The 142,095-nt window shown below is 45.0% G+C and overlaps 3 protein-coding genes across 6 annotated transcripts; 1 reads left to right on the plus strand and 2 right to left on the minus strand.

The window, feature by feature from the left end:
- Positions 1 to 25,563: 25,563 nt before the first annotated feature.
- On the minus strand, positions 25,564 to 66,169 carry UCHL5 (ubiquitin C-terminal hydrolase L5). Of its 4 annotated transcripts, none has more exons than XM_055144319.1 (11): positions 65,978 to 66,169; positions 58,813 to 58,876; positions 56,191 to 56,296; positions 47,836 to 47,961; positions 47,672 to 47,733; positions 47,463 to 47,593; positions 47,118 to 47,181; positions 42,762 to 42,864; positions 41,171 to 41,281; positions 37,875 to 37,973; positions 25,564 to 32,186 (listed from the first exon to the last, which is right to left on the minus strand). In XM_055144319.1, the coding sequence occupies exons 1-11, from the start codon at positions 66,078 to 66,080 to the stop codon at positions 32,142 to 32,144; spliced, it is 1,014 nt and encodes a 337-aa protein (XP_055000294.1). In that variant the 5' UTR covers positions 66,081 to 66,169; the 3' UTR covers positions 25,564 to 32,141. The 4 variants fall into 4 exon arrangements, with proteins under 4 accessions (XP_055000294.1, XP_055000293.1, XP_004619973.1 ...); XM_055144318.1 differs by having other exon boundaries at positions 41,171 to 41,284; XM_004619916.2 differs by lacking the exon at positions 65,978 to 66,169 and adding an exon at positions 65,552 to 65,768.
- Positions 65,962 to 95,780, plus strand: RO60 (Ro60, Y RNA binding protein). The gene is made up of 9 exons (XM_004619917.3): positions 65,962 to 66,097; positions 76,659 to 77,256; positions 87,643 to 87,863; positions 88,246 to 88,392; positions 88,814 to 88,951; positions 92,086 to 92,202; positions 93,600 to 93,713; positions 93,957 to 94,103; positions 94,432 to 95,780. Exons 2-9 carry the CDS (start codon positions 76,677 to 76,679, stop codon positions 94,582 to 94,584), a joined length of 1,617 nt encoding a protein of 538 aa, XP_004619974.1. The 5' UTR covers positions 65,962 to 66,097; positions 76,659 to 76,676; the 3' UTR covers positions 94,585 to 95,780.
- A 17,484-nt stretch (positions 95,781 to 113,264) lies between these two features.
- Positions 113,265 to 121,434, minus strand: GLRX2 (glutaredoxin 2). The gene is made up of 4 exons (XM_004619922.2): positions 121,250 to 121,434; positions 116,808 to 116,868; positions 114,174 to 114,350; positions 113,265 to 113,555 (listed from the first exon to the last, which is right to left on the minus strand). The coding sequence occupies exons 1-4, from the start codon at positions 121,348 to 121,350 to the stop codon at positions 113,421 to 113,423; spliced, it is 474 nt and encodes a 157-aa protein (XP_004619979.1). The 5' UTR covers positions 121,351 to 121,434; the 3' UTR covers positions 113,265 to 113,420.
- Between the last annotated feature and the right edge of the window lie 20,661 nt (positions 121,435 to 142,095).

Below are 142,095 nucleotides of genomic sequence, written 5' to 3' on the forward strand. Positions count from 1 at the left end.
ATCATATGCACAAAATACTGTGAAACCCGAAGGAACACAAACAGGAATAAGACATGGGCTCTGACTTCATATTTTAATCAGGAAGTCAGAGCTAATTAAACTGAAATCTCACCGGGCTTGAGCATACAGCTGAAGGGTCAGCGCGTACGCCTAACCCAAGGGTTTGACGCCAGCAGCCCAAGCCCCAGGAGCACCTCAAGATGTCCTGAGACTCAGGTTACTGGATGCGGGTCCACAGCCCCAGCAACCAACAGATAAACAGATAAATAACTGAAATGGCCTGACTGAAGGACCAGGAATTCATCTTAATGGTAGACAATGTGTTTTGCACATGGAGGCACCAGGTTTGAGATCCCTACCACTTGTACACACACACACACACACACACACACACACACACACACACACACATACCCCCCCCCCCGCACACACACACACACACACACACACACAGAGCTTTTATTTGTGTCTTGTGCATATCTTTTAAGTACTACAAACACATCGTCATAATTCTTCAGGCTACTTGACAGTAGAGAGGAAAGTGAACCGGAAGAGATGAAGCTGGCCAGGATACAGAGGCCAGAAGAGTAGGGCTGAGGTTTCAAAGCAGTTTTTCCTCTTTTAAGTCAGTGAGTTTCTGGCACGGTATCTGCTTTTCAGCAAAGGAGAGAGAGATTGAGAGAGATTGAGAGAGACAGAGAGACAGAGAGACAGAGAGACAGAGTCAGTTCTTAGAAGAAAAGATACAAAAGAGGCCCAGAGTACAGTACTGACTGGATATCCCCTGGCAGGCGGGATCTCCTGGGGCAGCCCCTGACACCCTGACAGTGAAGGCAGGAATCCAGGGCAAGTTTCCAGGGTGTGGACCAGAATTCCCCACTCAGGAAACTGGTGTGCACCTGTGAGAGGGGAGGTCAGAGTAAATCAAATGAGATGAGAATTCAACAGAACCAGCTCTGTGAACTAGGCCCTCAGACATTTTTGCTGCTTTGTTGTTGTTGTGTATGTTTTGTTTTGTTTTCTTGTTTTTTCTAAGCCTGGCAGTGCTCAGGGCTTACTCCTGGCTCTGAGCTCAGGGATCATGCCTGAGCGTGATGGGGTACCCTATGCGATGTAGGGAATGGAACCCAGGTCAGCTGCATGCAAGGCAAGAACCTTGACTGCTGTTCTACCTCTCTGGCCCTGAAAGAAAAATTTTAATTGGTGAAGGAGAAAAGAAAGGAAATGAGGGATCCCTTCAATAAAGATTTTTTTTTTTTGTGGAGGCTTAGACCACACCTGGCAGTACTCATGGCTCTGTGCTCAAGGATCACTCCTAGTGGGGCTCGGGGAATCATATGTGGTGCTGGGATAAGCCACATGAAAGAAAAATGCACTCCCCACTATATTTTCTCTAGCCCTTGGAATAATAAATCAAATAAGAGAGAGATAATACTGTAAGTAGGGCATTTGCCTTGCACAGGGCCAACCTGGCTTTGATCCCTGGCACCTGATATGGTACTCTTCGCACTGCCAGGAGTCATCCCTGAGCTCAGAGCCAGGAGAAAGCCCAGAGCACTGCCAGGTGTGGCCCAGAAAACAACAAACAACCATAACAAGAAACCTTCTCACTGTTATTCTAGTGCACACAAAAGTTTGAGAACTATTTATTTTGATATTTCACAAGTAAATCACTTTACCAAATTACTATTTTTTTTTTTTTGCTTTTTGGGTCACACCCGGCAATGCACAGGGCTCATGCACTCAGGAATCACCCCTGGCAGTGCTCAGGGGACCATATGGGATGCTGGGATTCGAACCCGGGTCGGCCGAGTGCAAGGCAAACGCCCTACCCTCTGTGCTATCACTCCAGCCCCAACAAAATTACTATTTTTAAAAAGGTCACTGAAATGGAAAGAGAGGCTACAAAGAAAGTACAATAGACATAGGAGCTTGCTTTGCATGCAGCTGACCTGGGTTCTATCCTCACTACCATCACACCACCAGGAGTGATCCCTGAGCACAGAGCCAGGAGTAATCCCTGAGCACCGTCAAGTGTGACCTAAAGTCCCCACGTCCTCCCAAGTTAACTTAAAATTTAAAAACATAAAGGGAAAGAGCTCATTTTCGCTAAATCCTAAAAATTTCAGTTTTACCTCCTATCCACATATAATGTGCATTTTAGGTATAATTGTTTCTCTAACAAACGTGTATTGAATGCCTGGCTCAGAAAGAACTGTTTAATAGTGGGTAGGGCACTTGCCTTGCATTTAGTTGACCCAAGTTCAATCCCCAGCACCACATACAGCCTGACGCCCAAGTCCAAAGCCAGGAGGAAGCCCTGAGCCCCACCAGGTGTGTCCCCTACCCAAAAGAAAAAGAAGAAAGAAAAGAATAGAAAAGAAACGGGGCTGCATTAAGACACTAACAAATAAGTTAGCAATTTTCTGTAATTATGTCCCAATCAATTAAGAAATAAATACCCGAGGAGCGGCACCGGCCCTGCTCGCAGCCAAGATGTGATCCCGGGGGCCGCTCGTGTGCGGCCTCACGGCAGCTGCACAAGCATAACTCCAGAGGCCAGCTAAACTACTTTTGGTACCGGCAGCTCCTTGCAGAATGTCTCCAGGCTGAGAACTAAGCCGCGGTCCCATGCCTGCCCAGGAGGGGAAAGGTTTCTGTCTCTGTCTCTGTCTCTGTCTCTGTCTCTGTCTCTCTCTGTCTCTCTCTCTCTGTCTCTGTCTCTCTCTCTCTCTCTCTCTCTCTCTCTCTCTCTCTCTCTCTCTCTCTCTCTCTCTCTCTCTCTTTCTCTCTCTCCTTTTCATGGGGCGGGGGGAGGGCATGGCGACCGCCATACTATGAGAACCACTAATGAGAGATAAAAGCTTACAATGATCCAACTTCTGGAAGAAATTTCCCTGGACTCAGTTGCTAAAATACAGAAATCCAAAACCGCGCAGCCGCAATAGTAAGCTTATATCTCTTCACAGCAGGTCTGACTCTACTGGGGAACTCCTAACAATAAGAGTGAGTTTGGGGGGGACTGGAGCGATAGCACAGTGGGTAGGGCGTTTGCCTTGCACGCGGTCCACCCAGGTTCAATTCCCAGCATCCCATAGGGTCCCCTGAGCACCGCCAGGAGTGATTCCTGAGTGCAGAGCCAGGAGTAACCCCTGTGCATCTCCAGGTGTGACCCAAAAAAGCAAAACAAAACAAAAAAAAAGAGTGAGTTTTTTGTTGAAATATTGAATGTAACCAAAGTAAAGAGAAAGTAAAGTGAAATGTATCAGTTACCCAGGCGGGGGGGGGGGGGGGGGGGAGGGGGGAGGGTGGGAAGGATGGGAGGTATACTCGTTTTTTTTTTTTTTTGGTGGTGGAATATGGGCACTCATGAAGGGATGGTTGTTTCAGCATTGTATAACTGAGACTTAAGCCTGAAAGCATTGCAATAAATAAATAAATAAATAAAAGTATTAACAACAACAACAAAAGAAATAAATACCCGCAAGCAGCAGAGTTGTAAGGTGACCAGTGCTATACTGTGGTTCAGGCAACAGAGCTCGCCATCAGCTCTGCTGGGTGCATTCAGGAAAGGGATATATGTCAAGGATGTTTTCCTTGGTAGACAAACTTCAGCTGTGCTTGAACAACGAAAAGGCACTCACCAACAAATGAAAGTGGGAGTCAATAATTTTAATCCAACAGAGAAAAAAGAAAAAGAATAATTTTTTAAGCATACAGAATTACTCCTGGCGGTGCTCAGGGGAACATATGGGATGGTGAGAATCAAGCCCAGATCAACCGCATGCAAGACAAATAAATGACCTACCTGCTGTACTATCACTCCAACCCTCATACAAATCTAAAGAAGGCAAGAAAGCAAAGATAAGGAAAGATCAAACAAATGGAACAAATTGAAAATGCAAAATGGTGAAACTAAATGCAAACATATCAGCAATTACATTACACATATATATGCTAAATGTTCTGGGTCAGAGGTAAATTATTGAGAGCCTAGGTTTAATTGCAGTAGATACAAGATACAAGATACTTAATTTTAAAGATGTTAAAGATGTTAATACAAGATACTTAAAAAATATAGGGATTAAAAATAAAGCAGTGGGGTCTGGAGTGATAGCACGGCGGGTAGGGCGTTTGCCTTGCACGCAGCTGACCCAGGTTCGATTCCCAGCATCCCATGTGGTACCCTGAGCAACACCAGGAGTAATTCCTGAGCAAAAAGCCAAGAGTAACCCCTGTGCATCACCAGGTGTGACCCAAAAAGCAAAAAAAAAAAAAGTTAAAAATAAAGCAGTGAGGGGAAATATCTCATTCAATTACTAACGAAATCATGTTGCAGCAATTATATTAAAAGCAAGATACCCTGCTCCCCACCCAGACGAGACCCTGAGCGGCTGCCCATGGATGGCTCCTCTGCTCTTGAATGGCCATGATCCCAGAGGCACACAAACCAATCTTGGAACACAGCGGCTACTGGCAGAAATGCTCCTGGACTGTGAACTAAGCTATGACCCCATGCCACCTTGGGAGGGGAAGGGATTTTGTCCCTCAGCCTTTTCCCCTTTGCGGCAGCATGGCGACTGCCACCTTTCAGAGCCAATTGGACAGAGAGGTAGGTCGGACCTTGCAGTGATGGGGCCCATGGGAAATCTCATGATGGGGTGGGGGGGGGTGGAACTGGCCCTTCTCCCTGCCCAGATAAGACCTTGAACTGCTGACCACGAATATTTCCTCCGCTCCTGAACAGCCATGATCCCAGAGGCACACAAACCAATCTCAGAACACAGCGGCGGCTGGCAGAAATACCTCTGGACTTAATTACTAAAATACCAGAATTCCAAAACCGAATGGCCACTCTTTCAGCCATGCGACATCGTATATTCTTCATTATCAGCAATAGAAAACAAATAATCTAGTGATGCTTTTTCGGCAGGTCTGATTGTTGGAGGGAAATTCCAAATAATAACAGTGGGTTTTCTGTCAAAAATTGAATGTAATCAAAGTAAAGAGAGAGTAAGGTGAAAATCATCTGCCACACAGGCAGGGAGGGGAGTAGGGGGGGCGTATACTGGGGTTCTTGGTGGTAGACCATGTACACTGGTGAAGAGATGGGTGTTTGATCATTGTAGGACTGATACTAAAACCTGAAAGCTTTGTAACTGTTCTCAAGATAAATTTCTTACTGAAGAGTTTGTTCATTATGACAAAGATTGAGCACACTGAAGATCATTGTTCAAAATTCATACGTGCTTAATAACATCCTCAAAAGAATAGGGAGTAGGGACATAACTAAGGAGTGGAGCAAGCACACGGCACTGAATTCCAGACTTCACACCACATGGTCCTTCAACACATCCAGATCCAGCCCTGATGGTCCTGAGCACCACTAAGGGGTCCCTAGGAATCCTGAACACTGCTGAGTTCAGGCAGAACCCACATCCTCCATGAACTACTTCATGTGCATGAACTACTTCATTTCATCCCACAGCCACCACCTACTGATTCAAGGGTTGTTGTCACATTCGAGAGAAGAAAATGGCCTCCTTTTGACTCAAGGTCAAAGCACTAGCCTGAACTCAGACAATTTGCAGCAAATTCTTGTTTTTATCAATTATTAATAACTAGTGTATCACCATGAGTGGTACTACCAACAAATTCTATTTACAATTCAAAAGCCAACAAAATTACAGGAGAGTCTTTAGAAATGTAGGTGTATTTGTATTTATATTTATAAAAATTTATATTTATAAAAACAAGAAATATGTTACTGCCATATCCCAATAGTGGTTACTTTGAGGAGAGAGGAAGGGTGGTAGAATTAGAAAAGAACAATCCACTGTCGAGGAGTTAAGGGACTTGCCTTTCACTGTCACTGTCACTATGATCCTGTTGCTCATCAATTTGTTCGAGTGGGCACCAGTAACGTCTCTCATTGAGAGACTTATTGTTACTGCTTTTGGCATATCCAATACGCACAGGTAGCTTGCCAGGCTCTGTCATGCGGGCTCCATACTCTGAGTAGCTTGCCAGGCTCTCCGAGAGAATTGGAGGAATCTAACATGGGTTGGCCGCATGAAAGGAGAAAGCCCAACCGCTGTGCAATCTTGCCTTTAGGTTGTAAAAATTCAAAATCTAACTACCATATGATTCAGAAACTAACTTCTGGGTATAGATCCAAAGGTAATGAAAACAGGTTGCCAAAGCATTAAATAATTTAGAGCAATATTGTCACTATGCAGTGCTTAATTGCTGTATGGTAAAAAAAGACTCACTAGATATTTGAATCAGAAAGGTTTTTGTTTTTAAGTGTATTGCCACTGGAAAGGGAGAACCACTCCATATACGGGAATCCAGTTGCTTGAAGAATCACCCAAGTGACTGGTTCTCAACCTCCACCCTGACCTACTGAATCAGAACCTAACACAACACAATTATGCTAATGACTGACTTCTACTGTGCATTTACTATTCTAGGCCCAGCGCTAATTGCTTGGCATGAACTACTTCATTTCATCCCCACCTGGTGATTCAAGGGTTGTCACATTTCAGAGAAGAAAATGGTCTCCTCTTCACTCAGACCAAATCACTAGCTGAACTCAGACAATTTGCAACAAATTCTTGTTATTATATGGAACCACTTCTGCTTTCCAATAGTCACAAACAGCTAGAGCCTCATGATGCTACAAGCCTTGAGAAAACTACAGCCTAAGCTGTAGGAACCTACTTCTGAACCCAGAAAATGATGAACCTGAGTAAGCTGAGTCAAGGTCAAGGAGCCATGAAAGCAAGCTGTGATGATTTCTAACCTTTGTTTCCAAATGAAACTCAAAAGTAGAGAGAGGGAAGGGAGCTGACACGTGGTCCATGGGTAGAAGCAGCTCCGTAACTGCGGCAGAAGGAGGAGTTAGAGGACAATCAAGAAGGAATGAGTCCCAGGCTGACCATACTCTAGCAGCCACTGGAATTATCATGACCCTACCAGAAATTTACACTAGAGCTGTTGGAGAATCCAAGAAATTAGAAGAATATGGAAAAAGGAAGAAGGAGAAAGGGTCAGAGAAAGGGAAGCAAAGATGAGCTCCCAACACCACCTGCCCAGATACTGCTCCACTGTTCTGTTCAGAAGAACTTTGGGGGTCGATGGAAGAACACTACAGCACCCAGGACTTTAGAAACTGTGGTCCAAGGTATCAAGTACCCACTCTGCACTCCTGATAAGCTTATTGTACTCCAAAACTGCAGTTTTGCTCAGCCAAATCTGCTTATGCTGGCCATTTAAGAAAGGAAACCCTTTTTATTCCTAAAGGGCAAATGAACTATGTCAGATTAATTGACAGTTATCTATGAATTTTTTTTCTTGAAAAATATAAAAGAAAGAAAATTCAGGTAGTATAATGCAAGTCATTCCCTGCTGTCAGTCACAGGGATACTTAGCAATTTGCATATGTAGATGAAACCAATTACTTTAGCTATTTAGATGGGAGTTATTGACACAAAAGAGCCTCATCTAGACTAAAACCAATACCAATCATTAGTATCACTCTTTCAACCCTTCATTTTCTAATCCTAAAAATTAGTCCAGTTGTTCTCAAAAGCACTTCGACTTTTAAATGTATGAAAGAAGCAAATTGTTAATGGAAGTTCTTTGGAGGTTTGTTAATGGAAAGAAAATGATTCTTATAATATCCTATATTTTAAAATGTTTTCTAATGGGGATTAATACTTTTATAATAAAATGAAATCTACCTTTATTTGAATCCATGGTGATTTAAAGGACAGAAAATTCTCTTGTTCCAGGATTTATCATGACACTATTGACTAAAAGATCAGAGATGCGAGGAAGTGAAATTCCTTACAAAGATGCTGGTAAAGAACCCAAGTATTTGGTACTGGTCTTAGTACCTGACATTTTAGTTCATATAAATGAATTTTATTGATCCTTTGGGTCACTTGTGAGATGTGACAGGCTCTTTCCTGGGACAAAAGCATATAGTGGACAAACACAAAAAATGTTAACCCCTTACTGATCATTCTCATTGTCCCAAGATATATATATGGACATGGACTCTCAGGAAACTCTCATGTTCTACAGAAAACTTCCTGATCTGACACAAGTATTAAATTGGGTAGAATTTTGAAATTATATCAGCCAGGGTAATATTCTGATTTTGCCACATTTTCAGTGTGATTGACTTAGGACAAGCTACTTAACCAAATCTAGCAGACTACCTCTATGTGCAAGATGAAACTATAACATTGATTCTTCATATGTCTGCAAAGAATAAGTATATAACAAGCCTCTTGCATTCAGTGCCTGCACGAGAGGCAAATCAGAGGCAAAATCCCACTATATAGTTATTTTCATAGAAACTATCAACATCCCTTCAGAACACAGAAGAGAAGCCTTCTGTGCCAAAGACAAAATAATAATATAATAGTGCCAAAGACAGATGAAAACTCATAAACTTACTCAATCATTCAAATGTCTCTGAGGGCAAATTTCAGTTACACTCACCAGCACCTGCCCTGCTGTGACCTCTCATATCCCACCAGGCCTGTACTCTGGGAGGAAAGTTTTGTTTTTGTTTTTAAGTAAAACTGTCTTGTTGAGGTCAGATACTAATTCCAAGGAGAATGTGGGATTCTCCAGAGACAAAACAAAGGCCAAAAGTAAGGAAGTTCATGCCCAAAAGGAGTACATGGGCAACCCCAGAGTGGACTGCTATAAAGGGGAGATTAGTACCCAGAGTTAGGATGTGGGGGTGCAGTGTGGAGAACCTGAGGAGGTTATTTTTATGTTGTATAGAAGAAGACTGGAGCGATAGCACAGTGGGTAGGGCGTTTGCCTTGCATGCGGCCAACCGGGTTCAATTCCTCCGTCCCTCTAGGAGAGCCTGGCAAGATACCGAGTGTATCTCGCCTGCATGGCAGAGCCTGGCAAGCTACCCATGGCATATTTGATATGCCCAAAACAGTAACAAGTCTCACAATGGAGATGTTACTGGTGCCCGCTTGAGCAAATAGATGAACAACTAGATGACAGTGCTACAGTGTTACAGAAGAAGAAACCAAGGCACTGAAGGATCAAGTTACCCATTCCGGCCACAACAATGAAAAAGGCCTGGGGAGGCCTGGGGGTTGGAGCGATAGCACAGCAGGTAGGGCGTTTGCCTTGCACGTGGCAAACCCGGGTTCAATTCCCAGCATCCCATATGGTCCCCTGAGCACCGCCAGGAGTAATTCCTGAGTGCAAAGCCAGGAATAACCCCTGTGCATCGCTAGGTGTGACCCAAAAAGAAAAAAAAAAGCATGACTCTAACCCAATTGAGCCTCTCTCAAAACCTTGTGGTTTCCCTGCTACACCATTTGGTTGCTCCCTAACAACAATGTACGGTCATGAGTTTTGGCAAAAAATGGACTCAAATTCTCACCAAGCTCTGAGGGGTAGGTAATCAGCAGGTTCTATATTTGTTGCAAGCAAGAGGAGTATTAGTGGGAAAGTGGTCTAGGAAGAGAAAAAGAAGTGAAAAGTTCATTATAGAAAGAGGAAGATGTCTTTTGTTTATTTGCTTTGCTCCCCGCCCACCATCTCCCTAGCCCCCTGTGCAAAATAAAGATATGAGTACGATTTCTATGCTACTTGCACCCAGGCTACTGAAACTTTGTATTCTCAAATGTTAACATTGTAACTTTTTTAGATGTCTACTTTTTACATTTCTACAAATCTTTAAATCTCTAAAAATTAAAATTTTCTAAAGGTCTAAAAATGTCTAAAATGTCTAAGATTGGGGAAGGATTTGATCCCATGAGCAGTGGTATTTCCTCAGTTATTAGTCATTCTTCTAAAGAGACATATACATGGGATAGATACTGGGAATGAGAGAGAATAATAGGGTGAAGGGCAGGGAAAAATACCAATTCTTTAATATTATTTGGAGGGGTGCACACCCGGCGATGCTCAGGGGCTAGTCCTGGCTCTGCACTCAGGAATCACTCCTATGGCACTCCAGGGACCATATGGGATGCAGGGGATTGAACCAGGGTTGGCTGTGTGCAAGGCAAATGCCCTACCCACTGTACTATCACTCCAGCCCTTATTATTATCATTATTATTATTATTATTATTATTATTATTATTATTATTATTAGTGTGTGTGCGCGTGCATGTGTGTGTGTGTGTGTGTGTGTGTGTGTGTGTGTGTGTGTGTGTTCTTGGGGAAAATGCCTTTTTAGCACTATGGTTTACAGGACTGTTAATAACAGAGTTTGGGGCATGCAATGTTCCAGGTCCAAAGATACCACATGATCCCAGCATGATCCCAGGTTCTTACTTGCCTCTTCCTATTTCTGGGTGCTTCCTGCCCCTTCCCCTTTCAGACTTTTGCCCCAGGACACAGAGGCCAGCCCCAGTTCTTGGAATTGGAATTGAGTTCTCCCCTGGGAGGTGAGGAAAGCCCCATGTTGCAAGCCTGATTTCACTCCCCTAGTTCACTCACTTTAGTTTTGTGTTTCTTTAACATCTTAGGGATCCAAGAGGCTTTGGTAAACACAACTTCTGTTCTGCTTGGAAAGCCAATTCCAAGTGTCAGACCGAGAAAACTTGAGGCAGATTATTCATGCTGCTTATAGGAGTAGCACTGCAGCTAAGAGAACATTAAGGACCTGACAGACAGCACAGCAGGCAGGGCGCTTGCCTTGCATGAAGCTGACCCCAGTCTCATTCCTGGCACCACAGAGGGTCGCCAGAGCCCTCACAGGAGTGACTCCGGAGCACAAAGGCAAGAGTGAGCCCTGAGTAAATTAAGAAGCACAGCCTCGGGCTGGAGTGATGCACAGCGGGTGGGGCGTTTACCTTGCATGCGGCCGACCCGAGTTCGATTCCCAGTGTCTCATATGGTCCCCCGAGCACCGCCAAGAGTAATTTCTGAGTGCATGAGCCAGAAGTTACCCCTGTACATTGCCGGGTGTGATCAAAAAAAAAAAAAAAAAAAAAAAGCACAGCCTCATCCAAGAGAAAAAGATAGTATCAAGAGTATCTCTTAGGAAATGCTCTACATCACTAATCATCAGGGAGATGCAGATTAAAACAACAATGAGATATCATTTCACACCACAGAGACTAGCCCACACCTGAAAGAACAAAAGCAACTGGTGTTGGCATGGGTGTGGGGAGAAAGGGACTCTTCTTCATTGCTGGTGGGAATGCCGACTGTTTCAGCCCTTTTGGAAAGCAATATGGATGATTCTCAAAAAATTAGAAATTGAGCTCCCATTTGACCCAGCAATACCACTTCTGGGAATATATCCCGGAGAGGCAAAAAGTATAGTAGAAATGACATCTGCATTTCTATGTTCATTGCAGCACTGTTTACAATAGCCAAAATCTGGAAAAAACCCAGAGAGCCCAAAAACAGGTGACTGGTTAAAGAAACTCTGGTACATCTACACAATGGAATACTATGCAGTTGTTAGAAAAGATGAAGTCATGAAATTTGCATATAAGTGGATCAACATGGAAAGTATCATGTTGAATGAAATGAGTCAGAAAGAGAGAGACAGACATAGAAAGATTGCGCTCATCTGTGGAATATAAAGTAACAGAATGGGAGACTAACACCCAAGGGTAGTAGAAATAAGGACCAGGAGATCTGCCCCACAGCTTGGAAACTGGCCTCACATGCTGGGGGAAAAGGCAGCTGAGACAGAGAAGGGAACACCAAGTAGAAGATGTCGGGAGGACCCATTCGGGTTGAAAGATGTGTGCTGAAAGTAGACTATAGACCGAACATGAAGGACACTCAACACTTCTATTGCAAACTACAGCACCCAACAGGAGAGAGAACAAGAGGGAATGTCCTGCCACAGAGGCAGGGTGGAGTGGTGCGGGATGGGGTGGAGGTGGTGGGAGGGATACTAGGAACATTGGTGGAGGAGAATGGGCACTGGTGCAGAGAGGGTAAACAGTCACTGTATGTATGATTGAAATGCAAACACAAAAGTTTGTAAGTTTGTAACTGTACTTCACGGTGATTCACTAATAAAAAAATTTTTTTAATAAAAACAGTATCTCTTAGGAGTATGGGGGCAGTCTGCCATAGAGGTGGGGGGGCTGGTAAGGGGGGGACAATAATACTAGGGACATTGGTGGTGGGGAATGTGCACTGGTGGAGGGATGGGTGTTCAATCATTGTATGACTGAAACTCAAACATGAAAGTTCTGTATCTCACAGTGATTCAATTAAAAAAAAAAAAAAGACTCTTAGTAAAACGAAGTAAACTGAGTAGAAAACCAGATTCTGTTCATTTGTTTGGGGACAGACCTGGGTGTTGGGGGGGAGGCACACTGGGGGGGACACCATATGGAGATCCGGGATGGCAGGGGGTGTGTCTCCCTCAGGACTTTCCTGCTCCCTGGCCCTGATCTCTGCTTTTGAAAACAAGTCCCCAACACATTTTGATATGATAGAAAATGCATGAAGGACAGCAAGCTTCAGCCCCACGGGGTCGCCCATCTCCATGGCACAGCACAGGGCAGCTGGCTCGGCTCTTGCTTCCTGCAGCCTCCCACTTGCCCCAAGCCTTTTTGATTCTCCCCCAAGGCACAGAAAGAGCACAGGGACGCGTGCATGTTGTAGCAGGGACAGAGCCTGGCCTTGCCCTCAACGCTGCAGGAAAGCAGAGCGGATCCAGCCTCTCTCCGATTTGCGGGGTGGGAAAAACGGGATCGCCTGTGGCTTTGCCCTGCTTCCAGGGCCTCCCGGGACGCTAAGGGGCATCCTGCGAATGTTCCAGAAGCAGAGGAGCAGGGGCTGGTGCTTCCCCAAGAGGAGGCCTGGGGTCTGTCCCTGGCAGCAGGCGGTACCCACGCCTGCAATGGGAGCAGCTCCTGCAGGCTTCTCGGCTTGCAGAACTGCAGGAAGAGATGCATGAAGAAATGCTCAACCAATACCGATTAAGAAAATATTAACACACAGGCTGAACCTGTAACAACATGTTAGTTAGCTCTTCTACAAGGGCTTCTACAAGGTCTCCAGGGTGAGATATAACAACCTTCACACACTCTCATCTAACGACATTTTTTAAAAATCATTTCTAGCGAATTAATCATCACAAGAAATACCAAATAAATCATTTAGGGCCTGCTCTTGGGGCAGGCTCGGGTGGCGGTTGGGAAAACTGGAAATAATGGTGGTGGGGAGGTGTAATGGTGGTGGGATTGGTGTTGAAATGTTTAATGTAATAAATCATAGTGAACAATTTTATAAGAATAAAACAAACCTTTTTGAAAAAGAGAAAGAAAGAGAAATGCTCAAAGTGCATGCTGCCAACAAGACCAGAACTTCTGCGAAGTTCTTCTCTGAAGGAATCCAGCTTAGATTCAGACCCAGTTCAGGGGGAGGAAGGGCTTGGAGGTTGGAGCGGTCCAGCTAATAAATCTCTCTTGGCTGGAGGCAGTGGGGGTGGGGCAGAAGAAGTAGGGGAGCAGCTACAGTTTGGCATTTCAAAGGGTGACACAGTGGTGTTATTTGAAGACCAAAGGGAGGACCAAAGGGAGGTGATTTTGCTATTGAACTAAGTCAGGAACTGAATGAATGGTTTCACTCGTATGCTGACCATAAATAAATACAGTAAACAGACTGGCCCCCAAAAAGAAACAGCGAAGCTCTGGAACCCACAGAAAACTACTAGGGCCTTGTCTGAAGGAAAGGAGGGGGGTGTCATTTGGGTATGAGAAGACACTGGGACTTTGGGGGGGAACCTGCTGAATCTTAGACACCTATAAAAATGTTCCGCTACACTCCTCAAATTGTAGGGCATTAACCTCAAGGGTAAATCAACTGAAAATGAAGTGAATGAGAAAAAAAAAAAGAGGTCCGGGTAAGAACTAGGTTAAAATGGGCTGCACAATCCTGACAGCCTAGCAGGAGCATTGCAAACCAGATGGGGACGTCACCTAGCAGCGAACTAAGCTCAGTAAGCAAAAACAAGAACACAGAACATTCAACTCAAACAAATAGCGCAGGGGCTGGAGCAATAGTACAGTGGGTAGGGTGTTTGCCTTCCAAGCAGCCAAGTTCAATCCCCAGCATCCCATATGGTCCCCCGAGGACCGCCAGGAGTAATTCCTGAGTACAGAACCAGAAGTAACCCTTGAGCATCACTGGCTGTGACCCAAAAAGCAAAAAAAACAAAAAAACAAAAAAGAAAGAAAACAAAATCAAACACATAGCGCAGCAAATCCTCAGACAATAACTTTAATAACCCCTTTGAGATAGAACAATTTTCACAAATTTTCTTTTACTGAACTATTTTTTGAACGATTTTTTTGATAATTCCACTTGCCATTTTTGTATAACAAGAAATACAAAATAAATTATTTCGTGCCTGCTAAGGGGCAGACTTGGCAGGGGGGTTGGCGGGCGACTGTGGACAGCGGCGGGGGGAAGGTCACACAGGTGGGATTGGTATTGGAACATTGAATGCCCGGGACAACTGTATTGTGAACGACTTTGTAAGCCACAGTATTTAAAGTATTTTTAAGGCCCCCCAAAAGGGGGTTGCTCCCCGAGTTAGAGAGATGGCTGAAAGGGCTGGAGTCCAGGCTGTCCAAGCCGAGTTTAACATTCATCCCATACACTGCATGGCCCTCAGAGCACAGTTGAGGGGAACCCCAACAGAAAAACAAAACAGTGGGCTCCAGCCAAACTGTTGAGCTGTGACATAGTTTTGTTTTATTTGGGGGCGCTATCTGGTGATACATAAGGGTTACTCCTGGCTTTGCACTCAGGAATTACTCCTGGAAGTGCCTGAAGGACTGAACTCGGGTCAAGCATGTGCAAGGCAAGTGCTTTACCCACTGCACGATCTCTTCAGCACTGAGATGTGACGTGCACTATGAATAGAGTCTACAGTTCCTTTAGGAGGCATTTCAATTTTCCGAAAAGAAAAGTATGGCTGGGGAAGCTTGAAGAGGAAAATAAAGCAAATCAAAGGGGAGATACACAGTAATAATTTTGAAAAGCAACATTTTTCCTTTGGGCATGGGTAGGGTAGCTGAAAATTTTAACAAATTTTCTTTTTCAGGGCCGCAGTGTTCACTCACATTCAGTTTAGGGCCACAGTGAAACTGAGGTATTAAAACAAGAAGTTTACTTTCAGCAGCATATTTCATTTTGTAATTACTTATATCCCAACTGAAGCTCCCTCTTCTTTTTTTTCTCTCACATTTTACCAGGAGAAAAAAAAAGAGTAAATTAAAAATTCACACTAGGGGCTGGAGAGGTAGGGTACTTGCCTTGCACACTGCAGAATTAGGTTCAATTCCTGGCTTCCCATATGGTCCCCTGAGCCTGGCTCCTGAATGCAGAGCCAGGAGTAAACCCTGAGCACTGCCAGGCATGACCCCAAAACCAAATAAAATAAAATAAAATTTGCATTCACAAACTCCAATATAATTGTATTTAAAATGTTAACATGTAGGGCTGAAGCAATAGCACAGCAAGTAGGGCATTTGCCTTGCACGCAGCCAATCCAGGTTCAATTCCCAGCATCCCATATGGTCCCCTGAGCACTACCAGGAGTAATTCCTGAGTGTACAACCAGGAGTAACCCCTGTGCATCGAGGAGTGTGACCCAAAAACAAAAGAACAAAAAAAGTTAATATGTAAGTTAGGCTCTGTGAGTTTATTTCACTGCTAAGTCAGATTGGTATTTAAATTTGAACAATGTCTAGGGGAATCAGGACATTTTAAAGATGGCCCTGCCCATATTACGGTGGTGGCCTGGCAATGCAAAGAAGGTGGTGATGAGTCATTACAAAGTTGACCTAGCTCCCAAGAGCATGTAGGAGGAGAAGATAGAGCATCTCAAAGATGACTGCAACATGCAAATGTTGGTATCTGGTTACCAATAAGGGAACAGGTAAGTCAGGAGAGAAGCTGTGAGTCTTATTTCGGGGGAGTGATCAGCTTGAGATTACAGAGAACGTGTAGAAGGAGAAGTTCAGTAGGTGGTAGAGCAGGACCTTGGGAGCAAAACCAGACCTTGGGCATCATCCCTGTAGATGCCTGGCTCGAATCTGAGAACAGAGACATCTGACAATAGAGAACATCATAAGAGGAAAGTCAACGCTATTTTCCTCTAGTCACAGAATCTTTTTCATCTAAGTCATTCTAACACAACGAAAGCCTTGCTACCTGTTCATTATGTGTGTGGGAGAGCACTGGAGGCAGCTTCGCTCAGGGAGGGTGTGTGACTGGAGGAGGCAGCAGCAAGAGCAGAATATTTTATGGATCATTCTCCCAGTGGCTTGTGCAAAACCTAGATTCTTCCTGAATACAAACATGAGCTGACTGTTGTAAGTAAATTCGCTTCCGGATTCCAGGGGAGATAAGTCAACATGGCTCTGAAGATGGCTCATCCGCGTGCGGGGGCAGGAGAGGATAACACAGAGCTCTGAGGACATTGCGGGAAGGATAGGTAAGCTGAAAGTCATGAGTCAGAAGAGAACCAAGTCGTAACTCAATCATGATAGACACACATCACCAGAAAGGCCCAGATGGGCACAGCGTGGACGGGCGTTATCTCCTGTTTGGGAAGAACCCACAGGGGAGGGAAGAAGTGATAGAAGAGGATGCGGGATGATGCTCCCTGCTCTACAATGTCACCATTTAACTATTAAAATACCACGTACTGCTAAAATACCAGTCTGGAGACTGACTTAGGATCTATTGTCTGGGCGACCAAAACGCAGCCTTTCCCACTTGTTTTTGTTTCCGTTGTTAGCTGTGGGAGCCAGCCTAGTTGGTGCCACAGGCCAGAGAGGATTAACCCGGGGCCTCTTGCCTGTTAAGCATGGGCTCTACCACCTGAAGTACATCCTCAACCAGTAAATGAGTTCTTAACTCTACTCAAATTATTTTACTCATAACTTATTTATTAGCACTATATTAGATTGATTTATGAAATCTGGAGCGATAGCACAGCAGGTAGGGCGTTTGCCTTGCACGCAGACGACCTGAGTTCGATTCCTCCACCCCTCTTGGAGAGCCCAGCTAGCTACCGAGAGTATCTCGCCCGCACGGCAGAGCCTGGCAAGCTACCCGTGGCTTATTTGGTATGTCAAAAACAGTAACAACATGTCTCACAATGGGAGATGTTACTGGTGCCCACTCTAGCAAATCGATGAGCAACGGGATGACAGTGCTACAGTGCTACCTACTAATAGATGGCATTTAGCTATTGGAAATTAAAACAATTAGAAAAATCTAAAATTAGGTGTTCTGGGAGGCTGGCAAGACAGTGCAATGGGTAGGACAAACTCAGGCTTTATCTCTGGCACCCCATCCGGTCCTTTCAGTCCTTCAGGAGTCATTCTTGAGTGCAGAGCCTCAATTGCCCACGTTTCACCTGAGCTGTGGACTCTCAGCTTGCTCCCCTCTGGGGAAGCCCGTATTCAAGACTCTCTCTCTCTCTCTCTCTCTCTCTCTCTCTCTCTCTCTCTCTCTCTCTCTCTCTCTCTCCTCTCTCTCCCTCTCCCTCTCTCCCCCATCCCTCTTTCTCTTCTCACATTTCTCTAAATAAAATTATTTCAAAAGTAAATAAAATTATGTGTTCTATTTCACTCATGCAACAAAGTCCAGTGGTCGACCTTGTATCAGCAAGTAGCCTTTCTTTCATTTATTCCCTTTCTTTCTCCTCAACTACTCTTATTTTGTGATTGTCACCTTCTGATCACCTCCCAAATCACATCAATGTTCTCCATAAATCACAAAGGGAATTTCAAAAATAAATTGCACAGATCACATGACCACATTCCCCAGTGATTAAGTGGAATCAACAACCTGTTTTTTGTAAACTAGTTGGAATGAATCCATAAAAAGTTGGAAAAAAAAAACACCAATGTAGAGAAACATTTATGGAATGTTATTCTTGAATAGACAAGAAGGAATGGCATCTCATGCACAATGTCATTTCCCTAACTCCCAAGTTCCTAAGAAATATTTCACTGGGTCCCAAATGTGGATAAAATTGGAACTAAAAAGTTGCAATTGCATTAATGGTTACTTTCTGCCAAGTTAACTTCTCGATTCATTTTCTGCTTTGCCTGATTACAGGAACGCTAGAAAATGAAGAAACATGGGTGGGGGTAAGAAGTCAAGGGCCATAAATGGGGAGATCAGTAGTGTCCAGAGTCAACCCATACTGGCAGAAAAGGACTTGAGTCTTTTGAGGGGGACTGGTGCTAGACCTAGGTGTTCAAAATCATGTACAAAATGGAAGAGAAATCTTTCCTTATCTGTTCGGACCATCACTGGGTCAGAAAGTGTTCAAGGTACATGAAGGACTAAGGCTGGAATAGTTTTTACTTGGCTCTCTTTCGTCCAGTGCCCCAGGATTCTGACAACTGTCCTTGAAGAACCTGTTTCATGTCTCCGGCATCTTCTCCACGTTTAAAGAGAAGGGGGGTTAGTAAGTCCGATAAATTCAATTGTATTGTGAAGAATAAAGTTGAAGGATATTTTTAGCAATAAACATAATGTAATTTAGACTGATGCTGATTTTTAATGATGCACATCTGAAATTTATAACGCTGCATTACTTCAATCAAAACTCTTTTAAGCTTGTTCTTCAAGTTCGAGTTTTCCCTTGAAGACGTATCTTGCTTCCTCATCTCTATGTTCCTTTACTTAACTATTTTACTCTGGAGGAGCCTGTCCTCTCACTTGAACACATATTTCTTTCTCTCTCCTCACATCTTTCTAAAAAAATTGCTTTAGGAAGAAGTTGCCATTTCTATTTAATATCAATGTTTACCTAAACCAACTCACATCATTATTATTCTCCTTGCTTCTTCCTAACAAAATAAGCTACCACTTAATTTGGAAAAAGAAAAATGTTAACAAGAAGACTTGCATTGTGACCACAAAATGCATTAGTATGTTGGTATATCAAGTGGAAGGTGGATTTTCATAAACATTTGTTCAAACTATGTAAACATTTTAATCACATGTGAGGCAAACCAATCTTAATTTAGACTGTTTTGTCTAATGTACTAGTAAGAATAATGTTATTCTTGCTCTTTGAGAAAATTGTCATCAGTGAACCTTAGAATTCCAAGAAGTGAAACCCTGTTTAGGGACAGAGATATAGTAAAGTAGGAGGGGGTATGGTGCCGCCAACAGGTCAACCTGTGCCTTCGGGGTGAGTGCATCAGCAGCCTGATGGTGCCTTCAGGCTTCCTGACACCCCAAAATTGCCCTTGTGCCTTTGGCCAGACCCCAACAACTTGGGATCAAGTTTACCAAGAAATTAAAGTCAAAAGTTAGGTATGTGGGAGCCATGCCCACAAACCACCTCCAGCTCAGCTATACAAGCTCACTTATAGGCCTTATTTCAGAGACCCATAGATAAATCTCAAAAGAGATCAAAAGTCACAGTTAATCTTGGACCTGCGCATGGCTGAACAGACTGGGGTAAATCAGAGGGGGGCAGGTTGGCCTGTGCCTGCCCAAGCAGATCCCTCAGTAGCCACTTGCTTCTACAATCCAAAATCTCCGCCATACCCCCGCCTGACTCCACTATCTCAGGATGGACCTCACCTAGATATAGTCTGCTGAAAATTCAGGTATGCAGGTTTTGTGACTGAAATCTCCAGGCTTTCATGGATTTGGGGTGTGTGACTGAAATCTCCAGGCTTTCATGGGATTGGGGTGGGCTACCTCCCCCAACTTCTCAATACACATGGAAGCACTGGCAGTCACCCCCACGAACCAACTCCAGCGCCACCCTGTAAATTCTATTACTGGCCTTGCTTCAGAGACCCATAAAAAAATATCAAAAGAGATCAGAAGCCAGAGACACAGCAGCGAGTCCCAGAGACACCACAGAGCCAGAGATCTCTCCAGGCCCCATGCTGAGCCAATTTCACCAGGGTACCCCAGATGGAGCAGGTGCAGTCTTCCCACCTACTCCAATTGGAATCCCAACAACCAAGAGCTTCCACAAGCAAAGCCCAGGTATGCAGGTTCCAGGACTAAATCTCCATGCCACATGGTGGTAGAGGCATCTGGCTGTCCCTCCCCGGCCCCCCGCCCACTCATTGGCCTGGCTATCACCTCCACAATGTGCTTCTGAGAGCCATCTTAGTGCACCAACTGCCCTGGTTCAGAGACGCCCAATTGAATCCCAAAATGGATTAGTTCCCTACAGAAATGTCTCTGGAACCTAACCATTTACAATATAGGATTTCAGGAGTGCGAGGCCAGGGCACCCATGATATTTAAAATGAGCAATGGACAATAAATGATCTAGCTTCTGTCCCTGGCAGAATGGTGGGAAATTTCAAGCAAAACATAATACCCAAAAGTAGAGAGAGAGAGTATTGGGTAAATTGCCTGTCATGGAGGCAGGGTGAGGACTGCGTTGGGGGGGTGGGGGAATGGACATTGATGGTGGAAAGCATGCACTGGTTGAAGGATGGGTGTTCGATCACTGTATGCTGAATTTTAAACATGAAAGCTTTGTAACTGTATCTCACGGTGATTCAATAAAAAATAACTAATGTGGAGTTCATGCCCAATTTAATCAGCTTAATCAATGGCTGAGTAAATAGCAGTACTCCTACATTTAAAAAAAAAACAGTACAGCAGGTGGGGCGCTTGCCTTGCACATGGCTGACCTGGGTTCGATCCCTGATATCCCATATAGTCTCCTGAGCCCACCAGGAGTGATTCCTGAGTGCAGAGCCGGGTATAACCCCTGAGCAATGCTGGATGTAGCCCCAAAACAAATCAAGACAAAAACTCAGTCTAATTCTAAAGATCAAGAGCAAAATCATGTTTGTTTGTTTGTTTTTACCCTGGTGGCAGAATTGAAGTCAGGAACTCACACATGCAAGGTGTGTGTCCCTAACACAGTGTTGGGCCAGAGAGTAGATCCTTAATACTTTTAAATTATGAATCAGTAGATACTCAAGTCTATCTTCAGTCTCGCTTCTTCAATAATACTATCATATGGTACTTATAGCAGGGTATCTGTCCTAACATTTACAGATGATAAGGCATATTAATCAAAAATTTTTCAATGGTAATTTTATCACAAGGCCCAGAATGATTATCAGGCTAGAGAGCTAGTCCCAAGGGATGGAGTGCGAGCTTGGTGTGCTCCAGCCCCCCCCCCCCACTGCAGGACCTGGTCCCAGCACCAGAGGGGGACCCCTTTCTCCACACACACACACACACACAAAAAAAAAAAAACCCAAAACATGAAACTAAAATAAATATATATTCACTAAGGAGCTAGTCCCTTTTGTTTTGCAGGAACACTGGGAAAGAAGCTATCAAGATTGTGTATACAAATGATTCCCGTCCTAGGTGGAAATTCTGCTAGAATGCATGGCTTATTCTACATATAGTCTTTATACCATCTTAGAGGTTGAAAGAAAAAAAATTCAAGACATTAATATAAATGAGATTTGTAAGTTTATAAGGCTGTTTATAAGTTTCTAAGTGTGAGGGGAATGGATTCCCCAAAATACAAAAACTAAAGCTTAAGAAATATCAGGTGAGAAAAGAAGGAAAAGAAAAGAAAGAAAAGAGGGAGGGAGGATCTTCTCCTTCTGATTTCTACATTTAGATCCCATGAGAAAGATGAAGTATCTAATACAGTGAGACTTTACTAGAGCGATATTTGTGCATTAAGGGTCAGTCGTATAAGCAGACAAGAAAGCCATCTGTTTGCTTGGCAAGTGCTACTTGGAACTTGTAACAAAGGATTTGAGGACATTTCCACAGACCTCAAATATAGGCCAAGTTCACACAATAGTTTATAGCATGACATGACTAGAATCCCAGGTGGCCTAAATTCAAGCTCCCAAGACAACTGTCTGACATACTGCACCAAGGTAACAGGTTACCAAGGAAACTATGTGCGGAGTCCAATTTCTTTAATTGTGAATCTGTTTAAACAGCTTCAAGAAAACTCAGCAAAATATATAGCTCTTGGATTGGTGGTCACTAGAGTGACCAAGTTACTTGTGGGAGATATGATAAGGCTACTTATATATTTCATTTTATTGCAGATGCTAATCCAAGCAAACTGCAACCTAAAATCTGAAGAAGCAGCTACATCCCCCCAATAGCCACACAACTACTCCAATAACAATTCCATATACATTGAAAGAAAAAATTCCACTACAGTAAGCTTGGGGAAATTCCAAAAGTGTTAATTAGATTACTGTTTCAGGTATACACTATTAAGATCATATTGGCGTTAGAACAGAAACACTGACTCCTCATATCCAGATATTATACAAACTTATAAGAAATAATCCTTTTACAGAAAAGGAATCAAAGGAAAAAGTAAAGAGGCAGGTGGAGGTGAAAAGGGTGGGGGCAGGGGTCTCAGATACATCTGTAATGCAGAGGTGTGTGCGATGGGTTATACATGCCCAACTGTAGTGCATATATATGACTGCCAAGGAACCTGACCAGAGAATGGCTACCTTCCTCTGCTGAAGTTCTCCTGCCAGAAGTTTTGATGCTCCTGTTCCAGTGCTCCCCGACTGATCCAGTACTTCCTGAAATTTATCAGACTCCTAATAGCTGCTTCCCTCGGACTCATTGCTTGCAACCACTACTGATGCTGTTATAGCAACAACTCTTCAATTTTGACCCAGACACTTCATTTCTTCAGAACAGGACTAAATGACTCTCATCATTGGTGACTCTCATCACCCCTGGATAGTGCAGAACAATTGGACGCTTTAGTACAAGCACTATTCTGGGACCAGGGTTGGACTGAAATCTTAGTACAACTAATAAAACTGTATTGTGATTTGAAATTGTGTTGTGATTTGGAATTGTTCTTCATTTTCAAATTTGTGTGTTTTTGTAAAAAGAAAAAGGGGGATTTGTAGGATAACATAGCCTCAGGTAGTTTAGGTTTATTGGGTTACTCCCATCACAGTGCTCACATTCCTGTGTTTATTTGTAACTTCTTTCTTAGTGTTCTGTTGACTTGTAAATACTGTTTTTCTCTTCTCTTTGAGTCCTTTGCATAGTTTATTCAGAGCAATGTCCTTTTTGTATGGACACAGGAAGACTTAGCAAATGCTATGCTTTCATAACCTGGGAGTCATTTAACTCTACATGATATTTTCCTCCTGGGCATCTGATCTCTCGACCTAAGCCTCAGCTGCCCTTATTTCCTAGCACCCCCCAAAAGTAGGGTCCTGATGAGGGACAGGACGGACCCAGGGCAAGCGGTGAGTTGTGTGCTACCTTGGCATCGAGATGGGCCTGGCCAAAGTGCCTAATGCTCAACTGTAAGTTAAGAGCTTGGTCATGGACAAATGCTGTCATGATCCAAACAGTGATAACTAGATTCGGACCCTGCTAGGGTGAGGAATGATTAATCTGGCCTGAGTGATGTAGTCTGAGTCTGGCAAGATGTTCCCAGGAGAGCTGCCTCGAAAGCCTCAATGTATCTTTTGCTATGTCCACACAAAAATAACTAGTATTAAGATGTTAATGAGTGTTTGGACTAAGAAAAGGAGGGGAAAAAAACGCCTAAGAGTCAGGAAGGGCTTTGGAATACCCATAGGTAGTGTTGCCTTTAAACCTGACAGCCCTCAGGAAGGGCTTTCTTATGTTGATTTTGCTCCCTGGCTGTGTGTAGTCTAGGGGCAAGGGTGAAAGAGAAAGAGGAGAGAGACAAGAGAAGGGCTGCAGTAGATCTAGAGAGAAGACAGAAAAACCAAACTTAAATATATGTCTACCATTGGCTACAGAATGGGGTTGATGTCACTTTTGCTTAAGTTCTGCTCCAGCCCTCGAACTCCCCCCAAATATTTATTAATTTTTTTTTAAAAAATGGGCCAGAGTTGGGTAGGAAAATACACCTACCAGGGAGGCGGGCTGGGAGGGAACCTAGAAACATTGGTAGAGGGAAGTCACAATGGTGGTGGGACTGGTATTGGAGCATTGTGTGCCTGACAGTCTACTATGCATGACTTTGTAAATCATACGCCTTTCTAATTAAAAAAATATTTTAATCCCTTTTATCTGGAGACAATTTAATTTAAGGAGCCTCTCAAGAACCATTGAGTAGCCAGATTAGGACAAAATTGAAATATATATATTTCATATATATATATATTTGAATATAGCAAACTACCGAGAGTATCCTGCCCACACAAGCAGAGCCTGGCAAGCTACCCATGGCATATTCAATATGCCAAAAACAGTAACGACAGGTCTCATTCCCCTGACCATGAAAGAGCCTCCAATTGTTGGGAAAGACGAGTAAGGAGAGGATGCTAAAATCTCAGGGCTGGGAGGAGTAAAGACGTTACTGGTGCCCACACGAGTAAATAGATGAACAACAGGATGACAGTGATAGTGACAGTAATATCTATATAAATATATAGATATATATGTATATATATGAAATTTTAACATATTTTAAAACATTTGTTAATAGAAGAAAAATGTCAACCAGTAAAATGATTAGGAAGTTTAAAATGCTATCACTGTGTCCCTAGGAGAAAGGGGTAGTAGTATTTTTGAGGGGTGGTATGCACCAAGTAATGTGGTTGGAGTCTTACATGGGAAAGCACAAACTATCATAGTCAGTATTTCTAAAAACAAATCATTTTCTCTGTGGCAGTTCTCTGGTCAACCAACTTCTGGTCTTAATTTGATTTCCTTGCTAAGGAGAATGTATCGATAGTCCAATGGAGATATCTGGTCTGCTTTGGCAATTATAACTGCATAATAAACTGTCTTCCAGGCATACAATAGTCTCCTGCAAGCTTTATTAAGTATTCTCAGCTATCCAATGCCCTTATCACCTTCCATAAGTGTATACTCTAAATGCCTCAAATCATAAAGTGAAAGGGCAAATCTTGGACCTTGACAACCACACTAGGAGACACGGCCTGGGAGGTCTGACCATGAGAGGTTGTTAGTCTGTAATCAAACCATTAGAATGACCCTAGACAGCAGCGGGTCCCAGAGCTCCTGGTTACCATCTGCACTGCGCATTCCTTAATAACTCAGCAAAGATCACCAATGTCTCCTACAACGCATCTAATAAATCCAGACAGTTTTCTCATGTAAACATCTCCACTGTATGATTCTATTAATGAAATTTTCACCTCAGAATATGAAGAGGCTGGATATGATTGTTGGGAGGGAGGACGGGTTGGAAAAATACAAAGAGAATGAGAAGGAGGGGAAGAAAAACTAGTTTAAACTCTGGAGCCAGTTAATTTGCATTTGAATTCTATTCCCCAACCCCACACCCCACTTACCAGCTATGTGAAAGCGGCCAAGTTATTTACTTAAGTGTTTTAGGGTTTTCATCCTACAAGCAGGAATAATTAAGTTTTACTTCATTTCTTACAAGGATTAGAATAGGACAAAATACAGGATAGAGCAACAAGACTGTGAATGATTTTGCAGTTTATTCTTAGTGAATTTTTCAAATCAATTACATCTTGCTGTCAAAACTATAAACCCAAAACCCATTTCTTAAGTAAGGGGCAAGGAGGGAAGCACAGTATTGATATAAAGTCAATATTTATTTCCATACATATGAGACTGTGTTAAATTTTTGTGTGCTACAAATCAACTGGGCATCTTGTTAAAATGCAGATTCTGGTTAAATGGGTCTAGGGCAGGATCTCTTGTTCTAACAGGGTCACACATTGCTGGTCTACAAAGCACACTTTGAACAGCTAGGTTATAGACATGGCTTCTCTGAAAGGGAAAAGAAAAGTGAAGAAAGTAAAATAACATATTTGAGATGCCAGAATTGCCATCAATGGGGAGTATCCCATAAGCATTTACATTATTGCTCAGAAGGTATTGCAGGTATGCCTTAGACTGTACAATAAATTATCATTCAAATAGGTTGTAACACATATAAGCATATAAATAGAGAACGTATGTTCTGTTCAATTTCAACTTTCGGAAGCATCTTTCGGTATACTCTTGTATGAGATAAATTCATTCAAAATGTTGTAAGACTCAGCACAGCCACTATAAAAAGAAAATTAAGTAGCTTCCTCAAAATAGTTAAAACTAGAAATGTGATCCAGAAATTTTATTCCCAGCCATCTACCTGAAGGAAGCAAAACACTAAATCCAAAACATATACATTTATCTATGTGCATCATTTACAATAGCCAAGACAGGAAAACAACCCATGTCCATTGATCAACGATGAAAATGTATGAAAACAACCCTTGTCCATTGATCAGTGATGAGAATGTGAATACTGCACCAGAATACTACTTAGCCATGGGAAATACTGACTGCTTGGACTGGGGAGATTGCTCAAAGGACTGTACCATGGACCTTGCACTCGAGATGCCCAGGTGAATCCTTCAGCACCATACAGTCCCCCAAACAAAACCAAAAATCAATGTAATCTTGCCATGTGCAAAAAACGTGAATGGACCTTGGGGTACTGTGTTAAGTGAAATATGTTAAATACCACATCACTTTATTTTTCAATGATCTTTGTTTGCCCTCTGGCCACCCCAGCAGTGCTCAGGGGCTTACTCCTAGCTCTGGGAGGCCCTCAGCGTTGCTCAGAGAACCATATGACGCTGTGGCTTGAAGCCGGGTCTCCAGCGCGCACAGCTTGGGGCCTGGCCCTCTGAGCTCTCACTCTCTCTGGCCCAACTGTTTTCATCTTGACGTTTAGAGTTTAGTCATAATGTGTATCAAATTGATTTTTAAAGCACATTTTATTCCCAGGTTTTATGGTTTAGTCAGTACTATATATCATTAGCACAAGGAAGGGTAAAAATATATCATGTAAAATATCTGGATAATCTATAAATTATGTAAGCCAGGGGTCCTAACCTTTCTATATAATTTTTAAATAATTGTTTTCATGTTGTCACTCCAAGTCAAGTTTCATCAGCCTTACTGGAAATGCTCTGAATTATTTTAGTCTGTATGCAATCCAGTTTCATAGTGCTGAGTCAGAAAGAAAATTCTCTTCACACAGGTCTCTGCTTAAAACGAACTAGCATCCTATCAAGCCTCAGCCCTCCCCATCCTTACGCCCTGCCTTACTTCTGTTTCTTACTACTTAAAAGTTAGTATTATACACTTGCATACTGCCTGTCTCACCATGAAGGCAGAGTTTTTTCACCACTATACACTGCCAGCATGTGAAACAACTCATATACTGAATAAATTGCCCAAGTTCTCAAGACAATATATGCTATATGTGGAAAATCTTTATCCTATTGATTTCTACTTGGCCTTAACCGTGGGTTAACAGATTAAAGAATATTCATGTGTAACTGATTTAGAAAGTCACATCACTTTCTTAAAAATTAAGATATCATATCACCCAGTTTGCTTTCTAATTTTTTCTTGGGGGGAAGGGCAGATACACCTGGCAATGCCCAGGAGTTACTCCTGGCTCTGCACTCAGAAATTAGTCCTGGAGGTGCTCAGGGGACTGTAAGGGACACCAGGGATTGAACTCGGGTCAGCTGTGTGCAAAGTAAATGCCCTACAGGCTGTACTATGGCTCCAGCCCCCAGTGTCAGGCTTTTATACTTCTGTGTTATTCCTTATATCGGGGGGCTTGTTAACCACATTAGAGCATATTTATGTAACAGAATACTGAGAAACCATTTTAAAAAATATTAACACAAACATGTTGGTATTTAAAATGCAACAAAATAATAGTATTTTCATAAAAAATATCTTTTTCATTTAAATTTGAGTGTACATTCTCTGGAGAGATATACAGCAGAACATAAATAATGATTATCTTTGGGCAATGGAATTAAATTTTTCCCCCTCTTTCCTAAAATAAAAATGAACTGACTGTGATAGCACAGCGATAGGGTGTTTGCCTTTCACGCGGCTAACCCGTGTTCAATTCCTCCGCCCCTCTCGGACAGCCTGGCAAGCAGAGCCTGGCAAGCTTCCCGTGGTGTATTTGATATGCCAAAAACAGTTACAATAAGTCTCACAATGAGAGACGTTACTGGTGCCCACTCGAACAAATCGATGAGCAACAGGATGACAGTGAGTGACAGTGACTAGGTAAAAATTGTTTTAGTGGAGAACGCACTAAGGTATAAAAACAGTGGACTTGCACTCAGCATCCTTCCCCTTCTCTCCCTCCTCCTAGCTGTCTTCTACACTTCAGAAGCGGAAAGCTAAATGTTTATTCCCAGATTCCCTTGCAGAAAAGTGAATGGAAGATCTGCCTGCTGTTATAGCTGTTTTGAGGGGCAGACCAAGTCACTGAGGGGCTAATTCTACATTCTAGGTCATTTCTGGACCTTTTTTCAATAATACCCCCAACCCCCACCCCATCACTACCACCACTTTTGCCATTGTCACCTGTGGCTCCCTTGGAATATACTGGGGGCCCACAGGGTCCTTATGGCCCTCAGTTGAGAAACACCATTTTAGGGTATAGTCCCTAGCTGGCCACAATCAGGGCTGGCCCTTCATTCCTAGATCACAGTTACCATGGAGTTCTCTGGCATCTGTCATTTCAATGGTGAAGTCCAGAAATGGCAGTTTCACTGGGGTATCAGTAATGTAAGCTTTGCTGGGAGTCATTCTTACAGATCCCAGCCCAAGCCCCCTCTTCCAAATCTCCCAATGCCTTCATAAGGAGCTAAGTAGTTTCAAAATTCTCAGTGCTACTTGCTATTCCTTTTAATATCTGAATGTTCTGCAATGAGTCACTAATGATACAAAAAGTGATCAATTCATCTACTTTAAAAATGGTATGGGGGGGCTGGAACAATAGCACAGGAGGTAGGGCATTTGCCTTGCACGCAGCCGACCTGGGTTCGATTCCCAGCATCCCATATGGTGCCCTGAGCACCGGGATAATTCTTGAGTGCAGAGCCAGGAGTAACCCCTGTGCATGGCCAGGTGTGACCCAAAAAAGGGAAACAAACAAAACAAAAAAAAATCAATAAAAATGGTATGGGGGGTGGTCCGAGGGATACTGGGATCATTGGTGGTGGAAAATGGGCACTGGTGGAGGCATTGGTACTCAATCATTGTATGACTGAAATGCAAGCACAAAAGTTATTAAGTCTATAACTGTACCTCAGGGTGATTCACTAAAAAAATAAAATTAAAAAATATGAATAAAAATGGTATAGACCACATAGATCTGTTTTGACAGGTGGAGAGGCCATGCAAAAACAAAAGTACATGTATAAAAGATCAGGATCTTTTCTTTTTTAAACTACATACTAAACTGCTGAATACACTAAAACAATAATGCAATTCTCTTGGTAGTAGAGTTATGCGTGTATTATTATTTTTCTTTCTTTAGAAATCCTACGGGGGTGGGAGGGAGGTCCTATAGGAATTCCAAAATATCCCTCTACAGAAAAAAAAAAAATTTCTGAATGTATTTTGAAATGTTCTAAGCAACTGAAAGGATTAAGTAAGGAATTATCTGCATGTAATGCCATAGTATCATAGTCTAAATGATAGGGGAGCAAGTCCCTGTGGTTCATGATCTCAAAACAAATATTTGTTCATTCTAGCAGCAGTCAAGCTGACTGCTCTCAACCAGAAAAAGGGCAGCTATCTTGGGAGCTAAACACATGAGCTGAAACTAGCCGGTACTGCAGCTGTTGGCAAGCTTTCCTTGTTTACAGTAACAGAAGCATAGGCCTTAGAGCTGGCTGGCTATTTTAAAAGGCATGAAACAGACGGGCCTCCATCTACCCTATCAGTGGGTGAGATTTCAGAAAAAGACAAAAGTGAAATGAGCAAAGAATTTCTTTTAAATATGTCCCTTTATAAAAAAACTTTCAACATACCACTGGCAGTGTGTGTGTGTGTGTGTGTGTGTGTGTGTGTGTGTGTGTGTGTGTGTGTCTGAAGTGCTCTTTACATTTCCAACTTCATGACTTAGAGCTGGCAGTCATATTTCTGGATTCAATGGCAGAATGATCACCAAGGGCTACCGTACACTTGCAATCAGCAAAGAGGTGGCAGGTAAAGCAAGTATTTTAAAACAGAAAGAAAAAAAATCTTATACTTATTACCACAAGTTTCATACAACTTTTTTTCAAATATCTTGATACTGCAGCTCTCATTTTAAAAAAGTATCTTTCACAGCCAGAGTGACAGTACAGGGAGTAGGGCACTTGCCTTGCATGCAGCAGGCCCAGGCTCTATCCCAGGCATCCCATATGGGACCCCGGGCACTGACAGGAGTGATTCCCGAGTGCAGAGCCAGGAGTAACCCCCGAGTATTGCTGAGTTTGCCCAAAAACAAACAAACAAACAAACAAACAAAAGTATCTTTCAGGAGCTGGAGAGAAAGATAGTACAGTGGGTAGGGCACACTGCTTTGCATGCAGCCAACCTGAGTTCAATCCCAGACACCACATATTGTCCCCCAAGCATTGCTAGGTGTGTCCCCCCACCCCCTATCACCACCACAAAAAGAGAACAAGACTTAAAAACAAGTGCCTTTCAGTGAGAAGTGTGTCAGGAGTGCAGCCCTGGAAGCAGGACTGTCAGCCTGGCTAACACCACCAGAATGTGCACCAGTCCTCAACTAAGAGTGTAACTAACCCCTGCCCCCCACCCCCACCAAGCACAGGTGCAAGCGCCACAACCCAAGGAGTGCCACGCCCAGCAAGCGTCACACTAAACCCGAACACAACATGTGATCTCCAATTATTCAACACTTCAACAGGGGAAAAGGAAGCGGGGGAAAATACACAGTAACTTTTCCATAACAGAAGGTGAAAGAGTCACAGGTCAATTTCGGTGATTCTTTACTGGGGCTGGGACAGCTCAAGAGGTAGGCCCTTCGTTCACTCCCAGCATGACGCAACGCCCCAGCTCCACAGGGACCACTGGGAACACTGGAGCCACGGGCTCCACACTCTGCTGGGAGTGACTCCCTTAGCTCTAAGTTCACCCTGGAAAAGAAGGTTGGGAGCTCCCTTGTGGGCTATCGGCACACGGTTCATGGAAACTACTGGGCTATCCACGTCAGCTGAAACGGGTACAGGATCCTCGGCCACCACCACTGGTCTCTCTTTAAAGCATGAAATCTCTACTGTGACACCTCTAATTTTTACTGCAGATTCAGTTTAATAGGTTGGGAGAAAGTTGCTCAAACCAAGAATTATATCAAAAACTTCAAAATTACCATTTGCTATTAACCCAAAATATTGCTTTCAAACATAATACAATTCCTTGAAAATTATTCTATAAATCATAACAAGCTCAAATGCCTAAAGTATGCTGAAATCGGAATGTTTACGACTTTTTCTTTTGGCAGCAATGAAAGTCAATAGGAACCACATGGGTCCTCGTGTCCTTTCAAAATGATCTGACTTTTGTAAATGACTGGTATGGGAGACAGAATCAGTTTTCAGTTTCTCAAAATATTTAGGTATCAAAAGAAGAAATACTTTTTTTTTTCATTAATGATGAAACTGGCTGGAGCGATAGCACAGTGGGTAGAGCGTTTGCCTTTGCACGTGGCTGACCCGGGTTTGATTCTTTCGTCCCTCTCAGAGAGCCCAGCAAGCTACCGAGAGTATCTCGCCCACACGGCAGAGACTTGGCAAGCTCCGAGTGGCGTATTGATATGCCAAAAACAGTAATAACAAGTCTCACAATGGAGACGTTACTGGTGTCCGCTTGAGCAAATCGATGAGCAACGGGATGACAGTGATACAGTGAATGATGAAACAAGAGATCCAGTTTAGTCAAGATTTAACATTTATAAATTTTAAGCACTTGATTGAGCTTAAAGATTGAAAGATTAATTATTACAATTACAAGAAAAAAACATCATTTGTGCATTTTCTAGGTTCATTACAGTAGTTATAATCCAGAAAACCCTCAGGAGTCCTCAGGTCCAGGGTTAAGTAATGGAATTTGGGTAAGCACGCTAACACCACTTTTATTTACTATGTTCTCCATGCACATGATGCAGGTAGGGAAAGGTTTATGAATCCATGCAGTAAAGACAAGACAGACTGGTACCATTGCCAAACGTGCAGTCAATTAGGATGTTACTCTAAGTTCTTTATACTTAATGGTTTCCATGAAATTAAGTGCAGAAGCAGAAATGTGCACAAATTCCAAAGCATCTTCATTTTGTTTCCTGGGCTTTCTTTGCATTTTGTTTCTCTTTTGCCTAGAAAAAGAAGATAGCATGCTGTAAAATGCTAAAATAAATTATCTAAGAGGATGCTCTTAAACTAAAAAGCTTGGAATGCACTGCTCACAGGGCATTATCTTATAACATGAGACTTACAACTAACCACCCTGCAATTATATATCTATGCTTGACCTCAGTGAGGAAAACATCATGTTTGGTTTGAGGTTCTTATTTGAAGCTGAGATGCATTATTGGAATTATAATTATTAAAAAATACATAATTACTCATCTCATAAGGGCATAGACATTTATAAGTATTTCAAAACAATACATTTACATCTGTGACCATTTCTCAAGTTGAATAAGAAAAATTCCATTATTAGTTCCTACATATTTGAGTGAGTTTAAAATAATAGTTTACATGAGTTTAACATATTATCACTAAAAAAATCCAGTGTTGAAAAACCTTAGTTATTATGCAACCTAAAACATGTTTTCACACTTTGTATCATTTGATCCTCTTAACTATAAAGATTGAACACAGTACCTACATTTTTTTTTCAGTAGATACAGCCATCAAAGTTCACAGATATCAAACTTAACCAGCTTTAAGATAGTATATAACACAACCTCAAAAAAGGTCAAACTGGGGGCTAGATCAACAGCACAGGTAGGGTGTTTGCCTTGCACACGACTGACAAAGGTTTGATTCCCAGCATCCCATATGATCCCCCAAGCACCACCAGGAGTAATTCCCGAGTGCAGAACTAGGAGTAACCCCTTAGCATCACCGGGTATGACCCAAAAAGGAAAAAAAAAAAAAAAAGAGGTCAAACTACATGTATCCTACAGCAGTGCTTCTCAATGCACAAACAAACCACTGACCTGGGACTTTGTAAATGCTAGGCTGATTTAGAAAAATTCCAAAGTTCTAGATTTCTAACATACTCGCAGATGATGCCAATTCTGCTGGTTGTCAGCCAATACTTTTTGAAACATTTTAAACATGGGGATGGAGCGATAGTACAGTGGGTAGGGCATTTGCCTTGCATACGGCCAACCCGAGTTTGATTCTCAGCATCCTATATGGTCCCCTGAGCACCACCAGGAGTAATTCCTGAGTGCAAAGCCAGGAGTAACCCCTGTGACCCAAAAAAGGAAAAAAAAAAAATTAAACACTAGTATATAATGTTGCTCTTTCAACCATGATACTGCAATCATAAAGTAATAAATACTATATCTATATCTGCTATAATACAAATTTCTAGTGTTTAGGATTAGAATAAGGGCAATTAGAACAATTACAGCCTGGTTTCTGAATGAATAGCTGATGTAATTATTGCAAAAATGTATGACAAAATTGAGTGCTATCTTAGAATATTTAAAAGTCATTAAGTTATATTTAAAAAAGCCTGCATGCATATGTAGCTAGGATAGAGAAGGGATCACTAAGTCAATGATGGTTGGAAGGATCACTAGGGATGGGAGATGTGTGCTGAAAGTAGATAAAGGACCAAACATGATGGCCTCTTATTATCTGTATTGCAAACCACAATGCCCGTAAGCAGAGAGAGAGGAAGAGGAAAATTGTCTGCCACACAGTCAGGGAGAGGTGGGGCGGGAGGTGGTGGGAGGGATACTGGGAACAATGGTGGTGAAAAATATTCACTGGTGGAGGGACGGGTGTTCAATCACTGTATGCCTGAAATGCAAACATGAAAGTTTTGTAACTGTAGCTCATGGTGATTCAATTGAAAAAAAAAAAGTCTGCTTGAACATTTTTAGTTAGTAAGCCTAATTTATAATTTTAGGTGCAAATGATTGGGGCTGGAGAGATAGCACAGCGGGTAGGGCGTTTGCCTTGCACGTGGTTGACCCGGGTTCAAATCCCAGCATCCCATATGGTCCCCTGAGCACCGCCAGGGGTAATTCCTGAGTGCAGAGCCAGGAGTAACCCCTGTGCATCGCCAGGTGTGACCCAAAAAAGCAAAAAAAAAAAAAAAAAAGCAAATGATTGCTTATATTAAGAACTTTTATTTCCAAATTATAAAAATACAAAATTTTGGCATAATTTTTATTAAACAAAAGTATATATTTCACTTATAGAGTTCTACCTCCCACAGCAACTGAATATGATTTTACATTGTGGTACATTATTACTGATTGTTCAAAATAGGATGGGCAGTGATTCAGAATTATATATAATAAAATAAATTTTAAAAAATTTTAATATACATGAACAAATTAAAATTTCACAAACAAAGCCAATCTTGCTGATTTTACATTTAAAGGTTCAGTATTTAAAGTTTTTCCTTCCCTTTCCCTTTTTTGGGTTTTTGTTTTGTTTGGGGGTCACAACTGGTGGTTCTCAGGGCTTACTCCTGGCTCTGAGTTCAGGGGTCATTCCTAGGGGGGCTCAGGGACCATGGGCAATGCCAGGGATTAAACCTGGGTCAGCGGCATGGCCTTGTATTATCTCCCTGGCCCCCACAAACAGTTTCATAATTATATATTTTTAGTTACTTCCTGAGCTGTTTTAAGGTAATGTATCGTCAAGGTAAGGCAGAAGCCTCATAATTAAAAACACTATAAAGATCTTAACCTAATTCATTAGAGCCATTTCCTTTGAGTTAAACAGTCTTCGCTTTATTATGGTGTAAAATGTAAAGAGAGCTACAGCTTAGAAACTTCCAGCCAAACTGTAAGTAGCTTCCTCGGTTGCTGAGAAGTTGGTCGCAGGCGGCTCTGGAGTTTCACAGCAGAGCTGGGTGCAGCCAGCCCACAGCCGCCCTGCTGGGTCACAGCTCCCGCCCCCAGGCTGTGTTCCCTACTCCGCACTCCTCTGCAGGGAAGCTGAATACCCACTTCTGAATTCTAGGCCTGATTCTTCTTGACTGTATTACCATCACTATTAAAATATTTGCATTATAATTATAAAATATAATCTGAATCTAAATATGTTTTTTTAACATTTACACTTATCATCAGAAAGCAGTAATTCAGTATGATTTTTTTTTCAAAATAAGATGAACAAAAAACACACCGTGCAAAAGAAGGTCGTTTATCAGCAGAGATTAAGCATTTAATTGTAATCACAGATTTTGAAATGCTTAGATATGAATTTTTAAGTGGCTATAAAGTCATTCAGGAGAATTTTTAGTATGACTTTATTCTGGTTCTTGCAAGAATACTACAGTTTAGCACAGTACTGCAATTCTTTATTCCTTCCCCGACTCAATCAACAACTGCTTCAGAAGGAATGTGTCTTACTTATATGTATCCATAGACTCTAAAACGGAGTGCCAGGGATGTAAGTGCAGCTAGATAAGTGTTTTATGAATAATTAAAATATTTCAAAACTTGTGTTTAAAAAGTGAGCCTGCAATTCTCTCAGAATCTTGGTGAATAACAGCTATAAGGATATGCAAGACATAAGTAGTTCTCTGTACTGATTATGATTATCACGAATCACAGAGCAGTCTGGAGAAATAGGTAATAGCTGGAAGTCAATATCTATCCCTTCAATAAGACAAAAGCTCTGGTGCTCTCCCAACTCTACATGTGCATACACTGCCACCCAGTGTTCACAAGCTGAACTGCGGAATCACAGTGCTAAAGCAAGTGCTGAAAGCTATTCTAACTATACTTTTCAAATTTGGGGGGTTATACTGTCATTTAAAAAATCAAACAAGAATGGTTTTCTTTCCAGACCCAGCAAAACCTCTTTCGGCGTGGGCAACTCCTCGCAGAATGTCTGCAGCCTGAGAACTAAGCCTCGGCCCTGTGCCCGTCCAGGAGGGGAAAGGTATTTCTCTCTCTCGCCTTTCTCTCCGGGGATGAAGGGCGCGGTGGCCGCCATATTAAGACGACCACAGATTGGGTTTTCAAGCCTGCAATGATCCAATATCTGGAAGAAATCTCCCTGGACTTCGTGTTAAAGTACAGAAATTCAAAACCACACAGCCACTACTGCGGCCGCGCAACCTTATTTGTCTTCACAGTAGGTCTGAATCTAGTGGGGTACTCCTAATAACAATAGTGAGGTTGGTGTTGAAATATTGAATGTAACCAAAGTAAACAGAATGTAAAATGAAACTTATCAGTTACAAGGTAGGGGGTGGGAGAGCGGGATGGGAGGTGTACTGTGTGGGGTTTTTTTTTTTTGGTGGTGGTATATGGGCAGTGGTGAAGGGATGGTTGTTTCAGCATTGTATAACTGAGACCTAAGCCTGAAAGCATTGTAATCTTCCACACAGTGATTTAATAAAATAAAATTTTTATTAAAAAAAAAAAGAATGGTTTTCTTAATTTTCATAAGAAAACTATATTCTGACCAATTTTAATGCAAAGAAACTTAACATTTTTCTAATGTCTCTATGCTTAAATCTGATATAACATTTAGTTTTAAGAGATCGCTAAGATTTTTAATAAATAATGCATTTCAGATAAAGCATACAACATCTAGATACTGTTAGCATTGAAATTTTAAGAATATGAGTCCTGCTCATCTAAATTTCAAAAATTTAAACGTCCCACCTGGGACTTATATAATTCAATTACCCTGAAAAACATTACTAGGAAAACCTGCCTGAAATAGAATCTCCTGCAATGGCTTTTGCAATCAGTTCTAAACAAGCATCCATTTGGGAATGTGATGGTGACTTCAGGCACTTGGCTCAGAAACCTTAATTCATTATTTCACATTGGTTAGAATAGATGATGATGTATATAAAATGAATGGGCTGAAATGTATCTTTGTTTCATAAACTAAAATCAACAGAAAAAATAAACCATGTAATCTAGTTTTTACATAAACGACGGACAAATTTGCCTACTAGTATGTCCAAAGTGTGTCCTCAAGATACAGTATATAGATCGCTGCATTAAAGCTACTTGTAGGAATTTAGTCCCATACATCATAGTGTCTAGTGAAGGGCCAGGTAAACATAGATTCTAAAGACCATTCCATGTTTATCACTCTCAAAAATAATGACTTGCAGTATAAACTTAAAACAAATTCATTTCATCTTATTTATTCAACATATTTAGCATGTAGTTAAAAAAATATAGCATCAATTTTCATGAATCTATGCTATTTCTTCCTTAATGGAAAGGACAATGGCTTATTTGTGTATATATTATATATAATATATTATATATAATATATATTGTTTATATATAATATATATACTTTATATATACTATACTTCATATATACTTTATATATACTATACATAAATACTATACTTTATATATACTATATATACTATGTATATAATTATATATTATATATAATAAGTATATTATATATATAATATATATACACCCTATTTTTTGGCTTAGGCTATTCTTTCTTCTACTTTAATGTCCAAATACTATATATTAATTTTTTGCTAAAAATGGAAAAAAAATCTATTTTTTCAATTACTGACATCAGAATTTATTTTCCGCTAAAGAAAAGTGTTAAAAGTGTTTTAAATTTTGTTCTAACAATGCAATCTGATTTCTATAAACTAAATATTATAAAAAAGTAAAGCAGGGAGGAAATTCTTATATTTACTTTATAGTACAAGAAGGAATTAATAATGATTTAAAATAAAAAATGATAAGAGCAAAAATTTTAAAGTAAAAATGCTTCAACAACATTTACCTCTACTCAAACAAAAATAATTTTTGTTTTGGCAAGCCTGAGTCTAATTTAAGATTCACCAGTTAAATACTTACCTTTTCCACTAGTGGTATTAACTGCTGGTGTTCCGCTAAGGTCTTTAACAATTCCATAATGAAAGGCAGGTAATTATGCTTCCTTCTGATATTTTCAATCTGAAAATAAAATAACTATTAAACCACAATACTTTCCATCTTCAATAAATTTCTGATTCTCTTAATTTTACATTAAACTTGCACTGTAGCACTGTCGTCCCGTTGTTCATCGATTTGCTCAAGCAAGCACCAGTAACGTCTCCATTGTGACACTTGTTACTTTTTTTGGCATATTGAATATGCCACGGGTAGCTTGCCAGGCTCTGCCGTGCGGGCAGGATACTCTCGGTAGTTTGCCAGGCTCTCCGAGAGGGACAGAGGAATCGAATCTGGGTCAGCCATGTGCAAGGCAAATGCCCTACCCGCTGTGCTATTGCTCCAGCCCATTAAACATTAAACTGGAATAGAAGAAAATTCTCCATTCTCTATAGAAAAAAATATTAGAAATAGTTGTCCTAGTTCCACTGAGAGTAAGGATTATTACAACAAAGCACGTCTAGAGAAATTCTTGGACCTGACTTCCTACTCAGGCTTTTTAAAGTCGGAGACTGTGGAGGAAAACTTCAGTTACAAAACCAGATTTACAATATCTATGTGAAAAATCTGAATAGTCACATTAAGCTAAATATAAATAAATATATATTTTTATACTAGTCTGTCAAAATATTAAGAAGATATTAAAAAAAAAAACAGATTTACAGCAGTGGTTTACATGTTCTCCAGCAGTCAAAACTGCTCAAGTTACTGAGATCAATCTCATACTGTTACCAAGAATACTCTCTGAATTATTATTATTATTATTATTATTATTATTATTATTATTATTTTGGCAAAGCAAGATAGTTTTTATTGAAACTTCTTTAGAAAGATGTGAGGGGTGTGAGGGAGAAGTATGTGTTAGACAACACAGGTGGGGCTGGAGCACAGCACAGCGGGGAGGGCATTTTCCTTGCACTTGGCCGACCAGGTTCGATTCCCAGCATCCTATATGCTCCCTCGAGCACCGCCAGGAGTAATTCCTGAGTGCAGACCCAGGAGTAACAACTGTGCATTGCCAGGTGTGACCCAGAAAGAAAAAAAAAAAAAAATAGAGCACACAGGTTTCTCCAGAATGAAAACAGAAGAAAGAGACAAGCACCGGGACAGCTGTTGAAGGGAGAACACAGGCTCACAGGCCTCTTTGAATTATCTCTTATCAAAGACTAGAAGGCAGCCTGCTTCACTGGGAAACTAGATGCTGGTACTGTCTGATTTCTTCATCTGGGCCAACCGTCCTCTATGGGATCACTGAACTGTAAGAGGTGGAAGGGGGAGATCACAAAATTTTTGTTTTAAAACAAAGTTTTTAATTATTTTATTTTTTAAATTTAGTCTCCATGAAATTAATTACAAAGCTACTCGTAAACGGGTTCCAGGTAGTTTCAATACTGATCCCTTCACCAGCATCCACTTCTGTCTACCAATGATTTATTATCAGTAAACTGTCTGGTTTATGTATTTCATATACCGGGGTTGTGTAAAAATTTCCAGGAAAAAAAAAGGTTGGAAGTAGAAAATGTTTGAGAATCCCCGGTTTAAATATAGCATACACTCTCAAACTATAGGAGTGTAGTTTTCTACTGCCACTGATCTATTAAATATTCTACCTGAAGTTAAACTTAATTTACTTCTCCCAAGGTAAATTTAATACTTCTATGCAGCACAGAAATCTGGGTTCTTTTGAACTTCTTAAAAACTAAGTGAGGGGCCAAAGAGAGTCAGGAGTAAGCCCTGAGGACTGCTGGGTGTAACCCAAAAACAAATACAAAAAAGTGTGTGCATACAAGGCCACTAAGACTGAAGCAGGAAATGCACATGAGTCTGAAACACCCTGTCCCAGCGGAAAGCAGGGGAGCTACCAATAATGAGATGACGCACTCCTCGGTCAAGGAATGTGGTTCGATGAGGGTTTGTCTTCCAGCAGGAGGTAGTGAGCAGAGTCCTAATCACCCCACGTCACGTCTCTACCAAGTACAATCTGATTCCCTGATGTGCAGGAATGACCCTCCATGCTGCACTCCTGTGCTACCTCGGGTACACTGTGACCCAATGCACAACTCCCCATTCACCACAGACCAGGGCACAAGTGTGGGTGACCTAGAAGCAGGGCAACCATATGTGTGAGCCCTGACACACTGCAACAGTAAAGGAAGGGGAAAGAAATGAAAACCAAGAAAGATGAAGAGGATCCAGGCAAAAGGACTTAGGAGACAGTACAGAGTGATTCCTATTGGCCAACAAACATCAAATAGGATAAAAAAAAAAAAAATCCGTACATATCACAGCAGCTAGGATGCTGGTCTTGCATGCAGCAGACACAGGTTTGATCCCCAGCACCCCATATGGTCGCTGGAGCCCTGCCAGAAGAGATCTCTGAGTGTAGAGCCAAGAGTAAGCCCTAAGTGCTGCCAGTGTGTCCCTGCCCCCTCCCCACAAAACAATATACATATTAATGCTTTGAAAAAATGAAATAGGGGGCTGGAGCAATAGCACAGTGGGGAGGGCGTTTGCCTTGCATGCGGCCGACCCGGGTTCGATTCCCAGCATCTCATATGGTCCCCTGAGCACCGCCAGGGGTGATTCCTGAGTGCAGAGCCAGGAGCAACCCCTGTGCATCGCCAGGTGTGACCCAAAAAAAAAAAAAGAAAGAAAAAATGAAATAAAGAAAAATCCCACTAGTTACCTTTGTGAATGACAGAATTAATTCATTATTCTGATGGAGTAAATGATAAAGATATTAAGTGAATACTCATTGTGGAACATAAAGTAACAGAAAGGGAGACTAACACCCAAGAATAGTAGAGATAAACACCGGGAGGATTGCTCCACGGCTTGGAAGCCAGCCTCACACGCTGGGGTAAAAGGCAGTTCAGATAGAGAAGGGACCACCAAGTAAAGGGTACTTGGAGGCGCTCAGGATGAGAGATGCATTCTGAAAACAGACTATAGACCGAACACGATGGCCACTCAACACCTCTATTGCAAACCACAACACCCAAAATGAGAGAGAGCAAAAGGGTATGCCCTGCCACAGAAGTGGGGTGGGGGGGGGTACACTGGGATCACTGATGGTAGAGAATGGGCACTGGTAGAGGGACGGGTACTGAGCACTGTATGACTGAAACGCAAGCACGAAAGTTTGTAGTCTATAACTGTACCTCACTGTGATTCACTAATTAAAAAAAAAGATATTAAGTGAACAAATTCATAAATCATACCTTGTATCTTTTCAGTTTCTGTACTTCTTCTTCAATAAGCATCTGGTTTTTGGCAACCTCTGATTGAATAGCACTTAACATATTATTACCCTGATCCGTATCCATAGGCTCCTCCTTGGGAAAAAGAAAAAGTGGCACACCCTAATGATTTAGCCCAGGATATTTTAAAACAAAAAAATACCAGTTTCAACTTTTTACTCTGAATATTAATGACACAACACTAGCCTAGTAGCTACAACATTAAAAGAGAAAAGTCCAGGCACTGGAGCAATGGACAGTGATGAAGGTGCTTACCATGCATGCAGCCAACCTGGTTTGATCCCTGGCACCCCGTATGTCCCCGGAGCCCAGCTAGGAATGACATCTGAACACAGAGCCAAGAGCCAGGAATAAATCCTGAGCAGCACTAAGTGTGACTCAAACAACAACAAAAATAGTAATAAAGATAAAAGTCTGGATCAGTGAGACAGTTCAGTGGCACATGTTCTGCATGGAAGAGGAGGCCTGGACTCAGCCCCAGGTACTGCAGAATCCCCCAAGCTCTGCCAGGAGCACCTGAGCACCACCAGGTATGACCGAAAGTGCCAAATAAAAGATAAATGCCCAAATAGTACTCTCCACATTTATACGTTACACAAAAATGTATGAGAATTTTTACCTAAAATCAACCTGTACTATACACTATTTGGATAAAATTCCTGTTCTGCTACAGAATAAATTTGCTTAAATATATAGTCAAGAAAATGAGGTCAAAAGGAAATAATCTTTTATTACCAGTTATATTCTTCAATCATATTTACTACAGAAAGATAATGAACCGTAAGGACCAGGCAAGTGCATGTGAACCTAAAAATATCAAATTAATTCTGATAAATTCTAACTTGCCTAGTCATATAATAAACTTAGAGTAAAGAATTCAGGGTAATAACATATACTATGTGTCAGTCACTGTTGTAAGTGATTTGCAGATCTAACTTCAGTTAATCCTTATAACTACCTTAAAAAAGGCAAGTACTCTGGGGCTGGAGTGATAGCACAGCGGGTAGGGCGTTTGCCTTGCACGCGGCCGACCCGGGTTCGATTCCCAGCATCCCATATGGTCCCCTGAGCACCGCCAGGGGTAATTCCTGAGTGCAGAGCCAGGAGTGACCCTTGTGCATCGCCAGGTGTGACCCAAAAAGCAAAAAAAAAAGGCAAGTACTCCTATTCTAATTTTACGTGAAGAAACTTGGAGGCACAAGAAAACAGGCCTGCAGAAATGTTACATATTCACTAGGTGGCAGAGTTAGGAGCTAAAACCCGGTAACAACTTCAGAGTATATTCTCTTAACTTTCACTTAAATACATACTTTAAAAAAAAAAAAAGGACAGAGGAAAGCTAGCTAGTAAAGATATTCCCTGAGAAAATAACTCAACTTCTGATTTGACCTTCTGATTTAAAAAGAGTCACAGATCAGGGAGAGGCTATGTATGTAGGAGATCGTGTTCAGTCCCTAGCACTGCACCCCACGCCCAGCACCACGAAGGTGGCAGCCACTCAAATGCCACCAGGCACGGCCCAAAAAAGGAAGAAGAAACCACAGCCACAAACCTCTGCGAGCTGCCTCTGTAGCTCTGCGATCTTCTGTTCATATATCATTTTTCTGTCAGACACGATAGCCATTAAGTTAAATCGAATTTCACCTTCACTGTACCTAAAAAAAATTGGAAAGTTTATAATGCTATAAAGAGTTATAAATATTAACCATAAAGATCATTGATTGTGATCATTTCTTTACTTACTCCCAGGTATATACAAATATATCAGAGGGCTAACATGAAAACTGACAGCGTAGAAAACCATTTACATATGAAAAACAAAACCATTATAGCAACGTAAAAACCTACAATCACAATCACATAATCACAATATCCCATTAATCACCAATTTCTCGGGCGGGCTCAGTAACTCTCATTTCGTCCTTTCCCTGAGATCTTAGATAGATCTTAGATGGATATAAAAATCTACATCCATCACAAATATTTTTGCTGTAAAACAACATCAGTAACTCTTAAACATTTGAAATAACCTTTCTTTCTTTTTTCTGTCTTTTTTGTTTGTTTTGAGGCTATAGCCGGCTATGCTTGGGTTACTCCTGGCTCTGTGCTCAGGGGATCACGCCTAACAATGCTCAGGCGGCTCCATGAGGTGCCAGGGATAGAACCCAGTGGGGCCTCCGGCAAGGCAAGCGCCCTACTCACTGTACTATCTCTAGCTCCTGATTTGAAATGTCTTCATCAGCTCTCACATCTTTATAAGAAGTATTTTACTTAGGATCTAATAAAAATAAGCAAAGAATCCACAGGTGTCAAAGTAACTATGCTTGTTTCTTAATGGCAATTAACTACATCCTCATCTTGTACTTTTTCCCAAGCCATGATTCAACATGGGTCTTCACTAGTGGTGCAAAGGATCTGGCACAGGAATGCACCATGTGAAGCCAGTGCTCTACCCTCAAGCTTCATCACAGGCTCCTCAGCGTTCTATTTTTAGCTGATACATTTTAAATAGTTTACTTATAATTTTATTATATAAAAATGCATTTTATGAACACATAGCTATCGCCCTGCTGGCAGTAATTACACCGAATAACAGTATCAGAGAAGACCAACCTCAGTGACCCCTCCCAGGATGGTACTATCTGGAGCTGGGATAGTCAAGACCAAATAATCCACTTACTAAACAGGCAAAGGGGAAAAATAATAGACAAAAGGTATGAAAATATTTTCAACATTAAGAGCCTAAAAGTGCAAAAATAAAGTCTAGAGCTACAATGATATACGCTATCAGTGATATCAGCAGTATCTCATCGGTGGCTGGAATGTAAAATGGTTTACATCTGGTCAAGAGGCTGACGATTTCTGGGGTCACAGCAACAGTACAGCAGATACGATGCTTGCCTTGCACGCAACTGACCCAGTTTTAGATCCCGAGGGTTTCAGATGGTCTCCTGACCACCACAGGAGTAATTCCTGACTGCAGAGCCAGGAATAACCTCTGAGCACTGCTGGTTGTGGCAACAAAACAAAACAAAACAAAGAGTCTGACAATTTCTTTACAAAATAGACATGCTTTTACCATAGAACCCAAAATGGGTTATATACCTAACAAGGTATTAGGTTAAATCTCTAACTAGGGGGGCTGGAGCGATAGCACAGCGGGTAGGGCATTTGCCTTGCATGTGGCAGATCCGGGTTCCATCCCCAGCATCCCATATGGTTCCCCCAGCACCGCCAGGAGTAATTCCTGAGTGCAAAGCCAGGAGTAAACCCTGAGCATTGCTGGGTGTGACCCAAAAAGAAAAAAAAAAATCTAACTAGGTATTTAGCCTAGAGAAAATGAAACTTATGTTCACATAAAACCATAGCACTATAGCACGGTCGTCCCGTTGTTCACTGATTTGCTCCAGCGGGCACCAGTAATGTCTCCATTGTGAGACTTGCTGTTACTGTTTTTGGCATATCAAATACACCACGGATAGTTTGCCAGGCTCTGCCTTGCACGCGGAATACTCTCGGTAGCTTGCTGGGCTCTCCAAGAGGGGTGGAGGAATTGAACCAGGGTCAGCCGCATGTAAGGCAAACGCCCTACCCTCTGTGCGATTGCTCCAGTCCACATAAAACCATGTACACAAATATGTATCTGTACTTCTATCTGTGCAGAGTCTCTTGCTCCCGCACCTGGCTGTCTTCACCGGGGCCTATCAGAGGGGGATGGGTTGAGATTCCCTTCCCACCCAGAGCAGAACCTCAGGAGCCGAAGACCTCTGGAACCTGCACAGCCATGTGCAGGGCCACTCTCCACACCTTTGGATGAGCCTCACGTATAAAGAACTGGCAGAGGAATCCAGGTAGCAGGACCCGGGGCTGAGATCTCCAAGCCTACTCAGATCGGGACTGGGACTCTTCCACCCAGATCCCCCATTTTCCAGGCGGTCACACCTACAAACTGCCTCCAGTGCCATGTACTCCCGTCAATAGCCAAGATCCAGAGACTATAAAAGAAAGCTCCTGGAAGTACGCAAATACACTTGCGGCCGTGAAACTCTTTATAGCCTAATTCTTCCTCTGGGAGAACCTGGCAAGGTGCCGAGAGCATCTTGCCCACATGGCAGAGCCTGGCAAGCTCTTCATGGCATATTCAATATGCCAAATAAAGTAACACTGATGGGTCTCATTCTCCTTACCCTGAAGGAGTTTCCAATGTAGCACTGCTGGGAAGAATAAGTATAGAGAGGGTGCTAAAATCTCAGGGCTAGGAGGAATGGAGACATTACTGGCACCAGCTCAAGCAAATCCAACGGGATGAGAGTGACACAGTGATACAGTGATACTTCTATCTGTAACAGTCCCAGACCAGAAATAACCAGGGCAAAAGCCCGGTATAGCTACATCATATAATACTATCCACTAAAGAAATAGAATAAACTACTAAACCACTTAGCAACATGTACAAGTCCAGAAAGGTCCTGTACTTTATGGTTCCACCAATATAACACTGTTTATTTGACAAAGACTGTAAAAATCAGTGACTGAGAATGATGGAAACATCGAGGGAAAGGTGAAAGGACAATAACATAGGAACCATGTGAGATAGAATTACCCTGTATCTTGGCTGTATCAATATCAAAATCCTGACTCTACTCAGATACTAAAGTTCTGCATTACCATTACAGAATAAAGGGAATAATAATTAAATGTGAGTATATAAGTATCTCAAAATAATAAGCTTGATTAAATTTAAAAAAAAAAAACCCACATGCTCAGGACCAGGGAGACGGATCAAAGGGTTGCAGTGCACACTTAGAATGCAGGAGCCCTGGGTTTGAATCTCATCACTACATGGTCCCCCAGTGTGCCAGAAATGACCCCTTCATACTCGCATTGTCAGTCGTGGCCCAGAAACCAAGGGAAGGCAAAATAACTCTACAGGGTGGCCACACGTTTATGCGGCCGCTCTACTGCTGATCGACCATGATCCGGAGGCCAGCTAGACTACTTTTGGTACCAGCAGCTGCTTGCAGACATGTCTCTAGACTGGGAACTAAGCTATAGCCCCATACTGCACCAGGAAGGGAAATGATGCAATTTCTAACATAAATCTCCCTGGACTTAGTTACTAAAATACTAAAATACAGAAATCCCAAACTTCTTATCTCTTCATTCTCAGCAATGGAAAACTAATTATCAAATGCTTCCTTTTCAGCAGGGCTATTTTTTGGAGGGAAACTCCAACAACAATAGTGAGTTTTGTGTTGAAATATAGAATGTAATCAAGGTAAAGAGAAAGTGAAGTGAAATTTATCAGCTATACAGGCGAGGATGGGGGGGGCTGGGAGGTATACTGGGGTTTTTGGTGGTGGAATATGTGCACTGGTGTAGGGACAGGTGTTCGAGCATCATATAACTGAGACATAAGCCTGAAAGCTTTGTAATTTTCCACATGGTGATTCAATTAAATAAAGAACTCTACAAAATTATTTTATAAAAGCTCTTATTTCACAGAAGCTTTTTATGTTTAACTTCTCTAAGAGTAAGGCTGCCATGTTACTAATGCAAAAATTTAAGAATTTTCTGAAACACATTCCTGAACAAATTAACCAATAGTAGATGTTCAATAACCACTGGAAAAAAAATTTAAATTTTAAATTTTTTTAGAAAGTATTTTAAGGGGCTGGAGCAATAGCACCGCGGGTAGGACATTTGCCTTACACGTGGCCAACCCGGGTTCGATTCCCAGCATTTCATATGGTTCCCCGAGCACCGCCAGGAGTAATTCCTGAGAGCATGAGCCAGGAGTAACCCCTGTGCGTTGCCGGGTGTGACCGAAAAAGCAAAAGCAAGAAAAATATATATACATTCTAACAATAACAGAATGCCTTGTCAATAGCATTAGCCGTTTACTCACTTTTGTATCCTTTTCTCTATTACAGGCCTCACTGCACCAATCCAGTCATCTTGATTGCAAGCACCTAGAAAGAAGTTTTTAAAACATTTTTTCAAAAATTTACTGAAGAGCTTAAGTTCTTCATAACAGCATGCTAACTTTTAGTAATCATCTTACAAAATTTAAGAAACACTGTGCTTACAAAAGCAAAGATCCCACCTTTATTTCCCCCCCTTCCCCCAGTGGTGCTGGGGATCGAACACAGGGGGTCTCACATGTAAGACAAAACCTCTGTCACTAAGCTACATTCCCATCCTGTATTCCCCACTCCCCAAAGTAAAATGCCATGAACAGAAACCAGATTACCTAAATCAATTGGTCCTTCTCTTAATCCATCTAATTCATACAGTCGTCCATTAACTGGAACATAACTAACAAAGTGAAAAGCATCTTCTTCTTTTGCTGTTGTCTTTGCATCAAATTCAAACATTTGCTGCCTAAAGTGAAGAAAAAAATGATGAAAGACAAACAAGCAACAAAGGAAACAGTATTCATTCAACACAAAGTCTCTTTACCTTGCAAAACTGTTGTGTACTTGCCGAATCACATCCGAATTGCTCAGTGCCAAACCTTTCATCTGAAATAATTTTTAAAAGCAGTCTGTTAAAATAAGAACTGTCACATGTTGGGTATAACTACTAAATCTTATATTACTTAAAAATAATGAGATTGTACTCACAGCTGCGTCAAAACTTTGTGAAAATTCCTTAAACTCTGACAATGTTTCTCCTAAATGGACATCTTGATGGGTACAGTTCAATAACACACTCACTATTGCTTGAGTGGCACAAGCATTATTAATTACCTACAAAACACAAATATAGACGTTACTAATTTCTTTCATTCAGAAGCCTTTAACTAGTGACAATAATCCTCCAAATATAACAGTTCTCAATTTATTTTTTTCATATACTCTTCACAGTAATTCAATCTATATCATTTCCATTTAAATTTATTTTGGGGGGCCAGAAACAGTACAGTGCATAGGGCAATTGCCTTGCACTGATGTGGGTTCAATTCTCAGCACCCTTTAGGCTCCCCCAAGACCTTTTAGGAGTGATCCCTGTGCATGAAGCAGAATTAAGATGTGAGCACTGCCAGGTGTGGCCCAAACCCCCCCCCCCCAAAAAAAAAATCACGATACATTAAAGACCAGGTGTACCCAATGAAGGCTGGATGTGAGGATATAGCAGAGAATACTAAGAAACCGAAGGATTTGACCAAAGGATTCAGGTCCTTCTGTGTATGCTTTTTTTGTGTCACATAATGTTTGTCAAAATGGACTTTGGGAAAAAAAAAAAACAAGCGATAAAAGAAATCCTAGGGGTCGGAAAGCTAGCACAGGGGCTCAAGGGCCTGCATGTGGCTGATCCCAGTTCAATCCCAGGCATCACATGGTCTCCTAAGTACCACTGGGAGGACTCCTGAAGAGGAGCCTGGAGCAGCCCCTAGGCACCACTGGTTGTAGGCCAAGCCCTACCTCCAAAGAAAGGAAAGAATTTCTGGTTATCATTTCTCTTGATATTAACAACGACTTGCATTTTCTATGACTCATTTTGTGCATGTGTGAAGGATACTAATTATGCCTAGGTATGTATTTTGTTTTGGCAAGTTCAAAGGAGTGATAGTTCGGTGGTACAACACATGTTTGGCATGTGTGAAGCCCTGGCATGCATATGTGATATCCTGGCCTTAATATCTGGCACCACATTAAAAAATATATATATATATATAAAATCAAAATCATCATATTCATCATCACTTCAGCCTTAAAAATGAGTTTAGTGCCACCAAGTGGTTATATGGCAGAACACATAAAAAAATCCATAAAACTGTAGGACCAATCATTTACTCACTCAAATATTTACTGAGTATCCAGTGTGTACCAGACATTATGGTAAAAACCTGATAGGTGAGATGTAATTGTTCTCATGAAATTCACATAAGATCACCCTATACATCACTATTTTGGAGAACTTCAACTTCAGTTTATGTCGCAAAATGTCCTGCAATTCACATGCCTCAATTAGTCAAATCATTAATTTGTCCTTACTGTCCTACTATATACATTGGCACATACATACTAAAGCCATAGAATCCAGGCAACAGAAACAAAGAAGAAGCACGTAGTCAAAATAGAGCTAGAGCCTTAAGAATTTGGTTTAGGGCTGGAGTGATAGCACAGCGGGCAGGGCGTTTGCCTTGCATGCGGCCGACCCGGGTTCGATTCCCAGCATCCCATATGGTCTCCCGAGCATTGCCAGGAATGATTCCTGAGTGCAAAGCCAGGAGTATTCCCTGTGCATCGCCGGGTGTGACCCAAAAGGAAAAAAAAAATTTTGGTTTAAATTCCTTTGAGAGAGAATCTGTTTTTCAGTTCATCCAGGGTTTCCATTCCCTTTGTTTTATTTTTCTTTTGAATTTTTTGGGCTACATCCAGCAGTGTCAGAAGCTACTCCAGGCTCTGTGCTAAGGGGTCCCTCCTAGCAGCAGTGTCAAGGAACAAGTGGTACCAGAGATAAACCCTGGGCCCCCCATGGGCGCCCAAGATACTGGGCATGCCAAGTATCAAGTGTCTCAGTCTTAATTCCCCTTTTCTTACATAAAACCCAGTTCACACATTCATATTACTAACCTGATCCTACAACCAATCATTTGATTTTGTAACCTCTAGGCAAAATAACAATTTCATAACTTATACAAAAGAACATGATAGGTACCCAGAGAACTCCAAAAATAGCTCAACGTGCTGCAGAGATAAACCACAGCCAATATTCATTGAATCATAGCTATAGAGAAGTTAATAAAAAAAATTTACAGGGACTGGAGAGATAGTACAGCGGGTTGGGCACTTCCCTTGCATGGGATGCCGAGGATCAAAACCAACTGGGGTTTGATCCTCGGCATCCCATGCAGTCCCCTGAGAATCACCAGGAGTAATTTCTTAGTGCAGAGCCAGGAGTAATCCCTGAGCATCCCAGGGATGGCCCCCAAACAAGAAAAAAGACCAAAAAACCAAAATTTTACAGCCTCACAACTGTTTAAATGAGTCTCATCAAAAAGATGAAGAGGCCCCCGGCGCCATCTTGCCGCACTCAGCAGTGAAGTATTCAGGCCAGCGGGCGCCCCACACTGCACCGGAGAACGCTCCGGATCCCAGACTGGGCCGATAACACCAGGGTGCCCCAGATGGAGAAGGTGCAGTCTCCCCGACTTCTCCAGATGGAATCCCGCTGACACTGAGCTTCTACTAACATGGCTCTGGTATGTGGGGGCCAGGACTACTTCTCCAAACCGCGCGGCCACTTATGCAGCCACAAGACCTTTCCTGATATACAAAAAAAGTTCAGGAGCGGTTCCTTCGCCCCTGAACAGCCATAATCCCAGAGGCACACAAACCATCTCCGAACGCAGCGGCTGCTGGCAGAAATGCTCCTGGACTGTGAACTAAGCCCTGTGCAGCCCCGGGAGGGGAAGGATTTTTGTCTGTCGGCCTTTTCCTCTTTGCGGCAGCATGGCGACCACCACCTTCCAGAGCCAATTGGGCAGAGCAGTAGCAGCTTGCAGTGATGGGGCGCTCGGGAAATCTCGCCATGGAGGGGCAGAACCGGCCCTGACCCCACCCAAATGGGACCCCAAGCAGCCGCCCACGAACAGCTCCTCCATTCCTGAACAGCCATGATCCCGGAGGCACACAAACCAATCTCGGAACACAGCGGCTACTGGCAGAAATACCTCTGGACTTAACTACTAAATACCAGAACTCCGAAACCACGCAGCTGCTATTGTGGCCATGCAACATCATATGCTCTTCATATGATGAAGAGCATATCATCATATGCAATAGGAAACAAATGATTTTTGGCAGGTCTGATTGTTGGGGGGAATATTCCAAATAATAATAGTGGGTTTTCTGTCGAAAATTGAATGTAAACAAAGCAAAGAGGGTCAAGTGAAAATCATTTGCCACACAGGCAGGGTGGGGGGTAGGATGAGGAGTATACTGGGGTTCTTGGTGGTGGAACATGTGCACTGGTGAAGGGATGGGTGTTTGATTATTGTATGACTGAAACTTAAACCTGAAAGCTTTGTAACTGTTCTCACAGTGATTCAATTAAAAAAAAAAAAAGTTAAAAAAAGTGATGAAGAGCATTACAAAGGCTGTGGGGAAAACGGAAGCATCCTGCATGGTTGGTAACATGGTGGTCTTAACAAGTCTCTATTGAAAATAGAGTAAAGATGCCTCAAAAACTATTTCCTGAAATGGAACTACCACATGGTATAGTAATTCCATTTCTGGAACTTATTCAAGAAAAAGAAAACACTGAGCACTAACCGTAGAAGTCACTGAATACCACCAGCTGTGAATTCAAAACCAACTTGGGTCTCTATAATGGGACCTCACTGGTGTTTTCTGCTGGCTATAGACTACATGCATAGCAGAGCCTGGCAAACTCCTTCTGGCATATTCATATGCCAAAACCAGTAACAATGATGGGTCTCATTCCCCTGACCCTGAAAGACCCTCCAATGCAGCACCATTGGGAAGGACGAGTAAAGAGAGGCTTCTAAAATCCAAGGGCTAGGACGAATGGAGACGTTACTGAGACCACCCGAGAAAATCAAAGATCAACGGGATGACGATGATGATGATGATAGACTACATAAAAACAAAATCCCTGACTCCCAAGGTTTACAATTTAGTGTGGAAGAAATATAAATAGACACACATAAATATGAAAAAAAAAGGAACAACATAAATCGCTTCTAGTAGTTGTCTCAAGAGCAGACATTATTAGGGATCTTTATTTTCTTTCTTTCTTTTTTTTTTGCTTTTTTTGGGTCACACCCAGTGATGCTCAGGGGTTACTCCTGGCTTTGCACTCAGGAATTACTCCTGGCAGTGCTTGGGGGACCATACGGGATGCCGGGGATTAAACCCGGGTCAGCCGCGTGCAAGGCAAACGCCCTACCCGCTGTGCTATCGCTCCGGCCCCGGATCTTTATTTTCTACATAACACAATTATAATGCTTCAAAATATAGCAGGTATGGTGCTTGTCTTACACATGACCTGGGTTTGATCTCTAGCACCATATATGGTACCCCAAGCCCTGCTAGGACTGATCCAAGTTCAGAACCAGGAGCAAGCCCTGAGCACAACCAGGTGTGGCACAAAACAACAAAAAAAGACTTTAAAAACTATCTGTCGGGTTGGTGTGTGGGGGGGGGGAAACTATCTGTCTTCAGGGCTGGAGCAATAGCACAGCGGACAGGGTATTTGTCTTGCACACGGCTGACCCAAGTTTGATTCCCAGCATCCCATATGGTCCCCCTGAGCACCACCAGGTGTGATTCCTGAATGCAGAACTAGGAGTAATCCCTGTGCATTGCTGGATGTGACCCAAAAAAAGCAGAAAAAAAAAAAAAACCACAACCACTCTGGGAATTAAAAAAGAAAATAAACCTATTCATCTTCCTCTTTACTACCTAGATCTGAAAATCACAAACTGTAGCTTAAAATTTTAATGTAAGAGTTAAGTGATAGTACAGTGGATAGGGTGCTTGCCTTGCACTCAGCCGAGGTTCAGTCCCCAGCATGCCCCCAACATCCCATATAGTCCCTGAGCACAAGTCCTGAGCATAGCCAAGTGTGGCTCAAAACCCCCCAAAATAAACAAAATTGGAATTTAAAATTAGGGGCTGGAGTGATAGCACAGCGGGTAGGGCGTTTGCCTTGCACGCGGCCGACCCGGGTTCAAACCCCAGAATCCCATATGGTCCCCTGAGCACCGCCAGGGGTGATTCCTGAGTGCATGAGCCAGGAGTGACCCTTGTGCATTGCTGGGTGTGACGCAAAAAAATAAATAAATAAATAAAATGAAATTACCTTAATACAATGACAGTAAGCACACAAATATTTTAACAGAAATGGGTTGTGTTAAAAAATTAGAAACAAAAATCTCTTTATTAGAGATTAGTTAGATAAGTTCAAGGACATTGATACCAAAAGTAGTTTGATGACACCCAGTGTATCCCACAAGGGTTGGCCCCAAAACAAAATTCCAGTAAAAGCCAGTGCCATGATCTGAATGAGGGTCCGGTTTCCGAGCTGTGGGCCTGGTTTTACACCTCAGCTCAGCTCAGCTCAGCTGCGGACAGAGCACCACCACTTGGGCAAACTTCTTAAATGCTCTTAGACTCAGTTCCCACACCTGTGAAACGATAAGTAACACACACAGTTGTGTGAGGACCAACTACATACTACTACCGGAGTTTAAAGAAAAATGAAGCCAGAGAAATGACTCTGGGATAAAACACGTGTTTTGCACATGGGGGTCCTAGTGTTAATTCCTGGCACAAGTCCCCAGACAGCACCAAGAGAAACCCCCGAGCACCAAGCCAGGAGGAACGCTGAGCACCACAGGGTACGGCACAAAGAAACAACAAAAATTGTCACAGATCACATAAAAGTACTTACCAAGTTTTCAATCAGTCAACACAGTTAAGTATGCAAAAATGAAATAAAACCAGCCCTCTATATTTTCATTAAATGAAATCACTTGCAAAGTAATAAACTTTAACTTTAAAGTTATATAAAGAGGGTCCAAAAAGAAAGTCCAGTGGGTTAGACACCTGTCAGGCATGCTGGTCACTTGGAATTGGTCCCGGCACATTGATCCCAGGCGTGACCTCCCTGAGAACCACCAAGATCACTCTGTGATTTCTGAGCACACAATCAGGAGTCAGCCTGAGTGCACTTACCAGTTGTGAGTCCCCCAGAATGGGGGGAAGGAGGGAGGGAAAGCCACAACAATTATGAATGTTAGCACATAAAAAATGTCACAGGTAGAATTACAAAATTAGATTTTAAGCCAGTTTAAATCCAACACTTGTCAGCTGTGTGACCCCAGTCAACAAGTTGATTTTGGACTTATTTTTAAAAATAAGTCACATTTTCCAGGTCTCAACATCTTCATCCGTGAAATAAAGACACTTAACCACAGAGTTGCTGTAAGAGTTAATTATGCTAATATAGCTAATATATTATCTAAAGCATAATACCTAGCACACAAAAAGAATAGTAAATGATGGCTACTACTGGTGTTGTGATCATTGCATGTCTTATTAATAAGAAGAAACATGAACTTCTATTTCTCTCACCTTTGTGTCCTTAGTACTTAAAACAATGCATAACACAATGCAGGTGCTAAATAACTGATGGATGATAATCATGAATGAGAGAAACTTTTTCCCTTTTTTTTATTTTGAGTCACATATGAAAAGTTTGTTTGGATTTTAGGCAGCACCCAGGGCTCTGTGCTCAGAGATTACTGCTGGTAGGACTCAGGGACCACGTGGGGTGCGAGGGGTCAAATCCTGGTCAGCGGAATGTTAAGCAAATGCCCTACCTGCTGTACAATTGCTTGAGTCCCTGAACCAAATGTGCGCGTGTGTGTGTGTGTGTGTGTGTGTGTGTAAGGGAAGATAGTTTTTATTGAAATTTGTTAAGAAAGATGTGAGAAAAACGAAAGAGAAAGATGTGAGAGGAGAAAAGAGAGGAAACATGCATGTTCAAGAGAGAACACAGGAAGTAGAGACACACAGAGACAAGCAAGTGAGACCCATGTTCAAGGGAGAGCATGGGTGTGAAGAGCAGGGCCCCAAGCCAGACTTCTGAAAGTGGCTACTCGAGGTGGGGTTTCACAGGTATTCATTTCTTAAAGTTACTTTTATTTCCTTTTTCTAGTGCCAAGGATGAAACCCCATCTTCACATGTACGAGTCCCTGGATTTCATCACTAACACCCTATCCCCACCAAAATGTCCTGTTCTTAGATTTATTGTCAGTTTGGGTTAGTTTGGGGGGATGGGAGGGTGGGGGCAGGCACAAGTGGTCAGGATCAGGAGTTAGCCTTGACTCTGCACTCAGGAATCATTCCTGGTGGTGCTCAGGGGATCATATGGGACAACAGGGATCAAACCTGAGTTGGCCACATGCAAGGCAAACATGCTACCCATGGTATTATCTCTCTGGCCCCAGATTTATAGTTTTTAAATCAATTGTAAATATTTTTAAATGTCTCACTTTAATGTCCAATATAAGAAATACTGATAGATACAATTCAAATGGAAAAAGATTTTTGGGGAACTCAATAGTTCTAAGGACTAGAAGTGAGGGTGGAGTGCAGGAGGATCCCTAGGACAATGGTGAACAGAAGAGGACATTCTTGGCATAGGGTGTGGGGTTGGAATACCCTATGCATGAAATGTTGGCATTAACAGTAGTGAACTGTAAATCACTGCACTGAAAACCTAAAAAAAAAATTAAAAAACCCACAAAGCAGGTGATGGCATTTGAGGGTTTACTACACCAAAGATACACAGCAGAAAAGAATCCATTGTTAGCTGTTAGGAGAAATGAAGTCATGAAATTTGCTTATAAATGGATAGACATGGAGAGTATCATGCTAAGTGAAATGAGTCAGAAAGAGAGGGATAGACATAGGACTGCACTCATTTGTGGAGTATAGAAGAACATCACATGAGGCTGACACCCAAGGACAGTAGATACAAGGGCCAGGAGGATTGCCCCATAGCTGGAAGACTGCTTCATGAGCAGAGGGGAGAAGGCACATGGAATAGAGAAGGGATCACTAAGAAAATGATGGCTGGAGGAATCTGTCGGGATGAGAGATGTGTGCCAAAAGTAGATAATGAACCAAATATGATGACCTCTCAGTGTCTGTGTTGCAAGCCATAATGCCCAAAAATAGAAAGAGAGTATGGGGAATATTGTCTGCCATGGAGGCAGGGGGAGGGTGGGAAGGGTGCCGGGGGGTTGGGGGGATACAGGGGATATTGGTGGTGAGGAATGTGCACTGGTGGAGGGATGGGTGTTTGATCATTGTGAGATTATAACCCAAACATGAAAGCTTGCAACTATCTCACAGTGATTCAATAAAAATTTTTTTAAAAAAAGAATCCATTGTTAAAAGGAATCACTCTCAAGATTTGGGGCATCCAAGGACCATACCTGCTTGGCAAAAAATATCGTGTCAAGTCTGGAGTCCTGAACCACAGAGCCTGCTGGTTCTTCTCCCGGCTGCCACTTGAAAAGAAAAATCAATCCATGAACCGGCCTACAAAATAAAATACAAATCAGTGCCATGGAGCCTCACTTGGTTTTTTATTTTTTTATTATTATTATTTTTTTCTTTTTGGGTCACACCTGGTGATGCACAAGTGTTACTCCTGGCTCTGCACTCAGGAATTACCCCTGGCGGTGCTCGGGGGACCATATGGGATGCTGGCAATCGAACCCGGGTCAGCCGCGTGCAAGGCAAACACCCTACCCGCTGTGCTATCACTCCAGCTCCCTCACTTGGTTTTTTATATGCTGTCGGTATATCAACCCCTGACCAGGTACTTAACAAATACAATGCAAATAAAATTAAACTTGGGAAATTTAAACAGTATTTCTATTGGTATTAAGTCACTAGGACACTGGCAAAGAGAAAGCTAATAAAATTAAAAATTACTTCAGTTAAATAAATAAGTGCCTTTGTCTCCAAGCTGTAAATTATTCATTTCTATCTTACTTAGTCATTTACAAAAAGAAAAGACAACGTTTCAAAACCATAAAAAGAAATTAGTGGGGCTGGAGTGACAATACGGTAGGTAGGGCGTTTGCCTTGCACGCGGCCAACCCGGGTTCAATCCCCAGCATCCCATATGATCCCTCAAGCACTGCCAGGAGTAACTCCTGAGTGCAGAGCAGGAGTAACCCCTGAGTATTGCTGGTGTGACGCCTACAAAAGCAGAAAAAAAAAAAGGAATTAGCCCTGGACTGAATTCCAATATATGTAACGTACAGATCGGTGTTTAGTGATAAATGGCTGGTAGTGTATATATTATGAACTATAAAAGCACCTTCATATAATTACTGAATTCATGAGCAATACAAGTGAATGACATCATCTACTTTCCAAAAGGAACATACATCTGTGATATACTAAATCACCACTTTTGGTTTCTTTCTAGTCTTTTAAACACACACACACACACACACACACAATCTTTATAAATAGTTCAATGGAATTTTTGATTAAATTTCCCTGCTCACAGTTTTAGAAATTGATCGCTTACTCCATCTAGTGGTTGTACCTTCTGTGGGAAGAGCAGGAAGGAAACTACCTTCTTACTACTAAATACTCAAAACAACCACCCAAGCCCTGCAGTCCCCACTTTCCCTTTCAAAGCCCATTCCTAGCCAGACCCCAGACTCCAAAAACTCTACCACCAAAGAGCACTCCTGGAGTTTGTCACTTGAAAACGAAAGGCCAGTGCTTAGGGGTAAGGAAATTGAAGGGCAGGACAGGCACAAGTGATTTCAGGGTGAAGAGTGGGAAAGGGGACAGTACTTCCAGATAGCTACTTTTACAAGTTGAACTGCCATCTCTCCAAGAAGCCATGTGATCATGAGTAGACAAGTTCTGAATTAACATAAATATGCATAATTATATGGATACTGTTGATAATATAGACCGAATCATTCATGTTTCCATGTTCTAGTAATATTGATCTATAAGAGAATACAGCAAAATAAATAAATCTACCCACATGAAGCAGGCAATTAATTGGGAGGGGGTGCCCAGATGAATTTCAGAGTCATAAAACCAAGATGTGATGCGAAAAGGAGTTCCTGCTGTCAGCCCCCAAGTCTGCAGTGAGGACACCAGCTCAAACCTTAAAGCACAACATTTAAAAAGAAAAAAAAAACAAAAACAAAAAAACCAAAGACAGGGCCCATCGTGAACCAACATAGAGAGACTGGAGAGATGGCTGATAGGCTGGAGTATGGGGTCACTGCGTCATGAGTTGGAGCACACTCTTCTTTTTTCTCTATGCACTCCATTTTAGAGTCACTGGAGTCCAAATAGGACCTGTATAACTTGTTTGTTTGTTTGTTTGTTTGTTTTGGGGCCACATCTAGCAGTGCTTGAGGATCACTCCTGGCAGTGTCAGGGGACTAGAGCATCCTCAGCAGTGAGGATGAAGGCAAGTGCCATCACCCCCAGCACTGTCCCTCAGGCTCGGGGGTGTGTAATCCCTTCCCTAACTTTACAGGCCATTCTCCACTCTTGGGAGAAACCCCTGTTCCCTCTACCCTCCCATAATTCTTTGAGAAACTGTTTTTGCATCTACCTTCTCTGAGAACAGATGACAAACATGGGCACTTGGGTAGATTGGGGCTTGATGCCCCTGCCGTGAAGGTTGCCCTCCTCCCTGCAACCTGCAGCCAGATGAGGCCCTGTAGTACATACGACCCTGTTCCAGCCCCTCACATGCAAGGTTTTGGGGGTGAAGCAGGAAAGCACCAGCACTCTCTACAGAGCAACTTCCAGGCTCTTTGGTCGCCAGCCCAGCTCCCTCGGGGAGTACTTCGGGGAGAGAGAATTAGCAGACAGTCGAACTCCCTGAAAGTGACCTATCTGTGAATGTCAGGTCCTGGGCTAGACTGGGAATAATTATACTCGCTCACAGGAGTGGCAAACACTTCTTGATGACGATGTATTCGACCTAGCACGATCCAAGGAAAACACAAAAGTTTGCTCAAGAGCAGATATCATTTTCATACCCCTAAAATTATACTTACTTTAGTTTTTCAAAATTCTCAGGCTCTAAACTCCAGATTTCTTCTACTTGGGCTCCGCGGCAGCCTGCAAAGAGATGTTAATTCTTCAGAAATTGATAGAACTGTTTTTCCTTCCACATTAAATAATCACCTAAAAGAAACGCACATTTGGGGCACTAATTTATGACAAATTAGAAGGGTAAAACTAGCAAACTTCAGGGCCAGAGAGATAATACAGTGAGCAGGTGCTTGCCTTGCATAACCCAGGCTCAATTCCCGACACTCCAGGATGACTGAGCACGGAGCCAGGAGTGAACCCTGAGCACTGCCAGATGTAACTAAAAGAGGGGGAGAAAAAAAACCAAAACACCTACCAAAGCTGACAGCCAAATTCTATCACTGCCTTTCCGCCTTCCTCTCACTCCGTAGGGACTACATTATTTCCAGCCTTTAAGGTCTCCCAGACACGGCCCCGCGAGGGCTCCTTCCCGGTCCCGCTCGCTCTGCTGGCCGTCACCTACTCTTCACCCACCTGTCTCCCAGCTCTGCCCTTGACCTCGCTCTTTTCTTAAGCCTTAAAAAAACCCAAATTAAACATTTCACAGTGCCGTCTGTACCAGAAATGAGATCTGGCCTTTTCCTAAACTCTAAATCTATATTTTCAACCCTCTTCCACTCTTCTCCCTGAAGCCTTCTTCCCCAGGGAGACTTTGCTCCCCAAAGGAGCATTGCTAAGTGGCTGAGGACACTCTTATTGTCACCGTTGTCCCCTGGAGTTGAGAGACGGGTTGGCATTTAGTGGTAGGAGGCCAGAGATATTAAACAAAAAAATTAATAGTAACAAGAATGACAACCCGACTCTGGTAATGCACGCAAGAATAACGGTCACCTTGGGGCCCATCTAGTATAATGGGGTGGGTACTGGCCTTGCATTAGCAGGTCCAAGTTCTATCCCTGGCATCCCATATGGTCCCGAGCCCTGCCAGGAATGACCCCGAGCAGGACCCCCAGACTCTGACCCCACCAAAAAAAGTAACAGTGACCTGCTTGACATGTTAGCCTTCAAACTGTCTGGACAGGCCTGAATCTTGGTGCTCCATTCCCAAGCTCCTTGTCCATTTAACCTCTCTGTTCCTTGCTCTGAGAGAACTTGGTGTAAGGAATAAATGAGGTCATGCAGCAGAGACCTTAATACAGTGCTTCGCAAACTTAAACATTCACTGAATGTTAGTTTCATCAGCAAAACACAAAAACCAGCTAGTTAGTACACAAGTGTTGTATGTAACAAGTGCTTTAGAAGCCTTCTGTCTACTCCCTACAAGGCCAGCATTTTACAAAAGAGGTCTTGGGATGCTAAGTAGATTGCTTAAATTCACTAGTCTGTATATGTCAGAGATAAAATTAAAGCCCTTATATATAGACATAGAATAACTGCACTCATTGTGGAATATAAAATATCATAATATGAGACTAATACCCAAGGACAGTAGAGACAAGGGCCAGAAAAATTGCTCCAAAGTTGGAAGCCTGCCTCATGAGCTGGGGGAGAAGCAGCTGGGATAGAAAAGTCAATGATGGTTGGAGGGATCACTAGGGATGGGAGATGTGTGCTGAAAGTAGATAAAGGACCAAACATGATGGCCTCTCAGTATCTGTATCGCAAACCATAATGTTCATAAGTAGAGAGAGAAAGAGGGAAACTGTCTGCCACAGAGGCAGGGGAGGGGTAGGACGGGAAGTGGTAGGGGATACCGAGAACATGGGTGGTGGGAAACACATACACTGGTGGAGGGATGGGTGTTCAATCATTGTATGACTGAAACTCAAACACGAAAGTCTGTAACTGTAGCTCACGGTGATGCAATAAAAATAAATAAATAAAACCTCTTGTAGTTTCAGAGTCTGGCTATCTTCTAAGACTTCAAATTATTTTCAAGTGAGAGCTATAGTAGTCTTTGTAACAGATACAAAAGCCAAAGGTTAAGTCAACTATATGTGAGTATGGCCATTCATACCATAGCATCCCTCAATTTATGCTGCCCAACAAATATATATTTAGGGTCTATATTATACACACACACACACAAGCATATATACACACAAGAAGTTATCACATTGTTCATAGTAGAGAAGAACTAGAACAAGTTGCAGGGCATTTATATACATTTAGTTGGTGGGGAAAATGTAGTAAGTGGGAAGCTACTTTTATGAAAACACCAAGGTCTCTCACAGGGTGGTGCTCAGTTTTACTCCTGGCTCTGTACTCAGGAATCATTCCTGGGAGGCCCAGGGATGATTTATCTAACCCAGGGGTGCAGGGGATTTATCTAACCCGGGTCAGCTGTGCTTAAGGAAAGCGCTCTACCCACTAAACTATCAATGCTAGGAGATTGAATAGGTTTGACCCCAGTCTTGCAGTCAGATCAGATTAATCCAAGTAGCTGCTGGTGTAGAAGGAGAGGGTGGGTTTTGTTGGGAGACAGAGTCTTGTGAGTTTCTCCTGTATCTTCTTGTCTGCTGAGGGCCAGATCTGCTCTGGTCTCACTTCGCAAGGATACTTACTGGAGCAGTACACAGAATGGAAAGACGCAGTTTCCCTCTGGGGCAGAGGAAACACTTATTTAGATTAAAAAACGGTCTCCCCAGAGTGGAAGACGAGCAGGTTTTCAGCAGCCCTTTCGTAAGACTGGGAGTTCCCTCGGCCTCACACAGACGGTACAGCATCCACCTTCCTCCACAGCCACTCCCATGCACGTGGCCTTTCGAAAACACGTACCTTCATGCTCATACTACCATGAGTAATACTAAGCTGTCTGTCGGGAGCTTGAACACAGGTCAGGCTAACGTGTGGCTGGCGAGTAGGGTGAAGTCTAACATTATACAGGTCTTATCGTATGTTGGCCTTTATCAAATACTTTTATTTTATTTTATTTTATTTTATTTATTTATTTATTTATTTATTTATTTTGCTTTTTGGGTCACGCCTGGCGATGCACAGGGGTTACTCCTGGCTCTGCACTCAGGAATTACCCCTGGCCGTGCTCAGGGGACCATATGGGATGCTGGGATTTGAACCCGGGTCGGCCGCATGCAAGGCAAACGCCCTACCCGCTGTGCTATCTCTCCAGCCCCTATCAAATACTTTTAATATCTTAATATCTTTCATGCAATTATTTGCTTAGTTTTATATGGTTAATTACATTGATTCTTGAATATTAAGTCAGTTCTTCAATTCCTGCACTAAATGCCACTCAGTCATGATGCAGTGTCCTTGTAGTACATTAATGGATTTGCGAAAATTTTGTTAAAAAGTTTTTGCATCTATGCTGATGATGGCTATAGGTCTGTAACTTTCTTTTCCTGTAATGTCATTGGTTCTATCGTTACAGGAAAAAGGTCCATACTAAAATTAAGTTATTTAGAATATTCCTTCATTATCCTTTTAACATTTATAGAGTTTATAGCAATAGTCTATTCCTGATGTCAGTGATATGTTGCCATCTCTTTTTTTTTCTCATCAGGTTCTCATTCATTTTACTGATTTGGGGGGAAACCAAAAATCAACGGTTTGGTTTCATTATTCTCTCTTTTCCCTCTCAGTAATTTGACTCTGATTTTTTTCATCGTTTCTTTTCGTCTATTAACATTACTTATATTTCACTTGCTCTCCTTTTCCCTGTCTCTTAAAGAGAAAACTGGGTATACTGTTACAGCAAAAGTAAATCTAGTTCCCATTAACCACTCATCTTGATAGAAAACATACGTTTACAGCTTTAATTGGGGGGGGGGGGAAACAAGGGCCACACCCCCAGGTGCTCAGGCTTCACTCCCCAGGTTGGCATCAAGCAAAAAGTATCTTAACCCCAGAATTATCTCTCTGTCCCAATAGCTTCAATTTTATTAGCAGACTATCACAATTTGTTGTGGTGCCTTTATGTAGTAAATATTTACCTTAATAATGAAAAGTATGGAGGTCTACTCCACCTTTTTGGTTTGTTTGTTTGAGGGGCAATTCCCAGAGGTGCTCAAAGGCTACCCCCAGATCAGTGTCTGTCAGTAACTTGTGGTGGAGCTCAGGTGATAATGCAGCTTTGAGAGTGGAACCCAGACCTCTTACAAGCAAAGGGTAGTGATCTCTCCAGCTCTCCATCAGGTTCTTAATTTAATAAAAACTCTGTCTTACCAAGGTGTTACATTTCACGAAAATTTCTACTTGTGCTGCATTGGTGGTTTCTGCTTTAAGAATAAATTTACAACAGCATACATATTTCAATAAGAAATATGTATTCACTTTGGCGGGGAGGGGGGGTGGCTTGAACCACAATCAGTGGTCACTTATGGTGTTGTTTCCAGGACCAGAGGCTATCCTGGGGATGTCTGGGGTCAGTCACATGCAAGGCAAGAGCGTTAAATGTACTATGCCCCCAGCTGCAAAGATTTTTCACTTTTTAAAAGAATGATCTTCCAAAATTTTTAACTCACACAGTGGATGTGGGGGGGGGGAGAAGGAAGGAAGGAAAAGAAATGATAGGAATAAACTGTCTCTTTGAAGGATGCTAATGGACAACGGCCATGCTAATAGACAACTGCCATTCATTTATCTATTTACAAAGTTCTGCTAGTGGTTATCTACTTACAGAGTCCTGATAGTGGAGCTAATCCACTAACAGCTGTTGCTTCACTTTTCACACGTGGGTAGTGCAAAAGGTACATTCATACATCACTCTCTTAAGAATAACTTTCAGGGGCTGGAGCGATAGCACAGCAGGTAGGGCGTTTGCCTTGCACGCGGCCGACCCGGGTTCTAATCCCAGCATCCCATATGGTCCCCTGAGCACCGCCAGGGGTAATTCCTGAGTGAAGAGCCAGGAGTAACCCCTGTGCATCGCTGGGTGTGACCCAAAAACCCAAAAAAAAAAAAAAAAAAAGAATAACTTTCATTTTTTTTTTTGCACACAGAGTTTATTTTTATTTCTGGCTATTAATACTTTATTTTTTTTTACTTTTTACTTTTTTTATTTATTTTTTTATTTATTTTTAATTGAATCACCATGTGGAATAACTTTTAATCATTTTCAAAGCTAACTTTTCTGCCCAAATGAAATGGAAACACTTTAAAATTGACTGGTATAATCTATAGTTCTTAAATTTGTATTTATAAGTCGTAATAATTGAGGTTTGGAAGGTAAAAGTTTCAGGAGAGCCTGCAGCCATCTCCCACTCCCATTTTGTTGCTCATCACGCCTGTCCTTCTCTTGCACACCACCTGGCTCGCAAGTGGAAAGCATGGAGCTTCTACATTCAGAGTCCCCATGGTTTTTAATACAGCAAAATAATTTCTTTACTCCTCTCAGACCCATTACTCTTAAAAGATCAAGCCAATCACCTCAGCCACCACTTGATGACTTATAATTGCTGCCATTCCATTCCCGTCTAGCCTGTACAATGACAAAACAAAACCTTTGTAGATTCTGGAAGTGTCATGTCAACATCCAAATACCTTTAACTTTTTTTAACCAGTGACTACCTAACAACCAAAACTATACAAAGTAACAATTCAAAATAACGTCTAATGTGTTACATTCTTTTAGTCACTTTCCCCGTTGTTCTCTACGCAATTTTTTTTAAGTTTTTTTTTTTTTTCAATTTGGGCGCCAGTCTCCGCGGTGTTCAGGGGCTACTCGCTCTCATCTTGGAACTAAGGTCCAATATGTAAGGTCAATGGGGGGGGATGAACCCGGGCACCCACCTTGAAAAGGGGGCGCTCCAACCCGCGGAGCCTTGTCCCAGGCCCCTCCAAGGCACTTTCCCATTACTTATTACACATTTTGCCCGGGGCTCTTCCGCGACCTGCACTCTTATCCCGGCCCGCACTCCAACGCGGCAATCAACACACCATACTGTGTCCTGTCGCCTGTCCGTTCCAGTCATGGTGTATTCACGTCAAAGAAGCCCAGCTTCCTACCGAAACGTGCCAAGGGTACGGGGTGGATGCCTGAGCCACGCTATTCCAGACACTGGGCCACGGAGAAGACGGGAGCGACTGCGCCCACCCACTTAGCCCGAGCGCCAGTTACCGCACCACAGCCAGAGCTCGTTAATACTTTAAGAAATGTCACACATTGCTAGAAAACCAAACAAACGGGCTCGGAAAGAGATCCCAAGTCAAAGACGTGGCTAGGTGAGGAGGAAAGAGCAAAGGAATGCGGCGGCCGGAGGGCGCGCGAGCACCAGGCGCGCATGTGGCCCCCGCGCGCTCCGGGACACGCGCCCCCAGCGCCGCGCCGCGAGCTGGGCAGGGGCATCCGGGGGGGTCTCCCGCAGGTGCGCGCGGGGCAGTCCCGCACAGCGGCCCCAGCAGCCCGGATCCTGCACCACGCCACCAGCATCGCGGGTCCCCGGACCCTAAGTCACCGCACCCTGCAGCAGGCGCGCCCGCACCGGGGCTCCCCAGCCTCCGCAGCCAAGTGGCGGTGGGAAGGGGGTCGGCGGGGCGCCGGGGGGGGCGCCAGGCCAAGGCGCCGAGCTCTGGGGTGCGGACAGGACCCCTACCCTCGTGCTGGAAGCGGAATGTGCCCGCGCGGGCTGCGGAGGGGCGGGACGCGGCGCGGCCCCCTCCCCGGCTCCAGGTGCCCGGAGTCGCCTCCTTTCCACGATCGCGGGGCACGCGAGGGATGGGGGCGCTGCCGCGACCCCCTGCGCGCCCAGCCCCGGCCTCCTCCCGTGACCCCCGGCGCAGGACGGTCCCCTTGGCGCTCACCGAATCCTTTAATGAGCTCGGTGAAGACCCCGGGGTCGCTTTCCATGAGGCACCACTCCCCAGCATTGCCCGACATGGCCCCGGCCACAAAGCGCCCCGCAGCACCTGGCGCCGCGGCCGCCCCCCGCAGCAGCTGCCGCCGGCCACCGAGCTCAGCAAACCCGCCGCGGAGCTCGTCAAGCCCACGTCACCCCGCCTACTTCCCGACAGCCTCCGGGCGCCGTCACCTGCAGCGCGACAGAGCGCGGGCGGACGCTCTAGCCGCCCGGGAGACGGCGAACCTCTTCCTGGGCCGCGCGCGCGACCCGGAGCGCATTCGGGAGGGACTGCGAGGGGCGGGGCGGGGCCACATCCGGGCCCCTCGCGAGACCGGCGCGGGGGCGGGGCTCGGGCCGGAGGGGCGGGGCTCGGTCCTGGGAACCCGACCTGGAGGCCAGGCCCGGGTGGTGGAGTCGCAGCCGCCGCCTCCGCCGCCGCCGAGTCTTCGTCGTCGCTTCCCCGGCGTTGCGCACGGCTGTTCCCGGGGCATCGGCCGCCGAGCTACAGGTTTGGCGGAGCGCGGGCGGCCGGGCGGTCCTTTGTGCGGTGGGAGCGGTCCTGGAGACGCGCGGAGTCCTCCCCCATCCCACCCCCCCCACCCCTTCGCATCCCCGCGGCCGGGCAGCGAAGCGAACTATCTCTCGAACCCGGCCGGGCTGGGCCGGGCCTGGCCGGGCTGCGGAAGCAGCATCCCCGCGGGGATCTTCCCGCTGGGCCGGGGCTCGGCCGCCCGGAGCGTGGGCCCTGCCCCATCGCCGACCGCGCCTGCTGGTCCTCGCACCGCTGCCCGCAGGCCGGCATCCTTAGGGCCTGCAGCCCTCCTCCTCCGGTGCCGCCTCCTCCTCCTCCTCCTCTTTCTCCTCCTCTTCCTCCCGGCCGAGGGGATGGTGGGGAGGGGGCCACCGCCGACTCCCTGGCGGGAACGTCCAAGGAACCGGGACAACTAGCGGCAGAGAGTGCCCCGGGGTCCGGGGATGCTGCCGCGGGCGCCCCGGTCCTCGGCCTCCAGCGGTGGACCCGCGCTCGGCTGGACTCAGTTGGATTGGAGGGAGGGGAAAGGGAAAGGAAGGCAGGGGCGCGCCTAGATTATGGGGAGGGTTCTCCTGAAGCAGGAGTCCAGAGAGAGGCAGAAACCTTTGCCTTTTTATTCCGTTTTTTTTTTTTTTTTAATGAAAGGGATGCGGCGGGGGGAGCATTTTACATTGAGTTTAAGCATAAAATGGGATGTTCAAATGTGAAGTGGAATGTTGAGATTGTCGTATGCGGTCGGGTCTTCTGGGTTATTCAGCCATCCAGCTGTTTAGGCACCACGTAAATCCACCTTGGTGACAGTCCAGACCACTAATTTCTTTTTTTTCCCCCAGCCATATTCCTAACGTCATCCTGCCTAATCCCCTTTTGTCGCTATAGAAAGGAAAAACCCGGTGGTAAAAGACCATACTGTGCACTCATCTTTCACCCTTTTTCAATGGTTGTGAGGCGAAATGATGGGTTAAACCACCCCTGCCTTACTCCCAATCCCCTCCCCCCAAAAAATAGAGGTTCTTGACTAAATTTCAATATTGCCCTCGTTTGGACAGGCTCCACAAAACCAGTCTTACAGATGAAAGCCTTTAAGAGTATGTTTTTACATCGTCCGGGAAAGCCCCGAGTTCAGAGAAGGACTCTGGGCATTCCGGGAAAAACATTTTGAGTAAACATAAAACCCTGGATCGTCCTTGCCGCTTTTTCAGGCAGGCGCTCTGGGCCTGGGAGTTGGGAAGTATTTATTGTGCGCCAAACCCCGTGAAGTCAAAGCCAAAACCCCCAAATCCCTGCCCGATCTGAGTGACCGAGTGCAGAACCACACAGCCAGAGCGGCTTTTGTCTGAAAACAAGCCTGGCCGTGTTAAGGAGTGGAAGCCAAAATTGGTATTGAAGTGTTGGATTCGAACAAAAATAGAAACTTGCTTCAAGTCCGCCCTGTCCGGTATACTCAGATGGAAAAAGTGAGGCCCAGGGGTTCAGCATTGGTTTCAGTGATGCCAGCATTTCGCCCAGGATGTTTGCTGGGGACAGAAATCCAGATTTCTGGGATGTTGGAGCAAAAGCAGATCTGGCGCCAGGAAGGCCCCATCCTCGGGGCAGCCAGGCAGCGAGCGGCGGGGCCTCTGGGCGCTGCAGGCCGACACACGTTTGCCACAGTTCACCACTTCTGTTGCATCACACTAGGCATCACTCCTGGTTTCTCACCAGTCTGAAAGTTACTTGAGTTTTCAGTCCCAGTTTTTCCGGTGTTGATTGTTTTCCACGGTTCTTGCACACAGGTGGAAGTCCGCTTTGAGTTTACTTATGAGATACAAGGTAGCATTTTTCACTGGGGACGGTGGAGAGGCTGCAAAGCTTCTGAGAGGCATACATTTCAACAAAGGTGCAGGAGGCTGGGACAGGGCTTTAAGTATTGTAGAAGATACTCTGGATTTTCTTCTCTTTCTCTCTTCCTCACCCCTCTCTTCCTTTCTCCCTCTATCCCTCCCTCCTCTCTCTTCCAAACATGTGTATCTCTCCTCTCACATTTCTCTGAGTAAATTTCTTTAAATAAAACTATTGCATCATTTAAAAAAAAAGATTTAAGAAAGTGTTCTGTTTTTCTGAAAGAAGTGTTGTTACAGATTGTGAGTTGCCATTAGATGGGATGTAAAGTAGAAGGCAACCAGTCTCCATCAAGAACATATTATTAACACACAAGGCTTAATCTGCCACGTTAGTAGTCTCTTATACAAGACCTTTATTGCTCCAGGGTGAGACACAACAATCTTCACAAACTTTCTCCTAAGGAAATCTTTTTTTTCTTTTAATTTTTATTAGTAGATCACTGTGGGGTACAGTTACAAACTTAGAAACTTTCATGTTTGTAAGGAAATCTTTTTTGATCATCTTTAGTGGGTTATTTACAACAAGCAATACGAGATAAATTATTTAGGGCCGTGTTGGGGCAGGTTTGGGCAGCGGGTGGGAAAATTGGAAATAATCGTGGTGGGATTGGTGTTGGAATACTGAGTGTAATAACTCATAATGAACAACTATAAAAGAAATTTGAAAAAAGAAATTGTGCGTTGCTAGCATTTGCTGATTTTACACTCAAAATTAAGAAGAAAGTGATCCTTGCATAAGACGTCCAGTCAATCTCAAAGTGTGGCCATACTTTTAATATAGTAATGTTTCTTTCTCAAAGTTTTAATTATGTAAGTTCAATACAGCTTATCTGTATTCTTTAGAGTGTATTGAGAGCACTCACAAGGTCAGAGAAATCCAAAGAAGAATTAACCATCTTTTTTTGTTCTTAATCTGGATTTAGAGTGCTTAATTATTTAGGTGTGGATTAAATGCTAACCAGACTCTGAGCTCAGATGCTATGGAGTTTGGCAGTGAAGTTTAAGCTTTAAGAAGTGAGATCAGTGGCATTAGGGAAAAGAAATTAAGGTTCTATTTCTGTGTATTAGATTGCTTTCTAAAGCAATTGAATTCTAAAGACAATTTTACATTAAAATTTGACATTGCATTAAAATGTAAAATTGTTGGGGCCAGAGAGCACAGAGAATAGAGTACTTATTTTCTACCGGGCTAACCCAGGTTCAGTCCCCAGCATCCCATATGGGCCCCCAAACTGACCAGGAATGATGCCCGAGTTCAGAGCTAGGATTAAGTTGGGAGTGATAGTACAGCGGGTAGGGCGTTTGCCTTGCACACAGCTGACCCAGGTTCAATTCCCAGCATCCCATATGGTCCTTCAAGCACTGCCGGAGTAATTCCTGAATGCAAAGCCAGGAATAACCCCTGAGCATCACTGGGTGTGACCCAAAACAAAAAAATAAAAAAGAAAAAAGTTCTAGCATCTCTAGGTGTGATCTTTAAACAACCCCCCCAAGAATGTAGAGACAATACAGCTATGAAGAGGCTTTCTTTGCTCAACAGGTCCTGGTTTGATCCCAAGCGACATATATGGTCCCCTAAGCATGACGGGGGTGATCCCTGAGCCTGTACAAAGCCTGGTGTATTCTCTGAGTACTGCTGGTTATGGCCCCAAAGCCAGAAGAATTTTTTTTTTTTTACTATAGAGTTACGCAGCATAACTTTCCAAATACATTTTTATTTAGCCTGTGTTTTTGCTATTGTGCTTTTGGGGGCCACACCCGGTCACGCCCCGGACCCCCTCTGGGCCCCCATGTGCAGGATCTCCTCTTAGCCCTGGTAGTGCCCTGCAGCCCACTGCCAGTCTCTTAGCCTCGTGTTTAAGAGCGGACTTTTAGTGTGGAATTCCCAGATCATGATGTTAACTATTCGGTGGCTTTTAGAATATAATAGAGTATTGTGAAAACATCATCACTGGTTTTAGAACATTTTCATCACCCAGGGGGAAGTCCTTACCGGGTTGGAAAGCAGTCTGACAGCTCCTTAAAAGATTGGAGAGTTGTTCAACCCGAAATTTGCTTCCCTTTGGTAGTATATGAAGGTTCTGATTTTTCAAAATCCTCGCTAACACTTAAGGTGTCATTAACTGTTTGTTGTTGTTTTTTGGTTTTTGGGGGGTTTTTTTGGCGAGGGGGGAGGGGTTGTCGCACACCTGGTGGTGCTTAGTGCTTACACTCCTTGCTTTGCTCTCAGGGATCACTGATTGTCATTTTGATTATTTCCATCCTGGTGAATTGGTGTCTCATTAACTTTTTGTTTTTGTTTGGGGGGGGGTGGGAGGGACACACACCTGGTGCTTACTCCTCACTTTGTACTCGGATTATTTCTTGTGGTGCTTGGGGCACCAGGGGTGCCAGGGATTGAACCTCAGTTGGCCGTGTGCAAGGCAAGTGCCTTTCCCATTGTGCTGTCTTCCCTAGGCCCCTTCATCATTTTTTAATTTCCCTGAGGATTAATGATGATCAGTGCCTTTTTATTGGGCATGTGTGTGTGTCTTTTTAATTGCTTATCTATTATTTTGATGGTCTGGAGCGATAGCACCGCGGGTAGGGAGTTTGCCTTGCACGAGGCCAACCAGGGTTTAGTTCCTCCATCCCTCTCGGAGAGCCCAGCAAGCTACTGAGAGTATCTCGCCCACACGGCAAAGCCTGACAAGCTACCCGTGGCGTATTCGATATGCCAAAGACAGTAACAACGCGTCTCACAATGGAGACGTTACTGGTGCTCACTTGAGCAAATCGATGAGCAACGAGATGACAGTGATGATGATGACGGTGATGATGATGATGATGATTTTGATATAGACTTACAGGTTCTAGATTCAGTCTAGATACAGGTTCCTCATTCCGATGGATGATTTTGCAGTTGTTTTCTCCCAATCCATGACACATCTTGTCTTGTCCTATTCTTTGAAGCACAAGTTTCAGATTGTGAAGTCACTGACACCTGTGACGCTGGTGCCCTGGCACTGGTGTGTGCCTCTTTTCCTGAGTGGGCATCGGCTCCCTCTGAGGCAAGGGGTGCCCTCCACCTGGCGGGAAGTCAGCCCCAGCTTCATCTCTGGGCGCAGGGTCTCATCTGGTGTCACCAGAAAGAACTTCGGGAGAAGGCAGACAGTAATTAAGAGTTTTATTGAGGGGTGGGACTTCAGGAGAGAATGGGAGCCTCTCCAGAGAGGGGGGAACCTGGAAGCAAGAGTAGATGCCCCAGGGCAGCCTGCGGAGCACTCTAGAGGGGGCACCCCAGTTGCTCAGGGAGGGTCTTAGCCAGGGTGCCTGTGTGGTGAGAGCCTTTGCCTTGCCAAGGTGTTGTCCAGAGAAAAAAAGGACTTTGAGTTAATCATCCTGGGGGCGGTGTCTGGCCTCCCTCTCAGCTGTCAGCAGGATGGCATCTTCCCAAGCCCCATCTTCTCTAGCGACACACTTCCGGAGTTTATGGCTTCCTGAAATTGGCCGCCCAGACCCCTCACCTAGCCGCCTGCCTCGCTCACTTTCAGACTCAGGTGACCCCACCACCCCACTTCTCCTAGTCTTTCCTGCAAGGACACATCATTGAAGGCACAGCAGATGGGGGGGGGCACCAGGCTGGAAGTTGCCAAATGAGACAGCAGGCCCCCAGGGTGGGTCCACAGGAAGGACTCCCCCTCCAGTGTATGACCCCCGGGTGGCCTAGGAGGGCCCTGGCCACTCCCCCTCCACCAGGGAGGCCCATGTCTTGAGCAAATGAAGGAGGAAACAAGGGCCAAGCCTGTTGTGAGCAATTGCTGTTTGTTCCATTCTCCCCAGTCTCACTAAGTTCTCCATTCTAGTCTCACACCGCCCCTCATTCCCGGCCCCTCCTGTCTCCCGATCATCTCTCCCGTGCTCCCTCGCGCAGCCTGGGCTCTCTCTCTCCACGCACCTGCTCCCGCATTCTTGCCCTACATTCTTCTCTGTCCCCCTTGCTAGTCTCTGCACAGCATCTTGCTGCCCTGTTCCTCACCTCTACAACCTTCCTGAGGGGGAAGGGGTAGGTGCTACCCCCCAGTCAAGTAGCAAAATTAACATAAGAAATCCCTTCCTGACTGCCCTTCAGGCTCTGGGACAGAAACACCACCTAGGGGTGTTCCTCTTCTCCTTTGTCCAGTAACTTAATTAACATCTTAATTAACATCTTAATTCTACTTCTTAATATTAGTTATTTTGTATGGGCATAGGAAGAGATACATTGAGTTTGTAGGGTGGCTCTCCTGGAGACATCTCACCAGACTCAGACTACAGTGCTCACGCCGGATTAATCATTCCTAATCCTAGCAGGGTCCTAATCTAGTTATCGCTTTTTGTTTGGATCATGACAGCATTTGTCCATGACCAAGCTCTTAACATATAGTTAAGCACGATGGCACTTTGCCCAGGCCCATTTCAATTCCAGGGTAGCACATAGCTCATAGCTTGCCCGGGGTCCCACCAGTCCCTAGTCAGGACCCTGCTTTGGGGGTGCTAGGAAGTAAGGGCAACTGAAACAGATGCCCCGGAGGTAAATACTATCTGGAGTCAATTAACTCCCAAGTTACAAAAGCATGTCATTTTAACTATCTTCTTGTGTCCATACAAAAAGTACATTGCTCTGAATTAACTATGCAAAGGACTTAAGGAGAAGAGAAAATATTTACAAGTCAGCCGAGCACAAAGAAAGAAGTTACAAATAAACAGAGGTATGGGAGCACTGTGATGGGAGTAATGCAGTAAACCTAAGCTCCCTGTGGCAAGGTAGAAAGGACAAACCAGTGTTATCCTACACTGAGTCCTGGCACAGCCTCTTCCAGCATGTGAGTTCATTCACCAGCTAAGAAGCCCCTTGGATCTTTGGTGTCTGGATCTGTATGTATATGGGGTCTCACTCGGATGGTTTATCACCCACCAAGTGGCCGGACTCGGTCTTATCTCCTCCTCCCCCTGGTCCTCCTGTATACAGCCGGGAGCTCAAGTTCCATCATCCCGTCATCCACGTTTACAATATTACAAAACTTCAGAACTAGAGCTCAGATCACACCTCAGTGTAGGTGACATTTTTTTTACTGGTGCTCATTACTTTCTCTGTACATTTGTCATGCTTCATTTTATTTCTAGGACTGGAGAAATAGTACAGCAGGCAAGGCATTTGCCTTGCATACAGCCAACAGATCAATCCCCAGTATCCCGGCATCCCATATGGTCCTCTAGGCACCACCAGGAGTGATCCCTGAGTTCAGAGCCAGGAGTAAGGCCTGAGCATTGCTAGGTGTACCCCTCCCACACACACACACATAACATATAAACAAAAATACTTATTTCTATTATCCACATATAGTACAATTTTTTTAACCACAGAATCAACCTGAAGGGTCGAAGTTACAATTTAATCACACGTTAAGTATGTGTTGCAAATTTCCTGAAAGTGGTGGTCTAGGGAAAGCAAAGAGATAACAGTTGAGCCCCGTCCCCTGCTCTCAAGGGTTACATTGGGGCTGAGTGATAGTATAGTGGGAAGAGTGTTTGCCTTGCATGTGTCTGGCCTGGATTCAATCCTCGGCATCCCATCTGGTTCCCTGAGCTCCAGTTCCTGAGTACAGAGCCAGGAGTAACCCCTGAGCATGACCAGCTGTGACCCAAGAAGCCAAAATGAATGTTGTTAATCCTGCTCCCGAGAGTAATACAGGAAAGAGTTCCAGGGGGGTGTGATTGTGAGGTTTGGACTGGAGCCTTTAAATTTGGACCTTGGAAAGGAAAGCTGGCATAATGGAACAGTCTGATATCACATGCAATTTTGGTATCACTTATCTAGCAGAGACCCCCACTGAGGCACATTCTCCCAAAGTTGGAGAGAACTCCGCTGGCAGATGCGTGTGACAGCCTTTTACTGAGCATTTACTTAAGGCATAAATATTGAGGCGCCACTTAGACTTTTCAAAGTGTTCTGGATTGAAGCCCTAGTGGAACGGGAATAAGTAGAAATCGAAGAAGCAGCCTAGTTGCCCCAGGAGTTTCCACCTCAGCTGCACAAGGTCCCTGAGGACCACCAGGATGTGATGAGGACACTTGGAAACGGCCCTGCACGGCCAGGCCTTGCTCAGGAGTGTTGGCACTCGTCTTCCCAGCCTCTTCCCAGTCGAGGTCTTCCCCGTCCAGAGCCCCACATCTGTGAGCACTCTCTGGTCTTCATGCCCGTACCCCAACACCATGCACTTCCAGAGACCCAGCCACGCGTCATTCCTTTGCCTGCTCTCCTCCCCCCAAAGGAATTCCCTCCATTTCTCCACCCTCAGCCTCAGGTGGTGGGGGGGTGGGGGGGTCAGCTGGACTCGCCCTCAGTCTTGAGAGCTCTCTCTGTGCCTCTTCAGGAGTCTCATTCTCTCAACTCCCCCCCCCTTCCTGATGGTGTCCACCGTTCCGAGTCCAGTATTTCAGCCTCAGCTTGCCAGTGTTTATTGGTTTCCCTCAGTCCCACCCTCATACCTTCTAACCCTTCACTGCTCTGAAAGAGTTGTTGGCCTCTGAGGGCCCTGAGGTGCCGGCAGTCTCTTGGCTTCTGACCTCACTGTAGTCCCGCCCCTCTGTGCCTCACCACCCTAGTGGCCTTTCCACCTCCTTCCTATTGGCTAAATCTAATGGGCATCCTACAGTCTCAGTGCGCTTCATCTCCGAGCATTCGACATTCCTAACTATTCGTTCTTCCCGGTTCTGCTGCTTACTGCCCACAATCTCATTCTCGGTGTTTCCTTGGTGGGGGCTCGAGTGGGGAGACCACACCTGATGATGCTTAAGGGCTGATCCTGTCAGGTGTGGACCAGGTGACCATTGGCTGGGCTAGGTGGGAGGGAGAAGCAGTGCTGGGGATTAAACCAAGTCAGTAGCATGCAAGGCAAAACCCTTTACTTACTTCCTGGACTGCCGGCCAGTACTCGGTGCTAGTTTTTAACTTTGTCCCTTCTAAAATGGCCCTTTAAAAGGTCTCCTTGGGGGCTAGAGCCTTGCACACAGAACCAACCTGGGTTCCATCCCAACATCCCATATGGTCCCCTGCGCCCCCGCAGGAGTGATGACTGAGTGCTGAGCCAGGACAGACCCTTGAGCATCACTGAGTGTGGCCCCCAAAACCAAAAAATAAATAAAGGAAGCCATGAATTATGAAAGAAACTTGAGAAGTATTGGGTGGGACCCACCATTCTTTATAGTAAATATTACTTCCATTACTTATACTCTGAATCACTTCACGTAATTGTGATTGGCACAGAGTTTGAGGTTCCCAGCGTTGAGGAATTCAGATTCGGCACTTGGGGTTTGGGATCGGCCTGGTCTTCCCTGAAGGACATTATTACCCAGAAGGAGATCATAAAGGAGGGGAAGGGGAAGAACAGATGGCAGATGCCCAGCCACAAATGTCTCCACTTATTTAGGAAAAAGATCTTTTTTGTATTATTGCTGCTTTCCCTGATCCTCTCTATTCTTCTCTTTCTGGACCTCAAGACCCCATTGCTGGCCTGCTTGTTAGTCTCTGAAGCAGCTATACCAAAATACGGGACTAGTGCTTCTGACTACATACCTCTTACTAAGCTTCAGGAATATTTATTTTTACTGATCATAAATCATACATTTATTATTTTTTACTGAATCACGGTGAGATAGTTACAAACCTTTCATATTTGAGTTTCAGTCATACAGTGATCGAACCCCATCCCTCCACCAGTGCGCATTTTCCAACACCAGTGTTCCCAGTATCCCCCCCTTCCCAACTGTCCCTCTCCCTCTATGGCAGACAATTTCCCCCATATTCCCTCTCTACTTTTGGGCATTGCGGTTTGCAATATAGATACTGAGAGGCTATCACATTTGGTCCTTTATCTACTTTCAGCACACATCTCCCATCCCGAATGATTCCTCCAACCATCATTGACTTAGTGATCCCTTTTCTATTCCAGCTGCCTTCTCCCCCAGCTCTTGAGACAGTTTTCCAGCTATGGGGCAATATCCCCAGCCCTTGTGTCTATTGTCCTTGGGTGTCAATCTCATGTTGTTTTATATTCCACAAATGAGTGCAGCTATTCTATGTGTGTCCCTCTCTTTCTGACTCATTTCACATAGCATGCTACTCTCCATGACAGTCCACTTATAAGTAAATTTCATACCTTCATCTTTCTTAATAGCTGCGTAGTATTCCATTGTGTAGATGTACTTTATCTGCCTAGTTCTTTACCCAGTCGTTTGTTCTCGGGCACTTGGGTTGGTTCCAGATTCTGGCTATTGTGAACAGTGCTGCAGTGAACATACAGGTGCAGATGTCACTTATACTTCTGCGTTTTTGCACCCTCAGGATATATTCCCAGAAGTGGTATTGCTGAGTCATATGGAAGCTCAATTTCTAATTTTTTATTAGGAAATATTTTTTAAATAGCACATCCAGGCCTGAGGAAATGCTCAGCACACTTTGAGGTGGTCACCATGTGGTACCCACATAATGACTCCCGAGCATTGCTGTGGGGGGGGTAACCCCCAAATCAAAAAACAAGTGTTGATTTCACCAGCATAGATGAAGAATGCATTAACAAAGCAATAATGTGCTGTTTCTGCCTAGCTCTGATACCACTTTGGTGTTTTGGTAGGTTTCCTAAAAGAGAAACATGGAGGAATCAGTCCATCAGCTGCAGCCATTGAATGAGAAGCAGGTGGCCAACTCTGAAGATGGCTTTGTATGGCAAGTCACCGATATGAACCGGCTGCACCGGTTCTTGTGTTTTGGTTCTGAAGGTGGAACTTACTATATCAAAGAGCAGAAGCTGGGCCTTCAGAATGCCGAGGCTTTAATTCGGCTGATTGAAGATGGCAGAGGGTGTGAAGTGATCCAAGAGATAAAGTCATTTAGTCAAGACGGCAGAACCGCAAAGCAAGAGCCGATGCTCTTTGCACTGGCCATCTGCTCCCAGTGTTCTGACAGGAGCACGAAGCAGGCTGCATTCAAAGCCGTGTCTGAAGTGTGCCGCATTCCGACACACCTCTTCACTTTTGTTCAGTTCAAGAAAGATCTGAAGGAGAGCATGAAATGCGGCATGTGGGGCCGGGCCCTCCGGAAGGCCATTGCAGACTGGTACAACGAAAAGGGTGGCATGGCCCTGGCTCTGGCAGTTACGAAGTATAAACAGAGAAATGGCTGGTCTCACAAAGATTTGTTACGATTGTCACATCTCAAGCCTTCCAGTGAAGGTAAGCAGAGCATCTTTATGGGGGGGCGTGGGGGCTGGAGACAGATCATCCATCAAATTTACACTTGACATACCTTCGAGAAATGGGTTTTCATTCTCAAAGCCCCTTTAATTCAGTTATGTTTCATGACAACTTGGAATAAAACACCAAGGATAATCCAGACCTACGAAATCAAGAATCAAATGACAAATGTGCTCTTAAATCCTAAATTGTCACCATGCAATCTGATGCTCACCCACTGATTATGGGCAATCGATGCAGACAAGATTCAAGTTGTAATCAAACCATTGCTTACCACTGGTGGCAGATAGCTAGCTTGCACGGCTCTAGCCCCTCACCATTTTTTTCCCTCCCTGTCTTCCTAGGCCGTATATCCCATGGAACCTAAAGGCTGCCTGAAATAGTGCTCATCTTAACAATTCAGGATGTTAATTCTCTCCAGCCAGTCAGCCAGGGCACATGGTAACTTGGGGCAGTTTTTCTATGTTTATGGGAAGTGACTTTTGAGAAGGTAGTTGCATTTGCAATAATAATTTTGTCCTCTGGGCCGGAGAGATAGTACAATGGGTAGGGCACTTGCCTTGCACACAGCTGACCGAGGTTCCATCCCCAGCATCCTGTATGGCTCCCCCAAACACTGCTAGGAGTGATCCTTAAGTGCAGAGCCAGGAGTACAGCAGTTGCCTTGCACACAGCTGACCTGAGTTCAATCTCCAGCATCTTATATGGTCCCCTAAGCACTGCCAAGAGTAAACCCTGAGTGCAGAGCCAGGAGTAAACCCTGGGCACCACTGGGTGTGGCCGGAAAGCTAAAATAAAGATAATAGTATTGTCCTTCTTAAAAGAATACTGAAAGTATTCAGGCAAGGATGATTCAGAGCATAAGCATCCAGAAAAATCAGCGTGTCCAAAATTAAACTTTTGTTTTGTCCAAAGTAAGCCTTAAAAATAGAGACGGTGGGTGCAAATTTCAGTTGTGCTCATGTCTTTGTGTCCCCTATTATACTAACTTAGCATTTTTGAGTTTATCTTCATCTGTTAAAAAAGGAGAAAGGGAAATTATGAGGTCTAAATCAGATGTCATATAAATAGTAAGGTAATTCAGCTTTATAGTAATATAGTTAATGTGTCATTGTATATTGTATCTTAAAATAGTTTGAGACTGAGGGGGAGTGAACAGAGAGATGGTACAGGGGCTAAGGCTCTTGCCTTACATCTGGCTGACCCTTGGTCAATTTCTGGCACCCCAGCTGGTCTCCCCACACTTACAGGCCTAATTCCAGAACACAGAGCCAAGAGTAAGACCTGAGCACTGCTGTGAGCGGGGGGCGTGGGGGGGGAACAAAAAGAAAAATTGTTACTGCCCAGGAAATAGGTCAAAGACTAGACACAGGCTTGCAAACAGGAGGGCTGGGTTTGATCCCCAACACCCCCTGGCCGCCCAAATCCTTAAGAGATACACCCTACACAAACACACAGATACACACACATTGCACACTCGTACACGTACATACATACACCTCCCCCCACACCAGCCTAGGTACCACAAGTGTGTCTCAGATAACAAAACTGATTAAATTTAAAAACAATTTCTATACTGGTGAAGGGATAGGTATTAGAACATTTTATGACTGAAACTTAATCATGGATAACTTTATAACTGTTTATTTCACGATGATGTAATAAAACTTAAAAATTTTAAAGTTTCTACATGTAGTTCCTGAATTAAAATAGAAATGCAGTGTTCCTTCCACATAGTATATATAATGTTATCTCTTCATACACAGAATCACTGTAGCACTGTATCATTGTCATCCCATTGCTCATCGATTTGCTCAAGTGGGCACCAGTAACGTCTCCATTGTGAGACTTGTTACTGCTTTTGGCATATCGAATACACGTGGGTAGTTTGCCAGAATCTTTTCAGTAATTTCTCAGTTATCGTGTACTTATTAGAATAGTTTCAAATGAAACTTAAGCAATAAATTATCAATATTACATGCACAAGTTGTTTTTGTTTTGAGAAGTTACAGACTTATTTTAAAATAGTGGAGACTTGAGGCAGAGAGACGGTACCGCAAGAAAGGCTCTTGCCTTGCATATGGCTGACCCAGGTTCAATCCCGGGCAGTCCCTTTAGTACCCCAATCTGCAGGAATGATTCCTGATATTAAATATGGGGAGCTGAGTTGAAATGTAGCTCAGCGATGGATTGCATGCTTTGCCTGTATGCGGCTTGATTCAGTCTGAATATAGAAAAATGCAGTGCACAAAGCTAGACTCCTGCCCTTCAAAAGAAGTCAGTATATATGATGAGTTTTTTAGTCCTTATTTCTACTAAACATTTTTTAATTTGCATATTCGGTTAAAATTACCTTACAGCTTCTTTTTTAGGTCAGTAAAAGTAGTTCCATGTATGCTGTACAGGAATATACTATAATTGCTCTAGCCTATCTTACATAGCTTCTAGTTTTTTGTTAAACTATTAAAAATGCATAATGGATAATCTTGCATAGATATTTCTGTAAATAGTTGAATTTACAAGGAATATAGGAAAGTGAGCGATTTCCCCACCATTGAAGAGTGGCAGCTACCATGTTTTTCGATTTCTTTGCCAGTCTGAGAGAGGAAAAGTTCTATCTTGTTATTTGAATTTGCATTCTTCTGCAGAGAGCTTCCTCTTCCTATACTCACCACTGTTTTATGTTGGTCATGTTGTGTCTTTGCCCTTCTAGCCATTGAATTAATACTCTTTTTAATGTTGATTATGATCATCGTTCATTCTTCCACTCAAGAAGTCTATAGATTAGATAACATTGTTCAAAGAACCTGGGACATCTAAGAATTCCTAATGTAACTGTATGTTATGTGGGTTTCCTTCCATTTTGCCTCATTTTGCAAGAGAGTGTGTCTAGCGTACTGAAATTTGGAATTTTAATGTAACCACACTTATCTTTGCCATTCTTCGTAGATTTTTCTTTGGTTGCAGAGGAATAAATCAATTTCCTCGTGCATGCAAATAATGTGCCTACCACTCACTGAACTATATACCCCTCCTGGTGTTTATTTTCTGTTAGATTTTAAACAGTCTTCTTTCAGTTTAAAGTCATCAGATTATTTACCTGTTTTTTGTTTTTCTTTAACTGCTATTTATGGTTTATTTTTTTCACATTTGAATCTTTGATTCTGCATAAGATAAAAATGGAAGGATCCAGCTTTATCTCCTGAAATGCTAATAGGGATTGGACAGATACTAGTCCAAGAGGGAAATTTTACTAATTTCAATTGGACACATTAGTTTCTGGGTTACACATAGAATTATACTGTCTTTTGGTTACTTGACCTATAAAATGTGGAATTAGGTGTCAGAGCAATAGAGCAGCAGGTATGGTACTTGCCTTGCAGGGGGCCAACCCAGCTTCAGTCCCCAACACCCCGTCCACTTCCCTGAGCCCTGCAGGAGTGATCCCCGAGAACAGAGTCAGGAGTAAGCCCTGAGCAAACCCGGGTGTCGCCCAAAAGAATATAAAAAAGTTCCACCACCCCTACTCCCCACCCCTGCCCCCACCAAAAGAAAAGTGAAATTAGTAACTGTTCCTCAAATTCACTTCCTTAAGATTTTGAGGGGAAAGTTCATACTTGAAACCTTATAATAGCAGTATCATATTTAAACTTAATTCCTTGGCTTCTCAAAGTGTAAATAATTTGGAAACAATCTTTTCTTACCTGCTTCTGAATAAGAAACAGGTTAATAACACAGAATTTACATTTTTTTTTTTTTTTTTTTAAAGAAATATTTTATTGAACCACCGTGAAAACAAAAAAAATACAAAGCTTTCAGGTTTAAGTCACAGTCAAATACTGATTAAACCACCATCCCTTCACCAGTGCACCCGTTCCACCACCAAAAACCCCAATACACCCCCCTCCCACCCAACCCCCCATCTAAGTAGCTGATGATATTCCCATTATTCTCTCTATATATTGAGTACATTTCATATTTCCATACAGAACTCACTATTGTTGATTGGAAATTTTCCCCAACAATCAGGCCTGCTGAATAAGCATCATCTAATAATTTCTCTTCCTTGGTAAAAGTGAAGATCGCGGCCGCGCGGTTTTGGGTTTCTAATATTTTAGCTCAGTTCACAGTCAAAATGGATGGCTCCAAGAATCTGCTCTGGTGCCAAAATGGGTTAGGAGACCTCAGGATCACAGTCAGTAGGCGGGAGGCTCTGCTTCTCGTGCCGCGGCTCTTGGTTCATCTCTGGGCGGAAGGCGCGCCGGGAACACCTCCCCTCCCAGGATCACCTACAGGCTACGTCACTAAAGAAAGTCCTACCTCCTGGTGTAGGGGTCTTAGAGGGTGGCTCTCACCGCGTGGTTGCTGCCGCTGCCGCCATTTTTGCTCAGAAAAATGGGGTGGAGAGGGAAAAAAATCCCTCCCCGGGCTGCACGAGGTTGTAGCTCAGTTCGCAGTCAAAATGCATGGCTCCAAGAATCTGCTCTGGTGCCAAAATGGGTTGGGAGACCTCAGGATCACAGTCAGTAGGCGGGAGGCTCTGCTTCTCGTGCCGCGGCTCTTGGTTCATCTCTGGGCGGAAGGCGCGCCGGGAACACCTCCCCTCCCAGGATCACCTACAGGCTACGTCACTAAAGAAAGTCCTACCTCCTGGTGTAGGGGTCTTAGAGGGTGGCTCTCACCGCGTGGTTGCTGCCGCTGCCGCCATTTTTGCTCAGAAAAATGGGGTGGAGAGGGAAAAAAATCCCTCCCCGGGCTGCACGAGGTTGTAGCTCAGTTCGCAGTCAAAATGCATGGCTCCAAGAATCTGCTCTGGTGCCAAAATGGGTTAGGAGACCTCAGGATCACAGTCAGTAGGCGGGAGGCTCTGCTTCTCGTGCCGCGGCTCTTGGTTCATCTCTGGGCGGAAGGCGCGCCGGGAACACCTCCCCTCCCAGGATCACCTACAGGCTACGTCACTAAAGAAAGTCCTACCTCCTGGTGTAGGGGTCTTAGAGGGTGGCTCTCACCGCGTGGTTGCTGCCGCTGCCGCCATTTTTGCTCAGAAAAATGGGGTGGAGAGGGAAAAAAATCCCTCCCCGGGCTGCACGAGGTTGTAGCTCAGTTCGCAGTCAAAATGCATGGCTCCAAGAATCTGCTCTGGTGCCAAAATGGGTTGGGAGACCTCAGGATCACAGTCAGTAGGCGGGAGGCTCTGCTTCTCGTGCCGCGGCTCTTGGTTCATCTCTGGGCGGAAGGCGCGCCGGGAACACCTCCCCTCCCAGGATCACCTACAGGCTACGTCACTAAAGAAAGTCCTACCTCCTGGTGTAGGGGTCTTAGAGGGTGGCTCTCACCGCGTGGTTGCTGCCGCTGCCGCCATTTTTGCTCAGAAAAATGGGGTGGAGAGGGAAAAAAATCCCTCCCCGGGCTGCACGAGGTTGTAGCTCAGTTCGCAGTCAAAATGCATGGCTCCAAGAATCTGCTCTGGTGCCAAAATGGGTTAGGAGACCTCAGGATCACAGTCAGTAGGCGGGAGGCTCTGCTTCTCGTGCCGCGGCTCTTGGTTCATCTCTGGGCGGAAGGCGCGCCGGGAACACCTCCCCTCCCAGGATCACCTACAGGCTACGTCACTAAAGAAAGTCCTACCTCCTGGTGTAGGGGTCTTAGAGGGTGGCTCTCACCGCGTGGTTGCTGCCGCTGCCGCCATTTTTGCTCAGAAAAATGGGGTGGAGAGGGAAAAAAATCCCTCCCCGGGCTGCACGAGGTTGTAGCTCAGTTCGCAGTCAAAATGCATGGCTCCAAGAATCTGCTCTGGTGCCAAAATGGGTTGGGAGACCTCAGGATCACAGTCAGTAGGCGGGAGGCTCTGCTTCTCGTGCCGCGGCTCTTGGTTCATCTCTGGGCGGAAGGCGCGCCGGGAACACCTCCCCTCCCAGGATCACCTACAGGCTACGTCACTAAAGAAAGTCCTACCTCCTGGTGTAGGGGTCTTAGAGGGTGGCTCTCACCGCGTGGTTGCTGCCGCTGCCGCCATTTTTGCTCAGAAAAATGGGGTGGAGAGGGAAAAAAATCCCTCCCCGGGCTGCACGAGGTTGTAGCTCAGTTCGCAGTCAAAATGCATGGCTCCAAGAATCTGCTCTGGTGCCAAAATGGGTTAGGAGACCTCAGGATCACAGTCAGTAGGCGGGAGGCTCTGCTTCTCGTGCCGCGGCTCTTGGTTCATCTCTGGGCGGAAGGCGCGCCGGGAACACCTCCCCTCCCAGGATCACCTACAGGCTACGTCACTAAAGAAAGTCCTACCTCCTGGTGTAGGGGTCTTAGAGGGTGGCTCTCACCGCGTGGTTGCTGCCGCTGCCGCCATTTTTGCTCAGAAAAATGGGGTGGAGAGGGAAAAAAATCCCTCCCCGGGCTGCACGAGGTTGTAGCTCAGTTCGCAGTCAAAATGCATGGCTCCAAGAATCTGCTCTGGTGCCAAAATGGGTTGGGAGACCTCAGGATCACAGTCAGTAGGCGGGAGGCTCTGCTTCTCGTGCCGCGGCTCTTGGTTCATCTCTGGGCGGAAGGCGCGCCGGGAACACCTCCCCTCCCAGGATCACCTACAGGCTACGTCACTAAAGAAAGTCCTACCTCCTGGTGTAGGGGTCTTAGAGGGTGGCTCTCACCGCGTGGTTGCTGCCGCTGCCGCCATTTTTGCTCAGAAAAATGGGGTGGAGAGGGAAAAAAATCCCTCCCCGGGCTGCACGAGGTTGTAGCTCAGTTCGCAGTCAAAATGCATGGCTCCAAGAATCTGCTCTGGTGCCAAAATGGGTTGGGAGACCTCAGGATCACAGTCAGTAGGCGGGAGGCTCTGCTTCTCATGCCGCGGCTCTTGGTTCATCTCTGGGCGGAAGGCGCGCCGGGAACACCTCCCCTCCCAGGATCACCTACAGGCTACGTCACTAAAGAAAGTCCTACCTCCTGGTGTAGGGGTCTTAGAGGGTGGCTCTCACCGCGTGGTTGCTGCCGCTGCCGCCATTTTTGCTCAGAAAAATGGGGTGGAGAGGGAAAAAAATCCCTCCCCGGGCTGCACGAGGTTGTAGCTCAGTTCGCAGTCAAAATGCATGGCTCCAAGAATCTGCTCTGGTGCCAAAATGGGTTGGGAGACCTCAGGATCACAGTCAGTAGGCGGGAGGCTCTGCTTCTCGTGCCGCGGCTCTTGGTTCATCTCTGGGCGGAAGGCGCGCCGGGAACACCTCCCCTCCCAGGATCACCTACAGGCTACGTCACTAAAGAAAGTCCTACCTCCTGGTGTAGGGGTCTTAGAGGGTGGCTCTCACCGCGTGGTTGCTGCCGCTGCCGCCATTTTTGCTCAGAAAAATGGGGTGGAGAGGGAAAAAAATCCCTCCCCGGGCTGCACGAGGTTGTAGCTCAGTTCGCAGTCAAAATGCATGGCTCCAAGAATCTGCTCTGGTGCCAAAATGGGTTAGGAGACCTCAGGATCACAGTCAGTAGGCGGGAGGCTCTGCTTCTCGTGCCGCGGCTCTTGGTTCATCTCTGGGCGGAAGGCGCGCCGGGAACACCTCCCCTCCCAGGATCACCTACAGGCTACGTCACTAAAGAAAGTCCTACCTCCTGGTGTAGGGGTCTTAGAGGGTGGCTCTCACCGCGTGGTTGCTGCCGCTGCCGCCATTTTTGCTCAGAAAAATGGGGTGGAGAGGGAAAAAAATCCCTCCCCGGGCTGCACGAGGTTGTAGCTCAGTTCGCAGTCAAAATGCATGGCTCCAAGAATCTGCTCTGGTGCCAAAATGGGTTGGGAGACCTCAGGATCACAGTCAGTAGGCGGGAGGCTCTGCTTCTCGTGCCGCGGCTCTTGGTTCATCTCTGGGCGGAAGTCGCGCCGGGAACACCTCCCCTCCCAGGATCACCTACAGGCTACGTCACTAAAGAAAGTCCTACCTCCTGGTGTAGGGGTCTTAGAGGGTGGCTCTCACCGCGTGGTTGCTGCCGCTGCCGCCATTTTTGCTCAGAAAAATGGGGTGGAGAGGGAAAAAAATCCCTCCCCGGGCTGCACGAGGTTGTAGCTCAGTTCGCAGTCAAAATGCATGGCTCCAAGAATCTGCTCTGGTGCCAAAATGGGTTAGGAGACCTCAGGATCACAGTCAGTAGGCGGGAGGCTCTGCTTCTCGTGCCGCGGCTCTTGGTTCATCTCTGGGCGGAAGGCGCGCCGGGAACACCTCCCCTCCCAGGATCACCTACAGGCTACGTCACTAAAGAAAGTCCTACCTCCTGGTGTAGGGGTCTTAGAGGGTGGCTCTCACCGCGTGGTTGCTGCCGCTGCCGCCATTTTTGCTCAGAAAAATGGGGTGGAGAGGGAAAAAAATCCCTCCCCGGGCTGCACGAGGTTGTAGCTCAGTTCGCAGTCAAAATGCATGGCTCCAAGAATCTGCTCTGGTGCCAAAATGGGTTAGGAGACCTCAGGATCACAGTCAGTAGGCGGGAGGCTCTGCTTCTCGTGCCGCGGCTCTTGGTTCATCTCTCAGAATTTACATTTATATATTTTGGTTTTTGGCCCACACCTGGCAGTGCTCAGGAATCTCTCCAGACTCTTTGCTCTGGAATCACTCCTGGCTTTGAGCTGGGGGGAGGACCATATGGGATGCCACAGATTGAACCTAGGTCCGCTGCACGCAAAGTAAACGCCCTACCCACTTTCTTATCACTCTAACCCCAATATTGATGTGTTTTTAATGCAGAAAAATAAGCCAAAGTGTGATTGAATTGAGTATTTAGTGTGTATCTACTCTGTGACCAGTGCAGTTCTAGAACTTGAGTAAGATCAAAGGAATAATATGCTGCCCTTAGGGGAGTTTTATTTAATTGGAAAGACAAAATAGAAGACATGAACCATTCAGTCATTAGGACAATGTAAGACTGACAGCAAGAGTTAGAATATTTACAGAGTTCTATCACTGAAGTGGCATCTAGGTCCTGTCTGGTTAGTGACCCCTATCTGTGCAGGGGAAAGAGGGCTGGGGCCATACTACACCGTTTGGAGCAGTCGGCCCTAAGCACCACAATGTGTAAATCACAAAGAAAAAAATGCTGGCCAGCATTCAAAAATCAGAAGGTAACAGAAAATTCCATGTTCTGGCTTCTGAGTGTGAGTTGGGGGACAGCATTAAGCCAAGGCCTCGTTAATCCATTTGTCAAGGAATTCTCACCACTCTGGTTACCAGTCCTCCCCGCTCTCCACCATGGCTGGTTAGGTTTATTCTTCCCAGTCTTTTCCCTGTTGGCCTTTGAATTAGATGATTCAGTCTTACCCCGTGTAGAGGGGTAGCAAGGCCCTGAATCTCACAGCCATTTGTTGGCAGGGTGTAGACTGCAGCTCTTCCATCCATCAAGAACTTTTTCCCAGTCAAAAAAAAGTGTGGAAGAAATGCCTTCTCTTTTTCTGTCTGGCCTCTAATACTTTCTCAACTAGACAAGATACAGTCCTTGTGGCCACAGCTCGTCTGGTAGCTAAAGTGCATGTCTTCCACGTGTGAGGCCCTTGGGGTTATTCCTGCCACAGCATGTCATCCGCACTCATGCCCCCTCAGCCCCGCTGGGTGTGGCCCCGGTCACTCCTGAGCAATGCTAGGAATGGCCTCTGCTTTCCCCTGTTACATTCCAACCTGCCGTCCACATTTGTGTGCCGTTCCTAAATGCATTTTTATTCAGCAGCTGAAAGAAACACTTTGATATGAGATTCATTAAGGTGGATCCATACTCTGGAGAGTTTTAAGATTGTTGGCGTGTGTTCGTAGGAGTCAAAGATTGAAGCCACTATTAATCACAGCTTCTAATCCTGGTGCTTCTCCCACAGTGAAGCCCCATAAGAATTGCCTTGGCGTTGGGGCTGGAGAGCTAGGCCAGCAGGGACACTTGCCTTGCACCCAGGCTGATCCGGATTTGAGCCCCACCATGAGCGTCTCCTGAGCATGGAGCCTTGAGTAAGCCCAGAGCACAACCAGAAGTGACCCAAAAAGCAAAAATAAATGACTTGGGAAGATAGGTTTTTTGGTTTGTTTGTTTGTTTGTTTTTTCCAAATTCTCGTTATTGAAATGGACAAAACAGAATTAGTTGCTTAAATGAAAAATGGCATTGGGCCTGGGAGAGAGCTCAGCAGGCCAGAACTCATGCTGTTGCATGCAGGAACCCCAGCTTCCGTCCCTGACGCCACATGGTCCCCCAAGCAGCCCTGGGAGCAAAAGCCCCTTTAGCACAATGCCGGGGGTAGCCCCTGAGCACTGGCAAGTGTGGCCCCCAAACCATGAAACGGCGTCTGGGTTTGTCTGTTGCAGATGTGAATTCGCACTCGGTAATACTTTTTAATCTTTTTATTTTTAATTTTATTAAAGGACTTGCTATCGTGACCAAATACATCACAAAGGGCTGGAAAGAGGTCCACGAATTGTATAAAGAAAAAGCACTTTCTCTGGAGACTGAGAAACTGTTAAAGTATTTGGAGGCTGTAGAGAAGGTGAAGCGGACGAAAGATGAACTGGAAGTCATTCATCTAATAGAAGAGCACAGGCTAGTGAGGGAACACCTGCTCACAAATCACTTGAAGTCGAAAGAGGTAAGTACAGTAGAAAATGCACTCTTGAAATTAATATATATATAAAGGGTGCCTAACAGTATGGCACTCACTGTGTTCTACTCCAGAAAATGCTGGTTTGCCCTGCTAGTTAAATAGAATGCTTATATGCCGTTTCTCATAAAATATACTTAAATTTCTTTCTGTTGTAAAGATGAAATGAAGTTGATAAGCCTTTGACCAGTGCACAAATTTTAATATAGAAAGTGAATTTGACTACAAATTAATGTGTTAGGAATATATTGTTTCTATTATTGATTGAGCTGTGTTACACTAATTCCTTTCCACTTCATTCCTTGTGTTTTTTTTTTTAATTGTATATTTTTCATTACATTTCTTACAATTCTGCCTATTTATTTAATAGGTGTGGAAGGCTTTGCTACAAGAAATGCCTTTGACTGCTCTGCTCAGAAATCTGGGAAAGATGACTGCCAACGCGGTGCTCGAATCAGGAAATTCAGAAGTAGCTTTAGTATGTGAAAAGCTGTGTAATGACAAACTGTTAAAAAGGGTGAGCATTGCCTTTGTTAATTCCCACTGCCTGAGACTTTGTGGTTCCTTAATTTTAGAAGTCATCAGTACATTTAATATGTCTGCTCAGACTTATCATATCAAATTGCATTTTGATGAATTTTTTTCATTTTATTTGGGGTTGGAAATGTAGTTTACACCCCCTAGACGTGCTTAGGGAGCCACATGGGACCAGGAGTAAAACTTGAAACTTCACACATTCAAGACCATGCTCTGGCCCTTGATTTATGTGATAGCTCTGTGTTTGATTGTTACATCTAAGATGAGTGTTCTTATTTTTCTGTTTTATTTGTGAAAGACGATTTTTTTTTTTTGCTACACTAATAAATCTAATGCAGAGATGCAATTAGCTATTTTTATTTGAATTTTGTAATCATGTTCTGCTTTTCTTTTGCTGCTAGGCTCGAATACATCCATTCCATGTCTTGATCGCGTTAGAAACTTACAGAACAGGTCATGGGCTCCGGGGAAAACTCAAGTGGCGCCCTGACGAAGAAATTCTGAAAGCACTGGATACTGCTTTTTACAAAACATTTAAGGTAGGGGCTGGAGTGATAGCACAGCGGGTAGGGCGTTTGCCTTGCACGTGGCCAACCCGGGTTCGAATTCCAGCACCCCATATGGTCCCCTGAGCACGCCAGGAGTAATTCCTGAGTGCATGAGCCAGGAGTAACCCCTGTGCATTGTTGGGTGTGACCCAAAAAGCAAAAAAAAAAAAAAAATTTAAGGTAATGGTTGAATTTTTGTTTTAAAACAAATGATCCAGGGCCGGAGCGATATTAACAGTAACTAGGACATTTTCCTTACACGGGCAGACCAGGTTCCTGCAACCCTGGCATCCCGTATGATTTTCGTCAAGCCACTCTTGAGTGCAGAGCCAGGAAGTAAGCCCTGAGCACTGCTGGGTGGGGCCCCAAAACACAAAATAAACAAAAACCAAATAACGCAAGTAGGACTTCCTGTCTTTTGTTAAAATTCATTCTGAAGAGATTAGTAATTAAAACTTTTTTTGATGAGACATTCATTTCTCGAGTTCATGTGACAGTGGTATATAATGAGCATTTTAAGTTTCTCAGTAAAATGTTTCTTGCTATCTTCAGACAACAACCAGTTCTAAGATCTTTACTTTTTTTCTTTTTTTTTTTTAATTGAATCACTATGAGATAGCCTACCACAAATCTGTTCACGATTGGGTTTCAGTCATACAGTGTTCCACCACCCATCCTTTCCAGTATAATTCCCCAGCACCAGTGCCCCCAGTTTCCCTCTCACCCCCCCAAGCCACCCCCCCACCACCTCCCACCCTACCCCGCCTCAATGGCAGGCATCTCTCTTCTATTTCTCTTTCTCTCTCATTCTAGACGTTATGGTTTGCCTTACAGTTGCTGAAAGGTTATCATGTATATCCCTTTGCCTACTTTCAACACTCAGTTCTTGTCTAGAGCGATCATTTCCAACTAATAGTGCCATAATCGACACTCCTCTATCTTAACTATCCTCCTCGACCCATACCCTTGTGGTAATTTCCAACCATTAATTAGTCCTCCTGACCTGTTTTTCCTGGCCTTGGATATTAGTTTAATACTGTTTTGGGGGTTTTGTGGTTTTTTATCCCACAGGTATTAGCAGTCATTCTCTATCTGTCCTTTTTTTTCTGACTCATATCACTCAGCATAATACTCTCCAGGTCCATCCATTCATAGGCAGATTTCATGATCTCATTTTTCTAAAAGCTGTGTAGTATTCCTTTGTGTAGATGTACCATAGTTTCTTTATCCACTGATCTGTTCTCAGACTCTCAGGTTGTGTTCAGATTCTGGCTATTGTGAATAGTACTACATGAATATAGACATGCAGACTGCTGTGTTTTGGGATCCCGTGGTATATTTGCAGAAGTGGTATTGCTGGGTCAAATGGGAGCTCAGTTTCTAGTTTTCTGAGGAATGTCCATATTGTAATTTCCCAAAAGGCCAGACCAGATGGCATTCCCACCAGCAATGAATGAGGGTCCCTTTCTCCCCGCATCTGCACCAGCACTCGTGGTTCTTGTTTACTTGAATGTGTGCCAGTCTCTGGTGTGAAGTGATATCTCATTGTTTGATTTTCATCTCCCAGATGATTAGTGATGAAGAGCATTTTTTCATTTGCCTTTTGGCTGTTTGAATTTCTTTGAGGAAGTTTCTGTTCATTTCTTCTCCCCACTTTTGATTGGGGGATCATTACTTTTTTTTCCCCTCTATGGAGTTCTCTGACTTAGTCATATACCCTCTTTTTCCTGCATATTGGTAGTAGAGCTTATCTGTCTTGATAAGTTTTTTTGTAAGAAATTATTTTTTTAGGAATGGAAATTCTAGATCACAGCATAAATTAAATGTTTGGTTTTAAAAGTTTGTTGGTAGTTAATAGAAAATTAGCAGTCAAATTCAGCATCAGTTGAAAAGATTATACAAGTGAGATTTATCAGTCAAAATGGAATGATAGATCAGCATACAGACATCAGTCAGTGTGATATCTCACATTAACATGAAGGAACAAAACTGCCAGTGTCTCAATGGTTGCAGACAAAATTTAACACCCTTCCCTGAATAAATATCCCATATACTCAAAGTAGAAATAGAAATGAGATTCCTGAACGTGAGAAAGATCATATGTGAAAAAAATCCTATAGCACTGCCAGGTATGGCCCAAAAGACAAAAGCTATAAAAGATTAAAAAGTTCTAAAGCAAATTTAAAGAATAAAGTAAATTGTATATTATTTATATTTTAGCAAGTTTAGAGTATATTAAAAAATTAACATGCGGGGGCCAGAGAATTAGCCATGTATTAGTGAGTACAGTGAGTATTAGTTTACTTATAATCTACCCGGGTTCAATCTCCAGCATCCCATATGGTTTCCCAAGCACCGCCAGGAGTGACCATTGAGCCACTGAGCATTGCCGGGTGTGCCTCCACCACCCACTCCTGCCCCCCTGAAAAATGAACATGTGCATATGACATTAAATTCTCCACTGAACATCCAGGTCTGTCATTTACCTTGCATTTGACCCTTTTCATCCAGTTTACCCATCACATCCTCCTCTTCCTTTGCTTCTGGTAACCACTTCATTCCGTCTTAAAATTACAGTTTTGGCATTTCCTTTGTAAAGGGGCCATAGCCAGCAGTGTCGGTCTGACAGACAGGTGCTCAGACAGGCAGTTCAGGGCCCAGTGCAGTGCTGGAGGTCAAGTTCTGAGTCTCACACACGGTAAGCATGTGGGTTACACTTGAACCATATCCCAGCCCAAGAGTTCAGCTTTTGTCTAGCTGAATATATTGAGTATATATTCCTTGCAGCTTTATCCAGTCATTCGTTGATGAACATTTAGTAAATTTTTAAGCATTTTAAAAACTTGGTAGTGAGTTGGAAATGCTGGACTAAGAAGTCCTTTCATCTTAGAGAGGTTTGTGTGTGTTTGGGAGCCATCCCCTGCTCAGTGCTAGGGGACACAGCCCGACTCCGTGCCCAAGGACCAAATACAGGCTTTCCCCATGTTACGCATGCGCTCCAGCCCTTTGAGCCACCTCCTTGCAATGAGAATTTTCTTAAGTGAGCGATAAGTAAATATGAACTGTTAGAAATCTGATCTACTTCTAATTTTGATTATTTCATGTTTTTTTTTTCTCCTCTTCAGACTGTTGAGCCCACTGGAAAGCGTTTCTTGCTGGCTGTTGACGTCAGTGCTTCTATGAACCAAAGAGTTTTGGGTAGCGTCCTCAACGCCAGTACAGTCGCTGCAGCAATGTGCATGGTGAGAGCACATCAGCCAGTTTAGAGCTGTTGCCACTTAGAGTTTGTTTTCCCCGTGGAGCAGACTGTAAAGGTGGAGCTAATCCAGCATTAGGATTACTGTGCATGTATTTCATCTTTGTGGTTTCTTTTGTTTTTTTCCTTAACTTCATTTAGACACTGTGGTTTACAAAGTTGTTGACAATATAGTTGTTCAGGGCATTTTCGTGCTCCAACACCACTGTGACCTATCCCCCATCATTGTCCCCAATTTCTCATCTACCTCCCAAGCCCGCCCCCTTAGCAGGCACAAAATAATTTATTTCATCTTACTTGTTTCTGCTTACCACATTTTCTTTAAGTTTAGTTTATACCTATATACCTGACGTAACAATAAATTTTTAATTATTTTCTATATATATTTATATACTTGGGTATATGTAAAATTGCAGCTGTATTTTTTAAAAGTATGCCTTGGGGCCAGAGCTGTAGTACAGAGGGAAGGGCTGTTCCCTTGCACGTGGCCAACCTGGGTTCTCTCCCTGGCATCTTACAAGGTCCCCCAAGCGCCGTCAAGGAGCTAGTTCCCGAGAGCAGAGCCACGAGTAACCCCTGAGTATAGCCGGGTATGACCACCCCACCCCCAAAAAAGGCATGCCTTGGGGCAAGAGAAATAGTCCTATAGTTAAGTTGCTAACCAGATTCCAATCCCCAGCATCCCATTGTGGTCTCTCCCAAGCCCACCAGAAGTGATTCCTGAGTGCAAAGCCAGGACTAAGGCCTGAGCACAGCCCAGTATAGTCCAAAAATAGTTAAAAATAAATTTTTTAAAAGCATGCTTAAAGAATAGTCACAATAAAATGTATTTTTACAACAAAAGATCAAATATTAATAGTATCTTTGAGACGAGGATAATGCTTACAGATCAGTCAGATAATAAAGAAGTTAACAGATCAGGGAACATTGATTCTGAAGATTTGTAGCTTCTCAATGAATAGCAAGTAAATGAAATGAGAAGCAAATTGTTAGCTTCTCATCTGTGACTTCATTCCTTATTCACTAAAATGAGGATATGTCTATGTATAAATAGTCCCCCTTTGCTCAAAAGTCACAGGTCTGTGTGTATAGAAGACAGTTTATTTTCTGTATACACACCAGTATGCATGTTTCAGACACCTGCTAGAATATATTCTCACAGGTAATCTGGGACTAATGTAGTCTGTTTGCTTCCTTCTTGTTAAATCCAGTTTCTTTGTAACAATTTATAGAAGTATTTTGAAAATTACACTAGTGTAATGATATAATTTGAAAACACTGAAGACATTTAGAAAAAAAAAATTTTAAGACAATGTCTTACAGACTTTGAGAATTTGTATTTCCTACAAATCTGCTGACAGTTACTACCCTTCAATTTTCCAGGTTGTTACACGAACAGAAAGAGATTCTTACATAGTTGCTTTTTCAGATGAAATGGTACCTTGCCCGGTGACTGTAGATATGACTTTACAACAGGTTTTAATGACAATGAATCAGGTAAGAAGCTATCATTCTGTATCTTAATATGCATCAGGCAATAATTTTCTATTGATATGTACAACAACTTGTGAGAAATAGGCTTTTGTCTCAACTTCCTCATAAGCATAGTGGAAAATATACAACTCTTGGGAAAGCCTAATACTTGGCTTTCGAAGTAATCATATTAAAAAAGTAAGTTTTTCTGATATCTTGGTTTGGAAAGTAGACACTTCCTTTTATTTTCTCTGTTTTCTGAGTTAGATTCCGGCAGGTGGAACCGATTGCTCTCTTCCCATGCTCTGGGCCCAGAAGACAAATACAGCTGCGGATGTCTTCATTATATTCACAGATAATGAGACTTACGCTGGGAAGGTGCATCCCGCTGTCGCTCTGAAGGAATATCGCAAGGTAAAACAAGTCCTGAGAGCCCCTTTTGCCCCCAAGTAAAACTCAATTCTCAAAGCCCCTTTGTTTTAAAAAATGTTGCTGAGCCTAATTCTGACCTGGTATAGGGATGAAATAAGAACTGTCATAATTGCCTTCCTTGATAACTTATTTCAACCATTTCAGTTCTGTGTATAACCAAGAACAGCCTTTGAATACAGGTTTTTGTAAGAATAAAGATATCTTATAAGCACTTTGAACCATCTCTTGGGACCTGTGATAGAATTCTAAGTGTTTCAACTTGGGAAGTTGTTTGCTTTTATTTCATATGTATTCTTATCTTTTCCTACAGAAAATGGATATTCCAGCTAAATTGATTGTTTGTGGAATGACATCAAATGGCTTTACCATCGCAGACCCTGATGATAGAGGCATGCTGGATATGTGTGGCTTTGATATTGGAGCTCTGGATGTCATTCGGAATTTCACATTAGATTTGATTTAGTCATACGCACCAGCATGATCGAAGAGGTCCATTGCCATCAGTGATCTCGAGAAAAACATGCAGCTACTTCCCAATCTTAATCCAATGAAAAAATGATATGATGGTATAGTATACTTACATATAACAGGAGGCTTCACCTTACCAAAAATGGCAGGGAATGGGAAGAAGGAAAGCTAAGATAAGCCCAAGGCTCTTTCTACTAAATAAGCTCTTGGGAAATAGCTTCAGAAGACACTGTCTCACAGAGAGCTTCTTAGTAATAAGACACTGTAAAGCCCAAATTTTTTCCCGTGGTGAGTAATCGCATTTGTATGTAAAAGAGGTGAGAGCCAAAAGTGTAAGTAGTTCTTATCATGTCACTTATTTTAGGAGGGATTGAAAGCTCTCTTCAGTGTTCGCCTTGGGAAAGGACAGCTTTGATAATATCCAAATACTCTGAAATGCACTGGACCATGTAACTGTGATGGAATATGAAATTCATCTGTAAACTTTTATACTGAGGGGGTTTAAAAAAAAAAAACTAAATTATGAATGCGTTTTGGAAATCCCTTTAAGACTTTTCTAAGAGCTCATAAATAATTGCTTTCTCATTCAGCAAAAACAAAGATTTTGTTTTTGACATTTCTGTTTATACTTGTAGAATAATTACCATTAATCAGAAAATTTAATGGCCACCCCCAAAGGAGACACTAAAGTTTATGGCAGCAGAGGAAGACTACTTGGTTTGCTTCTTTGTATCTTTTCATGTATTTCACTGATATGAGTGAGGGGTGTGACTTAATTTCCTTTAAATTTTAACAATACAAATACTTTCACTTCCTTCCACACATTCTTAAAATAAAAACAGCATCATATTTCAAGTACTGGATTCCCTACTCATAATCTGCAAGTATGACCATTGAAATCTCAACTATAACCAGATTAGCCTTTCCTTTCTTTAAATATTGTTCTAATTACTTTTAACTTTTTTAGCTGGTTGTAAATGCATTTTAGGTATTTTCTAATTGTAAACATGTCGATGACCTTCTATCCCTTTGTTCATTCATTTTATGGCAAAACCTTTTCATAAAAATAATAAAGGTAGCTAGGTCTTTCAGGTTTGAAAGACAATTTTTGAATAGCGTTATGATCTAACCATCTGTAAGAAACTTTTTCTATTTTGTGTGTATATTAAACATCCTTTTCATTTCACTAAAGTGCATTCTTTTCTTGAGCAAATACATCCCTTCTTTGTGGGGAGGTTTAATTGTTAGAATGCCACGATCTTTGCTCATAAATGTATCATGTTTGTCTAAGATAACTTCTATGACTTCAATTTTTACATGCTGTTCTTGAAGTATTAAGGTTTTATTAGGTATTTAGAAAACCCTTATTCCTGATCCATGAAGTCAGACTTGTAAATTACAGTTTTCACATCCCAAGGATTAGGGATTTTGTGTTTTGGTGGGAAAGGAGGACATTGCTAGTGTTAGATTTATGTAGGTGTTGTATTGTTTCATGGAAAATTTGACATTTGGAAGAAAATGGTAAGAAAATGTTCCTTTTGAACTTACTTGACATTAAAACTAGCTCTGGTATTCTTTCATGGCAGTTGGTAGCACTGCTTCTGATGTCATGTTTTAATACTTGAAGCTTTGGAGTTACATATTCAGTTATATATTCAGGTTGAATATATATTTCAGACTGAATATATAACTGAATAGAAGTAAAAAGGACCTAATAAGATTTTATAATAGGGGGCTAGAGAAATAAAACAGAGGTCTGGGTGCTTGTCTTGCATGCAGCCAACCCGGATTGTATCCCCAGCATCCCAGATATCCCAGAGTATCACCAGGAGGACCATATGAGTCCCTGAGTGCAGAGCCAGAAGTAACCCCTGAGCATTGCGGTATATAGCTCAGCAAATGAAACAGCAACAGAAAAAAAAAAGGGGGGTCCTGTAGTAGCTCTTGAATTACTTTCAATAAACCCAAGATCTTTTAAAATTAAAAGTTAGAGTCCATGATCAGAAATGTGGTTCAGTGATTTAGATGTATGAGTCCCTGGATTGAGTCCCTGGAACACAAGAGAAAACTTTTTTAAAATTTTTGTATTCTCCATAGAATTGTTAGGAGGAGAGTAGTTTGAAAGTTTATTTCCAGCCATTAAGTAATGCCTATATTATATGCTCAGATTTATCCACAAGCTAAAATTAAATCCATCAGAGAAATGACATTAGCTGTGCCCCTTTTTGAACTATTTAGATAAGTAGCTTAAATGAATTAGGACTTAGGAAATGAACACTAAGCTACCACCGAACACTATTATCAAATCCTACAATTTTAGAGCTGGATGAAAACATGACATTCAAAGCTTAATTTTCTTCATTTTGGGGTAGGGAATGTGAAACCCTAGAGTGTCTGACTTTCAAGTACTAAATCTAGAAATCTTGGGTTGCTTTCTCTCATTCCAGTACTCATTCCCCCCACAGAATCAAAGGATGTTGATTTTGTAGGCTTACAGTCATGCGAGAGAGGGGGAAGTAAATTTAATACTGGGAAGTAATTTATATACATGATTCCTTTAGAATTAGAAAATCAAATTATACACAGCTACAGTTTTGTAATTAACAGTAATCCTCAAGCACAACTAATGTTTTAATAATTCCTGTGTTTTAATACAACCTAGCTTGATAGAAAAAAACAAACTTTACCTCATTATGAATAAAATATTCTCAAAATAAACAAGTTTTATTTTCTGAATTACTTCTAGAGTTACTGTTACATTAGTTTTTAGGGAAGTAGTGCTTTTCAAAGCAATTCTAAGGAAGAATATCTATTTCCTAGAAATATGTAAATATTTTCAGGATATAGTTATGATTGTAAAAATGAAACTCATCTTGAAAATTCATATTGGTTAAAATTTTTTGCAGGTTCCATTAATTAACACTACTGTGTGTAATTCAGTAATTTTGTGGGGAAAATATTAGTGAGGAAGATACCAGTGATTGGAATTATCTGATGCATTTGATCTTAGGAGAATCAGTGATTTATTATCAGTATAAAAGTTTAAATTGGGAGAATTTTAAATACAGGTTAGAAATTTGTCCATTAAAAATACCCTAACCAAGAGGATATATATTTTGAAAAACAAAGGATTACAAAAATAGGCTCATTAATTTTTTAAAGCATGCATTTTGAGTGAAAAAAATGGAAGAAAATGTTATAGTGATAGTAAATATTAAGAAGTTACTTTTTTTTTAAGAAATTACTATATTTTGATCAAGAATAAAAATCAAGGGACTGGAGTGATAGCACAGTGGGTAGGGAGTTTGCCTTGCACGCAGCCAACCCGAGTTTGATTCCCAGCATCCCATATGGTCCCCCGAGCACCACTAGGAGTAATCCCTGAGCATCACCAGGTGTGACCCAAAAAGCAAAAAAATAAAATCTTAGATCCCTTTGGGTGGACCAACTTTAACAGGGCTTTCCCTCTCATTTTTTAAAGTTTTGCAGATATAAGATCTTTTTTGCAGCTTTTCTTTTTTAATTTAAAGTAAAATTCCTGAATAAATTTGAGGATTTTTCCAGTTGAGAAACATTGAAAACACAGTAAAAAATCCTCTTATTGTGCTCTCTTGTTGGATTTGACTTTAAGCTATTATATACCGAGAAGTACATGTTTCTTGAGAGTAAAGTGCTGCCCTTCCAGCCGGTAATCAAAAATTTAAAATTCTTACATACCATGGGTTTGGGTGGTTTTGTTTGATTTGGGTTTGGGGCCACACCCAGTGGTACTCAGCACTCAGGGTTCATTCCTGGCGGGGCTCTGGGCAGCATATGGGGTACCAGGGATCGAACCCAGGAACCCGGTCCACTGTACTATGGCTCAGTCTCCTTGAGGTGTTTTTTTTTAAGGCAGCATCCCCTCTAGAAACACTTCATGCCTCAATGTAATCGTGCACAAGGGAGAAGGGGTCAGGGGAGGGGAGGATGTAGGATTGTAACATGAATCCTACTAACTGTGGGCTTTAGTATTTTGCTTTGATATTTTTGCTATTATTTATTTCTTAATCTCTTTTTTTTTTTTTTTTTTTTTTTTTTTTATTGAATCACCATGTGGAGGGTTACATAGTTCTCAGGGTTATGTCGGTTATACAGTTCTCAAACACCCTTCACTTCACCAGTGCCCATCTTCCATCACCAACCCCCCCAGTATACCTGCCGCCCCCTCCCACCTCCCCAGTCCCAACCCTTGCACATGATATGTTTCACTTCGTTTACGCCTTATTTCGATTACATTCCATGTTTCAACACACAACTCACTACCGTTGTTGGGGTTTCCCCCAAAAAAGAAAAGCAGTCCTATTGCCAAGGAGGCATTTGATAGTTCTCCATTGCTAAGAATATAGAGATATTAAGTCCCGCTGTTTGTTACATAGTTTTTCTTTTTCCCCCTTGCCCCGCGCCACCGAGTTCACGCCTGTTTTAGTAATCGCCACGCTGCCTGACAAGGGAAAAAAAAAACCGAAAAGGATGGTTATTTCCCGTCATCAGCAGGCGTGGGGCTCTGGCTTAGTTGATAGACTTGTAGAGTATCTGCAAGCAGTCTCTGGAACCGACGGTCTTGCGCTGGTGTCGGCTCCGGCTCGAGATTCCACCAGCGTCCCGCTGTTCCTTGTACATAATTTTTCCCCTAATATCCCATTCCCACGCCACCAGGACTGTTTGCTTAATGGACATCACACTGTAGTTGATGACACACCGCGTTTCTTCCCGAGAAAGAAGAAAATTTCTTCTCAGCCGGCGTGGGGATATAGCTTAGTTCAGTCTAGTGAGATGGCTACCAGTTTGATTGCCTTCAATATTTCAGCAACAGACTTACTATTAGGATCTCCCACAAAAGTCCGCCCCATTAGAAAGGAACCATTACATATTGCTCATACTAAGATGACATTAAGTCGCGCGGCCGCGGCAGCGGCCGCGCGGTTTTGGGTTTCTGTATAAAGTCCAGGGAAAGTACAACCAGAAATAACATCACTATAAACTTTTACCCTTTTATGGTGCTCATAAAATGGAGAAACCTAGAGAGAGGCTCGGCGTCTCCGTTTTGCGCTCAGGAAGACCGCGGCCCCTGCGCTGTGCTCAAGAGGGAGGAGTTGAGAGAGAGACAGGTTAAAAGAATTGGGGGATGCCCGGGTCCCACAGCTTCAGCACGCCGTGGGGTCTCTGGTCCCATGCCGGAATTAGTTCAGTGGGCTGCTTGGGGTCCGAGGGCGCTCCCTCGGGCCCCTCCATCATGCTCCTTCCACAGCCGGGTCCAAAAGGAAGCACACGTGGGGGAGGTGGGTTTAAGTATCTAACTGCGGTGGGCGGGGGTCGCCGCCCCCGCCCCCTGGGGACTCCCGCAAGCGCGCTCACGTCCTGTTTTGGCTGAATCGGCGACTCCGTTTTGCGCTCAGGAAGACCGCGGCCCCTGCGCTGTGCTCAAGAGGGAGGAGTTGAGAGAGAGACAGGTTAGAAGAATTGGGGGATGCCCGGGTCCCACAGCTTCAGCACGCCGTGGGGTCTCTGGTCCCATGCCGGAATTAGTTCAGTGGGCTGCTTGGGGTCCGAGGGCGCTCCCTCGGGCCCCTCCATCATGCTCCTTCCACAGCCGGGTCCAAAAGGAAGCACACGTGGGGGAGGTGGGTTTAAGTATCTAACTGCGGTGGGCGGGGGTCGCCGCCCCCGCCCCCTGGGGACTCCCGCAAGCGCGCTCACGTCCTGTTTTGGCTGAATCGGCGACTCCGTTTTGCGCTCAGGAAGACCGCGGCCCCTGCGCTGTGCTCAAGAGGGAGGAGTTGAGAGAGAGACAGGTTAAAAGAATTGGGGGATGCCCGGGTCCCACAGCTTCAGCACGCCGTGGGGTCTCTGGTCCCATGCCGGAATTAGTTCAGTGGGCTGCTTGGGGTCCGAGGGCGCTCCCTCGGGCCCCTCCATCATGCTCCTTCCACAGCCGGGTCCAAAAGGAAGCACACGTGGGGGAGGTGGGTTTAAGTATCTAACTGCGGTGGGCGGGGGTCGCCGCCCCCGCCCCCTGGGGACTCCCGCAAGCGCGCTCACGTCCTGTTTTGGCTGAATCGGCGACTCCGTTTTGCGCTCAGGAAGACCGCGGCCCCTGCGCTGTGCTCAAGAGGGAGGAGTTGAGAGAGAGACAGGTTAGAAGAATTGGGGGATGCCCGGGTCCCACAGCTTCAGCACGCCGTGGGGTCTCTGGTCCCATGCCGGAATTAGTTCAGTGGGCTGCTTGGGGTCCGAGGGCGCTCCCTCGGGCCCCTCCATCATGCTCCTTCCACAGCCGGGTCCAAAAGGAAGCACACGTGGGGGAGGTGGGTTTAAGTATCTAACTGCGGTGGGCGGGGGTCGCCGCCCCCGCCCCCTGGGGACTCCCGCAAGCGCGCTCACGTCCTGTTTTGGCTGAATCGGCGACTCCGTTTTGCGCTCAGGAAGACCGCGGCCCCTGCGCTGTGCTCAAGAGGGAGGAGTTGAGAGAGAGACAGGTTAGAAGAATTGGGGGATGCCCGGGTCCCACAGCTTCAGCACGCCGTGGGGTCTCTGGTCCCATGCCGGAATTAGTTCAGTGGGCTGCTTGGGGTCCGAGGGCGCTCCCTCGGGCCCCTCCATCATGCTCCTTCCACAGCCGGGTCCAAAAGGAAGCACACGTGGGGGAGGTGGGTTTAAGTATCTAACTGCGGTGGGCGGGGGTCGCCGCCCCCGCCCCCTGGGGACTCCCGCAAGCGCGCTCACGTCCTGTTTTGGCTGAATCGGCGACTCCGTTTTGCGCTCAGGAAGACCGCGGCCCCTGCGCTGTGCTCAAGAGGGAGGAGTTGAGAGAGAGACAGGTTAGAAGAATTGGGGGATGCCCGGGTCCCACAGCTTCAGCACGCCGTGGGGTCTCTGGTCCCATGCCGGAATTAGTTCAGTGGGCTGCTTGGGGTCCGAGGGCGCTCCCTCGGGCCCCTCCATCATGCTCCTTCCACAGCCGGGTCCAAAAGGAAGCACACGTGGGGGAGGTGGGTTTAAGTATCTAACTGCGGTGGGCGGGGGTCGCCGCCCCCGCCCCCTGGGGACTCCCGCAAGCGCGCTCACGTCCTGTTTTGGCTGAATCGGCGACTCCGTTTTGCGCTCAGGAAGACCGCGGCCCCTGCGCTGTGCTCAAGAGGGAGGAGTTGAGAGAGAGACAGGTTAGAAGAATTGGGGGATGCCCGGGTCCCACAGCTTCAGCACGCCGTGGGGTCTCTGGTCCCATGCCGGAATTAGTTCAGTGGGCTGCTTGGGGTCCGAGGGCGCTCCCTCGGGCCCCTCCATCATGCTCCTTCCACAGCCGGGTCCAAAAGGAAGCACACGTGGGGGAGGTGGGTTTAAGTATCTAACTGCGGTGGGCGGGGGTCGCCGCCCCCGCCCCCTGGGGACTCCCGCAAGCGCGCTCACGTCCTGTTTTGGCTGAATCGGCGACTCCGTTTTGCGCTCAGGAAGACCGCGGCCCCTGCGCTGTGCTCAAGAGGGAGGAGTTGAGAGAGAGACAGGTTAAAAGAATTGGGGGATGCCCGGGTCCCACAGCTTCAGCACGCCGTGGGGTCTCTGGTCCCATGCCGGAATTAGTTCAGTGGGCTGCTTGGGGTCCGAGGGCGCTCCCTCGGGCCCCTCCATCATGCTCCTTCCACAGCCGGGTCCAAAAGGAAGCACACGTGGGGGAGGTGGGTTTAAGTATCTAACTGCGGTGGGCGGGGGTCGCCGCCCCCGCCCCCTGGGGACTCCCGCAAGCGCGCTCACGTCCTGTTTTGGCTGAATCGGCGACTCCGTTTTGCGCTCAGGAAGACCGCGGCCCCTGCGCTGTGCTCAAGAGGGAGGAGTTGAGAGAGAGACAGGTTAGAAGAATTGGGGGATGCCCGGGTCCCACAGCTTCAGCACGCCGTGGGGTCTCTGGTCCCATGCCGGAATTAGTTCAGTGGGCTGCTTGGGGTCCGAGGGCGCTCCCTCGGGCCCCTCCATCATGCTCCTTCCACAGCCGGGTCCAAAAGGAAGCACACGTGGGGGAGGTGGGTTTAAGTATCTAACTGCGGTGGGCGGGGGTCGCCGCCCCCGCCCCCTGGGGACTCCCGCAAGCGCGCTCACGTCCTGTTTTGGCTGAATCGGCGACTCCGTTTTGCGCTCAGGAAGACCGCGGCCCCTGCGCTGTGCTCAAGAGGGAGGAGTTGAGAGAGAGACAGGTTAAAAGAATTGGGGGATGCCCGGGTCCCACAGCTTCAGCACGCCGTGGGGTCTCTGGTCCCATGCCGGAATTAGTTCAGTGGGCTGCTTGGGGTCCGAGGGCGCTCCCTCGGGCCCCTCCATCATGCTCCTTCCACAGCCGGGTCCAAAAGGAAGCACACGTGGGGGAGGTGGGTTTAAGTATCTAACTGCGGTGGGCGGGGGTCGCCGCCCCCGCCCCCTGGGGACTCCCGCAAGCGCGCTCACGTCCTGTTTTGGCTGAATCGGCGACTCCGTTTTGCGCTCAGGAAGACCGCGGCCCCTGCGCTGTGCTCAAGAGGGAGGAGTTGAGAGAGAGACAGGTTAGAAGAATTGGGGGATGCCCGGGTCCCACAGCTTCAGCACGCCGTGGGGTCTCTGGTCCCATGCCGGAATTAGTTCAGTGGGCTGCTTGGGGTCCGAGGGCGCTCCCTCGGGCCCCTCCATCATGCTCCTTCCACAGCCGGGTCCAAAAGGAAGCACACGTGGGGGAGGTGGGTTTAAGTATCTAACTGCGGTGGGCGGGGGTCGCCGCCCCCGCCCCCTGGGGACTCCCGCAAGCGCGCTCACGTCCTGTTTTGGCTGAATCGGCGACTCCGTTTTGCGCTCAGGAAGACCGCGGCCCCTGCGCTGTGCTCAAGAGGGAGGAGTTGAGAGAGAGACAGGTTAAAAGAATTGGGGGATGCCCGGGTCCCACAGCTTCAGCACGCCGTGGGGTCTCTGGTCCCATGCCGGAATTAGTTCAGTGGGCTGCTTGGGGTCCGAGGGCGCTCCCTCGGGCCCCTCCATCATGCTCCTTCCACAGCCGGGTCCAAAAGGAAGCACACGTGGGGGAGGTGGGTTTAAGTATCTAACTGCGGTGGGCGGGGGTCGCCGCCCCCGCCCCCTGGGGACTCCCGCAAGCGCGCTCACGTCCTGTTTTGGCTGAATCGGCGACTCCGTTTTGCGCTCAGGAAGACCGCGGCCCCTGCGCTGTGCTCAAGAGGGAGGAGTTGAGAGAGAGACAGGTTAGAAGAATTGGGGGATGCCCGGGTCCCACAGCTTCAGCACGCCGTGGGGTCTCTGGTCCCATGCCGGAATTAGTTCAGTGGGCTGCTTGGGGTCCGAGGGCGCTCCCTCGGGCCCCTCCATCATGCTCCTTCCACAGCCGGGTCCAAAAGGAAGCACACGTGGGGGAGGTGGGTTTAAGTATCTAACTGCGGTGGGCGGGGGTCGCCGCCCCCGCCCCCTGGGGACTCCCGCAAGCGCGCTCACGTCCTGTTTTGGCTGAATCGGCGACTCCGTTTTGCGCTCAGGAAGACCGCGGCCCCTGCGCTGTGCTCAAGAGGGAGGAGTTGAGAGAGAGACAGGTTAAAAGAATTGGGGGATGCCCGGGTCCCACAGCTTCAGCACGCCGTGGGGTCTCTGGTCCCATGCCGGAATTAGTTCAGTGGGCTGCTTGGGGTCCGAGGGCGCTCCCTCGGGCCCCTCCATCATGCTCCTTCCACAGCCGGGTCCAAAAGGAAGCACACGTGGGGGAGGTGGGTTTAAGTATCTAACTGCGGTGGGCGGGGGTCGCCGCCCCCGCCCCCTGGGGACTCCCGCAAGCGCGCTCACGTCCTGTTTTGGCTGAATCGGCGACTCCGTTTTGCGCTCAGGAAGACCGCGGCCCCTGCGCTGTGCTCAAGAGGGAGGAGTTGAGAGAGAGACAGGTTAGAAGAATTGGGGGATGCCCGGGTCCCACAGCTTCAGCACGCCGTGGGGTCTCTGGTCCCATGCCGGAATTAGTTCAGTGGGCTGCTTGGGGTCCGAGGGCGCTCCCTCGGGCCCCTCCATCATGCTCCTTCCACAGCCGGGTCCAAAAGGAAGCACACGTGGGGGAGGTGGGTTTAAGTATCTAACTGCGGTGGGCGGGGGTCGCCGCCCCCGCCCCCTGGGGACTCCCGCAAGCGCGCTCACGTCCTGTTTTGGCTGAATCGGCGACTCCGTTTTGCGCTCAGGAAAACCGCGGCCCCTGCGCTGTGCTCAAGAGGGAGGAGTTGAGAGAGAGACAGGTTAAAAGAATTGGGGGATGCCCGGGTCCCACAGCTTCAGCACGCCGTGGGGTCTCTGGTCCCATGCCGGAATTAGTTCAGTGGGCTGCTTGGGGTCCGAGGGCGCTCCCTCGGGCCCCTCCATCATGCTCCTTCCACAGCCGGGTCCAAAAGGAAGCACACGTGGGGGAGGTGGGTTTAAGTATCTAACTGCGGTGGGCGGGGGTCGCCGCCCCCGCCCCCTGGGGACTCCCGCAAGCGCGCTCACGTCCTGTTTTGGCTGAATCGGCGACTCCGTTTTGCGCTCAGGAAGACCGCGGCCCCTGCGCTGTGCTCAAGAGGGAGGAGTTGAGAGAGAGACAGGTTAGAAGAATTGGGGGATGCCCGGGTCCCACAGCTTCAGCACGCCGTGGGGTCTCTGGTCCCATGCCGGAATTAGTTCAGTGGGCTGCTTGGGGTCCGAGGGCGCTCCCTCGGGCCCCTCCATCATGCTCCTTCCACAGCCGGGTCCAAAAGGAAGCACACGTGGGGGAGGTGGGTTTAAGTATCTAACTGCGGTGGGCGGGGGTCGCCGCCCCCGCCCCCTGGGGACTCCCGCAAGCGCGCTCACGTCCTGTTTTGGCTGAATCGGCGACTCCGTTTTGCGCTCAGGAAGACCGCGGCCCCTGCGCTGTGCTCAAGAGGGAGGAGTTGAGAGAGAGACAGGTTAGAAGAATTGGGGGATGCCCGGGTCCCACAGCTTCAGCACGCCGTGGGGTCTCTGGTCCCATGCCGGAATTAGTTCAGTGGGCTGCTTGGGGTCCGAGGGCGCTCCCTCGGGCCCCTCCATCATGCTCCTTCCACAGCCGGGTCCAAAAGGAAGCACACGTGGGGGAGGTGGGTTTAAGTATCTAACTGCGGTGGGCGGGGGTCGCCGCCCCCGCCCCCTGGGGACTCCCGCAAGCGCGCTCACGTCCTGTTTTGGCTGAATCGGCGACTCCGTTTTGCGCTCAGGAAGACCGCGGCCCCTGCGCTGTGCTCAAGAGGGAGGAGTTGAGAGAGAGACAGGTTAAAAGAATTGGGGGATGCCCGGGTCCCACAGCTTCAGCACGCCGTGGGGTCTCTGGTCCCATGCCGGAATTAGTTCAGTGGGCTGCTTGGGGTCCGAGGGCGCTCCCTCGGGCCCCTCCATCATGCTCCTTCCACAGCCGGGTCCAAAAGGAAGCACACGTGGGGGAGGTGGGTTTAAGTATCTAACTGCGGTGGGCGGGGGTCGCCGCCCCCGCCCCCTGGGGACTCCCGCAAGCGCGCTCACGTCCTGTTTTGGCTGAATCGGCGACTCCGTTTTGCGCTCAGGAAGACCGCGGCCCCTGCGCTGTGCTCAAGAGGGAGGAGTTGAGAGAGAGACAGGTTAGAAGAATTGGGGGATGCCCGGGTCCCACAGCTTCAGCACGCCGTGGGGTCTCTGGTCCCATGCCGGAATTAGTTCAGTGGGCTGCTTGGGGTCCGAGGGCGCTCCCTCGGGCCCCTCCATCATGCTCCTTCCACAGCCGGGTCCAAAAGGAAGCACACGTGGGGGAGGTGGGTTTAAGTATCTAACTGCGGTGGGCGGGGGTCGCCGCCCCCGCCCCCTGGGGACTCCCGCAAGCGCGCTCACGTCCTGTTTTGGCTGAATCGGCGACTCCGTTTTGCGCTCAGGAAGACCGCGGCCCCTGCGCTGTGCTCAAGAGGGAGGAGTTGAGAGAGAGACAGGTTAAAAGAATTGGGGGATGCCCGGGTCCCACAGCTTCAGCACGCCGTGGGGTCTCTGGTCCCATGCCGGAATTAGTTCAGTGGGCTGCTTGGGGTCCGAGGGCGCTCCCTCGGGCCCCTCCATCATGCTCCTTCCACAGCCGGGTCCAAAAGGAAGCACACGTGGGGGAGGTGGGTTTAAGTATCTAACTGCGGTGGGCGGGGGTCGCCGCCCCCGCCCCCTGGGGACTCCCGCAAGCGCGCTCACGTCCTGTTTTGGCTGAATCGGCGACTCCGTTTTGCGCTCAGGAAGACCGCGGCCCCTGCGCTGTGCTCAAGAGGGAGGAGTTGAGAGAGAGACAGGTTAGAAGAATTGGGGGATGCCCGGGTCCCACAGCTTCAGCACGCCGTGGGGTCTCTGGTCCCATGCCGGAATTAGTTCAGTGGGCTGCTTGGGGTCCGAGGGCGCTCCCTCGGGCCCCTCCATCATGCTCCTTCCACAGCCGGGTCCAAAAGGAAGCACACGTGGGGGAGGTGGGTTTAAGTATCTAACTGCGGTGGGCGGGGGTCGCCGCCCCCGCCCCCTGGGGACTCCCGCAAGCGCGCTCACGTCCTGTTTTGGCTGAATCGGCGACTCCGTTTTGCGCTCAGGAAGACCGCGGCCCCTGCGCTGTGCTCAAGAGGGAGGAGTTGAGAGAGAGACAGGTTAAAAGAATTGGGGGATGCCCGGGTCCCACAGCTTCAGCACGCCGTGGGGTCTCTGGTCCCATGCCGGAATTAGTTCAGTGGGCTGCTTGGGGTCCGAGGGCGCTCCCTCGGGCCCCTCCATCATGCTCCTTCCACAGCCGGGTCCAAAAGGAAGCACACGTGGGGGAGGTGGGTTTAAGTATCTAACTGCGGTGGGCGGGGGTCGCCGCCCCCGCCCCCTGGGGACTCCCGCAAGCGCGCTCACGTCCTGTTTTGGCTGAATCGTCCTGTTTTGGCTGAATCGGCGACTCCGTTTTGCGCTCAGGAAGACCGCGGCCCCTGCGCTGTGCTCAAGAGGGAGGAGTTGAGAGAGAGACAGGTTAGAAGAATTGGGGGATGCCCGGGTCCCACAGCTTCAGCACGCCGTGGGGTCTCTGGTCCCATGCCGGAATTAGTTCAGTGGGCTGCTTGGGGTCCGAGGGCGCTCCCTCGGGCCCCTCCATCATGCTCCTTCCACAGCCGGGTCCAAAAGGATTTCTTAATCTCTTAATTGTTAATTACTTTTTTTTCTTTTAAAATTGTTTAGGGAGGAGTCCTTTTTCTCATCCCTTCTCTGGGTAACTGAATGATAGTAAAGTTATCGGGTTAGGTTTGGGATAACTGATGATAATGGCACGTCTCCTGGAACAGCAGCTGGACTGATATATTCTCTGCAAATTAAGTTATATTTTTGTATACCTTCTGCATTTCACATGTGCAGCCTTGGGAGCGGGGTGGGGCTTAGAGAAATTATTCGGACTTTGCAAATCATAGATCTACCTGATTCTTAAAGCGTCGTAAGGCAGGGCAGTGCTGGTAAACTTGGTAGTAGAGTGCAAGCTTTGCATGTTTGACATGTTTGAGTCCCTGGCATGCACATGCATAAACACACACATACAAATACACAGAGAGAGAGTTGGGAATGTGAGTGCACTCAGAAAAATAATTTACTGAAAACTCTCAGAAAGTAGCATGTGTCAGTACTGATTTCCATCATTATAAGACCACTTATCAAAACTTTTAAATATACTTTACTGAGCTTATATACATTGACTTGTAGCATAAAAGATCTTGTAAATAATGTGCATCCACAGTCTAAGGTTTGGTTGGTTTGGGGTCACACCCAGCGGTGCTCAGAGCTTACTCCTGGCTTTGCGCTCAGGGATCACTCCTGATGGGCTCAGGGGACCATACGTGGTTCTGGGGATCAAACCCACGTCACATGCAAGGCAAATACCTTACACACTGTACTGTTGGCCCCTCAAAGAATTTTTTGTAATTCTCCACTTTTGAAAAAATTATGAAGTTATTTGAAAAGAAGTCTGCTAATATATTTGCTCTAGAACACTGATAATGTAGTAACATTATTTTAATAACTATAAACTACACACCTCAATTCCGGGGGGGGGATTTATTGCAAGTCAGTAGAAAAATAAAAATGAGTTTTACTACAAAATGTGATCACTGAAAATTATTTTCAATCAGGATGAATTTTGGAAGTACAACCAAAATATACAAAACATACCTGAGTTTAAAGAGATTATCTCTATTACCATTTAGTTTGGCAATACCAGACATTCATTTTATTAATAAAAGTAATATTTTAAACATTTCTGTATTTTAGCAGAAGTTAAAATCTTGAATAAAATAAAAGAAGGTTGCTATGTTTATGTGTTTTAATCGATACTTGGATTGGTAAGGGTAATAAATCCCTACTATATTACACATCATTACAACACAGATCTTGATATTTCTGCTTAAATTACTTGTTAGGCTATTTTTGCAATGCAAACTGTTTAGCACCCATAAACAGCCAAGTTAAACTTTAAATATGGGGGCTGGAGAAATCATACAGTGGGTAAAGTGGTTGTCTGGCATGCAGCTGACCTGGGTTTAATCTCCAGCACCCCTAGAGCACCACCTTGAGTACAGAGCCAGGAATAAGACCTGAGCACCAAAATAAATATACAAAAGAATAGTAAGAAAAATTGACCTAATTAGGCACTATATATAATTGGTGGTGTGATGGAACATTGGTAATGCAAGTGAATTGTATTTTCTTCGACTTTCCAAGATTTTTTTTTCACTTTTTAAAGCTGAATCACTGTAATTACAGATTTGCAGGGTTCTTCATTATTGTTTCATGTGTACAATGCTCTAGTACCAATCCCTTCATCAGTGTCCACTTCCCTCCACCAGTGTTACCCAGTTTCCCTCCCAGCCCCCAAGATAGCCAGTTTTTGTAATGAAAAACTCTCCAAAGGCATGAGATGTGTGAATCATCTTTTTTATAAAAACTGGTTATGACTAAGGTATTCTAATGTAGTTCTAAATTGTCCATTTGCTTGGTATACAGTCTTTGACTTCCATAACTGACCACTTGGCAAACATTGAAATAATACAGAATAATAACTGCTTAAAATAACATTTCTGTATGCAAAGAGCCTTAAAGTGAAGAAAACGAACCTTCTGACTGCCTTAAAATATGAAGTCAAATACAGGCGTTCTACTTTCCATAGGATCTGTTCACTAAGCAATGCCTTAATAGTGTTAATGAAATAGAGAACTCAATAGGGTCTTTCAGAGTTTTCACTTTTACACGATAATGGAAATTTAACTTCAGTTTTAAAGCCTAATTGTATGTGACTGATTTAAATATCTATTAGCAAAATAACCCTGGCACACTGATTTGTTGCATATACTTGACTATTAACATCGAATGTCTTGTGGTAGTTTGAGGGTTTTTAAATTGTTTTGTATAGCAAATTATACAAGAAGCTGGACTTGATGTGATGGCCTGCAGGACCAAGTTGCATATTTAAATGCTTGAATGAAAAAATGCAGTTTTACAGTTCCAAAAACAATTTATTTTTTTAGGGGAATTTTTCAAGACACAGTAAATACTTTGTTTCGAGTCTATAAGCATATTGAAAGATGTGAAGTTGTAAAACATTGATTGTTGCAATAATAGATATCCAGGCCAATGATTTGTCCAATTACATTCCTATTTTACAGTCACTTTGCCTTTCAAAGCAGGAATATTTTATAAAACTGAAAAACCTTTAAATGGTCAAGCTGGTGCTTTAAAAGTTATAAAGTTTAATTTCTAACAAATTCAGTTCTAAGAAAGGACCCTAAATTGCAGGATGGGGTTTCCTAGGTTTGTCCATAAACTCACTGGGTGTTGTGTCTTCCAAGTTTTAATACCTACCTGTAATTTTGCTCTTTCTGGAAAGAAAAAGAATGAGATACTTATGTATTTAAAAATGTGCTTCATTTGAAAGCATTCACTAATGCTGTGAGATCTGGATTGCCTAATGTTGCAGAATCCCATTCTGAACTGATCAACTACTTTCACCATGGAGCGCAGCTGGACAATGAGCTTTCTGCTCAGCTGGATTACTGTAGAAACTGATAGATGGACAAATAAACTCTATGCACATCAAATGACTGCCTTTCCTTAAAATTATAAATTTACATTTATAACATGCCTTATGAAATCTTAGTAATCTGTTACAATGCTTGGGTAAGATCAAACAGGTCTGGTAATTAACATTGGCTTTATAATGCTTCTAATTGTATATAACTGGTATATGAGTGTTTAAAATAGCCGGATGGTGATTTTCTCCAGTGAACTTCAAATATGGGTTCAAAATAAGGGGAGTTAATTTTGTACACATCTATAATTATTCTTAAAACAGGATTCTTTTGTGAAGAAATCTACCTGACGTTACCTTTGGCAAAAGTTACCACCCAAAATTGGCTATGTAAATAAAACCATTTGTCTCTGTGAATTTGCAGAATTCTTTTCTGAGTTTTCTAAACTTCTAAGATCTGGTCATTGAACATTTGGTTGGTTTTTAAATCAGTATTATAAAATTCATTTACTATCAAGTTATGTAAGGATGATGGCATAAACCAATGCATGGACAAAGATTGCAATGGCATTTCTTTATAGATGAAAACTTGACAAAAATAATGCTCAAAAATGTATTTCCCAAATGGTATTTCTCATAAGAGTTAACAGAAAACCCCTTTTTCCTCAACAGTTATAAGTCTCTCAATGAGAGACGTTACTGGTGCCCGCTCGAACAAATCGATGAGCAACGGGATGACAGTGACTGTTTCTGTAATGGACTGGAGCAATAGCACAGTAGGTAGGGTGTTTGCCTTGCACGTGGCCGACCAGGGTTTGATTCCTCCATCCCTCTTGGAGAGCCTGGCAAGCTAACGAGAGCATCCTGCCCACACCGCTGAGCCTGGCAAGCTCCCTGTGGCATATTCGATATGCCAAAAACAGTAACAAGTCTCACAATGGAGACGTTACTGGTGCCCACTCAAGCAAACCGATGAATCAGAAGATAGTGCGACAGTGCTGCTGTTTCTGTATTTTTGCCTCAGCTAGTGGTGCTAGGGGGCCCAGGGCAGTGCTGGGGGTCCCTACAGTTCCTGGGACAGAAGTGAGGTGTTTACTTCAGAAGTGACTTGGGAACAGTGCAACCTCCCATCTAGTCGTTGGGTTTTTGCCTGTATTTGGGCCACCCCAGAAGGTGCTCAGGGGCTACTCCTGGCTCTGCTCCTGGATCACACCTGTCAAACTTGAGAGACCATATGGAATGCCAGGGATTGAACCTAGGCTGGCCTTGTGCAAAGCAAATGCCCTCCCCACTGTACTGTCTCGTGGGCCCTAAGCTCCCACCTAGTACCCAGATCCCCTATTGGAACACATCCAAAAGCCTGGCAACCATCTGGAAGGCAGAACACTTGTAATACAGCTCAAGAATAATCCACGACAGTTTTCAAAGCTCATCCTCTTCACTGATGCTGAAGACTTCCTCTTTTTAGTTTCTCGCCAGAGGTATGTTACTGATTCCTGGAACTACTAAGTCATTTAAAATGTGGTTTCTCAAAAAATCCCAGTTAACCCTACAAATCTGATACTTTTCTTAGCTATGGATTTGATACACTCTTCTTACTCTGAAATTCCATTTCATCCTACAAGTTTCTTTGGGGCCACACCCAGCAATGCTCAGAGATCACTCCTGGCAGTCCTCAGAAGACCATATGGGGAAAACCCAGATGCGTCGTGTGCAAGGCAAATGCCCTACCCACTATGCTGTAGGCCCCTCATCCTACAAAGTTGATATACTTTTCTCAGGGAATTCAGAGGGAAAAGTGTGACGGCATGTTATCAGCACAAGGATATCTTCACCAAGTTAACAAGTCCTCAGTGAAAGCCTTCATTTGTGGGGGCTGGGGGATGTTACATCCAGCAGGTCTAGAGCTATTTGGGGTTCTTTGCTCAGCAGTGACCTCTGGTGGTGCTTAAGGAGCAATATATAGTGCTGGGAATTAAATAGGGTTCAGTCATGTAAAGCAAGTTCCTTAGCTCCTACAGTCTCTCTAGTCCCTAAATTTATTTTTATTTGGTATTGGGGGGCAAGAAGGACAATGCAGTGTGTGAGTGTGTAGAGGCTACTCCTAACTACTCAGGAGTCACCGCTGGTGGACTATAGGTGGTTAGCACTGTGGATGAAATAGGTTTGCTGCGTATAAAGCAAGTGCCTTCCCTCCTGCATGATCCCTCTGGCCCTCTTTAAAGAGAACATCAGTCTTGATTCATGAAAGCTACAAAAGCTAAGGAATGAACTGCTTTTGAATACTATATGGAATAAAGAATTCCTAATGTTCACCGGCTAGCTCTTGGTTAATTAATGATCTTAAGTACATTCGTGTGTGTGTGTGTGTGTGTGTGTGTGTGTGTGTGTACCAGCAATGCTCAGGGGTTACTCCTGGCTCCAAACTCAGCCATCACTTTCGGTAGTACTCAGGGATTCATATGGAATGCCAAGGATGGAACCTCAGTTCCCGCTGAACCATTCTTCAACCCCAATGCCCCCTCATTTCTTATCTTCTGATATAACCCCACTCTTTGGGTTTTAAATATCATCCTTTTGTTCAAGAATTGGCAAGAAGGAAGAGATGAGTATTCCATCGTGATTTATTGTTCATTATTTCTGTACCTCTCCTGAGGGTCGTGCACATATTTAATAAAACATTCTCAGATATTTGAGAGACATCATCAGCCATCGTGACTGAAAATGATGACAGGCGACTAGCAATGTTACGAGCACTGGTATCACTGGGATTCTTTCCTCTTTTTTTTCTTTAAGTGACACTGATGAATCAGTGGGAGCAGTTTCCCTTCTCTGTGAAGCCTGCACGTGTCAGCTGCACCTCCGATGAATGTTCCGTTGACAAATATTCTTGGCACCTGTGGGAGAAATGAGGTGAGAGTCAGTCTCATCCTGGTATGAAAAGCACAGGACTAGTCAACTAGGAACAGACACCAGCATCACCAGGCCTGCACTCTGTCCACACTACCTCTGAATGCTACAACTGGAGACGCAGATACTGTTTTCAGCCCGTTTTGGAGGAAACGAAGGCACAGGTGCTTGCCCACACAATGAGAGTAAATGACAGAGCTGGCAGCTGGCACTGAAGCACAGGACAATCTGGTTCCTTCTTCTTGAGAACGGGACAGGAGAAATGGCATCCCCAAGATTCCTGTGCAAGGTGGCTCTAGCTTCAAGCAGTTTGCTTAAGATGGGAAGCTACCAAGCACAAATCACGGAGATGGCAGCCTTGTGTTCTAAAGTCAAACAATGCAAAAATTCCTACAATTTTAAACACTTAAAGTATGGGACCCAAAAGCACTCCCGTTAGCACAGGAACTGAAGATTGCACCCATCCTAACTGTCCAGGAAACATAATGCTTTCATCTTGAGAAGCCTTCCAAGTAACTCATAGTCACATACACAAACCCTAACGTGAGTGGGTCTCTCCCACCTCTGGAAATTTGGTGTGAAGGGACGGCAGAGAGAACACTCACCGTCTTGACACCCGTCATTCTGTAGAGCACATCCTGAAACTGGTTTCCATACTCCACCATGTCCAATTCCACCACTTTGCACTGAACATTTATGTCATGGAAAAGTTTTTTTGCCATTGTGCAGTAAGCGCAAGATGTTTTTGAGAAAATCACCACACAGTTATTAGAAATTGTCTCCTGAAGTAAAAGAGGAACAAAGAAAAAGCACCACTTTCATTCTAGACGTGACCTCTCAGAAAGAAATCGTCCTGGGGTGGAAAGGGGAGCTGCAAAGTCTCACTATTCGCACGCAAACTAGGTCTCTGGCATTTATTTTCTCATCTGGGGATTGAGGATCCACTTTGTTTTAAAGGAATGTGATCAGGAAAAAATCAGGATGTCACCGATGGAAACTGGTAGCATGTCATTCACAGGAACAGTGACCAGGTCACAGGCAGCCAACACCTGGCTGCACAGAACTCAATTCTCTTTGTCTTCTGGTGCTGTTTTTCCTTCTCTCCTGTGGGTGATGGAACCCAGGGCTCAGGCACGAGGCCCGCACTCAGCTGCTGAGTCACCTCCCCGTTCTCGGACACTTTTCTCAGATCATTTAATCCAGTGGTTTCCAACTGGACCAGGGATGGTCCCAAAAATAACCTGCAACATTGTGAGCGCTGCTGAAATACCTGAAATAACACTGGTTTCCAACCCCCTCTCAGAGGTGAGAGCCAGCCTATGGCCTTGGACGTGAGGAGGGGTCGGAGCACAGCCAAGCCAAGGTGGCCCAGAGGCAGGAAATAACTCCTTGCTGGGCCTCAGCTAGAAAGAGGTCCAGCTGGGACTGGAACTCAAGCAAGTCTGGTTTCATAGTCGAGGTCCTTTATCTCTGTCACGCTGCTTCTCAAAAATTCAGGACATGGACAGGATTAACTCCAACTTCCTACCTGTTTTACTTCCTTCCATTTTGTTTTTGTTTTTTGTCTCAGCACACAACCCCTACGGCTCCCATTTGGGCAATGTAACTAACAATTTAAAAAAAAATTGTTAATAACAGAGACTGGAACATTCAGTGGTAATGGCTCCAATGATTTCTTTAAAAATGTAAGGGTCTAGGGTCAGTGAAATAGCATACGGGGCTGGCTAGCATGACCTGGAGTACACAGTGATCCCTGAGTATCAGCCAAGAACTCAGCCCTGAACGCTGCCAGGAGTGGCCCAAAACAAAAACATGAAAATATACAAAGCTTTCACTGCCAGTCTAAAACATTTAATGCCCCCCACCCCACAACCTGCAGCCATTCCTGTGTATTGTTTTAGTTTGGGGGTCTCACGCAGTTGGTAGTCAGGGCTTATTCCCGGCTCTCTGCTCAGGTGCTAAGGGATCCCTCCTAGCAGTGCCCATATCTGACGTGAGTTACACACAAGTCAGAGCCTTAAGTCCTGTCCTGCCTCGACAACTTCCCGAGAGATTGTTATAGTTAGGACAGAGTCCTCACGGGTTCAGGGAGTGGCAAGAGGCAGGAACGTGCACTCTGTGTCTGGGAGTCACGTTCCTGCACCACAGGGCGGAACTTCCCCCTGAGCACCCCTCCATAGAGATCCCGGCCAAAGCACAATCTGTCAATGTTGGGAGTTCTCATATTGGGGGTCCTGAAGAAGCTTCTTTCCAAAATGCTGGCTCAGGGCCAGAGCCAGAGCACAGCCGGGAGGGCACTTGCCATGCACGCAGCCAACCTGGGTTCGATCCCCAGCACTCATATGGTCCCCTGAGAACCACCAGAAGTGATCCCTGAGCACTGAACCAAGGGTGAGTGCTGAGCACTGCTGGTGTGTTCCGAAAACAGGAGGAAGAAATGATTGTCAATCCCCACCACTGGCCCCCATCCCCAAGAAGGTTTGTATTTGGCAGTGCTCAGGGCTTACTCCTGGTTCCGCACTTGAGGGGGACTCCTGGCTCTGTGCTTGGAGGATGTTGTGTGGTGCCAGGATTTGCCGTATTGCAAGGCAAGCACCTTAACTCTGGTGCCCGGGACTATCTTCCCATGTCACTCTTGTGGCTGCTGTCATTTTAATGCTAAATTTCATCTACCAAAATGATCTATCGAGCAGGAGCTTCCTCTAAGGGCTGGTGCACAAGCCTGAGACCCCTGGGAGACCACAGCACTGCTGTGCCTGAGCCACTAAGCACTGCCCAAGCCTGCTTGGCAAAGTATTACCAGGAGCAGCTCTAGGGCACCCCTGCCCTGAGAATTGTTCAGGAGGCCTTTAACATGTTAAAAAGTGGGGAGATGGCTCGGTGGCAGTACTTGTCCTGCATAGGTGAAGCCCCAGGCTCAATTCCTTGTTCTGCAGGCTCCCCTGGGCATTGCCAGGAGCAATCCCCACGTACTGAGCTAAGAGAAGTCTCAAGAGAAATGCTAGCATGGCCCCGAAACCCCAATAAGTAAACTGAATAAATCATCCTTTTAAAAAAATAATAAAATGATAGAGATCTATTTTGTCATGTAGATTATTTTAGCAGCAATTGAAAAAACTTATTTAGTATTCCATTTTCTGAATCTTGTCAGGTTTGGAGAATGAAGGACCATATTTACATGTTAAGACTCAGTTCTTTTTTCCACAATGTTCTCCCCCAACAGTCCTCATGTCACTCACTTGGATCTGAGTCACAGGGGCAGCTGGTTTTCTCATAGATGATGATGTGCTACTCCCCATCCTAAAAGGAAGTATGAAAGGTGGAATGATTTAATAAATAACACAGTCAATACCACTTAACACATCAAAAACGATGTCAATGAGATCAACTGGATAAAACCCAAATATATATTCAAAACTTAGAAAACAAAGTTTTATCAATGCTAGACAGCTATTTATCTAGTATTTCTTATCCTGAAACTAAAAGAGCCTATATGCTTCCCGAAACCGCCCCCCCAACACCCTTAGCCATTTGATAAAACCACATTCACTGCGTTTAAAGGTTGGCATACTCTTATTTGTGAATACCAAAAGCCAAATACTCTCTAATTGTGATATCACCTGAACATTGTTTAAAACATAGTTTCTTTTTTTTTTTTTTTTGGGGGGGGGAGGAGGAGCACACCTAGTGGCATTCAGGGGTCAAGCCTGGTGGCACTTGGGAGCTCAGGCCCAGTGACAGGATTCAAACCACTGTTGTGGCCACTGCCACATGCTAAGTGCCTTAACCTCTGTATAATCTCTCAGGTCTGATCATTTCTGTTTTTTCATTAAAAGCATGCCAAAATTCCATGAACACTCAGTGAAAGACAAAAGCGCAAAGATTAAAAAAATTTTGTAAAATAAAGCTATTTCAAGAGACTAGAGCAACAGTACGGTGGGTAGGGCACTTGCCTTGCATGCGGTTGACCAACGTTCAATCCCTTCCACCCCATATGGTCTCCCAAACTCACCAAGAGTGATCTCTGAGCACAGAACCAAGAGTAAGCCCTAATCATCACTGACTGTGTCCCCCCCAAACAAACCAAAAATATTTTAGCATAACAATCTATAATTCCAAGTTTCCCAATCTATAAAGTAGGTGCTATAATCACTCCCACCTACAAGGCAAATACATCAAAATACAGAAAGCAGGGCCAGAGAAATAGTACAGAGGTGAGAGTGCTTGTCTTGCATGCATTTGACCTCAGTTCACTCCCAAGCACCTCATATGCTTGCCCAAACACCATTAGGAGCAACCTCCATCACAGATCCAAGAGTAGCATCACTGGATGAATCTCACCTGTATCTCCCATACCCCCAAACGAAACATAAAAATCAGAATCGTGCCTTGAACATAGTAAATGTTCAATTTTGCTGGCATCACTACCATTATTTCCTGATTCATTCTATTTTGTTTATCTAAAACCGAGCTTCGAACTTGGAAAAAAATGCATTTGTTTTATCAGGAAAATATTCACCAAAAACCAGCCAGTGTAATTATATCAAATCTCTCTGCCTACCCCACTGGATGGACTGGAGAGATAGCACAGCGAGTAGGGCGTTTGCCTTGCACGCAGCCAATCCGGGTTCCATTCCTCCGTCCCTCTGGGAGAGCCCAGCAAGCTACCGAGAGTATCTCGCCTGTATGGTAGAGCCTGGCAAGCTACCCGTGGCATATTCTATATGCCAAAACCAGTAACAAAAAGTCTCACAATGGAGATGCTACTGGTGCCCACTCGAGCAAATCAATGAGCAACGGGATGACAATAACAGTGACAGTGACCCTACTGGATTGTGGGGAAAAAAGGACAACATCACAAAGCAAGCAAACAGCCAGAACAAAATTACACATCTTCCCAAAATGACTACGAACTTCAGAAGAAATAATATGTATATCTAAGGATTAGAAGAGTAAAATTAAAAATTTATTCCTCAAATAATTCAAAGAGATTCCAAGCATTTCAGATGTTCTTATAATTATGTTGCAGAAATAGGTCAAAGCAAGGTCTGGGTTGAAACCCCGGTATCATGTGGTACCCAGAGCATCACATCAAACTCTCCCCCAAAACCTGAAGTGGGGGTGACCCTGATTTGTTTGTGGTCCCAAACAAAAAGTCTTCCCCCTCAAAATTAACACTTTGTGAATTAAATTTTACTGGTGCCCACTCAAGCAAATCCATGAACAGTGTTGAAGTGCTACAGTGACACTAGAGAGGTAGGACAGCAGGGAGGGCACTTGCCTTGCATGTGGTGGAACCCAGTTCCATCCCAGTGACCCTATATGGCCCCTCACCCCATCAGATGTGAGGGGGTGCAGAGCCATGAGTAAACCCTGAGCACCACCAGGTGTGGCTGGGAAGACAAAAAACAAACACAACTATTACTGCAGAACATGCGATACTCCCATCCTCGTTTACTCTACTCTTTCTCAAAGATAAGCAAAGAAACCTTTAGAACAACAACAACAAGTCTGTCTATGCTGGTTAGGAGCAGTCAGGTAGACGCTGTTGCCAACTCCAGAGGCAAGAGGAAGGCACAGCTTGGGGGGTGGGAGGAGGAGGAAGCAAGCGAAAGTTCCCAGAACCTCAACCAGAAAAAGTCAAGTCAAGGCTGATCCAAACCAAAGTAGAGCTTCAGGGAGAACTGCAGCACTCTTCCTGAGCCACAGAGAGAATTCCACGGAGCATGCTCCTGCTTTGCATGTAGGAGGGCTGGGTTAGACCCCTGGCAACCTCATGGTCCTGTGAGCACAGAAATGGGAGTAGCCAATTCCAAAAAGAAAAAGAAACCTTGTCATCTCAAACCCAGCACTTCAGCATCATTTGCAATAAATGTAAATCGCCTGCTATTGCGTTTAAACCGGTAAGCATTTCAACTTAGGACGTGCTTGCTATTGAAACAAGAGTTCTAGTAGAACTTTCACACGAGAATGCTTTCCTGGACAGCACAAAAAGGTGAGAGGTGCCTTCTGACAGATCACACCCCTGTCTCCCACCACCCTGGGGACTGGAGCGGGTCAGGTCTTGCGGGAGGATGACCCAGTTCCATCTCCGGCATCCCATATGGTTCCCCGAACCCCGCCAGAAGAAACTCCTGAGTGCAGAGTCAGGTGTAAGCCCTGAGCACCGCCAGTTGTGTACCAAAAACAAACAAAATCACCTCCTTCCTAGCCAAACGAAATAACAAGTTGGAAGACAGGAGAGAAAACAGAACTGGGTGGGACCCAGGGCCAGGGCTTGGTAGGGGTAGGGGCGGCGGGGAGCTGGAGGTGGTTCCTGAACTGAGGAGCCCTCGGGGTGAACCAATCACAAACTCGCGGAGAAGCCCGAGCCCTAAGCACAGCTTGGGAAGTCCCCAAAACAAATGCATCAAAATAAAATGTAATCAAGTTTGGAGAAGGCACCTTTCTCCCTCCCTCAATTCTGGAGGAGCTTGATAAAACTTAGCACCTACCAAAAAAAAAAAAAAAAAAAGGAGGGGGGGCCGGAGCGATAGCACAGCGGGTAGGGCGTTTGCCTTGCACGCGGTCGACCTGGGTTCGATCCTCGGCATCCCATATGGTCCCCCAAGCACTGCCAGGAGTAATTCCTGGGTGCAAAGCCAGGAGTAACCCCTGAGCATTGCTGGGTGTGACCCAAAAGGCAAAAAAAAAGGATTACGAGCTATTAAGAAATGAAGAGGTTCGCGCCACACCTCCCAAGCGGGGGTACCCATCACTGGACAAACACCGAAGGGGGCTCTGGGGGCCGGTCGCACCGTTGCGCCACCAGCCAGAGGCTTCTCTAGAGGACCGAGTTCGCTTCAAGTGGGGCAAAAGCGAGTTCCGGAGAGAGACAGGTGAACAACCCCGTACTGCAAAGGTCCCCCGAGTCCCGCCAGTGCCACCCCTGAGCAGAGCCAGAGGAAAGCTCTGAGCACAGCCACGTGTTCCCCAGCCACTACCACCCCGCCCCCTTCCCCGCCAAAAAAAAAGCTGCGAATTCCTAAAACTCTCTCCAAAGCGCTCGGTTTGCCCATCGGGAGACCCCGCCGGCCGGGGCTGGACGCTGGGGTGTGAGCCGGAAGCACCGCGGCCCGCGGGGCTCCCCGAAAGCGCCCGCAGGCGCCGGGACAACACTCGCCTCGGGCCGTCTGGTGCGACCCTCAAAGCTTCGGCCACTGGGGGTGGTGGGGGGGGGGGGGAGGGCGGGGAGGAGGTGGTCTTCGGCGGCTGAGGCGCAGTGGCCGGAGCAGGGCGCGGGACCAAACCGAGACTTTCAGATGAACCGCGAGCGACCGTTTAGTGTCAGCACGCCTCGTGCAAGCCTGGGGGTACAGTTATTTTGTTTATGTGCGGCCCCGGTTCCCGGGGCTTCTGGTCTTCGATCTAGAAACCCTCGGGGTGGGGGAGGGGCGTGCAGCTGCGGACGCCAGAGAACACCACTCAAATGTCCACTGCGTGTCTCCAGGCACTTCCCTCGACACAACCGCTCAGGGCACTCTTGCCCTCCTCCCACCCCCACCCTCCTCCACCTCTCCGGGGTCTCGGCCGCCCTCCTGGGGGGGGGGGGGGTCCACGCGGCGCTTGCGGGTCAGCGCTGGTCCCCAGTGCACTGCGAGGCCTGGGCTCCGAGCCCGCCCTCATCACACACGCCCCGTACCTGGAGGTCGCAACTCTTGCAGCCCCGCCGAGCCGACCCGCAGAGCCGCTCCAGCTCCGGACCAGACGCGTCGCTGCCAGCGTCGCGCGGCTGCAGGACATGGTCCGAGCCCCCGGCCTGGGCGAGCTCAGCCGCGGGCGACAGCGACCCGGGGAGGCCAGCCTCGCCGCAGGCCGCGCCCCCACGCAGGCCCCGCCCCCGAGCAACAGGCCCCGCCCCTCGGGGCTGCCCGCGCCGCCGCCTGTCTGCGGGCGCCGCCGCCGCCGCGCGCGTCTTCCCTCCGCCCGCTGCCCCGCGCGCGGTTCCCGCGTCCCTTCCCGCCCCACGTGGCTGCCAGGTCTCCGCCCCGACCTCACCTGAGCGCCTTGTGGACACCGCCAAGCCCTGCACCTGTTCCCTCTCGGCCTAGGGACGCTCTTAAAACGCAGCTGCGCGACGGAGCAGTGCGGGAGGGAAGTGACCAAGTTTCTAGAGAGTCGGAGAAGCCGACTGATGACTCTCGGCAGCCAGATCCGCGCTCCTGGGTGGTTTCCTGGATGGACGTAGCTTCGTCACAACTTCCTGCCGGACAGGTCTCTGTGTTGATGAAAATAGGCCTAGCGATCTCATCTTCAGATTAACTAGGCCAGCTGCAGGGCGTTTTCCTTGCGCGCAGTTGACCCGGGTTCGTTCCTCCGGATCCCAAATGGTCCCCAGAGCACCAACAGGAGTAATTCCTGAGCACCCGCAGGGGGTGTGGCCCAGAAAAAACAAATTAGGGCATTGATGAAAAGTTCCTATAGATGATTGAAATATTAGGCTCTGTGCTCAGAATTTTTACAAGTAATTAGAGCACTTATTCCAAGGCAAAGAATGTGATTTCGAAGAAGAGGAATGTGGAAAAAAAGTGATCGTCCCTATTCTACGACTTTGAAAACAGATGAATGCTGCCAATGGCCACATTGTCGGGGGTGCCCCTCAGTAATGAAAAACCAATGTCCCTTAGTGCATAGCTGTATAAAATGAGGTGGGCGGGGCTGTATTTTGCTTACTGAGCACACTGACATCTATTTAAGGTTAAGGTCAAGCTGAAGTAAACGCAATAGTTTAGCAGGGACAGCATTTGCCTTGTATGCAGCCAACGCGGATTTGATCCTTAACACTACTTGTGGTCCCCAGCCTTGAACACTGCCGGGTGTGGCCCCAAAACCAAAAAATAAAAAAAATTCTAAATGAAAAGGTTGGACCTTTCTGGGCTTTCATGTTTAAATATCTCAGATTAACATCAATATTACCAGGTTACAGAATTTAAAATGCTATTTCTGATAGTCCTTTTCTGCCAACCAACTAAATGTTTCATTGTTTTATAAAAGCGAAAGTTGAAAAAGCAAAGACCCCAGAGGAGGTCAATTTATTCTTTATGAATTTGGACATTCTTTGGAATGTCCAAAGTATTGTAAGCCAACAAAATATTTTTTAAAGGAGAGAGAGAGAGAGAGAGAGAGAGAGACAGAGAGAGAGAGAGAGAGAGAGAGAGAGAGAGAGAGAGAGAGAGAGAGAGAGAGAGAGAGTATCCTGGGCCAGAGCAGTATACAACAGGAAGGTGCTTGCCTTACACACAGCCAGCCCTAGGTACCATCCCCAGCACCCTGTATGGTCTCCCAAAAGCTGCCAGGAGTAATCACCAAAGTGGTCACTGAGCATGGAGCCAGGAGTAAGCCCTGAGCACTGCTGGATGTGATGCCAAAAAAAAAAAACACCCCAAAACATCAGTTGATAATTATAAGACTTAAGGAGCCAGAGAGAAAGTTCTGTACCTATGACATTTAACTTGCAGCAGGTCTGATCCCTGGCACTCCATATGATTCCCCAAGCTGCACCACGAGTGATCTCTCTGCTCTGAGCCTAGAGTAAGCCCTGGGTATCACCAGGTGTGGCCAAATGAAAGAAAGTATGTGTGGGGGGGTTGCAGGGGGGGGAGACCATTTTAAAGTGAAACAATTATGTCACAATTTTGGTACAGTAGCTAATATCAAGCTCAAAATTCAATGGAGGGGCTGAAGCAATAGCATAGTGGGTAGGGTGTTTGCCCTGCACTCGGCTAACCCAGGTTCAATTCCCAGCATCCCATATGGTCCCCTGAGCACTGCCAGGGGTAATTCCTGAGTGCAAAGCTAGGAGTAAACCCTGTGCATCACTGGGTGTTACCCAAAAAACAAATAATAATAATAATAATTCAATGGACAGATTTTTTGGAAGGATTTCAAATTGCAAGAATTTCAGGCAAAAGTTATGCCTGAATTAAGCATATATACTAATGATTTCCAGCCTTGTGGCTGGAAAGAGGTCATAGAGGTAGGGCACTTGTGGTTAACCCAGGATCCCTGAAATCCCATGTGGTCTCTCAAGCACTGTCAGGAGTAATTTCTGAGACTGCACTGAGCATTGCTGGTGTGGTCCCCAAACCAAATAATAATAATAATAATAATAATAATAATAATAATAATAATAATAATAATAATAATAATATTTCCAACCTTTTTGTGCATTATCGGATAGCTACAAAAATGATTTTGGTTATTTTGATTTCTACAATTGCAAGTTAACAAAGTATGGGAGGTTGTTAATTTACATAACAGGCATGGCCATTGGCAGTTTAGGGACAACAAGAGTATATTGACAGGGCATCCCATATGATTCCTTGAGCAATGCCAGGAGTAATTCCTAAGTGCAGAGCCAGGAATCACCTCTGAGCAGACCAGGTGTGGCCCAAAACAAACAACAAGAATATATTGATGTAGGGGCCAGAGATATAGTACAGTGGGTGAAGTGCTTACCTTACAGGTGTCCGTCCCAGTTTCATTCCCTGGCACAATTGGCCCCTGAACCTGGCCTGGAATGATCCCTGAGCTCGGAGGCAGGACTAACCCAGGAGTACTGCTGGCTGTGATCCAAGAACCCGTCCCTGCATCCACTTTCACCATGCTTGGCCACCGTGCTTGGCTTCTCAGGGGCTGATGCAGTGCTGGGGAGCAAATCTCACCAAATTTGAGCTCCAGACACTTTGCAGTGTTTTCCACACTGAAGTTTTATAATTTTTTCCTTTTGGGTTTTTTTTTTAGGTCACACCTGGCGATACTCAGGTTTTACTCCTGATCCTGCAATCCTGATCCTGCAATCAGAACTTATTCCTAGAGGAACTCCAGGGACTAAATGGGATGCAGGGGATTGAATCCAGGTTAGCCACATGCAAGGAAAACGCTCTACCTGATGTACTATCAGTCTATAATTTTTATCTTGACTCAACATAGTTTCACTTCAGATCATTGATATCACTTGTATCAGTTGTCATCCTGTTGATATTCGATTTGCTCGAGCGGGCTCCAGTAACGTCTCCATTCGTTCCTGTTGCGTGCTAGTTTAGCATTTGCTCGCTCCAGGAACACGAAGGGCCTCAAACCGTTTGTTCAGGATTTTGACGAAGAAGTCTGACCATCTGGTAGGTGGGCGGCCACGTGGTCTTTTGACATCCCATGGAATCCTGTCGGTAAAAGCTCTAGTCCAGTAGCCATCTCTAAATCGCATTATGTATCCAGCCCATCTGATTTTTGACACCTTGGCAAACAAGACAGCGTCCCTGATTCTTGATCATCAATGGAGGTCAGAACTCCAGATTCATTCTCTCACTTGAGTGAAGTGTGATATTCCAAGCATAGCTCTTTCAATTCCTCTTTGGGATACCCAAATAGCATTCTCATCCTGTTTTCATAGGGCCCAGGTCTCTAAGGTGTATGGTAGTGCAGGAAGAACAGTGGAGTCGAAAAGATGTGCCTGGGGCCCAAGGTTCTTCATCCTCTTAACCACTTCTTTGATGCTCTTCAAGGCATTCCACGCTGCTCTCTTCCTCTTGCGTGGGTCTGGCACCAAGTCATTCCTCATGTTGAGAACTCAACAGAACTCAACTCAACAGGTACACATAGCTGCTGCATTTGGAGATGTTCATTCCCTTGAGAGCAAGTGGAACATCAGGGACTAGTTCATTTTTCATGAACATTGTCTTGGTGAGATTCAGTTGCAGTCCTACGTTTTCACACCCGCAGTCAAAGTCAGTCAGCATTTGTGCCACTTGGCTAATTTCTGGTGTTATTAGAACGATGTTATCAGCAAAGAGGAGGTGGTGTAGTTGCTGACCGTCTATCTTCACTCCCATTCCTTCCCATTCCAATCGTCGCATGACATTCTCGAGGGTGGCACTGAGGAGTTTCAGTGAAATGGTGTCACTCTGCCAAACCCCTCTCTTTACATCGATGATCACTTCCTTGTAGAATGGTGAGATCCTCGTGGTGAATCTGTAATACAGCTCAAGGAGGATCTTGATGTACTGAGTTTGAACGCCTTGTTTGGCTAGAGTTTCGATGACCACTTCAGTCTCAACAGAATCAAAGGCCTTCTTTAAATCGATAAATGTTAGACAGAGCTGCACCTTGAACTCTTTCAAAACTTCAGTGAGTTTGGTCACCGTGTGAATATGGTCGATCATGCTGAATCCTTTTCGGAACCCGGCTTGCTCACATGGTTGCCTTCATCTAGTGTTCTGCCTATTCTATTCAGGATGACTCGAGTGAACAACTTGTAGACAACGGACAGCAGGCAGATTGGGCGATAGTTGCCGATGTTGTAGGTGTCTCCCTTCTTGTACAACAGAATGATCCTGCTGGTTTTCCACTGAGACAGAACCTTGCATTCAGACAGGTAGTGTGTGAAGAGCCGAGCCAATGTATTGACGATTAGTGGCAGCAGATTTTTTAGTGTTTGGGTCTGACTTTGTCTGGACCGGTGCTGTACATGTCTTTACCAACAAAATGGCGTGTTGGATTTCAGAAGGGAGAACTCTGGAAATGACATATCCATCCTGCGGAATTTGGTATGTGGGCAGGTGGACATGGCTATTGAAGAGATCCAAGTAGAAGTCATGAATAATCCTCTCTATTGCCCTTCTGGAAGATGTGATAGATCCATCAGGACATCGGAGGACAGTCATCTTGGTCTTATAGTTGGTCAAGGACAGGCGAGCATTGTGAATACTTTTCCCGGCATTGGCCAACACTGCTGCTCTTTTCTCTTTGAGGTCTTCCTTTATCACTTCTCTGCACAGCTTTGCAAGCTCAGATGTTAGCTTGTGATTGCCTGAGGCTCATGCCAAACCACATTGGCAAATGAGCTCAAGAGTTTCTAAAGACAGGCAAATATTTGTGGCTTTCCCACTCTTGGTATTCCCCGCACAGTCATGGAGGTGCTGAACCAGTCGACCATATTCCTGGTTGATGTTGTCAATGACGGCATCTTCCCACGTTACCGCAATAGTGCCAAAGAGCTTCCAGTTGGTGATCATTCATTCTGGGAGATCTCTTCTTAAACTTAAATTTTGCAGTCCTTTCTCCCCGCTCTGTGAAGTAGAACTTTGCACAAAGGAGACGGTGGTCCAATCCCATTTGAAATTTTGGGACAACAGCGATATCGGTCAGGCAAAACTGTTGATTGAACATAATGTGGTCAGTTTTGTTGTGGAACTGTCCACTGGGAAACTCCCATGTCCAACGTTTAGATTTGGCCTTCTGGAACTGTGAGTTACCATGGATGGTATTGGTCAACATGATGAACTCAGACAGCCTCTCTCTCATCCTGCTCATTCCATTCTAGGCCCTGGGTCCCAATGTGGAGTTCTTTGGGCTACCTTCTTGGTCCTATCTTGGCATTACAATCACCGACAATGATCTTGTAGAAGTTGTGGTCTTCTTTATAGAACTTCTCCAGCTCCATGTAGAACTTCTCAATTTCTTCTTCATTGTAGTTAGATGTTGGTGCGTAGACGACGAAGATAGAAACTGCCAGCAGTGAGCCACATCCTTCTTCATATTGGCAGCCTAGTTAGTCCCTAAGATTTTATCAGCCTCTCCTTGCTCATCCTTCTTAATGCTGCTGTATTGGGGGCTCTTTCAGTGTCAGGGGAATGAGGCCCATTGTTGTTACTGTTTTTGGCATTTCAGATACGCCAAGAGTAGCTTGCCAGGCTCTGATGTGCGGGCAGGATACTCTTGGTAGCTTGCCAGGCTCTCCAGGAGGGATGGAGGCTTTTAAGGTGGCCTCTAATCGCCCTTACAGGTGTTCCCATGGTTCACACCATATTTGAACCCCATCAAATATGGTGCGGCAATTATGGAAAATGACTATTAAGTGTCTTATGATGTCCGGAAAGTAGCCTGGAGCGTGGCGGCAGCTGGGTAGTGGAGGTGGTGGAGGTCGGCCAATGAGGTATTTATCTGGCACCAGTAGGGTGAGATAAATACCACGCTCCAGGTCACTTTTCAGATGCTCGGGCGAGCCTTATGCATGAGTGAAGCCCCACACAGAACCAGTATGTGACATGGACTCCAGGCTCAATGGGACCCGGATCAGAGATCCTCTGCCTGCTTCCCCCAATCTCTAGCGCCCCAGGGATCCCACACCCAGATCATTGACATATCTTTAAATATTTTCAAACTTGTTTTTTTTTTATTTTTATTGGTGAATCACTGTGAAGTACAGTTACAAATTTATGAACTTTCATGTTTGGATTTGGTTTACATCCCTCCATCGGTGCCCATTCTCCTCCACCAATGTCCCAAGTATCCCTCCCACCACCCCCACCCCACCCTGCCTCTTCGGCAGGGCATTCCCTTTTGTTCTCTCTCCTGTTGGGTGTTGTAGTTTGCAATAGAGGTATTGAGTGGCCATGATGCTCGGTCTACAGTCTACTTTTGGTACGCAGTTTTCAACCCAAGTGGGTCCTCCCAACATTCTCTACTAGGTGTTCCCTTCACTATCTCATCTGCCTTTTCCCCCAGCATGTGAGGCCAGTTTCCAAGCGGTGGGCAGACCTCCTGGTTCTTATCTCTACTACTCTTGGGTGTTAATGTCCCATTCTGTTACTTTATATTCCACAGATGAGTGCAAATCTTTCTATGTCTGTCTCTTTTTTTCTGACTCATTTCACTCAACATGATACCTTCCATGTTGATCCACTTATATGCAAATTTCATGACTTCATCTGTTCTAACAGCTGCATAGTATTACTTTGTGTGGATGTACCAAAGTTTCTTTAACCAGTCATCTGTTTTGGGGCATTCCGTTTTTTTTTCCAGATTGTGGCTATTGTAAACAGTGCTGCAATGAACATAGAAATGCAGATGTCATTTCTACTATACCTTTTTGCCTCTCTGGGATATATATACCACCGGAAGTGGTATTTCTGGGTCAAATGGAAGCTCAATTTCTAATATTTTGAGAATCGTCCATACTGTTTTCCAAAAGGGCTGAACCAGTCGACATTCCCACCAGCAGTGAAGGAGAGTCCCTTTCTCCCTACATCCACGCCAACACCAATTGCTTTTGCTTTTTTGGATGTGGGCCAGTCTCTGTGGTGTGAGATGATATCTCATTGTTGTCAAACTTGTTTTTTTATGGTTAAATTGTCACCTTAAAATTTACATTCTTTGTTTTTCACCTAGAACAGGTTTATTCCCTGCCTATTCCTGAAGGCCACTAGGATAAGCAAATATTTACTTGAAAATCCCTTTTAAAAGTTTTCCATAGTGAATTCCAGTTTGTGAACTTGACCATCTCATCTGGGAAACTTTATAAATTCATACTCTACAGAACAAGCATGATTAAAATCCTGTGTTGAGGACACAAAACAAATCATGTTGTATTCTACGTTCTTTAGAGGTTCAACAAGTAATCAAACTACAGACAGATTAATGAGAAAAACTTGGAGAAATTTATAACTGCTTCACATGACTGTTAGAGTAATTGCCTGCACTAGGCAGAAACTTAACTGGGTTCTCTCTTATTTTCTTTGAGATTCAATAAGTCACTCAGCTCGTCCTTTATCTGTTATGAACCCAAATCTGATCTCCTTTGTTGGAGCAGTTTCAGTCAGCCTAAATATCCCTTTATACAGAATTCTTTTATACTTTGTTAAAATTCTATAAGTGTTGCATTGTATTCATTATCAGGTTTTGTTATACTGTGTTAGTTAGTATTATTCCCTCTTCTGAGCGTGAATAACAGACCTGCCCCTATCAGGTAATGGTCTATCTTTTGTCCAATTTACTGCACATGGTGTGAATAAGTCTGGCACACAAAGTTGTATCATTTTTTTTATTTTCTCACCATCATTAAATATCTCAGTCTGAACAGGACATTTAACAAAAACAAAAACATGTGTCCATTTACTGTCTTAGACATAACAGTGTCCCTTCCTCTTTTGTTTTAACCAGTATATGACAGCTGCCATTAAAAAATCACAACAGTTTAGAACTGTTGTAGGAAAAATCTGTTTATGACCAAACCTGTTAACACAGACCTGGGAGCCCAGGTTCTTAACTTCAGCACAAGAAAAAATTCAGTTTATTTAGCTCTAGTACATGCTCAAGAGCAGGTGTGGAATACTCTCAAAACTCCATGAATTTCTAGGTTATACGGTTATGAATATGTATGAAATTTTAGAGAAACAGGTTATTTGGGGTGGTGATTTTTTAAATAATGTAGGAGTACTGCTATTTATTCAGCCATTGATTATGCTGATTGAATTGGGCATGAACTCCACATTACTTTTTTATTCAGAATATTAATTTTATTATTTTATTATTATTTTCCCCCTTTTTATTGATTCACTGTGAGATACAAAGCTTTCATGTTTGAGATTTGGTCATACAATCATCAAACACCATCCCTTCACCAGTACACATTTTCCACCATCAAAATCCCCAGTATTCCCCACCAATCCCCCGGTTCCAACCCTTCCCCTGCCTGTGTGACAGACAATTTCCCCCATACTCTTTCTCTACTTTGGTTACATTCGATTTTTTGACACCAGTCCCACCACCACTCAAACCTGCTCAAAAGGCAATGCTAGACGATTTGTTTTGTATTGCTTGTTATGGATAGAATATAATGTCCAGGAAATTCTGTGGCGTTCTCTTCTGGGAGCTTTAGTTTATAGTCTCTGGATCCTGGCCACTGATGAGATTACATGGCGTGGGGGGCAGTTTGTGGGTGTGTCTGCCAAGCTACTGGAAAACTGGGGACCTGCGGGGAAGAGCCCTAGTCACAATCCAAGCGGGCTTGAAGATCTCAGTCTCAGGTTCCTGCTTACCTCCTCACCACGGGCCCTAACTGCATCTTTTGATCTCTTTCAAGATTTTTGGGTCTCGGAAATAAGGCCAATAAATGAGCTTATATAGCTGAACCAGAGGTGGTTTGTGGGTGTGCCTCCCACATACCTAACTTTTGGCCGTTTACTTTCTTGGTAAACTTGACCCCAAATTGTTGGGGTCTGGCCAAAGGCACAGCAGCAATTTGGGGGTAGCAGGAAGCCTGAAGGCACCATCAGGCTGCTGATGCATTCACCCCACAGGTACAGATTGACCTGCTGGCAGCACCATACCCTCTGGGGTGGTGATTTCATGAAGTCAAACTACTATCTGTATTCTAACATTTGGCTGTCTAATATTTAACTGTTATCTGTCATGGTGGATGAAGATGTGGCTTTTGTTTTGGTTTGGTTTGGTCTTGGGCCAGAAGCTATGTTGTTCGGGCTTACTCCTGGCTCTCTGCTCAAAGATCACTAGTGATATCAGCAGCCGTATTTGGTACCAGAAATCAAACCCGGGTCTGCCATGTGCAAGGCAAGCACCCTACCCACTGTACTATCTCTCTAGTCTCGGTGTGGTAAATACGTTATAATGCACATACAATGATGTTAGAGTATCTGTCAGTTACTTGAGGATTTTGATTTTCAACCTTACTACTTTCACTTTTTGGGTGTTTAGCATTTATAACTCACTAAATTGTTGACAGATAAAATTCCAGGTTCCCAGGCTTTGTGTACAGGCTTTCAAGACAGAACTAAAGGAAGAGAGAAAAGGGAGATTATGGCCATTATCATGTTAAACAAAGGTGATATATGGCTCTTGTCCAGCATGTAAATATTTGCTTAAAGGGAATAACAGAAGGTTGTAGCTGTTAAGTTTTATAGTGTCTTCACAACAAAATATACCTTATCTCCAAACTATACATTGTAAGCTTTTTTGACATTATAAAAATGCTCATTCTAGAAATACAAGAATTACAACGGATCATCTATTCATAGTAAACCTTGATAAGAAGTGTTTTCTTTTCCACCTATCAGTACTCCAATGCTGTGACATGAACAAGGTGTTCTAAAATACAACTCAGTGTTGACACTAAGTAGAGTTAGCACAGACCCCCTAGGCTAACACTTCCGTCCCACAAGACTGCCCTCACTTGACACAGCCACAAAAGGTGTCCCCAGGTACATAATGCAAGACCTACTACAAATGTGGGTGTTCCTATGACTTTCTTAGGGTACAAAGAGAATCACCTTATATTCCTCTGCATTTTCATAGGCTGGACAAATAGACCACCTCAAATAGATTGGTAAGAGAAAAAGTAAGAATAAACTGGTTAGCACTTAACATTTTCTGTATAGTTCACACGTGCACGCGTGCACACACGCACGCGCACGCACACACACACACACATACACACTGATAAAGCTCACCCACTTAGTGTTTAGACATAGCAGCTTAACCTTATTCAATCTCTGCAACCTCATTTAGAAGTTTTAAGTGCCAAACAGAAAGATATTTAATGATCTGAACCTTAAGAGTAGGGAAAAGACAACAAAATACTGGGTATTTTATTTTTGAGTTTTGGGACCATACTCAGTAGTGCCCAGGACTTATTCCTGGCTCTGTGTTGAGGGATCATTCCTTGAAGTCTTGGGTACTTGAATGCCAGGAATCAAACCCTGGTCAGCTGCTTGCAAGGTAAGTACCATCTCTCCAGCCCCATCGTATCTATAAAATACTAGGTATTTTATAGAATAATTGGGAGTAGGATATTCCTGAACCAAGTATGCCCTTTATTTATTTCTGAAAGAAATAAAATATATCTCTTGAAACTCATGGGAGGCTGGAGCGATAGCACAGCGGGTAGGGCATTTGCCTTGCATGCGGCGGACCCCAGTTCGATTCCTCCACCCCTCTCAGAGAGCACTGCAAACTACAGAGAGTAGCCCGCCCACACGGCAGAGCCTGGCAAGCTACCCATGGCATATTCGATATGCCCAAAACAGTAACACCAAGCCTCACAATGAAGACATTACTGGTGCCCGCTCGAGCAAATTGATGAACAATGGGAGGACAGGACAGTGCTATGAACACATAGTAATGTTAATTAAGAATGTAATAATTTACTTCTTTGAGTCACAGGTCAGGTTTCCAGTATGCTTTAGAATTTATCTAAAAAGGGTTTCCCCTGCCCCATCACTTCCTCTGTTCTCCTTTATCACTTATATTTCCATAAAATGTATATTTGTAAGTCTTTGGGTCAATAGACTGAATGATAAAAATAGAAAATATGTTTTCTGCTGAAGAATGAGTAAATGATGTGTTTAAAGATCTTAGGTGATCTAGAAGCCTTGAAAAAGACATATTAACTCAGAGTGCCATCTGGTGTTTGTAATAGATATTCCCTAGGCTTTGCATTCCTGAATATTGTCTTTTCCTGTCTATTCAGTGCTTTGTTCTAGCCCAGTTTCTTTTGTCAAAAGGAATCTACACCTATATTTTATTTTTTACTTTATTTCCTATGAACTCAGAGGGAGAGAGATGATTTTGGCTTTATGGGTGATTATTTGAACTCAAGATTCACTTAATGATATAGACTAAATTACTCTCAATACAAAAGAGTGAAATTTTTATGGCAGCAACATTTGATAGAGAAACATAGTGATTAAAGACACTCAGGCTCAGAGTTGAGTGACATTGGGCTCAGACTGAAGGGAGAAATCTCTGCAGCATTTCCAAACAATGCTAGAGCAGTAGTCCTGTTGCAGAATCCTTCTCTGCAGCAGAGCAATTGACACAGTGATTGGTACTGCAATCAAATGAGAACTTGTAAAACTTTGAGTCCCTTTATCTCAAAGCTTAGATAGACTCTCAGGGGTTCAAAACAAAACAAAACAAAACAATAATAAAAAAAAAAAACAGGGCCAGAGGGATAGTACAGGGCTTAAGGGGTTTGCCTGGCAAGTAGCCAGGCTCACATCCAGTCACTGCCAAGTCTTCCTCCTGACCACAGCGCCAGGAGTAGCCCCAAGCACCACTGGGGAGGGAGGGAGGGAGGGAGGGAGGGAGGGAGGGAGGGAGGGAGGGGGAAAGGAAGGAAAGAGGGAAGGGAGGGGAGGGGAGAGGAAGGAAGGGAGAGGGAAAGGGAGGAAGGAAGGGAGAAAGGAAGGCAGGAAGGCAGGAAGGAAGGGAGGAAGGAAGGAAGGAAGGAAGGAAGGAAGGAAGGAAGGAAGGAAGGAAGGAAGGAAGGAAGGGAGGGAGGGAGGGAGGGAGGGAGGGAGGGAGGAAGTGGGGGAAGGGAGGGAGGGAGGGAGGGAGGGAGGAAGGAAGGAAGGAGGAAAAGGAGGAAGGAAGGAAGGAAGGAAGGAAGGAAGGAAGGAAGGAAGGAAGGAAGGAAGGAAGGAAGGAAGGAAGGAAGGGAAGGAGGAAGAGGGGAGGAAGGGGGAAAGGGAGGAAAGAAGGAAGGAAGGGAGGAAAGAAGGAAGGAAGGGAGGAAAGAAGGAAGGAAGGAAAGGAAGGAAGGAAGGAAGGAAAGGAAGGAAGGAAGGAAGGAAGGAAGGAAGGAAGGAAGGAAGGAAGGGAGGAAGGGAGGGAGGGAGGGAGGGAGGGAGGGAGGGAGGGAGGAAGGGGGAAAGGGAGGAAAGAAGGAAGGAAGGAAGGAAGGAAGGAAGGAAGGAAGGAAGGAAGGAAGGAAGGAAGGAAGGAAGGAAGGGAGGAAGGAAGGGAGGGAGGGAGGGAGGGAGGGAGGGAGGGAGGGAGGGAGGGAGGAAGGGGGAAAGGAAGGAAGGAAGGAAGGAAGGAAGGAAGGAAGGAAGGGAAAAAGGAAGGAAGGAAGGGAAAAAGGAAGGAAGGAAGGGAGGAAGGAAGGGAGGGTGCCACATTCCCTATGGTTCTTGGGACCAGGGATGGAACCAGGCCACCTTCCTGAAAAGCCTGCACTCAGCCCACTGAGTTATCCCCTGGCCCTGAGTACTGTATCTTTAATGTTGTTTAAAGTCAAGGAATGCAGCACCTCCCTTCTTTTTCCCTCAGAACAGCTTGGGTTGATTGTTCCTCCAAACCCCTAGTCACAGGTCAGGTGCTGCCACTGCGTGTTGGTTATTTTAATTGAAGGCAATTGAAAAATAGCTGAGTCCAAAATGATGCTGTGCCCAATTGTTTATCTCCCTAAAAGCATGATATAAAATTTCTCCCCTTTTCCCTGCAGATGGCAGATAGCCTATTTGCCTCAAAATGGACTTTCTTATTAGTATCTGTTTCCTACACTGAAAAACAAAACAAAACAAACAAAATCTTTCTAAATTGTATCTAAATCTAAAAACTTCTTCCTGTCTTTTCTTTCCTAATTTACTAACTCCTTCAAAAAACACTTCTTTACCTTGCCTTGCAGACAGAATCACAGGTTCCAGATTTAAGAACCTCTTTGTCCATAAAATTAAGTTTTTTCCTCTTTCTGATCTCTCTTGGGTCAGTATGTCATTAAGGCTAGCCGGAGGGGCCAAGGCAGTGAGTCTCTCCCAGAAGTACCTGTCACGGATGAGCATATGCAATTTATTGATTGTAGGAGCAAGAGTTTAACTTTCATCATTCCGTGGGGAGAGACTGAATGTACAAATGAGCAACGGTCAGACTGTATATGTTAAATTAATTTGATTCACAGCCTGGGAAGATCATGTCCAGGAGTCAAACAGCCAAATCCCTGCGGTAACAGCCCAGAACCGTCAGGATTTTGACGGTGATACCCATTTCCTCTCATTTGTCTCTGAGCCTAACTCAGGATCCCTGAGAAAGTCAAGGACTAACCCTCAGATAAGATCCCCTGCAACCTCTAAATTCACCTCCAAGCTTGCCCAGGGAAATAATCTGCCATCATCCCAAACACCGCGGCCTTTAGCCCCTCTGCCAGCACAAGTGAGGCTGCTTGCCCCTCTTGCTGTGCTCAGCAAAATCTTCCGTTTATTCTTATGTGGGTTTTCTGAACGTGTTTTTGTAGGGGAAATATATATTTTTTCTTTTAAATGATAAATGTATTCCTTTCAAATGTTCTTCTTTTGGGGGATGTGTGTGTGTGTTTGTGTGTGTGTGTGTGTGTGTGTGTGTGAGAGAGAGAGAGAGAGAGAGAGAAAGAGAGAGAGAGAGAGAGAGGCAAAAAGCAAAAAAAAAAAAAAAAAGAATCACCTTGGGGCTGGAGCAATAACACAGCAGGTAGGGCGTTTGCCTTGCACATAGCCAACCTGGGTTCGATTCCCAGCATCCCATATGGTCCCCTGAGCACCACCAGGGATAATTCCTGAGCGCAGAGCCAGGAGTGACCCCTGTGCATTGCCGGGTGTGACCCAAAAAGCAAAAAAAAAAGAGAGAGAGAGAGAGAGAGAGAGAGAGAGAGTTTGGGGTTGCCATTCCCGGCAATGCTCAGGGGTCACTCCTGGCTCTGCACTCAGGAATCGCTCCTGGGGGTGCTCAGGGGATCCTATGGGATGCTGGGTGTGGAGCATGGCAACATGCGCCAGAGCAGATAGGTCTGTCTCTGCATAGCAGATGAGACCTGTCCCTGCATAGTGACCCAGTAGGGAGTGTCTGGGTGCATTTTACAAGCACCAGGTATCCGGCCCTGAGTCTCACCCAACACCCCCAAGAATTGTCACCTGAACTGCAGCACCTAGCCCTAAATGGGATTGGGCAAAGCAGAGTTGAAAAGGTGATAGGTCAGTAATGCTAAACTTTATGAGATTGGACCATCCTCTTAAGCTGAGACCCCCTGTAAAATGTGTGTATTAGGTGATAAAGTGAGCAGTCATCAGCTGTCTCCTGGAGTGGTTTCTCTGTGCACCTGTCATCCTTCGCCCAGTGTGCAACGTGTCTGGACATGTTGGAGAAAAACTGTTGCCCAACATCTGATGCCCAATGTGGGGCACGTTGGAGAAAAACTGTTCCCCAACACTGGAGATCAAATCCAGGTTGGCCATGCACAAGGCAAGCACCCTACTCGCAGAACTATCTCTCCAGACCCCTTATTTCGGTTTTTATTTACATAAAGCTTATAGAATTAAATTTCTTAGGGTTTGGAGAACTAGCTCAGTGGTCAGAGATCTGAGCTGAAAAACCTACATAGCCACATGTGGCCCTGGTGGCACCAATGCCACCAGGCTGGCGCAGTCCTGCATCTTCTGGCCCTGACACTGAGCAGCCCCATCTGGCTTCCTGAGAGTCAAGGGCAGGAGACCTTGGTCCCGGGGAGTTCTTGGGAGATCCACTTGCCCTACATTAAATTACTGGGACTAGAACACATGCCTGGCTCACATGGGGTCCTGGGTTTAATACCCTGTGCTACATGTCTTCTTGAGCATGGTGATTCTAGCCCTGTGGTCCCCAGGACTGTTGGGGAGGGCCTCCTCCAAAACAAAACAAAAATAACAATTATCTGGGAAAAATACATATAAATTAATCCTACTAAGATAGATTTCCCTTATGTCAAGGCAAACTAGTAGAGAAGCTGAATGAAAGTGGGGTATTAAAAAACCTGTTGGGGCTAGAGCTATAGTACAGCAGTAGGGAGTTGGCACAGCATGTGGCCCATACGGGTTCAGTTCCTGGCATTCCGTGTGATCTTCTGAGCCCGCAGCAATCCGGAGTGATCCCTGAGCAAAGAGCCAGCAGTGAGACCTGAGCATTGATTGCTGCGTGTGGCCAAACACAAACACAAACAAACAACAACAAAAAGAACACAGTGGATTAGTGGAGGTTAGTCAGCTAGAGGTGCAGTGTCCCATTAGGGTGAAAAACAAACCAACCGTTCTTTTTTTTTTTTTTTTTTTTTTTTTGCTTTTTGGGTCACACTCGGCAATGCACAGGAGTTACTCCTGGCTCTGCACTCAGGAATTACTCCTGGCGGTGCTCAGAGGACCATATGGGATGCTGGGACTCGAACCTGGGTCAGCTGTATGCAAGGCAAACGCCCTATCCACTGTGCTATCACTCCGGCCCCAAACCAACCGTTCTATGGGTTTCACTTCATGCTGTGAAACTCCTGTTAGGAGATGACCGAGGTGGTTATTTGGACGTAAGACCAAAAAGATATGGGGCAACAGGGCTGGGTGGGCCTCCGTGGGCCGGCTCTCAGGTCCACAGCTGCTCCAGCTGCCACAGATTTTTCTCTTCTTTTTCTTTTTTATGGTGTATGTGTGTGTTCGGGGTGGGGGGCACAACCCATGATGTGGTCACTAAGCAAGCTCCTTCCCGCCTGTTCTCTCTCTGGCCCCTCCAGCGAGACTCCATCTCACCCAGGCCGTCAGGGAGGGTTTTCCCCCTTTCTCCACCGACTTCCTTTCTTTGCTAACTGCTTTTGCCGTCTCCTTTTTTATTCTTTTTCAGGGATTGGCTGGGTCACTCCAGCAGTGGTGGACTGCTCTTGACTCTGCACTCAGGGTCACCTCCAGTGGTGCTCCTGGACATGCAATGTGAGGGGTCAGACCCCTCTCCTGTCTCTCTGGTCCTTCCAGCCACCTTCCTAGGGGCTGTGGTAGCATAATTCTCCAGTAAAAATGCCCAGCACTCTTTTCTCTATTGCCTTGCTGAAAAATAGACCAGTATGAAAACTGCTCATATGCAGCACTATAGCACGGTCCTCCCATTGTTCATCTATTTGCTCAAACAGGCACCAGTAACGTCTCCATTCTGAGACTTGTTACTGTTTTTGGCATATCTAATACACCACTGGTAGCTTGCCAGGCTCTGCCATGTGGGCGGGATACTCTTGGTAGCCTGCTGGGCTCTCCAAGAAAGGTGGAGGAATCAAACCCGGGTCGGCCGTGTGCAAGGTAAACGCCCTACCCGCTGTGCTATCGATCCAGTCCGTTTATACATAGTATATAGCATATACTATCTACTATATTTATTTTTGTTTTGTTTAGGGGTCATACCTCACAATGCTCAGGGGTCATTCCTGACTCTGTGCTTAGGAATTACTCTTGGCGGTGCTCAGGGGGGCCATATGGGATGCTGGGATCAGACTCAGGTTTGGCCGAATGCAAAGCAAGCACCCTACCTTCTATATTTTTAAAAGATCTTTATGCATTCCCTTGCCCCCCAACAAACAAACAAACAAACATAAAAAAAAAAACCAAGAAGCAAATATAAAAATAAAGCGCAAGACAAAAAAAAACCCTACTTGCCAGTAAGGTACATTCTGGGACAGCTAGTTCTGATAGTCTAGAGATACATTGCATGAAACCTAGACTGAATGTGAGATCAGAGCAGGCAAACACGGGGAAGAGGCCTCTACTAGTTGCAGGTTTTCACTTAGAGCAAGTCTGCCACCCATCGGGGATCTGGGGTGGGGGTACAAAGGAAAAGGAAAGCGGGATCTAGGCAGTGGGAAGACATTGTTACTGCTCCCACTTTATATTATATTATGTCCACTGTTCCGGTGCCCAAGGTCAGCTGTGGCTGGCAAATAAAACTGTCCACGCTGCACCATCAGAGCACCCCCAACCTTCACCCCTCTCCCTTCATCTCCTTTTCTTGCTTCAGCAAAACCTCCTCATTAGCTCTTCTTACTAGTCTGAATGTTTTGAAGAAATGACTGTTGTTTCTCCCCATGGGTAATCCAACCCATCATTCTTATGACAAAGCAGTCACAAGTCAGGCTGGGATTAGATGGTGATTCCCACCTTCCAACCCTAACAAATCTCTGTGCTCAGAGGGTAGAGTCAGCTGTGGGACAAGGTCAGCCGTGAAGGGCCCTGAAGTTCCTGCCTAGCTACATTCCAGCTGCCCTGTGGGACTGGCAGAGCAGAACTGCCTGCAGGAATTGGAGCCACACACCCACTCATCAAAAAGATGCTGCGCAGGGTTTGGCCTTAGTTCGCTTGCTCTCCTTCCACCTAGGCCGGATCTGCCGTAGAGCTAGCAATGGCCTTCAGTTCCGGTCCGGATTCTCTCCTCTCCCTGATGGTAGCACTGTAGCACTGTCATCGATTTGCTTGAGCGGGCACAAGTCACGTCTCCATTGTGAGACTCATTGTTACTGTTTTTGGCATATTGAATACACGATGGGTAGCTTGCCAGGCTCTGCCGTGAAGGTGGGATACTCTCAGTAGCTTGTCGGGCTTTCCGAGAGGGATGGAGGAATCGAACGCCCTACCCGCTGTGCTATCACTCCAGTCCCTGATGGTATCAGGGACTCCAGTCCCCTTCAATAAATGCTTTGTTACTTTATTGAATGTAAAGCACTTACTGCAACTGAATCTAAATGGAAACTCTGAAGGAGGGTGAGGTGAGCGAAGCAGTGGGACAAAACTCAAGTCCAAGTGTTGGTTTCATTCTCTCTCCTGCCAGCTCTTCATCCTTCATCCAGGGTTCTGAAAAATAAAACTCATCCTTTCCTGGAGACAGCAGTGAGTGGTTTTCCAGGGGGTTGGGGGTCAGGCAGGGGAATAGGTGTTTCCCATGTAGTGCTTAGGGGACCTTGGGGAGTCACTTTTAATTTTAGTGTAGAGTTATATCTGGTGATTTTTTTGTGGGGGGAGGTTGTGCTGGATTTATGGACTATGGAGGTGGGGATCAAATATTGGGTTTCCTGTCATGGGAGAGACAGTACAGCAGGTAAGACAGTACAGCTTTGCATGTGGCCAACCTGGGTTTTATCCCCAGCATCCCACCTGGTTCTCTGAGCATCAGCAGGGAGTAATTCCTGAGTGCAGGTCAGGAGTAACCCCTGGCAAGCATGATAACCCTTTGAGTTATCTCTCCTACCTGTTTTTTGTTTTCTTTTTTTCCCTCTAGGATAGGAGATGGTGTAGTCACACCTGATTGTGCTTAGGACTTATTTCTGGTTTTGTGCTCAGGGATCACTCCAGGTGCTACTTGGAGGGTCATATGTAGTGCTGGGGATTGAAACAGAGTCTGCGACATGCAAGGCAAGCATTCAACCTCTTTACTATTTTTTTTTGGTTCCAGTGATTATTTCTTAACCAATTAATTGTTAAAACGAAAACCATTACCAATAGTATTCCCAAATAAAATCTCTTAACAAAATCCGTGCGCGCGCGCGCACACACACACACACACAGAGCCACATCCTTCAATATTTTTCAATATTATCTAACATAAACCTGCAATCTATTGATAAATTGACCACACTTAATAGAGAGACTGAACAAAACACACAATGTCTGCTCTTCTTTATAACATACAATTAACCCTACTTATTTGCTTAATAGAGTCTGTGTCAAGAACAAGAGTTAACAAACACCAACTGGGGCTGAAGCTATAGTACAGCGGGTAGTGTGTCCGCCTTGCAGGCGGTCGACCCAGGTTTGATCCCCAGCGTGCCATATGGTCCCCTGAACACCGCCACAGGTAATTCCTGAGTGCAGAGCCAGGACTAACCCCTGAGCACGGCTGGGTGTGACCCAAAAAGCAGAAAACCAAAACAAAACAAACACAAACACTAACTGGATGTTATTTGTTTTTGTATGACCTGAGAGCTAAGAATAATGTTTATAAATTTTAAAGGTTATTTCAAACAAGCAAATGAAGAATCCATGGTAGAGCACAGGTGACCCACAAAACCTAACACATTCATTACTTGGCCCTTTACAGAAAGATTTGCCAATACTTGGCTCAGAAATGTGAAGTGGGACAGGGAGACGGTGCAAAGGCCGGAAGTGCGTGCTTTGTATGAGAAGCCCTGAGTGTGAAGACCACTCTCTGGAGGTACTTGGGAGATAAGACAGTGCCAGGTATTGAACCCGGGCCTCCTGCATGCAGAGCATACACACTAGACCTGTGAGCATCTCCCCAGCCCAGTCATGTGTGTATTAGTGAGAAATGTGTGGTAGGTGTTTTTGTCATTGTCTGAAGGTCACAGAGTACTATTACGTGACTCTGCATGTTATTCCAGAGTCCTTTAACTTCTAGGGCTATAACCCTATTTGGTGTTTTGTAACTGAACGTGAAAGTTGTGAAAAAAATAGGCCACAGAAAATGTTTCTGAATTTGAAAATGACCAAACCTGGATGGTATTGCCCATTGGAACCTTCTCCCTGTTATGTCCATCGCTGACCATAGTATTGCTAGGCGGCTCAAGACTTTATTTGCAGTTATTTTGCTTAAAGGAGAACTTTGCGTAAAGTTCAACAGGTTGAGCAAGAGCAAACAGAACACGATGCAGTGAAAACCATTAACCGGACTTGAAGAGGGAGCCATGCAGTGACTTTCCACAGAAACTTAATGCTTTCCCTCCCTTGTTTGGTCCTGATTAGCCTCTGCTGATTCTGGATGCCTTAGCCTGTTGGACGCCATCTCTGGGGAACATCGTGGCTTTCTTGGGGCAGGGTGGGTGGAGGGTTCTCAATGGAAAACTCTCACTTCTATGCCCAACCCTGCTTTCCACATTTTTTTGGACAGAATGGTACCAGGGACAAATTGGAATTCTACTCTGGTTACTTTTGATAAAAACAAAGTTCCTAAGTGAAAAAAGAGGAAGAAACTCTCATGAGGAAATCGTTTTCTTTGAATACAAGCAAGTTTTTTTTTTTGCAAGTTTTTTTCTTAAAGGTAGGAGTCACTTCCTCTTTTGTGCACACATTTTGAAGATTAATATAAGTGCTTTTACTAAAATTTTAGACTAGACAAAATTGTCAAGGGCCCAATAATAAAGACTTTGTGAGA

This window comes from Sorex araneus, chromosome 7 (assembly GCF_027595985.1).
Source record: "Sorex araneus isolate mSorAra2 chromosome 7, mSorAra2.pri, whole genome shotgun sequence".
NCBI classification, from domain to species: Eukaryota; Metazoa; Chordata; class Mammalia; order Eulipotyphla; family Soricidae; genus Sorex; species Sorex araneus.

Excerpts from the sequence above, each read along its gene's own strand:
- GLRX2 (XM_004619922.2), bottom strand. The coding sequence starts at position 121,350 with ATGTCCTGCAGCCGCGCGACGCTGGCAGCGACGCGTCTGGTCCGGAGC. Across the intron at positions 116,869-121,249 it reads GCAAGAGTTGCGACCTCCAG|GATGGGGAGTAGCACATCAT; the intron begins GTACGGGGCGTG and ends ACTTCCTTTTAG. Across the intron at positions 113,556-114,173 it reads GAATGACGGGTGTCAAGACG|GTGCCAAGAATATTTGTCAA; the intron begins GTGAGTGTTCTC and ends TTTCTCCCACAG.
- RO60 (XM_004619917.3), top strand. The coding sequence starts at position 76,677 with ATGGAGGAATCAGTCCATCAGCTGCAGCCATTGAATGAGAAGCAGGTG. Across the intron at positions 88,952-92,085 it reads CTTTTTACAAAACATTTAAG|ACTGTTGAGCCCACTGGAAA; the intron begins GTAGGGGCTGGA and ends TCTCCTCTTCAG. Across the intron at positions 94,104-94,431 it reads CTCTGAAGGAATATCGCAAG|AAAATGGATATTCCAGCTAA; the intron begins GTAAAACAAGTC and ends CTTTTCCTACAG.
- UCHL5 (XM_055144318.1), bottom strand. The coding sequence starts at position 66,080 with ATGCCCCGGGAACAGCCGTGCGCAACGCCGGGGAAGCGACGACGAAGA. Across the intron at positions 47,962-56,190 it reads CGATATTTTTTGCCAAGCAG|GTAATTAATAATGCTTGTGC; the intron begins GTATGGTCCTTG and ends TGTGTTTTGTAG. Across the intron at positions 47,182-47,462 it reads AGAAGGACCAATTGATTTAG|GTGCTTGCAATCAAGATGAC; the intron begins GTAATCTGGTTT and ends ACTTCTTTCTAG.